The sequence below is a fragment of the Schistocerca cancellata genome, chromosome 2 (genome assembly GCF_023864275.1).
Source record: "Schistocerca cancellata isolate TAMUIC-IGC-003103 chromosome 2, iqSchCanc2.1, whole genome shotgun sequence".
In the NCBI taxonomy this organism is placed as follows: domain Eukaryota; kingdom Metazoa; phylum Arthropoda; class Insecta; order Orthoptera; family Acrididae; genus Schistocerca; species Schistocerca cancellata.
Window position 1 is genome coordinate 584,613,448 of NC_064627.1, and position 144,179 is coordinate 584,757,626.

Below are 144,179 nucleotides of genomic sequence, written 5' to 3' on the forward strand. Positions count from 1 at the left end.
TTTTTTTTCAAAATATACGGTAATTTTTACGAAAATATGACAGTAAAATTTTCACTCTGCAGCGGAGCGTGCAGAGATACGAAACTTCTGGGCAGATTAAAACTGCGTACCGCACCGACGCTCGAACTCGAGACCTGTACCTTCCGCAGGCAGACGCTCTACCGACCTTTTTTTGTTGTTGATCTAATTTTGTTCTATATTGTTCGTTGAATTTGTTCGGGGTGGACTTCCGTTAACACCCGTTTAGGTTCTTCGTTGATCCATCCACCTAGTTTTTTGTTAGAGAGGGTAGCAAACCCTCTGACCGAACACGTTGAGATACCGTGCTGGCTGAGCTACCCAAACACGACTCACACTCCTTCCTCGCAGCCTTACTTCTGGCAGTGCCTGGTCTCCTACCTTCCAAAGTTAACGTCCACAGCTCGTGCACTAGTGGCTAGTGTTGCTACCTCTGGATCACGGGGTCCCGGGTTCGATTCCCGACAGGGTTGGGGGATTTTCTCTGCCCGGGGACTGGGTGTTCGTGGTGTCCTCATCATTTCATCATCATCACCATCATCATTCGTGACAGTGGCTAAACTGGACTGGGCAAACAAGTGGACTGTGTAAAAATTGGGACCTTGTACGGACGCTGATGACCGCGCAGTTGAGCTCCCCACAAACCAAACATCATCATCTAAAGTTTATAGGAGTACTCCTGTGAAACTTGCAGAACTAGCACTTCTTGTGGAAAGGATATTTCAAAGACGTGGCTTATTCACAGCCTTCCAGCAGTGCTAGTTCTGCAAGATTCGCAGGAGAACTTCTGTGAAGGTTAGAAGGTAGGAGACGAGGTGCAACCGGTAGAAAAACTGTGAGGACGGGTTGTGGGTCTTGCTTCGGTAGCTCAGTGGGTAGAGCACTTGCCCGCTAAAGACATACCGAATTCGAGTCTCGGTCCAGTACACAGATTTAATGTGCCAGGATAAATACGAAAAATTTAGAAGTTGGTACGCGCATCGCGCGCTCTGGATATCAAAACCTTCTTTTTCCACTGAATAGAGTCGTCTCACAGAAGAAATCATTTATCGAGAGAAACCGTTATAAATGCATCATGGAAACCAGCGATAGAAATCTTCACTAACCGCTGACGTTTCAAAAGGGGGTGGCAGTCAATACTTCGACGCGTGCTTGTCTGTTCAGAAATAAGAGGAGGATTTTTTGAACGTTGCTGACCGTTCTGAGAGCTCTTATGTGTGACTACCTGTTACGGATACTGCATGCTCTGATACTTCTTAACGGGACTTAAGTGAACTGCAATTAAATTCCTGTTGCTTACGATATCTGTATTAGCTGTGATCCAGCTAAATCAACTGTTCTTCATCTACATGATTACTCAGCAATTTACAATTAAGTGCTTAGCAGAAGGGTCGTCCAACCAACTTCAAGTCATTTTTTCTACTGTTCCACTCCTTAAAAGCACGTGGCATAAACGAACACTTAAATATTTCCGTGCGGGATTTGATTTCTATTACTTTATTATGATGACCATTCCTCTCTACGTAGGCAGGCGCCAACAAAATACTTCCATACTTTAAGGAGAAAGTTTGTGATTGAAATTTCATGAGAAGATTCTGCCGCAGCGAAAAACGCCTTTGTTTTAATGATTGCCACTCCAATTCGCGTATCGTATCTGTGGCGCTCTCTTTCCTATTTCACGATAATACAAGATGGGCCGCCTTTCTTTGCATTTTTTTCGATGTCCTCCGTCAGTACTATCTGGTGTGGATCACCCACCGTACATCAAGACTCTAGAAGGTGGCGGACAAGCGTAGTGTAAGCAGTGTGTTTAGTGGGCATGTTTCAGTTTCTAAGTGTTCTTCCAATAAACCGCAGCCTTTGATTTCCTTTCCCCACAACATTATCTATGTGATTGTCCCAAGAAATACAGTTATTCGTAGTTGTAAACCGTAAGTATTTAGTTGAATTTACAGCACTTAGAATTGTGTGTTTTATCCTGTAACCGAAATTTAGCGGATTCCTCTTAGTATTCAAGTGAATGACTTCACACTTTTCACTATTTAAAGTCAATTGCTAATTTTAAGCACATTATGTAGTGCATCATTCACAGTTGAGTACTATAAGTAATGAGTAAATTGGTATTACTCATGCGCCTAATTGCAGTATTAGTTTACAGTCATTTGTTTGTCAAGTCATGTACGTTTTCAAGATCAATCAGTTTGTGGCATATTTTATTTTGAGATTCAGTATTGCATGTTACAGAGGTAATGTAAGGGTGTTCACTCTACCCCACTCCCAAACCTGATGATCCATAGCAGTTGGTGGGTCCCAAACACATTTATTTTATTATAACAGTCTCGCAATATATGGGAGTCAACAACCTTTTATTAGTGCTACGAAGGTAAGTCAATTATTATCCGCAATTTAGTTATATTTTTGTTTATTTTGGTAATACTGTCGTTTTACCTTGATGACGCACGCTTTGTTTATTTGTTGTTATATCTTTGCTATTTTCAAGCTGCTAGGTTCGTTTCGTTATCGCAACCGTGATGTTAATCATGGCTGCTCCGCTGTCTATTTGAACCAAAGAAGAGCAACGTTCAGTGATTCGTTTTTTGTGGTCGAAAGGCGTATCAGGGGCTGAAATTCATCGAAGACTTTTGGTACAGTACGGGAACAGTGTTTTGCCACAATAGAGTGTCTACGAATGAACTGAAAAATTCTGTAATGGTTCCACAAGTGTTACGCACGATTAAGGAGGCGGACGACCGTTTACCGCCACAAATGAACAAACCATTGAGCGTTCACGTGAAATGATTCTCTTAGACAGACGGTTAACTATTGACGAACTGGTACATCGTCTGCAAATTAGTCACGGCTCTGCCTACGAAATCATCCACAACATACTTGGGTTTCATATATTTTGTGCAAGATGTGTCCAAAAACAACTCACACAGTTGCATAAAAAGTGCGCTTGGACATCTGCAAAAACATGTGGATCGCTATGGTAATGAAGGGGAAAACTTCTGAAACAAAATCATTACTGGTGACGAAACGTGGATCCATCATCACGAGCCGGAGAGTAAACGGCAGAGTATGGAATGGAAACATCCAAATTCGCAGTGCAAGAAAAAGTTCAAGACCAAACCGTCCGCGGGAAAACTGATGCTTACGGGTTTTTGGGACACACAAGGTCCAGTACTGGAACAATGTGAGGAAAGGGGCACTACAATAAACAGTGCACGTTACAATGAGATGCTTACTGCCAGGCTAAAGCCTACAATTCGAAGCATACGCCGAGGATTACTGCCAAAAGGTGTTGTGTTGTTGCACGACACAACACCGCATAGCGCTGCCCACACTGCTGAAACACTCCAGAAACTCAAATTTGAAGTACTGGATCATCCTCCATATAGTCCCGATCTTGCCCCTTCTGACTATCACTTGTTTGGTCCACTCTAACAGGCATTAAGGGGCCGTCGATTTGTCCCGGACGAAGCAGTGAAAGAAGCGGCGCATTCCTGGCTCGCAGCTCAACAGAGAACTTTTATGAGGGCATCAGGAAGCTTGTACAACGATGGACCAAGTACGTTGAAACGCAAGGAGACTATGTCGAAAAATGATGTTCTTGTAAGTTTCCTATTTGATTATAATAAAGTTTTATAACTATTTTGCGGATAAAAATTGACTTACCCTCGTAATACCGATGGTAGACTTTTACTCCTACCTGAGATAGGGCTTTTATAGTCTACTTAAATTCACGGAGGGAGACCAGGTGTTATTATTACGTTAATGTGGACGTGTTCTGGGTGTGGTACTGCGTCACGATATAAATAAGTATCACTGATTAAATCAACGGCTACAGTGGTTTCCTTCTGGGTCTTCCGGTGTATTTAAGCCGCAAGAGAACAATAAAATACACGGTTTTAAAATTGTGACGTAATGGCATGATCAGTACAACAGTCATGACAAAATATAATGGACTCTATTCAATATTGTACACCAGTAACTGCACCGTAACTATCGCTGTATAAACCAAACGTTTCGACAACGGTTGCCATGGCTTTCATCTGGGTTTACTGATGTATTTCCGCCACAAGCGACCAATATTGTCAATTTTTTTTTTAAATTGTGACCTAATGTCATGCCTAGTAGAGCAGTCATGACGAAATATAATATAATTTTATAACAATTGTAGTCAATATAATAATTGTATTGTATAAAATATAATAAGTGTTATCAATAAAATACACCAGTAACTACACCGTGAATATAACTGATCAAACCGACGTTTCGATAACGGTTTCAATTCCTTGTTTCTGGGCCTACTGATGAATTTCTGCCACAAGGGAGTAATAATATCAACGTTTTTAAAATTGTGACGTAATGGCAGTAGTATACCAAGAACAAGCCGTTGTAACTGTGGCCGAAACGCTAGACTTATCAGTGATAGTTACATACAGCACGACGCGGTACCATAACCAGAAAACGTTCATGTTAACTCACTCTGGTAGTGCAAGGTCGACACAGAAATATGACGAAGAATATTCTATAATATGCAGTGACAAGTCTTCCTCACAATGCGCGTTTTAGTTGCTTGTACCCGTTGAGTCTGCTGATTGCACATACACTCCTAGTGATGCAAAATGCATGGCATAGAGATGTACTCGCTGCGTGCGTAAAACTCCGTTTATTATAAAAGCAAGCAAAGCGAAAGAACCCAAGAGCTCAGTCTGTTATATCTTCCTCCTGCTGGTAGCGATTCCTTCCCCTTTATCGCCGAAAGAAGTTAATAGGTTTCATCACAGAGAAATCAGGAATCGCGATTTTACTTGCAGCCTCTTTTAAGAACGCACGAAGCTCGCATCCAAAAGCATCACGGCAAATTTTCTCATTTAACAGGATGAAGGAAAATCCTCAAGATACAATTCAGGGTAATAAAAGCATTTAAACCTAAGGTTTTGGCTATAATTCTAAGTGAGTGGTAGATTTATATATTCTCGCCGCAAGTTATGCAGATGCTGTCCATAATAATTTTATTCAAAATGCACATTCAGATTACAGGGCGTCATCCTGTGAATAAGAGGAAGCTTTTGGTTTACTCATGATGGGCTTCCAACACAGTTTAGCGACATTGTTTGAGATGCATTGTTTCCCACTGTCGTTTGATGGGTACGTACCAGAAATAACCTTGGGAACACGTGGGCGAACAAGTTTGTTTCGATTATTCTGCAGAAACTCCAACCCTAAAAATGGCGGGAAACGGTAAGTCCATGTTGAGCTGCAGGAGACAAAGGGCCTAAGGTATTTGATTAATTAATTAATTTTAGCGGTAAATGTGTTATCATTGGTGTTACCCTGCTGGTGGATTGTCCTTCCTGTTCCACCGCCTCCACCCACACTTTCCGACATGCTCCACTCACACTTTATTCGATTGCACATGCGTATGTTTGCCTCGAAGTTTGAAGACTGACGGCAATAGTCCACAATACTGCCGCCAAAGGGTGCTCAAAACTATTATAAAGAGCCACTCCCACATTCAACGCCCCCCCCCCCTCTCACCCATCCCCCCCCCCCCCCCCAGCCCACCGCTTTCCGAGTTTCAGTTGCTTGTTTGGAGCCAACGTCAGAGAGAAAAAATTTCAGAGTCATGCAGCTACTGTGGTGTTCATCACTTTCCTGAACCACTGGAGTCACGGACGTTAAGGCACTTATCATTTACTTTCCTCACATTTTGGATCACAGTTCTACAATGGGAAACACAGACTGGTGTCTAAGCGCATTGCATTTCTAAAAAGTTCCTGACATCTTTCGAAACTCACAACAGATAGCGAAAAAAACGTAGACATATAGTAGATCGGATGTCTAAGACATTATCCTAGAATTCGGAGTATTTTCGTACAGATGAGAAAAGGAGTTGGAATTATCGTTGAATTTCCGAGGTCCTACAGCTGGTGATCTGGAGATGCTCTAAAGCCACCCAACTGTCCAAACCACAAGAGGCTGGTCTGCCTTGACTTGTCTCTGAACACTCGAACAAAGAAGACATCACGTGACTCTCTGAGGTTACGGAACTGTCTGTAGATGTCTTGTTCGGCCCCTGTGTTGTTCAAACCAATCCGTAGAGACTCCTATGCTACCCACAAAGGATGTCTTGTGACTGACGTCGTGGAACTTCATGTGAATGGAGCATCCTCATTGGTTCTTACCAAATTTTTCAGCGAAACTGCTGCTATTGGTGTGGGGAGCACTATCCGCCACTTTCTGCAGATGGAAAAATAACGAGAATATAGCAGTCACATTGCAATGACAGTTAAATCCTGTAAAAGTAGCCTAAAAACCATGAAATACAGAAACTATTACCAAAGACGCGTAATCAATCACACTGCTCTGCTACTGTCGAGGAAAGCTTGAATTTTTCGGAATGAAACCGATCTCCAACCAACCTATATCATCACAAACGACTGTACCGTCATACCATATCGCTACTTCACAGTAGTAAACACAATTGATATCCTGCATCACACAAAATAATCACTTCCATATTCTGCTTATAGCAATCGGCCACCATACACTCCTACACACACTGCAAAGACATACGGGTCCCAAAAACAGAACACCATGCACTGTATTTAGTCGCAGTACTAGATATGCCCCACGAGGTAGGTCGGCCATCCACCACGGCCAACGGTCACGAAGCAAATGCTCCTTCACACACTGGCATGATGCGCGACCAGGGCGCCCTTCGCAGACAGCAGTCACTCTCTCAAACACTGTACAAAGGCTGGGCTGGTTCATCCTACACAAAGGCGTATGTTAACAGTACTATTTCTGGACGGACATGTTTGCTACCGTGGCTGCTACAACGAGTTGCGACCATCTCCAGACTCTGAGATTACAAGAATATTTAGATTCTGAGCTCTGTCGGTGAGAAATGCTTCATCAACCACAAATTATTTACCGATCTCGAAACCGATATCAGCTGCAATATCCGGTTTCATACACCATAAAACGACGAAATTCATGACACTCTTATGCTGAAATCAATCTTCGTGTAGCATGTCAGAATTTTCAGAATTTCATCTATTTTCACGCGGTTTGTCGAAATACCATAACGTATATTAACCACATAGCAGTACGCTACCGATCTCCTGCACAGTATAATTCTGAACATAAAGAATGGAAATTATATCTCTACAGAGTCAAACGTTAGCGAGGTCATTACATGGGACGTGCTGAAAACCTCTGAATAACTAGAAACTTATCTTGTCTGCGAAGAATTTTACATGAAAACTCGAAAATAGAGGAAGCCGATAGCTCCACTCGTAATTTGTAACGCATATCGATGTCAATGATACTACACATCAAAAAAAGTTTTGCATCACCTCGGTTCCGAGAGTTCCGTAATCTTACAGAAAATTGGAATAGAGATCAACATAAACATCATTTCCGCCCTTTTTATTGCTCATGAAAACCATACATTGCATGTTGTATCACCATACAGCGAGACCTTCATAGGTGGTGATCCAGATTTCTGTACACACCGTTACCTCTAATACCTAGTAGCACATCCACTTGCATTGAAGCATGCCTGTATTCGTCGTGGCATACTATCCACAAGTTCGTCAAGACACTGTTGGTCCAGACTGTCCCACTCCTCAACTGCGATTCGACGTAGATCCCTGGGTCACGTCGTCCATAAACAATCTATCCCAGGTACATTCGATACGGTTCATATCACGGTAGTTGAATGATGTCGTTACCCCGAAGGAAGACATTCAAAGCATGTGCACGGTGGGTGCGCGAGTTGTTGTCCATGAAGACGGATGCCTCTCCAATATGCTGCCGACATAGTTGCACTATCGGTCGGAGTATGGCATTCACGTATCGTACAGCCGTTACGGTGTCTTCCTTGACTACCATTGGCGTACATCGGCCCCACACAATGCCACCCCAAAACAGCAGGGAACCTCCACCTTGCTGCACTCGCTGGACAGTGTCTAAGGCGTTCAGCATGATCGCATTGCTTCCAGACACGTCTCCGACGATTGTCCGGTCGAAGACATACGCTCCACTCAGCGATAAAGAGAACGTGATGGCAACCCTGAGCGATCCATTCGTCATGTTGTTGGGCCCATCTGTACCGCGCTGCATGGTGTCATGGTTGCAAAGATGGATCTCGCCATGGACGTCGGGAGTGAAATTGCTCTTAATTCAGCCTATTACACACAGTTTGAGTCGTAATACGACGTCCTGTGACTGTCTTAAGACCATTATTCAACATGGTGGCGTTGCTGTCAGGGTTCCTCCGATCCATAATCCATAGGTAGCGGTCATCCACTGCAGTAGTAGCCCTTGGGCGGCCTGAGCGAGGCATGTCATCAACAGTTCCTGTCTCTCTGTATCTGCTCCATGTCCGAACAAGATCGCTTTAGTTCACTCCGAGACGCCTGGACACTTTCCTTGTTGAGAGCCCTTCCTGGCACAAAGTAACAATGCGGATGCGATCGAACGGCAGTATTGACCGTCCAGGCAAGGTTGAATCGCAGACCAATACGAGTCGTTTACCTCCTTCCTGGTGGAATGACTGGAACTGATCGGCTGTCGGCCCCCGACCGTCTAATAGGCGAGGCTCATGCATGGTTTTCTACATCTTTGGGCGGGTTTAGTGACATCTCTGAACAGTCAAAGGAACTGTGTCTGTCATACAATATCCACAGTCAACGTCTATCTTCAGGAGTTCTGGGAACCGGGGTGATGCAAGACTTTCTTTCATGTGTGTATAACAAATTCCAGCTCATCCTAAGGTTTTAATGTTCATAATCGTACGTGTTTCTCATGTCTAGACAACCAGCAAATTTCTGTTGTTTCACCATCTCGTTGCGAACAACATATCACAATCGGTGATCTCTCAACCAAATTAAGGCGGGAAATGTGTAGAATGGCAGTATACCTCACAATCGAACAAGAAGCTTCTGTAATTTCAGAGCTGCTGGACCGATGGATCAGAATGGCACTTCTAATGAAGTATCTCACTACAGCCCTGACAAGTGTGAAGTCACTCATCACATCGCCTCACAGTCTAATAAGAGGCTTCTGTTTCCGATCTGCAGAAATCAGTCACAGATGGGCAAAACACTCAAGAACAGTACGCTTTCTCAAATTCTCAAATCATTTAACGTACTTATGGGAAAGGATGCCCCCCACTTGAGCAATAGCTCAGTATCTGACTATTCGTCATTAATGAAGAACTGAATGGTGAACAGCAGTGTTCTTTCAAACGTTCTGGATGTTCCGGTCGTGTCTGAAAGTGGTCGTCAGCTAAGTAAAATCAGGCTTATATAGAAAAAACATTAGGCTGGTCGACGCTACTCTTTGACGTTTCTCGCTGCTGATACTTTCGTACCTATGTCCACCGGATACATTATGGACTTCATAATGCATTTAGTGTCACGTGAGACATGCTGGCGCTCTCGAAAAGACTGATTGGAGCGTTGTATTGCTGTATAACCTAGTCCACATGAATCTGACGACGAGTTCACTTAAAAATTCCTTCCTCAACGTACAGATCGTATGCAAAGATTGATGTCGGGCTCTACTCCTCGGCGGTCGGCGAGCGTGACTTCAACTTCCAGGTGACACGACCACAGCTGCCTGGCTAACCACTCAGGCATGGATAGAGCGCGAGCTCGTACTTGGGTGTTCCCAATACCAGCTGTCAAAACCCTAGTCTTCGAGTCGCAATTATCGTGGCAAAAAAGTTCGAAAACACGGCCCCATATTCCACCAAACACTCTACAGCCCTGGTTCTCTAAACGATGCTCTCTCGCGACTTCGCCCTGTTCCACTGTCCCAGAGAGCTCGTGGAGAGTTAGTTCACAATACAGCCTTCGAAAACATCATCCAGTAGGAAAAACACCAAAACTACATATCTTATAACTGAACTGGCAAACAACCTTGGTGCTCGGATCACACAGATAAGGATGCCACAATTGGTGGAAAATGAAACAACATGATGATCTAACACAACCACTACTCTAAACTGTCGAGAGAAACCATTCAGATCATTACAGACACTGCTAATACACGAAACCGAGCGCTGGGAGAAGGAACCACCCATCCTTCTGCCTCCCCTCTCCTAACCTTCCCACTGGTTTCCCCGAGGAAGTGGTCCGTTTTCCAGGATTCGAACACAAATATGGATTTAACCTCACGTGTATAGATAATGTAAACAGAAGCTGGTGCTGGTCTGAAACAATAGCATGTATCTACCTGTGTGTCCCGTATGCGGCGCCGGCTTGAGTGGCCGAGCGGTTCTAGGTGCTACAGTCTGGAGCCGCGTGACTGCTACGGTCGCAGGTTCGAATCCTGCCTCGGGCATGGATGTGTGTATTGTCCTTAGGTTAGTTAGGTTTAAGTAGTTCTAAGTTCTAGGGGACTGATGACCTTAGAAGTTAAGTCCCATAGTGCTCAGAGCCATTTGAACCATTTGAACCGTATGCGGCCAGTGGTGCCAAACACTTCTTCGTATACAAAATTCCCACCAAGAATATCCCATGAACCGTTAAGTTTTATAGCTTCAAAAACATTCCTGAGAGCTGCTTTCTTCAAACAGAAACCATACCTGCATTGTGAACGATGGGAAAATACCTGTCTGCTCAATAACCCTTTCTAAATGTATATCCTCATCTCGCATTCGTAGCAACTGAGCAAACACATGTTTTCACATCGCTAAAGTATCGTGAAAATCGTGTACAACATTATGTCATAGACTACATATTTCTTCTAAGTATTTCCTCATCCGTTAAAAAAAGAATCTGTCCTTACCAGCTTAATATCTGTTAGGAATGGCATCACAGGACTGCAATATTAAACTAATCTTTCGCTAATAATAAGAAAAGCCTCCATCCAAAGTAGTGGAGGCAACTGAAAGTGTTTTTCGATCCTTTTCCAGTCACATACGTAATGATCGAGTAAAAATTAATGCCTGCCTCGGTATATACTCTAAATCTCCTTTATGATCGCTACTCCCCATACAGGTTTTTTAATGACCAATGAAGCTGCACCTTTACTATGAGAGGACTCCACAAAGAAAATATGATACATCTGCAATTCATCGCTATCGAATTATTGGCTGTAAATATGTCTCTGTACGTGTTCTAATCTTTACCGTCTTTCTATGATTACTTCGGTAGAAATGCGGCAATATAATGGTTTCAGAGTCATCATTGATAGCATAATGTTTCGTGAGAAATACATTACCTTCTTTCCTGATGGTGCATACCTCCAAACACGAATCTGATAGAATTACAGATTTTCCAGCACACTACCCACTGAATTATTTACACTGGTGCAGCAACCTCACACCTCTACTCGTAATTCGGAGCTCTAGTAAGAGTAGGTGGAGATTTGGGGCTCAGCATTGCTCATTTTTAACCCCACACGCTGTTCCATAGTGGACCAACCATGGTACTGTATTTCGTGTAGAGCGGAGTATATCCAAATGCGTAGTACGCTTAAGCGTAGGGGTAATTATTTATTTAGAATCAAATCTAGTACTTAGACACTTATCCAACTATCTACATCGACAACCTATTAACAAACAAGTGCAATCCGGGACGAATCAATGTCAATGTTTGCTCTAGCAACAGCAGTTGTCTTAATGCCTCTTATACACTCCTGGAAATGGAAATAAGAACACATTGACACCGGTGTGTCAGACCCACCATACTTGCTCCGGACACTGCGAGAGGGCTGTACAAGCAATGATCACACGCACGGCACAGCGGACACACCAGGAACGCCGGTGTTGGCCGTCGAATGGCGCTAGCTGCGCAGCATTTGTGCACCGCCGCCGTCAGTGTCAGCCAGTTTGCCGTGGCATACGGAGCTCCATCGCAGTCTTTAACACTGGTAGCATGCCGCGACAGCGTGGACGTGAACCGTATGTGCAGTTGACGGACTTTGAGCGAGGGCGTATAGTGGGCATGCGGGAGGCCGGGTGGACGTACCGCCGAATTGCTCAACACGTGGGGCGTGAGGTCTCCACAGTACATCGATGTTGTCGCCAGTGGTCGGCGGAAGGTGCACGTGCCCGTCAACCTGGGACCGGACCGCAGCGACGCACGGATGCACGCCAAGACCGTAAGATCCTACGCAGTGCCGTAGGGGACCGCACCGCCACTTCCCAGCAAATTAGGGACACTGTTGCTCCTGGGGTATCGGCGAGGACCATTCGCAACCGTCTCCATGAAGCTGGGCTACGGTCCCGCACACCGTTAGGCCGTCTTCCGCTCACGCCCCAACATCGTGCAGCCCGCCTCCAGTGGTGTCGCGACAGGCGTGAATGGAGGGACGAATGGAGACGTGTCGTCTTCAGCGATGAGAGTCGCTTCTGCCTTGGTGCCAATGATGGTCGTATGCGTGTTTGGCGCCGTGCAGGTGAGCGCCACAATCAGGACTGCATACGACCGAGGCACACAGGGCCAACACCTGGCATCATGGTGTGGGGAGCGATCTCCTACACTGGCCGTACACCACTGGTGATAGTCGAGGGGACACTGAATAGTGCACGGTTCATCCAAACCGTCATCGAACCCATCGTTCTACCATTCCTAGACCGGCAAGGGAACTTGCTGTTCCAACAGGACAATGCACGTCCGCATGTATCCCGTGCCACCCAACGTGCTCTAGAAGGTGTAAGTCAACTACCCTGGCCAGCAAGATCTCCGGATCTGTCCCCCATTGAGCATGTTTGGGACTGGATGAAGCGTCGTCTCACGCGGTCTGCACGTCCAACTGAGGCGCCAGGTGGAAATGGCATGGCAAGCCGTTCCACAGGACTACATCCAGCATCTCTACGATCGTCTCCATGCGAGAATAGCAGCCTGCATTGCTGCGAAAGGTGGATATACACTGTACTAGTGCCGACATTGTGCATGCTCTGTTGCCTGTGTCTATGTGCCTGTGGTTCTGTCAGTGTGATCATGTGATGTATCTGTATGTGATGTATCTGAATGTGAATAAAGTTTCCCCTTCCTGGGACAATAAATTCACAGTGTTCTTATTTCAATTTCCAGGAGTGTACTTCGAGCCGAATTGTAGCTCCACAGTCTCTAGGTGACATACTGACGAGATACGCTGTCATTAGCTTCCTAACACTCACTTCTTAGTGGGCGGATCATATATCCCTTAAATTCCATGCAAATGTATTTGAGCCTGACATATTCCTCTGCTTCAGCCCACCAACTTGTCAGTTCGTACCGCTTGGATCGTTTTCCTTAAGATTCCGTCAAATGAATCCGAACCTGACATGCATTTTACTTCAGCTCGCTCCATATGCTTACTGCTAGGCATTTTACGACAGTTAACGCTTCCGATGACAGTGTACTGCATTTTTAGCCCTACTGATGTACAATGGATTTAGTTACGTCCAAGTCAACAACCAACTCCAGTAGAAGTCTTCCCGCCTAATTTCAGACAAGTCTATCACCTATGAACACCCAATATCTAAAACAAACATATTGTCAACGGCTTTACGGCGCATCGTGGGCGGTGCATTACACCAGTACTATTGACTACCCTTCTATCCCAATCTTACACGCTGACCGAGAAAAAGGCTGCCTATATACTTCCATAAGTATCCTAGTCTATTCCTACGTTTCTGGGAGAAATACGTCGTCTTTTCCAGAGACATTTTTTTCCGTTACATATTGGAATGGAGTGTGCCGACCTACCAAATGTATTTCAGGGCTTTTTAAGTCAAGCGATGCTGTGTGTAGTACTCCCTCCCACTATTAACAAAGTAGCATTAATACTACGGTCTTCCATGCCATATATGTGCATATAGGTCCTCTTCTGATTTCGAAAAGTAATTTGCTTAGGAAGGAAAAAAATACTCCATTAAAACTAGAGTCTTCCGTGTCATATGCATGCATACAGACTCATTCTAATTTCGAAATGTAATTTCCCTACGAAGAAAAAAAATCCGCTGGCCGTTGTGGCCGAGCGGTTCTAGGCGCTTCAGTCCGGAACCGCGCTGCTGCTACGGTCGCAGGTTCGAATCCAGCCTCGTGCTTGGATGTGTGTGCTGTCCTTAGGTTAGTTAGGTTTAAGTAGTTCTAAGTGCAGAGGACTAATGACCTCATATGTTAAGTCCTATAGTGCTCAGAGCCATCTGAACAATTTGAAAAAGTAACCAGTAATCCCACTTAGAATTGCAATCACTTGACTGTAACTTAAGTCCCAACGACTGTCAGAGCTATTTAAGTGCAGTGAAGTTGTGTGAAGTACCCCTTTCCATAGTTAGTAAATGTTCCATCAAAGCCAATCTTCCACACCATATACACCACATATTGATTTCGTACAGTCCATTTCCATAGCTTCAGAGCTTAAAAACCAGATTCATTTTAGCGGAGGGATCTTCCTATCACATTCCTGCAGAAGCGGAAAGTGTCTGCGATACAGTCACTGCCAGGAAGGTAGATTTCTGATGAGTTGGTGACCAGATGTTTGAAATTCTAAGAAAATAAGCGCAAGCTGTAGGAAAAAGAAGTGTAAGGACTGGTCGCTACTGCGATATTCCAGACAGCTGTTCCATCAGAATAGCAATTTTAACGTCAGGCATTTCCAACTCATATGGTCTGATCGCGGATCTTTAGATGCTTTCCTGTACCACATTTTACATGAGGTGGAACTTAAGATTTCCGCTGTTATGGTTCAAATGGCTCTGAGCACTATGGGACTTAACATTTGAGGTCATCAGTCCCCTAGATCTTAGAACTACTTAAACCTAACTAACCTAAGGACATCACACACAGCCATGCCCGAGGCAGGACTTGAACCTGCGGCCGTAGCATTCGTGCTGTTCCGGACTGAAGCGCCTAGAACCGCTCGGCCACCGCGGCCGGCTTCCGCTGTTAGTACGGCAGACAGAGTTATCAGTTTTCCTAGCATGCTATTCACATGCAACATTCCAACCACCTACACCAGGCATAGTACTTCTGACCTACATCATCCCTCTACCGGTACACCTGTAAAGTCTAAGAGATTTATTTTCAGTTAGGCTTCTCACAGTTTCTTTCAACATAGGACCATTATTAAGACTGTTCCTATCGCATTCCTGCAGAACTGGGAAGCGCCTGTGACGTAGTCGCTGCGCCGGGAAGGTTAATTTCCATTGAATTGGTGAATATAAGTTTGAAATTCTAAGAAAATAAGCATAAGCTATAGGAAAAAGAATTGTAAGAACTCGCAGCTACTTCGATATTCCAGACAGCTCCTGCATCATAACAGAAATTTTTAACGTCAGCCATTTCTAACTTACATGGTTTGATCACCGATCCTTACGCACTTTCTTGCTATTTTTACCTAACATTCCTACCGCTATCACACTGTCATCCTCACGTAGTATACATGGTTTCCCATCCCTGACAGAGATGAACATGATAAATTAACCACGTAAATAGCTGCCAAGGCCACCACACGCATTTCAAAGTGTTCGTCAGCTGGACTCATCTTACCAAGAAGTTGAAGGCTGCTAGACACTATACAGTAGAACAAGCAGACACGAAGAATCAGAGACATGTATATATATAGTGAACAAGTGTAACACACACACACACACACAGAGAGAGAGAAAGAGAGAGAGAGAGAGAGAGAAAGACGGTGTTTATGGCAGGGAGCGAGGGTCTGCCCCTCGTGAGCCTCAACCTGTCCAGTAACGCTTAATCACACAGCGCGACCGGATACAACGCTACACTTGTCAAATGAGCTGTGCCACCCCACTCGGTGCGGGCACACCGTTACAATCTAGTTGCCGGTTAGTGTGCTGTAACACACCGTGCGAATCGTATTCAGGTACGGTGCTGTAGTTCACCGCCTGGCTAGTGAGCTGTATGAGTCCGTCCGAAACGACGTTCGGTTACCGCACTATTCTCCACCGTCCACTCACGAGGGCAATCCCTCCCTGCCATAAATACCGTTTGTGTGTGTGTGTGTGTGTGTGTGTGTGTGTGTGTGTGTGCGTGCGTACGTACGTGCGTGTGCACGCGGGTGAAGGCGAGCGCTTCATTTGTTCGGTTTATATACATGTCTGTTAGTCATCGTGTTTGCTTCGCTGTTCTATAGTGTCTAGCAGCCTTCAGCTTCTTCGCAGAAAGAGGATTCTAACTGACGAACATTCTCAAGTGTGTGTGAAGGCTTTAGCAACAACACTACTGGCCATTAAAACTGCTACACCACGAAGATGACGTGCTACAGACGCTAAATTTAACCGACACGAAGAAGATGCTGTGATATGCAAATGATTAGCTTTTCAGAGCAATCACACAAGGTTGGCGCCGGTGGCGACACCTACAACGTGCTGACATGAGGAAAGTTTCCAACCGATTGCTCATGCACAAACAGCAGCTGACCGGCGTTGCCTGGTGAAACGTTGTTGTGATGCCTCGTGTAACGAGGAGAAATGCGTACCATCACGTTTCCGACTTTGATAAAGGTCGGATTGTAGCCTATCGCGATTGCTGTTTATCGTATCGCAACATTGCTGCTCGCGTTGGTCGAGATCCAATGATTGTTAGCAGAATATGGAATCGGTGGGTTCAGGAGGGTAATACGAAACGCCGTGATGGATCCCAACTGCCTCGTATCACTAGCAGTCGAGATGACAGGCATCTTATCTGCATGGCTGCAACGGATCGTGCAGCCACGTTTCGATCCCTGAGTCAACAGAGATGGGGACGTTTGCAAGACAACAACCATCTGCATGAAGAGTTCGACGACATTTGCAGCAGCATGGACTATGAGCTCGGAGATCATGGCTGCGGTTACCCTTGACGCTGCATCAGAGACAGGAGCGCCTGCGATGGTGTACTCAACGCCGAACTTGGGAGCACGAATGGCAAAACGTCATTTTTTCGGATGAATCCAGGTTCTGTTTACAGCATCATGATGGTCGCATACGTGTTTGGCGACATCGCGGTGAACGCACATTGGAAGCGTGTATTCGTCATAGCCGTACTGGCGTACCACCCAGTGTGATGGTATGGGGTGCCATTGGTTGCACGTCTCGGTCACCTCTGGTTCGCATTAACGGCACTTTGAACAGTGGACGTTACATTTCAGATATGTTACGACCCGTGGACCTACCCTTTATTCGATCCCTTCAAAACCCTACATTTCAGCAGGATAATGCACGACCGCATGTTGCAGGCCCTGTACGGGCCTTTCTGGATACAGAAAATGTTCGACTGCTGCCCTGGCCAGCACATTCTCCAGATCGCTCACCAATTGAAAACGTGTGGTAAATGGTGGCCGAGCAACTGGCTCGTCACAATACGCCAGTCACTACTCTTGACGAACTGTGTTATCGTGTTGAAGCTGCATGGGCAGCTGTACCTGTACACACCATCCAAGCTCTGTTTGAGTCAATGCCCAGGCGTATCAAGGCCGTTATAACGGCCACAGGTGGTTGTTCTGGGTACTGATTTCTCAGGATCTATGCTCCCAAATTGCGTGAAAATGTAATCGCATGTCAGTTCTAGTATAATATATTTGTCCAATGAATACCCGTTTATCATCTGCATTTCTTCTTGGTGTAGCAATTTTAATGGCCAGTAGTGTATCTGAATTTCTCAAGTTCATCTCTGTCAGGGATGGGAAACTATATATACTACGTGAGGATGACAGTGTGATAGTGGTAGGAATATTAGGTAAAAATAGCAAGAAAGCGCCTCAGAACCCGTGATCAAATCATGTAAGTTAGAAATGGCTGACGTTAAAAATTTCTGTTATGATGCAGGAGCTGTCTGGAATATCGCAGTAGCTGCCAGTTCTTACAATTCTTTATCATATAGTCTAAGCTTATTTTCTTAGAATTTCAAACATCTGTTCGCCACCTCATCGGAAATCAACCTACCTGGCAGCGGCTTTCACAGACTATTTTCACTTCTGTAGGAATGCGATAGAAAGATCCTTGATAATGGCCATCAGGGATAGCGGTATAGAGAGGATGCAGGTCAGAAGTAGTAGGCTTAGTGTAAGTGATTGGAATGTCGTGTGTGAATAGCAAACTCGAATCTGGTTTTTAACCTCTGATTTAAAACTATGGAAATGGACTATTCAAGCCTGATCCAGTCTAAATGATAACGATACAGAAGTACACTTCAAAAATCAGTGTGGTGTGTATATGAGGCGGAGGAATGGATTTTAATGGAACATTTATTAATTATGGAAGGAAGTAGCTTAAAGAGCTTCACTGCACTTCAGTAGCTCTGACGGTCGTTTGGGACCTGTGTTACACGCAATGATTCCAGTGGACCATAGGATTGCTGGGTATTTCTTTTATTCGTAGGCAAATTTCGTTTCTAAATTAGAATGAGGTCCGTATGCATGTGTATGAGATGAAAGACTCTTGTTTTAATGGAACGTAAGTTAATAGCTAGAGGGAGTACCATCCAGAGCATCACTGTATTTAAATAGCTCTGACAGACGTTTAGTAACTATCATAACAGACATCTGAGTCCATTACTTCGCTCGATGTGCTGCACTTTCATCGTTAATGGTTGGAGGGAGTTCCACGCATGGCGTCACTGTACTTAAATAGCACTTACTGACGTTTGGAAACTGTTCGACAGTATTTCGCTAGTAAATTTTTTGCATGCTTTGAATGGACACTTTTTTTGCGTATTCTTCAACGCCCCGAGTTCCTGAAAAATTTCAACGAATATGCGGCTCAGTAGACCACGCGTTAATGGATACAATAACCGAAGCACAATATTGTGGGAAACTCCTAAGGCATCGGCATGAAGTTCAAATTTGTCAGCCACGAGATGGATTCTACTTGGCTCAAACTTTCGTCAGAACGTTCCTCATTCCCCGAGAAGAAAGCATTATCGTGTTAGGGAATTTACCAAAGGACTCCCCAGCTGGCTCCTACACTACGCCTATGACATTACTACTGCTTCCGACAGGCAGCTGTTCGGGAGAAGACTCCTGCTCCCCACGCATTGGCCCTGAGTCCTCTAATCCGAGGCGGCTTACGCTAAGTTGCAAGATTCGCACCTGCGCATTCAAATGCTGGGCCAATTTGACGTGCTCAACATTAAGCTCAAACTGCTGAATATCAACTAAACGCTTTTTCTAATGAACAATGCCGGCCGGGGTGGCCGATCGGTTCTGGCGCTTCAGTCTGGTAAATGGATTGTCAGACCATGATGTACAACTGATTAGCTTACAAAACCTATCAGGGTGTACAGTTCAGAAACAATTAACTAAAACCGTAAAGTTGCTCAATCCAGTATCTATAGAGCACTTCAGAGAAAGTTAAAGAAATGTTAATTGGGGAGATGTATATAATGAGCCAAATGCTAATGATAAATGCAAACATGTTTATTGATAAATTTATATCCCTTTTTGAACATTGTTTTCCAAAGAAAATTCTAATTGTAACACCATGTACTTTTCAAAGAAACCTTGGATTACTATAGGTATTAAAGCGTCTTCAGAAAGAAAAAGAAAACTGTATGAGACAGCAAGAACTAGTAAAGATCCAGAAATAGCTTTACACTGTAAAAATTATGGTAACTCACTGCGAAAAGATGTAAGGAAATCAAGAAATACACTCCTGGAAATTGAAATAAGAACACCGTGAATTCATTGTCTCAGGAAGGGGAAACTTTATTGACACATACCTGGGGTCCGATACATCACATGATCACACTGACAGAACCACAGGCACATAGACACAGGCAACAGAGTATGCACAATGTCGGCACTAGTACAGTGTATATCCACCTTTCGCAGCAATGCAGGCTGCTATTCTCCCATGGAGACGATCGTAGAGATGCTGGATGTAGTCCTGCGGAACGGCTTGGCATGCCATTTCCACCTGGCGCCTCAGTTGGACCAGCGTTCGTGCTGGACGTGCAGACCGCGTGAGACGACGCTTCATCCAGTCCCAAACATGCTCAATGGGGGACAGATCCGGAGATCTTGCTGGCCAGGGTAGTTGACTTACACCTTCTAGAGCACGTTGTGTGGCACGGGATACATGCGGACGTGCATTGTCCTGTTGGAACAGAAAGTTCCCTTGCCGGTCTAGGAATGGTAGAACGATGGGTTCGATGACGGTTTGGATGTACCGTGCACTATTCAGTGTCCCCTCGACGATCACCAGTGGTGTACGGCCAGTGTAGGAGATCGCTCCCCACACCATGATGCCGGGTGTTGGCTCTGTGTGCCTCGGTCGTATGCAGTCCTGATTGTGGCGCTCACCTGCACGGCGCCAAACACGCATACGACCATCATTGGCACCAAGGCAGAAGCGACTCTCATCGCTGAAGACTACACGTCTCCATTCGTCCCTCCATTCACGCCTGTCGCGACACCACTGGAGGCGGGCTGCACGATGTTGGGGCGTGAGCGGAAGACGGCCTAACGGTGTGCGGGACCGTAGCCCAGCTTCATGGAGACGGTTGCGAATGGTCCTCGCCGATACCCCAGGAGCAACAGTGTCCCTAATTTGCTGGGAAGTGGCGGTGCGGTCCCCTACGTCACTGCGTAGGATCCTACGGTCTTGGCGTGCATCCGTGCGTCGCTGCGGTCCGGTCCCAGGTCGACGGGCACGTGCACCTTCCGCCGACCACTGGCGACAACATCGATGTACTGTGGAGACCTCACCCCCCACGTGTTGAGCAATTCGGCGGTACGTCCACCCGGCCTCCCGCATGCCCACTATACGCCCTCGCTCAAAGTCCGTCAACTGCACATACGGTTCACGTCCACGCTGTCGCGGCATGCTACCAGTGTTAAAGACTGCGATGGAGCTCCGTATGCCACGGCAAACTGGCTGACACTGACGGCGGCGGTGCACAAATGCTGCGCAGCTAGCGCCATTCGACGGCCAACACCGCGGCTCCTGGTGTGTCCGCTGTGCCGTGCCTGTGATCATTGCTTGTACAGCCCTCTCGCAGTGTCCGGAGCAAGTATGGTGGGTCTGACACACCGGTGTCAATGTGTTCTTTTTTCCATTTCCAGGAGTGTATGTATGTTAGAGAAGAAATCAACAACTCCGGCAATAAAATCAAATCAATATTGAATGTTATTGGAAGGGAGACAGGAGAAGTAGCCACTAGGGTAAATAGTATTACTGCTAAAGAGAATGAGACCATCCTAGCCAACAGTACACAAGTAGATGATGTATTTAACAACCATTTCTTAACTGTAACAGAAAACATTGAAGAGAATAGCTCAAAAGAAAAAGCCAGGCAGTACACAGAAGAAGAGTCAGTTTCAAAAATTTTCGTCTGATTAAGTTTCTCCTAACAACTCCTTATGAAATAAGCAAAATTATTGAATCTTTTGTTCTGTTGGAGTAGATGACATCATAATAAGATATTAAAACAACGTGGAGCAATTACAGCTGATGTTCTGAGTCACATATGTAATGTATCACTGACTCAGGGTATTTTTCCAGACAGGTTAAAATACGCCATTGTCAGGCCTCTCTACAAAAAGGGGGACGCCACAGATGTCATTAATTACTGGCCAGTATCCTTGCTTACAGACTTCAAGAAAGTAATGTACTCAGGAGTGGTTAGCCATCTCAACGGTAATGGGATACTTCGTAAATCACAGTTCGGATTTCAAAAATGCTGTTTCACTGAGACAGCAATATACAGTTTCACTATCCACATAATTGAGTCTTTAAATAGTAAAATGCCACCAATAGGAATTTTCTGTGACTTGTCCAAAGTATTTGGTTGTGTGAACCATGACGTTATGTTACAGAAATTACAATTCTATGGTAAAAATGGAATAGCATATGAGTGGTTTATGTCATACCTACAGAACAGGAAACAAAAAGTTTCTTTATATGGTCAAGTGACTTAAATGAGTTTGCCACTTCATCTACCTGGGGTGAAATTATATTAGGTGTTCCACATGGTTCAATCATGGGTCCCCTTCTGTTCTTGATATATATGAACAACTTCCCTTCTTATCTAAAACAAGAAGCTGAACTGACACTGTTTGCTGATGATACAAGAATCATTATTACTCTAGTGAAAGAAGCTCCAATTGAAAATGATACAAATAAGGTCTTTGGAAAAGTCATTAATTGGTTTTCTGCAAATGGGCTTGCTTTAAACTTTGAAAAATTACAGCACATCCAATTTTCTGCTGCAAAAAGTACAGTTCCTACAATAAATATAACACATCAACAGAAGTCAGTAGATAGAGTAGAGCATATTAAGTTTTTGGGTGTACATATACATGAGAATCTTAATTGGAAAATTCATATTTTTGATCTTCTAATAGAACTAGATTCAGCAGCATTTGCAAACAGAATAATTGCCAATTTTGAGGATATAGAAATTAGTAAGCTAACATACTTTGCATACTTTCGCTTCCTGATGTCATACGGAATAGTATTAACTCAAAATGTAGACAAAAAGTATTCACTCCTCAAAAGAAATTGATAAGAATAATGTGTGGGGTTCATAGTCACACATCTCATAGGCATATTTTTAAAAGAGTGGGAATTCTTACAACAGCCTCACAGCACATTTACTTACTAATGAAATTTGTTCTCAGCAACATGGACCATTTCACAAACAACAGTGACATTCATGATTATATTACCAGAAAAAAGGAAAACTTGCACTGCCCTTTATTCAACCTGTCTTTGCCACAGAAAGGGGTAAAATATGCTGCTATAAAACTTTTTGACAAATTACCAGATAAAATAAAATGTTTGACAGACAGCAGTAATAGCTTCAAAAATAAATTGATATCATATCTCCTTGACAACTCCTTTTATACCATAGATGAATTCTTAAATAGGAATAAATAACTCTATCAATACAGTATATGCATGCTGTGCCATTTAAGGGAATGGGCTAAATAATAGAAATATTAATCCTTAACACTGTACTGTAATATACACGGTGGTCCATTGATAGTGACCGGGCCAAATATCTCACGAAATAAGCATCAAATGAAAAAACTACAAAGAACGAAACTCGTCCACCTTGAAGGGGGAAACCAGATGGCGCTATGGTTGGCCCGCTAGATGGCACTGCCATAGGTCAAACGGATATCAATTGAGTTTTATTAAAAATATGAACCCCCATTTTTATTACATATTCGCGTAGTACATAAAGAAATATGGATGTTTTAGTTGGACCACTGCTTTCGCTTTGTGATAGATGGCGCTGTAATAGTCAGAAACGTATAAGTACGTAGTATCACGTAACATTCCGCCAGTGCGGACGGTATTTGCTTCGTGATACATTACCCGTGTTAAAGTGGACCGTTTACCAATTGCGGAAAAGGTCGATATCGTGTTGATGTATGGCTATTGTGATCAAAATGCCCAACGGGCGTGTGCTATGTATGCTGCTCGGATCCTGGACGACACCATCCAAGTGTCCGGACCGTTCACCGGATAGTTATGTTATTTAAGGAAAACCACGACGTGCCACAAATGATGATGCCCAAGTAGGTGTTTTAGCTGCTATCGTGACTAATCCGCACATCAGTAGCAGATAAATTGCGCGAGAATCGGGAATCTCAAAAACGTCGGTGTTGAGAATGCTACATCAACATCGATTGCACCCGTACCATATTTCTATGCGCGAGGAATTGCATGGCGACGACTTTGAACGTCGTGTACAGTTCTGCCACTGGGTAAAAGAGAACTACGGGACGATGACAGATGTTTTGCACGCGTTCTATTTAGCAACGAAGCGTCATTCACCAACAGTGGTAACGTAAACCGGCACTATTTGGCAAAGGAAAATCCACGATGGCTACGGCAAGTGGAACATCAGCGACCTTGGCGGGTTAATGTATGGTGCGGCATTATGGGAGGAAGGATAATTGGCCCCCATTTTGTCGATGGCAATCTGAATGGTGCAATGTATGCTGATTTCCTACGTAAGTTCTACCGATGTTACTACAAGATGTTTCACTGCATGACAGAATGACGATGTACTTCCAACATGATGGATGTCCGGCACATAGTTCGCGTGCGGTTGAAGTGGTATTGAATAGTATTCATGGCAGGTGGCTTGGCCGTTGAAGCACGATACCATGGCCCGCACGTTCACCGGATCTGACGTCCCGGGATTTCTTTCTGTGTGGAAAGTTGAAGGATATTTGCTATCGTGATCCGCCGACAACGCCTGACAACATGCGTCAGCGCATTGTCAATGCATGTGCGAACATTACGGAAGGCGAACTACTCGCTTTTGAGAGGAATGTCGTTACACGTATTGCCAAATGCATTGAGGTTGATGGACATCATTTTGAGCATTTATTGCATTAATGTGGTATTTACAGGTAATCACTCTGTAACAGCATGAGTTCTCAGAAATTATAAGTTCCCAAAGGTACATGCATCACATTGGAACAACCGAAATAAAATGTTCAAGCTTGCTACCTTCTGTGTTTTAATTTAAAAATCCTACCTGTTACCAACTGTTCGTCTAAAATTGTGAGCCATATGTTTGTGACTATTACAGAGCCATCTATCACAAAGCGAAAACAGGTGGTCCAACTAAAACATTCATATTTCTTTACGTACTACACGAACATGTAATAAAAATGGGGGTTCCTATTTTTTAAAAAAACGCGGTTGATACCCGTTTGACCTATGGCAGCGCCATCTAGCGGGCCAGCCAACCATACCGCTATCTGGTTTCCCCATTCAAGCTAGACAAATTTCGTTGTTTGAAGTTTTTTGGTTTCGCGCTTATTTCGTGAGATATTTGGCCCGGTCACGATCAATGGACTACCCTGTATATGTATTAAAAAACCTTGTTTCATATGTGCATTTCTTGTGCACTTGACACGTTCCACATCATAACGGCTATCGTAATGTGCGACTGAACAATGGAACACGCAACCCACTAAACTTGGTGCAGATGTCGCACCGCTCACGTGTGGTCTGGCAGTGTCGTGCTGAAGGAGAGGCTGCTCCATTGTGTGGACGAACTCTTCGAATTCGAAACTCAATTACAGCATGTTGTTTCTTAAGCAGCGTCATAGTTACATTACACGCTACCATGCTATACACTATAGTTCGGAGCCCTCTAGCGGCAGCGGGTTGCAAATATGTATACATGAAGAATAAAAGTGTATGATGTTAATAAAGTTTATTTTATGGAATTTGGACGCATTACTTTTCATAACACCCTTTTACTTATTGATAACCAGGTTCACTGTTCAAAAGATAGCACGCCACGTCACACTAGGTGGCAACACACCGTCGCAAGTGCACAGCTACATTGCGTTTCACTCACATCAGATCAAAAATAAGTTGGACAGCATATAGCGGCTCCGTTGCGGACCCCACTGCCTAGGTAATTAATTAATTAGAATGAGATACGGTGTGTTCCTGCTGTGCAACATTACTGAATCAGACGCGGTAACACCGCAAGTTGTTTCTCAAGAATTGTTGCATGTGGAGGGCTGCGTTCACCAACCCGTACAAAGAAATTACTTGCATCGACACTAGAAGCAGTTAGCTGTTTATGACAAAACACGTGGCCCTTCGTTGTATTGCGTCAGTGTTAACGTTATTCTGCCCATATTCTGCACTTACCTACGCAATTACAACAAGGGATATTGGGGATCAGAACATCGTGGAGCACGTTACTGTACGCACAGAAAGGACAAACACACTTACACATTATGACTACCGCCCACCGCGACACCGGATGCCGCCCAGTGGCGTGGCGGTCGTGACTTGGTTGCAAATGTATGTTAGTGGAGCAGACGCGGGCGAGGGATCACCCTGGAGAAGATATGGGCTGCAAATAGGGAAATACATTGAGATAAGCGACTTGGACAAAGGGCTGATTATAATTATTACGCACAGCCTCTGAACGAGCGTCTCGAAAACGGCGAAGATGGATTGTCGTGAGCAGCTACGGAAAGAGGTAGAAGGACTGTGAAACTACACTCAGTACGTGGGATTCGGAAGCTCGTATGCTCTGTAAAGTAGGATAGATGATGTTATCTGTGGCATCTCTGCCGAAAGAGCACAATGCTGGTGCCCACACAAGGGTTTCGGAGCACATCGTTCATCGTACATTGCTGAACATGGAGCTCTGCAGCAGACGACCCCTACGTGTTCACTTGTTGACACAACGAAATCGTCAACTACGATTGCAGTGGGTGCGGGACCATCGAGATTTGACCGTCGATCAATGGCAGCGTGTTGCCTCTTTGGGTGAATCACGTTTTTGCTACATTAGGTCGATCGTCGTCATAGAGGGGGACGGCGACTCGAAACCTGCAGCGCTTCACGGACGCACGCTGGTGGAAGCAGTATTACGCTAACGGAGACATTCTCCTGCTCTTGCAAAGGACCTGTGGCAGTAACCGGAGACACGCTGGCAGCTGCGAACCACCTACATCCCTTCATACTTGATGTCTTCCCCGACGGTTCAAAAAATGGTTCAAATGGCTCTGAGCACTCTGAGGTCATCAGTCCCCTTTAACTTAGAACTACTTAAACCTAACTAACCTAAGGACATCACACACATCCATGCCCGAGGCAGGATTCGAACCTACGACCGTAGCGGTTGCGCGGTTCCAGACTGAAGCGCCTAGAACCGCTCGGCCACACCAGCCGGCCTTCCCCGACGGTGATGTCATCTTTCAGCAGTACAACTGTATATGGTTCGGTGCCAGAACCGTGCTACAGTGGTTTGAGGAGCCCGTTGACGTCTCGGGGACCGAATTAACCTGATGTAAGTCCAATGGAACCCTTCTGGGTCGGTATCAGGAGCCATAACCAAGCACGCATAAAGCGGCACGTTATTTAAGCAAATTGCGTGACCTGTGCGTAGACATCTAACGCCACATACCTCCACAAACCTACCAACAAACTGTCGGGTCCCTGATACACAGAATAAGGGATGTTTTTCGTTCCAAAGGTAGACAAACAAGCTATTAGACAGGTGGTTATAATGTTTTCGCTGCTGAGTGTATACTGTTTCTCTATAGTGTGAAACATGGCAAGAGGGTGGCAAGGGCGTAACCACTTTCGTTAGTAGCCTTCTGTCGAAAATAACTTGCGGATTCTCTGTCTTCATAAAGGAATATTCATTCGCACGACACAATCACGAAATAGTAATTACACAAAAGTATTCTGGAAATCTGCTGCCATGGTTGCACTCTTAATATATGGTGAACTGAGCACTTACTGTATTTTGAAATGTCGACTTCGCATCAGCTTAAAAAAGTTTTAGCAACAGCTAGCTGCATCGAATTCATTGAGTCTATCTGCATTATATTTCATCGACTTTTCTCACCTATGCTCGAGAGAATAGAGAACTGCCACATCTATGAAACTACACACAGAAGTTCCAGCCACAGTCTGGTTGATGTTCGGAATGGTTCCGGCAGCGGTGTAAGTACTTTTCAGATAGCTATTTCAGGTGGTTCCACGGAATGCTACATATCCAGGAAGTTAATATTAGAAAAATATTGCCATTACTGTACTCCTTTCATCTGAATTTAGTAATAATTATAAAGTTTATTTCAGTCAATCCTCATATGAATTCCTTCAGCTCCTAATAAAGGGCTCCTTGTCCTCTAGTTGCATATTTTCCGTAAGGGGATATCACCTTTCGTATGTAATCTGCAAAGATTTTACCGTTTGTCTATCTTCTTCTTAAATTAACAAATTCTTTTCCTCCTCTTTCCAGCAATAACTCATTATTATTACTCTTGTTTAATTGCTCAAAACAGATTTTGATGGAAGAAGGCCGGCCGCGGTGGTCTAGCGGTTCTGGCGCTGCAGTCCGGAACCGCGGGACTGCTACGGTCGCAGGTTCGAATCCTGCCTCGGGCATGGGTGTGTGTGATGTCCTTAGGTTGGTTAGGTTTAAGTAGTTCTAAGTTCTAGGGGACTTATGACCTAAGATGTTGAGTCCCATAGAGCCATTTGAACCATGGAAGAAGGAACAGTGTACTGTGACACATAAAATTGTAAAATGGAAGAGCTGCTTTTTAAAATAGCCAGCAGGTTTCATACGTGCACTAAATGAAATGAAATGCTGTTTCGATGTCCTGCTGCAGTTAATTTGTTATCGGTGTCAACATCTGATCCGACTGTGCAGGTCTACTGAAACTAAACGAAGAATCACGCTGCTATCACGATGTCGCCCTTTTCAAATTCTTCAACAATTCAAGTGGAAGGAGATGGATGAGTATCCCTACATTCCGAAATTGGTGCTTCAAAATGGTTCAAATGGCTCTGAGCGCTGTGGGACTTAACATATGAGGTCATCAGTCCCCTAGAACTTAGAACTACTTAAACCAAACTAACCTAAGAACATCACACAGATCCATGCCCGAGGCAGGATTCGAACCTGCTACCGTAGCGGTCGCGCAGTTCCAGACTGAAGCGCCTAGAACCGCTCGGCGGCAATTGGTACTTCAACCTTATTTCGACCATGAACAAGTGGTTGGTCGAGCGACATGTCACCTCAAATGAAGATCTTCAGGCCAGGGAGACGACATGGCCCCAGGAGAGAGATGCAGTTGATAAAACACCGTGTAACTGTTTGTTAAGCTCGTTATATACGATTTTAGAATTGGTTATTCACGAGAGTGCTCTCGAAATATGACGTATCGCTTATGGAAAACATTCTTTCATTTGTTTTTTGTTTCCAGAGCACCGAGCACAGATAGCTTGAAACATTTCACTGCTGCGTTGCTGCCTTGATGCAAAATTTTATATCTCTTTGTAACCGCACACCCTTAATCAGCGTTATGGATCGTTTGTGCGTTTTATTTGGAATTTTTGTAGGTAGTTGATGCATGGTTTATAAATGTATGCAACATCAGTTTTACAATCTTGGCCTCGCCAGAAATGCTTGGCATATAGTTTCTTATTATAACTAATTTCAATTTTAGATAATATTTTGTTTCATTTACGGTACTACGTCTTCTATTCACGAAAACAAGTCTAGAGCCCAAGGAAGCAGAAAGCTAACGTCCTACCACAGATAAATCGTTGCTGTAGAGCAGTGGTTCCCAACACTTCCGTGACCATTACCCTCCAGTGTAATCAGGCATTAGCTGGTACCTTACCTCTCCGTGCTTACTTCGGCTACGCCATTACAACCACGACACAATACTGACTGCACATCTGGATCTCGCCTGCATCTGACAACAATAACACTCGCTGTGTGCATTGGGTGTCATCTAATTGAGGCGAAAGCTGCAGTTGCTGTTCCTACGCTCCTGTGCATTTGTTCGACGTGGGTGTGACCACCCCCCACCCCCATGACTGAATGGCCCAATGCAGTCATGTTATAAATAAACAAGAAATTACAGGCTACTGAAGTGGATTTATTTATTCAGTTATTGTTAGCAGAATGTTGACCTTTTTCCAGACTCCAACGCCCAACATCAGTCCCTTCTTTGTTGTCGGTTCCTGAAGCATAATGAGCTGCCATTCCTTCACTTTCAGACACCTCTTTGAAAGTGTCCCCAGAAGTGTTCAACCGTCAGAAAGGTGAAGGGTGGACACATCCCACATTGATGTCCGATAATAGATGTCCGTATACATTTAATCAGATAGTGTATCACAGAATACCGCCAGGCTCGCTAGATGTTCAAAACTCCGTGAGGCAAGGACTATCAATCTCTAATAATGTTCAGGGTCCTCTGAGTACTTTGTTCAAGAAGATCCATAGTTCGTTCTTTGTAACGGAGAAACCTAGTAAGGTCATAATTTACACAAGCCAGGACAAAACAAAATGTATATAAAATTTACGTAAAAAGTGTTAATTAAGTACTGAGAAAGAAACAAACATATAGATGCAGAACTAAACACATTTTCAATGATAAAATCCTCTGCAGCTGTAAAAATTATTTATTTCTGAAAAGGAAAGCACTACCCAGTTTTAGGACATACGTCCCATCTTCAGGAGCATATTAAAATGTAAGTCCACAAATGATACATAACTAAGGTTATACTATGTTAAAATGTGTTAAAACAGTGCATCCCTGGTACATGGCATGCATGTTAATATCGTCATCAATCCGAGATCTGCCAGAAAGCCTCTCGCAGAGGACCACACAACCTTTGTTCTGCATCTTTTGTGAACGCACATTTTAATATGCAACTGAAGATGAGACATATGTCCTGAAATCGGAAAACGCTTTCCTTTTTAGAAATAAATATTTTTAAAACTATAGCTGATTTTGTCATTGACGCTGAATAACAGTTATGAATGTCCCGTCAAGGCAGGCCACTGTGGCAGAGCGGTTCTAGGCGCTTCAATCTGGAAGCGCGCTGCTGCTACGGTCGCAAGTTCGAATCCTGCCTCGGTCATGGATGTGTGTGATATTCTTAGGTTAGTTAGGTTTAAGCTGTTGTAAATCTAGGGGACTGATGACCTCAGATGTTACGTCCCACAGTGCTTAGAGCCATTTGAACCATTTGTCCCGCCAAGGGAAACGTGTGTAACCACATTTACTGAAACTTCAAGTGAACAGATTTCGTGTACAATATTTGGGCCATTAACCAAGTATTTGCTAAGCTTGCTGACGCTACACTGGTTCCCACAATACCGCTGCCATTTTCAGAATCACCACTTCTAGTGTGTCTCTCCCGCTTATTGTAACTCATCTGCTATTAATTCTCTATAGTGACGTAATATACTAAATTAGTCGATTTTGCAAAATACAACTACAGGAATATGACAGTAGCACTCCTCTTACTGAAGAGACGACAAATCATGTGTCTGAAAATTTCAACTCAGTGTTCTACACAAATGGATTTTTGCAACATTTTGACATTTCTGAATACATAGCGTTCAGTACCCACAAGCAACTAAATTAGAAACCAACCTAGGAGACTGTAGCTCTGACGGCAGTGATGACACGTCACGGAATTACCGAAAACCTTGGGCAGCCATCCTCGTCCATGACTGCTTACAGCGTAACAATCAACAACTTGGATACAATTTGCTCGATGGGGTATCAAATATGCGCAGGAGGCTTGTGGTGTGTCATATGAGTCCAAGGAAGAAACCGGAAGTCCACCGACACGATAGACGAGTTCTTATAAAAGTATAATCAACACCTCGAAACAACGTTAAATAATAACCTTTTTGTTTCTTTCAGATACAAGTCCGGAGTCAAGGTACATACTGAAATCTCGCCACAGGAACGTAGCACGCCTGCAGAGGAACGAAAAAATAAATAAATAAATAAGGCAGCCCACTCACGAAGTATATAAAATCGTGCAGTAATTCGTCTTCTGCAGCAGTGGAAACGTTGCAAGTCGGGCCAATCCAGAAAGCTACAAGTCTTCTGGATTAAGCTGATACAGCTGCAACATTTCCACTGCTGGAAATGAAGTCCTATGCCTCTTGACAGAGCGTAGGAAAACGATGCGGGAGACCCGTAGTAGGCAAATTCAAAATGGTTCAAATGGCTCTGAGCACTATGGGACTTAACATCTGTGGTCATCAGTCCCCTAGAATTTAGAACTACTTAAACCTAACTAACCTAAGAACATCACACACATCCATGCCCGAGGCAGGATTCGAACCTGCGACCGTAGCAGTCCCGCGGTTCCGGACTGAGCGCCTAGAACCGCTAGACCACCGCGGCCGGCGGCAAGTTCCTAATGCAGGTGGTTTGCCGTTGCCTTCCTCCGACTGTAATGAGGATTAATGATAACGTTTAAGACGATACAACATCACACAGTTATCTTGGGCAGGTAAAAATCCCTGACATCGCCGGGAATCGAATCCGGGACCCCCTGCTGGGCGACCACGAGCGGCGGACATTTCCACTCCTGCGGAAGACAAATTACCGCACGATACTCCACTCTGTCAGTGGGCTGCGCCATCTTGTTATTATTCTTCTAGTGTTACAGTACTGTGTCGCGAAGATTTCCATGTCTACCAGGGCTACATACATGTACCTAAAAACAAGCAAAAAATTAATTTCTAACATTTAATTTTCCGAGGTAATAGTAATAACATAATGACTAACTCTCGTAAACGGTAATCTCGCTTTCCTTCTCGTTTCCTGTTGTTCGTGCAGTATTCTGGTATACTGTTCACGAAAAGGTTTGTATCCCCTCCATCTACCACTCCTACCAACTTTGATCCTCCTCTACCGCACCCTGTGTTTTCTCCCGAGGGCACCCTCTCTCCCTTCTCTCCCTCCTCCCTTCCTCCCTCCCACCTTCCCTGGGCTTCCCCAAACCCCCCTACCTTCTTTCTTCCCCCTCCTATCTCCTCTGCCACTAGCATCTACACACTCCCCTCTCCCTCCTCCCCCCCTTTTTTCCCCTTTTGGCAGGCCCTGGACTCGCACACGTATCGTGAGCTGTCGCGCGCTGGAGATCATCGCCTAGTGCGTGTGTGTGTCGTCGTGTTCGTGTTCAAGTGTTCCAGTGATACTCGATTGTGCTCCAACGTTCGCATGTGCCATTTGTCATCCCTGCGCGTGTCCATGTGTCTGAATATTTTTATTTTTGTCTCTGCGTCCGTGAACGGCTCTGTGTATTTTAATTTTGTTTGTCTACGGTTGTATATCCACCCTGTCTGTTCTGCGATTGTCTTCTTTGTATCATTAGTTTTATCTGTGGCCGAAGAGCGGCGTAATGTGCCGCTGCTGGCCTACCTGTATTATGTGTGAAATTAACAATAAAGAAGAAAAAAAAGGTTTGTCAGCGAAGGGGTGCCGCATTGCTACAGTTAAAGGCAAGGGTAAGCTGCAGGGTGATGTAAGTGACTGCAAGGATGCGCACTGTCGGATACTTGGTGCAAGATGTTATGACCGTGAGTCGCACTCCTGCAAGCCAGACATCCCTCAAACAGGCAAATCAGGTGGATGAGTCAGCAAGTAGATTCCAGTAGCCCGCGACAGAGATCGGTAGTGGAGAAGAACTATGATTCACGTTGCGCATCACATGGAGCAGATAGTGCGGAATTTTGTATCACTGCGCACCAAGACATAAACCGCTATCTGCGTCATAAATGGCAGAATGCGTTCGAGAGTGTATTGCTGCGGCAGTTCCAGCGAGAGCCAGTCGCTACCGCTACGGCTCCAGTTCATCACAGCTCAGCTGTCCAAAGGACAACATGACGCTTTTTAACAGCCCAAGGCACCGACACGGTAGTGCCTATGCCAGGTTGACACTACAGTGTACACTAACTTCACTAAGCCTCAGAGATGGCGCAGTGGCTAGCACACTGGACTCTCATTCGGGAGGACGACGGTTCAATCCCGCTTCCGACCATCCTGATTTAGGTTTTCCGTGATTTCCCTAAATCGCTGCAGGCAAATGCCGGGATGGTTACTTTGAAAGGGCACGGCCGAGTTCCTTCCCTGTCCTTCCCTAATCCGATGAGACTGATGACCTCGCTGTCTGGTCTCCTCCCCCAAACAATCCAATCCAATCCAATCCAAGCCTCAGAGAAAGACAGTCACAGATTATGAATATTGGTCAACGATATCTTAAAGTTCGGAATTTGTGGGCCATTGAATCACCATGTGTCTTTTTAACTAGAATTGTGTCCTTTTCAGTAGTTCCTCTTATAGGTATGCGTACCTGATGATTTGTTGTGAATAGAATCCCTTTCTTTACTGATATCAGTGGCACCTGGATGTTTGTTGACAACATACCTGTTGACCACGAAGCATAGTTACAACATGAGACAATACATTCACGGCATTAGGCAATAGAACCAAGAAGGAAGATTAAGACTGGGAGACCAAGACAGAAGTGCTCAGCTTAAAAAGCTGTAAGATTTTGATGTAGTCTTTCTTCTCTACTGTTAACCTGTATCCCAAAAAAGCAGTGTAAGGCATAAAAGAGAGGTTCAAGAATGGGACTAAAGTTCAGGATGAAAGTACATCAGTAATAAGATTCGCCGAAGACGTTGCAAATTGCAGGACCTCCTAAAATGAAATCAGCATACAACTCTAGCCTGTCGTTATACGTCACTCTTTCCCAACAACCGAACCTGCTATTCTTGTCCTGGGAAAAGCTACGTATAACGCTAACTTGCCGTGAAACAATCTAATGTTACCCTCTGAGAGGATTTTGAAACATTGAACGTGCGTGTGTCTACTGGATAAAGGTATCGGACTATAATTTTGAATATGGTGAAATTAACAGAAAAATTAAACAGACTTTAAACTTGGGAGTTAATGAAAGTGGTAAAATTCGTATGTGAATGAATTAATGAACGGTCGCCAGCCCAATTGCGAACATTAATTTGGAAATATATGTTTAAGAAAATTGGACATTGGTTATTAAAGCTATTTTCATTACTATTTCACTTTGAATAGTGCACAGGATACAATTGACATAGGGTAGTCTGAGCAGTGTGTAGCAGCAGTTGTCAATAACGCATGCACCAGTAATTATAGAGAGCAAATTTGTACTAAGCTCATATTAATAACAGATACACACTCTATATATATATATATATATATATATATATATATATATATATATATATATATATTACAACATCTAAATTTCCCGTCACAAATCAATTAACTTAACTGACACAGAATACGCACTCCATAATTGCAGCTACACAGTTGCATAATATAAACCTACTTCTAATCGATATAATTTTTACAAGCAGTCTACTAAGCACAACATTGATTAGATTGAGAGTAAACCAAGATGAAAGCACTGCAGGGTAGTGGAAATGAGATTGACGACAAACTGAACGTCAAAACTGGGGACCACGAAGTAGAAGAAGTGAAAGAACTCTGTTATATTCGAAGTAAAACAACGTATGACGAAGGAAGCAAATATGAGATAAGAAGCAGTCAAGTACAGGCAAATAGCATCGAAGAGTCTCATATATTTTGCTGTTGAAAATTATGTGGAGGAGGTTCTCTGCAAAATCTCCAAGGAAAAGATTTTTTTGGAAGAAAGGACTGGATGGCAGTGTAATATCCACAACTATATTTTTTTCAATATTACATTGACGACAGCTTTGTATGTGGAATGTAACTCAACTTTCATCGTATTCTCATTTTACTGATAAAAGGGACTTCATCGTTAAAAAAATAATGGATAATTATTGTCAATGACATAATTTAATATTTTGTAAAAAAAATAATATCTCAGACAATACCCATGTAAAAAGATAAAGAAAATCTCAATCTATTGTTATCTATGATTTCTCTATAAAAATCCTTCTTCTTTGAACTGTTGTACTGATAGAATGTGATAGGTCTGTAAGAAACTGTACTAAAGTATTGTTATGTTGCTAACTGATATATGAAAATAGAGTTTATGCGTTATTGAAATGAATCTTCTTTGTTTGGAGTTTTATTTCATTGTAGTTCTCGTCCTATATAAATGTTAAGTTTTCTGCTCAGCTGCCAAAGAGCACACTCATTAGCGCTATTGATCTACAGCGCAGTTTATTGGTAAATAGTGAATATTAATATGTCATGAAACATTGAGAAATATTTTCGAATGTTACTGCATATAGTGAAGGTGAGAAAAGATTTAATATATATTATTTATTACGAGTAAAATATAGCCTGAAGTAGACTCGATAAGTGATTGTCTTATGTTAGCCGCCATCTTAGGAAAATATTGCATTGGCAGTTTTAAACTGATTTTCTATCCAGATTTAAATGTTTTTGGTTATAATTGCAATAATAATTATGTACTGGTGGCCGAGGACCCAGTCTGAGCTAATAAATTCCAGCTAGACGGTGAATACATCGAACTTCTATGGATGCAAACAGCATCTTAGGTGATATAAATTCTTATGTGTTGATGTATGAAGCATGGTAATTTCTTAATAACTTTTATGAAATATTTCGACAGGAAAATACATTAGTATTGTGTACGCGAGGTATTGTGTGACAAAACTGTTCATTTTGCTCAAAGAAAAGTGTTGCCACCTCGAGATTACAGTAGCGTTAATTTTGATAAACGATCTGCAACTAGCAAAGAGTCTCTTAAACAATAGCACTGAAATTACCTAAAATCATTACTCTGGAATAAATGATAAAACCTTCAGCTGCCAACAGGAGTTGTTGATATACCTCGATGGGGACAGCTGTCAATGTGCGCTGTCCCCACTGAGGTATATCAACAACACCTGTCGGCAGCTGAGGGTTTCAATTATCATTTATTCTAGAGAAGCTGCACGGTCATCAATGGTATCTGTTCTTTCGAGAACAGTTACTATCTTCATATACATAATTATTACACGCGTTTAGTTCAGATTACTTACCATACATTTAGCTTGTTTGTTGGTTACAAATGATTACTTTTGTAAATGAACTTAGTGACATTTACACTGTTTCACAGGCAACAGTGCTACCCGTTCCCAGGTGGAGAATTCATTAACAAAATAACGTTCATTAGCCGGGAAAAGTAGTGGTTAAATAAAACCTCATGTTACATTAATAATAAGTAACTAGTTTTATTGTAATCTTGCTGAAATTGTACAACAGAACACACGCAATTATATCACACGCCACAATAGGACATGTGATAAGACATTTGGAATAACATCCATGGTACTAATTCAGATGACTGCTGACAAAAATGTGGTACTAGACAGAGAGACGATCGGAGACAAATCAGGAGCCTTCTTTCATGGCAGAAGAACTAGCTCACCACCACCTTGCCCATACTGTGCTGGGCTGTCACCCCTATGGCGAGTGCAGCGTCTGAAGAAATCCCTGTCGTGTGACTCGGTGAACTTGACGACATAAGAGGTCTTAATCGAGACCAACACTTATCGAGTTCCTTATGAATGTAATTAGTCCATTAACATTACTCTTTCCGTCTTAGTGAGAGCAGTAAAAATAAGGGTTCTGGAAGTAGCTGTTTGAAATTGAGCACCCAGTCATTTATTATCTCATCGATCGTCAATTCGTTGAACAGCAAATTCACTGTGGCATTTAATTTCGTTGATAACTACAAACATCACAGTGACGGCTTAATCTATATAAAAGCTAGCAGACATTCACGTTCTAGCTCGTTAAACCGACACTCAAGTTGTCTTACATTCGAACAGAACAGAAATGTTAAGTTGTCGGCCAGATGTCACAACGCTACATAACCGACACAGCAGTCAAGTGTTGTCTCATCGATCCGATTCAAAAGTTACTGCCTTAACGTACATTTTTAGCGAACAGGACAACGAAGCATGGAGAATAATGGAAAAACACACCCTGGGTGGCTCAACACTATTTAGCTGCATAACCGTTTCGAGCTGGTACATAGGTTATCTACAGGTCCAAAACTGGGGAAAAAATAAGAATTGAAGATAACAGCGGTAAAACTATTCGAACTGTAGCTAGCGTACTTTTTTTTACAGAAGTAAGCAGTTTTAAGTAAATAGTCTTTGCCTAATGACATTAAGAATGCTGTTTCTTTAACAAAGGACTCCACTGAAAGATGATCCGAGCTGCCGAGCTGCAGTATTATTCACTTCTCTCTATGCATAAAATTTATTTCCCATTAACTGTGTTCTTGGTGATATATATATATATATATATATATATATATATATATATACTTTTTAAATGGAACAATCCCTACTGTCATTAACAAACTAAAAGTAGTGTAAATTAGAATGTCAGTGATGTTTGTTGAATGATTATAGTGCGAGTCGTTTACTGCATACTGTATTTTGACAAGTTCCCACACCGATACTTGTATAGTACCTATGGTAGCAGACACTAAAAAACGACACAAGTACATACACAAGTTATGTGGATTCTGACCAGTATAGAGACAATTGATCATCACAGGTTGTGTTCAAAATGACCACAGGCAGCGGCGACAAACTTTTCCAGTCTGGTATGGAACGACTACCGCACACATGTTAGCATTTAAGCGCAGATGTCCGAGCAGGCCGTAGTAATACGTCATTGCATATTACCGCGTGTAATGGTGTGCCCTTGTAGACAGCATCGTTCAGCTTTCCTCACTGAGAAAAGCCTACAGTTGTCAAATCCGGGGAACGGGCCAGTCACGGTACAGATCCACTGTGTCCAATCGAACGATACGAAAAGAATTCGTGAGGTCATGCTGTGTTACTTCGTGCTCTATGAGCTGCACATCCATCATGCTGGTACCACAGGTTCCTGCATATTTGCAGAGGAACGTCTTCCAGCACTCATGGAAGATGGTCTGTTGGGAGGCTGCGATACTTGTGCACGTTCAGTGTTCCATCAATGAAAAACGGGCCTATGAGCTGTTGTTCCACTATCTTACACCACACGTTTACACTCCATGGACGCTGACGTTCTACCGGATGAATTAAATAGTGAATGTCAACTGATCAAGAGTGCATGTTTCGTCGCTTTACCTCGTCATGATTGGTAAATGTGGCATCACCATTAAACAAGATACGCGATTCATCTTGAGTATCCTCTCTAATGCCTATGGTCAAAGGTGAACACGATTCTCATAAGCGTTTCCATGCAGCTCTTGATGGAGGGGGATGTGATATGTGTTTTGGCGTAACGACAAGCGCCAGAACGAAGACGAATAACACAAGAACAGAGAAGGTGGTGAAACGACGTCAGTCAGCATTGTGCTGATTAAAATCGCGCCACGACAGGAGCGACACCTGCAAGAAGTGAATATAAGAGCCACTCCTGCCGGCCTCGGCCGCTCAGATCGGCTCAATATACGGACATTAGTGGACAGTAGAGGCACAGTTGTAGACTCGTACTCGCAGATCAGTTATTAGTGACGTGCGTCAAACTTGCTGGAACATTGCATAGCCAAGAATATTACTGTTCGCATGTCGCCCATCGTTTGCGACTACTCCTTCTAAAACTCCAAGTTAAGTATTGTTAATCTGCTTTATGGAAATAAAACTACTAACGTTATTTGCTTGAATTGTTGTATAGTATTCCGAGAAAGCCGCATCCCTTAGGCACCCTATACGAGACGGGTGGGCAAGACCCAACAATAGGGCTGTAACCTCTGGTACCGCGCTGCGTAATTTGAATCCCCGCCAGACGTCATGGACGTCGAAGCCCCTAGAGGTCCCTGTACCATCGCGCCATAAGCTGTGGCGACGCGCGCCTCCAGGCCCGCATTTAGAGTGTGGGCGCCACAGTGGAACACGTGTTTGCAGTGCCCAACAGCGGCGTCCCCTATAGAGTACTTTAGCGTCTGCCTCTCGCTCAGCCTGCTCCCCCTCACCCCCTGGTTGCTCCTCTCCTCTCCCGTCCCCGCCCCTGCCATGCCTTCACTGTTGTGTCCCCCGTACCCTCCATCTCTACACCCTTCATCTCCTTTCCCAAGGTGGCTTCCATCAGCTCCCCCTCCCAGATGATGCCCCCTCTCCCTCCATTTATCCCTCCTATCAGTTCTGATCCTCAGCCCCCCCTCCTTTCCTCTGTCCTTTCCCTGGGCTCCCTCTTCCCCCCCTTCCAGCCTGTGTTTCTCGCTGCCTAACCTCTCCTTACCTCCCTTCTCCCTACCCTCCCCCCGAGTCCTTTTGTATTCCCCTCCTCTGCCATCCCCATTCCCTGTCGCGTCTGCCCAGCACCCCCCACCCATCTTATGGGTCCTCATCGTCCACTGGCTCCTTTCCCCCCTCCCCCCCTTCGCTTTTCCTCTCCTTCCACCCCTTTTTAATTTCCCCATCATCTGTCCAGTTTCCCCCCAACTGCTCTCGACTATGGTATGTCATATTTGCCAACCTTTTAGTGTAGTGTTCCAGTGAATGTTCAGTGTTGTTTCGTCTTTCCAAGTGTTGCAAACTGAAATCATGCTGTCGCTGGGTGTGAATTTTATGTCTTTTGCGAACAGAAACCAGACCGTCGCTGTGTTTTTTAATTGTCTGTCTATTATTTTACCTGTCTGCTTCGTATGTATTTTATTAGCATCATCATCCCTTTGTTCTATGTTTTAAGTTCCACAATTTTTTCGCCATGTTACCATTTAATTGTTACCGCCTGTTTTTATTATATATTATCTTCACCTTTTTAAAATAAAGTATGTACGCTGAAGAGCGGCGTACTAAGCTGCTGCCAGCCTGCCCCCTTCGGGGGGGAATCGAAATTAAATAAAGAAAAAAAAGAAAAAAAGACTCAGCCTGCCAGTTTAACCTTGCGTACGTCTCAGGACATATCGCCTCGCCTTAGACAGCATGTTTACTTTCGTGTTTTGTTTAAGAATGGACGTGGTTGTCTAGTTAGGTTGACTCTGTTGTTTCGTTCCTGTTGTTGTCGTAAGGTCCTTCGTTGGTTGTGTCCGTCCTCTCCCGTTGTGTTGTCGTTCGCGGGCCGCTCCGCGGGTCCCGCCGCGTTTTCCGTCACTTCAATCCCGCGACTGTTCCGGTCGCCGTTACGACATAACTTATGTCAATGAAGAATGCGTAGGACACTTGCCTGACTCGTGCCACTTCCTCGTGCGGTTGCACGGGAGCTAACGCGCAAATCAACTGTAACAGCAGTAAGAAAATTAACCCCCCCCCTCTTCTGTCGTCACTTATTTCCTTCCGTTACGTTGTCTAGGTGTTACACTGTCACTTTCACGTAACTGGTTGAAGAGGGTGATAAGTAACTGCCAAGATAGCTGACGTCTATCGGGACAACTTGCCTCACACAATGTACAAGAACGAACTGCATTCTAACCACACTCTCCAAACACCATGAGCATGTCTGCTATTTCTACGTTGGTTTAAAATGGCTCTGAGTACTATGCGACTTAACTTCTGAGGTCATCAGTCGCCTAGAACTTAGAACTACTTAAACCTAACTAACCTAAGGACATCACACACATCCATGCCCGAGGCAGGATTCGAACCTACGACCGGAGCGGTCGCTCTGCTCCAGACTGAAGCGACTAGAACCGCACAGCCACTCCGGCCGGCCGTTCTACGTTGGTAAATCCTATCGTGCATTCACGACCTACTGTTTGAACTGTCATACATTAACTGACTAGCAAGTAGCAATGTACTCAAGGAACACACAAGCACACTGTAAGTAAATGAAACAACATTGTATCTAGCAATTACGCAGGTTTAATGGCACCAAAAATGTCGATGTCGGAACTTTTCAAACAAGGTATCTCATAAACCACTTGCACTAGAATTCTGCAACAAACACCACTGACATTCTAATTCACACTCCTCTTAGTTTTTTAATGTCAGTAGGCATTGCCCCATTTAAAAAAGTTTATGTGAGCTCAAATATACACCTTCTATGTATTATTACAATCTATTTATTGGCTAACAACACAAGCCCCTGACTGTCAACCCATTCTGTGAAAACCACAGTTCAATGGCACTCTCAATTTCCACAATAATTGCACTGCAAGTTTTAGGTGATTATCCAGAACACAGCTGTTAATGGGAAATAAACAGTATTCCTCGAACAATCTAGAAATTTCAGTGTTTTGATGCATTTACCAATTTGCCTTAAGCAATACAGCGGAAAGTACACTCTGGAAGAGCCACAATAATGTTTTCTTTCCTTTATAATTATGAAGTTTTTCTACCGAAAAGTGACGGAAGAATCGGTTAACATGAAACTTAGTTGATTCCGTGGCCTCTCCATAGTATATTACGCGCTTGCGTGAGGCAGAAAACACAATGAAAAATTGGTTATTGGTGGAATGGTGTCGTTTAAGTTAGAAATATATTGATATTACAATACCTGGAGACCGAAATATTACCGGACACATGATCGTACTGAATGTGCGATTAACAGAATATGTGAGACATCACATCGGTTTCACCTCCATGGTGTCAACGCAGTTAACGTTCACACATGGCTGCTAATTACTCTCTTTGAAAGTTAGATTACTGAACTACGATAGCAGACTGGACTCAGAACACTACAGCGGACCTTTATTCATAAACAGGAAGCCAAAGACATGAGGGATGCCCCTATTCACTGAACAGCACAGGAAACTATGTCTTAAAATCCTGCATTGGAAATCAAACTCCTGTTCGGGAATACGTTTGACTGTATTTCGACTTCTAATGTCAGTCAAGGTTTTATCACTTCTGCGAAACGTTTATATTTGCGCCAAAAGGTGATCACAGTAACTTTCTTGTGAATAAGTTCGTATAAGAAGCTGAACTCCGCACCAGTCCAGGCCTCGAGCCCAGACCCTTGTCCTGAACTATTCATTAGTTCATCTTATTACGTAGATTCCATCAACAAGAAGAACCTTCACGGACGTAGAATGAGTCAGGTTATACATTGACAAGACGATAACATTTTGTACAAACTTAATCTATTCATTGTATTATCGTTGATAATAACACTGTACTGCTCACTGTATTTGTGATCACGTCAGTTCATTACAATCTAGTAAATTGGAGGGGAACATCTGTAACAACAGAGACAAGTTGGCGCCACAGTACTACTTGTTACGTACCTTCATAATGAACGCTGTTACTTGCCACCTAGCTAATAGTAGTCTTAAAACATTGAATTCAGGTAATCCGTAAATTGTAGAGAAGATACCATGATGGCAACAGTTTGCTGTCTCCCTTAGTCGTACGCTATATGTTTCGGCTGATCTGTCCTCGAACGTGTTAGTAGTGGAGAATCTTCATACGTGGACTTAGTTTCTGCTTACGACTGTCTCTTTAGAATCTGACGTAGAAATAAGTGACGACTATGGTTTTAGGTGAGTAACATTTGAGATGTGTCCTTACTTCTCTATGCTACGGAAAACATCATAACAAGGTAGCCACCATCAACCACACACTAACATGAAACTCGTATAGAAATTCGTGACAGATTAAAACTTTGTGCCTGAAGGAACTGTAACGTAGGCCTTTTGCCATTCGCTGGCAAGTGCTCTATCGACTGAGAAGCGAAACTCATACCTTAGAGTTCACTCCACGTACTGCTTATAGCCGGCAGACAGAAATACAGTACGACATAATTTGCTCTCACATCACGGGACATACGGTTCTTTGCTACTGTTCAGATTCCCAGCATTCCTAGTTGCACGCTATTCAACTAAGATGTTAGATTTACTAAAAACTAGACGTGAAGAGTAGCGGAGAGAGCAAGGGAGATTTCATAGAGCCCAACATGAACAATTTCACTGGGGTTCAGCAATGAGGTTGAGCAATGAGATGTGATTTGTCCACGACGGATATTATCATGAATACCCCTTCAAGGAGTAAAAATTTATCGTATCTGTACATTTAGGTAAAAAATGACGCTTTTATCTACATAGTTCCACTTGAAAGTGCAATCATCTATGACTTTTTACTGTGTGATAATGAAATGATTTCGGACCGTCTGGTGGACTTTTGTCGGCATGTATGCAATAAGAAATACAGGAGAAGGGAACGCTTAGCAGTGTTAAATACGTATGTCTTATAAGGCACTGAGTTCTTTGATATCCTACACGTCAATAAAATCCTGCCAAATGGCATCAGGGAAATGCATCTGACTGATGAACGTTTGTCTTCATGCAGACAGCTTAACAATGAACTCGTTCTGAATACATTGTAGAGGCTTTGCAAATCAAGCGACCGGACGTGTGTCAGACACGTTTTGCTGGTGCTCCATAAATCACAATACTTGTTAGCGGAGCCCTCAATTACGTCAGCAGCGCTCTCCCGTTCAAATTCATTTCTCGCAGAACAGCGAGAAAACGACACGTCAGTTGCGGTTCGTTTACTCTGCTACGCTCAAATCCCCCCTCCCCCCCCCCTCCCACAACTTCTCTCTCTTACCACCCCTCCCGAGTCTCACTGTTCCCTTTTCGCCCGTAAAGGAGCTAACAGCAGGAACATTTAGAGGTAGTGTGTGCAGTCTACTGGAAACTGTGGTATATCGCTGTTCTGCACGAAATCTGCACACTAGGCCTGCTGAACACTGTGATTTGACGGGCGACGGAGACAATTTTAGAGGTCGACATACGACTAGCGCATTGTCCCATTATGCATGTAATTCTTAGGAAATACCAATCCTCGATGTTCGTCGCGGCGCGCCTCATCGGTCTGCTGCCAGTCACCGTGGATTTCAGCCGGTTCCCACCCAGGGCGCGGCGATCCAGGTTGCTGGTGGTCTACTCCCTGCTGCTCGTCTGCTCCTGCAGCGCCATCTGTGTCGTCAAAACCATAGCCGCGCTGCACCGCCGCGATGCAGCCAAGGTGGACGCCTTCAGAGAGCTGCTGCTCAGTTTCGTCATCACTTTCCAAATAGCCGTTCCTCTTCTGAAAGCGGACGAGTACACGGCTGTCCTCAATCAGTACATGGAACAATACAAAAACTCTGAGGACAAGTGGGGCAGTGGACTGCCTCACTCGTACACCAGAACTGTCAAGGTACTCTGCTGCAGCACAGTTTTCCTGTACATCGTTCCGACGATGCTCATTCTTGTTTTGATGTACGTAGAGAGCAGGGACGACTGGGTTCAGATTGCAATGCACTTTTCGTCCAAGTTCAGCACGCACGTTCAAGACGCGCACCTAATGATCATGATAGCGAACATCCGAGCGAGGGTGCAGTGGTTGAACAGCGTTCTTAAGGACCTGGTGGACAAGGCGGATGCACATTTCTGGTTGAGCGGCTCGTGGAGGGCGCGCATGCTGACCTCCATACAGGTGAGTGTCACTCCGAAACCCTGCAAAAGCTTTTGGGTACATAATACACTATTGGCCATTAAAATTGCTACACCACGAAGATGACGTGCTACAGACGCGAAATTTGACCGAAAGGAAGAAGATGCTGGGACATGCAAATTATTAGCTTTCCAAAGCATTCAGACAAGGTTGGTGCCGGTGGCGACACCTACAACGTGCACACATGAGGAAAGTTTCCAACCGATATCTCATACATAAGCAGCAGTTGACCGGCGTTGCCTGGTGAAACGTTGCTGTGAAGCCTCGTGTAAAGAGGAGAAATGCGTACCATGACGTTTCCGACATTGATAATGGTCGGATTGTAGCCTATCACGATTGCGATTTATCGAATCGCGACATTGCTGCTCGCGTTCGTCGAGATCCAATGACTGTTACCAGAATATGGAATAGGTGGGTTCAGGAGGGTAATACGGAACGTGTGCTGCATCCCAACGGCCTCGTATCACTAGCAGTCGAGATGACAGGCATCTTATCCGCATGGCTGTAACGGATCGTGTAGCCACGTCTCGATCCCTGAGTCAACAGATGGGGACGTTTGCAAGTCGACAACCATCTGCACGAACAGTTCGACGACGTTTGCAGCAGCATGGACTATTAGCTCGGAGATCATGGCTGCGGTTACCCTTGACGCTGCATCACAGCCAGGAGCGCCTGCGATGGTGTACTCAACGACGAACCTGGGTGCACGAATGGCATAACGTTATTTTTTCGGATGAATCCAGGTTCTGTTTACAGCATCATGATGGTCGCATCCGTGTTTGGCGACATCGCGGTGAACGCACATTGGAAGCGTGTATTCGTCATCGCCATACTGGCGTATCACCCGGCGCGATGGGATGGGGTGCCATTGGTCACACGACTCGGTCACCTGTGGTATCGTGTTGAAGCTGCATGGGCAGCTGTACCTGTACCCGCCATCCAAGCTCTGTTTGAGTCAATACCCAGGCGTATCAAGGCCGGCATTACAGCCAGAGGTGATTGTTCTGGGTACTGATTTCTCAGGATCTATGTACCCAAATTGCGTGCAAATGTAATCACATGTCAATTCTAGTATAATATATTTGTCCAAGGAATACCCGTTTATCATCTGCATTTCTTCTTGGCGTAGCAATTTTAAATGCCAGTAGTGTATTTCAATACAGAATGGTCATTGAAGATGTGATATCTACATGAACTGTAATATAGACTGACCCCTGGTGCCATATAGTTTCACTTAGTTATAAGTACGTATGCTTGCTTTTCAGGCAGGCTGCCCCGTTTCGATCGATAGTGAAGTGTCAGTACAATATAGTTGGAGAACCTCCGCAAGGCTGTACGAGATTAGGAGGAAAACCAAGTGGGCTGAGCCACGAATAGAAATTTAGACTAAGGATGATGATTATTATGTTTCGTTTGTGGGGCGCTCAAGTGCGTGGTTATCAGTGCCCATACAAATTCCCAACCTTTGCTCTTTCCAATCTCGCACTTTCATGAAATATGATGAAATGACGAGGACAACACAAACACCCATTCATCTCGAGGCAGGTGAAAATCCCTGACCCCACAGGGAATCCAACCCGGGACCCCGTGCTCGTGAAGCGAGAACGCGACCGCGAAACCACGAGCTGCGAACTTAACCGTCAACATTTTGCATGTTGCTCAGTGATATGTTCTGGATATTCTGATATAAAGGACCTGTGGTCTACAAGATAATATTGGAGTTATGATTTATTCAGTTTGCTACCACAATTGCCTCTATTTCTGTGATGATACTTTTACGACACTAAAAAACCCGCTGACATGCCATCATACAAAATGTACAACACAAACACAGCCCTCTGACGAGATGTATACTTATGTCACCAGCGTAAACATTTCCTTCCTCACTGATAATTTTGAATTTAGAAACTGTTAGCAAGGGTAGACAAAATAAAAATAAATAAATAAAATAAAAAAATTTAAAAAAGTCGTTGTTTCTAAGTGTGGTAGCGTGTTGTTGTTGTTGTGGTCTTCAGTCCTGAGACTGGTTTTATGCAGCTCTCCATGCTACTCTATCCTGTTCAAGCTTCTTCATCTCCCAGTACTTACTGAATCTACATCCTTCTGAATCTGCTTAGTGTAGTCATCTCTTGGTCTCCCTCTACGATTTTTACGCTCCACGCTGCCCTCCAGTACTAAATTTGTGATCCCTTGAAGCCTCAGAACATGCCCTACCAACCGGTCACTTCTTCTTGTCAAATTGGGCCACATACTCCTCTTCTCCCCTATTCTATTCAATACCCTCTCATTAGTTACGTGGTCAACACATCTTCAGCATTCTTCTGTAGCACCACATTTCGAATGCTGCTATTCTCTTCTTGTCCAAATTGTCTGACAGAATTACAATGTCATCGGCGAACCTCAAAGTTTTTATTCCTTCTCCACGGATTTTAATACTTACTCCGAATTTTTCTTACGTTTCCTTTACTGCTTGCTCAATATACAGATTGAATAACATCGGGGAGAGGCTACAACCCTGTCTCACTCCCTTCCCAACCACTGCTTCCCTTTCATGCCCCTCGACTCTTATAACTGCCATCTGGTGTCTGTACAAATTGTAAATACCCTCTCGCTCCCTGTATTTTACCCCTGCCACCTTTAGAATTTGAAAGAGAGTATTCCAGTCAACATTGTCAAAAGCTTTCTCTAAGTCTACAAACGCTAGAGACGTAGGTTTGCCTTTCCTTAATCTTTCTTCTAAGATAAGGCGTAAGGTCAGTATTGCCTCACGTGTTCCAACATTTCTACGGAATCCAAACTGAACTTCCCCGAGGTCGACTTCTACCAGTTTTTCCATTCGTCTGTAAAGAATTCGCGTTAGTATTTTGCAGCTGTGACTTATTAAAATGATAGTTCGGTAATTTTCACATCATTCAACACCTGCTTTCTTTGGGATTGGAATTATTATATTCTTCTTGACGTCTGAGGGTATTTCGCCTGTCTCATACATCTTGCTCACCAGATGGTACAGTTTTGTCATGAATGGCTCTCCCATGGCCGGTAGTAGTTCCAATGGAATGTTGTCTACTCCCGGGGCCTTGTTTCGACTCAGGTCTTTCAGTGCTCTGTCAGACTCTTCACGCAGTATCGTATCTCCCACTTTATCTTGATCTACATCCTCTTCCATTTCCATAATATTGTCCTCAAGTACATCGCCCTTGTATAGACCCTCAATACTCCTTCCACCTTTCTGCTTTCCCTTCTTTGCTTAGAACTGGGTTTCCATCTAAGCTCTTGATATTCATACAAGTGGTTCTCTTTTCTCCAAAGGTCTCTTTATTTTTCCTGTAGGCAGTATCTATCTTACCCCTAGTGAGAAAAGCCTCTACATCCTTACATTTGTCCTCTAGCCATCGCTGCTTAGCAGTTTTGCACTTCCTATCGATCTCATTTTTGAGACGTTTTTATTCCTTTTTGCCTGCTTCATTTACTGCATTTTTATATTTTCTCCTTTCATTAATTAAATTTAATATTTCTTCTGTTACCCAAGGATTTCTACCAGCGCTCGTATTTTTACCTACTTGATCGTCTGCTGCCTTCACTACTTCATCCCTCAAAGCTACCCATTCTCCTTCTACTGTATTTCTTTCCTCCTGTCAATTGTTCCCTTATGCTCTCCCTGAAACTCTGTACAACCACTGGTTCTTTCAGTTTATCCAGGTCCCATCTCCTTAAATTCCCACCTTTTTGCAGTTTCTTCAGATTTAATCTACAGTTCGTAACCAACAGATTGTGGTCAGAGTCTACATATGCCCCTGGAAATGTCTTACAATTTAAAACCTGGTTCCTAAATCTGTCTTACCATTATATAATCTATCTGATACCTTTTAGACTCTCCTGGACTCTTCCATGTATACAACGTTCTTTCATGATTCTTAAACCAAGTGTTAGCTATGATTAATTTATGCTCTGTGCAAAATTCTACCAGATGGCTTCCTCTTTCATTTCTTACCCCCAATCCCAATTCACCTACTATGTTTCCTTCTCTCCCTTTTCCTGCTCTTGAATTCCAGTCACCTATGACTATTAAAGTTTCGTCTCCACTACCTGAATAATTTCTTTTATCTCATCATACGTTTCATTAATTTCTTCATCATCTGCAGAGCTAGTTGGCATATAAACTTGTACTACTGTAGTAGGCGTGGGATTCGTGTCTATCTTGGCCACAATAATACGTTCACTATGCTGTTTGTAGTAGCTTACCCGCACTCCTATTTTTTTATTCATTATTAAACCTACTCCTGCATTACCCCTATTTGATTTTGTATTTATAACCCTGTGTTCACCTGACCAAAAGTCTTGTTCCTCCTGCCACCGAACGTCGCTAATTCCCACTATATCTAACTTGAACTTATCCATTTCCCTTGTTAAATTTTCTAATCTAACTGTCCGAATAAGGGATCTGACATTCCACGCTTCGATCCGTGGAATGCCAGTTTTCTTTCTCCTGATAACGACGTCCTCCTGAGTAGTCCCCGCCTGGAGATCCGAATTACCTCCGGAATATTTTACCCAAGAGGACGCCATCATCATTTAATCACACAGTAAAGCTGCATGCCCTCTGGAAAAATTACGGCTGTAGTTTCCCCTTGCTTTCAGCCGTTCGCAGTACCAGCACAGTAAGGCCGTTTTAGTTAGTGTTACAGAGCCAGATCAGTCAATCATCCAGACTTTTGCCCCTGCAACTACTGAAAAGGCTGCTACCCCTCTTCAGGAACCACACGTTTGTCTGGCTTCTCAATAGATACCCCTCCGTTGTGGTTGCACCTACGGTACGGACATCTGTATCGCTGTGGCACGCAAGCGTCCCCACCAACGGCAAGGTCCATGGTTCATGTTGGGGGGGGGGGGGGGTGAGTAGGACAAAAAATAGTATATTCTTAAACTAACTCCTTCCACAGCATTTCGATAAAAGAATCGTTTAAATGATCTTTTGTCATGTTTTGACATGTGTTTATAAAATATACTCTAGAATGAAAAATTTCTTGTATGTAGGTAAGCATGTTTACTCATACTGTGCTTGAAAACCATGTATCCACTACTGGAACCAGGCAAGAATTAACCTAAGTCTGAAAAAAAAGGCGATGTATACTATCAAAGCAACTTAAGGTGAGCCCCCAGCTCTCGAAATGGAACGTGCATTGAAATAAAATCACGATTGGGACTGAAACCTGTTCTTTATTTTACATAAATAATGAAGCCACAGAAGAAACACTACAGCAGTGGATAAAATTAACTTTGAAATTTTGTTATTGGAGTTTGAGTACACCCTGTGTCAGAGGAAGATTAAAAGTAAACGTACTTTTCATACCGATCATAAGCATTCGTCTTTATACTATGAGTGACTCGCTTGTGGCGACACCTGCACAGCCCACTAGTATTAACATTATCCGGCAACTCCCGCCACATAAAATTGTTAAAACCTGCACCACTGACGGTTCTATGCTACTGCATGCTGACAGGCAACCCGCACAGGGTGACAACTGCAGACAACTTGCGCAACAGTCATGCCATCATACCATCTCGGAATACCAATTGTAAGTCTTTCCTGATGCACAACGTGTCTGTAGTAGCATCTGACGCGAACTCTTAGATGTGCAACTCGGTGTCGCACTGGAATTTATTAAATAAACCCAGGACGAAATGAATCACTCTTCTTTTGATTTTCTCTGACCCCACTAGTCTACGTGCTATCGTTTCCAGACTGACGATCAGTGAGAAAGAATGGATGAAACGAATGATTTGTATGTAATTTATTTCTGGATCAATTTCATGTCGTTAAAATACTTTCAATGTGTCTCTGTGTAATGTCTACTTTCCCAGCTACTACTTTTATGTGGTAGTTCCATTTCGAGTCGTTGGGGTTGAATATTGTTAGGTATTTTACGGATAGAACTGTTTCAGAAAATAGGTTATCCACACTTTGTATAGAAACTAGCTTCCAGGTAGAACAGTTGAAGGGCATGGCAGAGAAACAGTGGTTGATTCGGGAGTGAGATAGCTGTTTAACCTATCCTCAATGTCATTCAGCCTGTACACTGAGCAAGGAATAAAGGAAACCAAGGAGATATCTGGAAACGGAATTAAGTTCAGCGAAGGGAAACAGAATTCTGAGGTTCGTAGACGACATTGTATTTCTGTCAGAGGCGGCAAAAGACTTTCAGGAGCAGTTGAACGGGATAGGTAGTCTCTTGAAATGACTTCATAAAATGCGTATGAACGAAAGTAAAATAACGATAATGGAATGTAGTCGACTTAAATTAGGCGATGCCGATGCGATAGGAAACGAACATTAAAGATTGATGTGCTGAAAAGTTATGCCTCCGAATTTTTTATGTGAAAACTCGTAAAACTTTTGAAATAAAACAAACTTTATTAACTTTCTGTATCTTTATTCTTCATGTCTACGTATTTATTTCCCAACATTATCAACCTGGGGAACAAAACATTTCTTCCAGTGGGAGACTAGTTAGTTCATTCTGTCACTGCAGTAAGTTAACGTTTTGCAGTGAACACATGGTGTGTCGTGGGGCGATCACTCTGTTTTTAAATAATTGAAAAGCCACAATCGCTTCAATCTTTTATTAAATGACCGGTTTCTGCACTCTGAAGGTGCCATCATCAGATCTGAAACGTGGATTAACATTTATAGAACCATATGGACATCATGGCATATCATATGGTCTGTCTCATATGCCATGATGTCCATATGGTTTTATAAATGTTAATCAACGATTCAGATCTGATGATGGCACCTTCAGAGTGCTGAAACCGGCCATCTAATAAACGATTGAAGCGATTGTGGCTTTTCAATTATTTAAAAACGTTAAATTTTGTTGACAGAGATCCAACCGTTCCTCTGCTTGCAGATCGTTTCATTACTATGAAACTGGAATCATCGTCGGTGTCCTTTAAGTTTTGGATATAGGCGGAAATTGGATGGTGGCCAAGTTGGGACTGTTTGCAGGGTGATCGATGACAGTGAACCAGATATCGTAGCGCTCACGTTTAGTCTAACACTGTCACGCTGATGGAGAGGGTGCTCCACGTGTGGACGAATTTTTCGAATTCGAAACTCGGTTACAGAGCGCTGTTTCTCATGCACCGACATAGTTACGTTACACTCCGCCATGTTATACCCTACAATTCTGAGCCCTCTAGCGCCAGAGGGTAGCAAATATGTAGACTGGAAGAATAAAGGAGCAAACTGTTCGTTTTATTTAAAAAACTTTAAGGTTTTCACTCAAGAATTCAGAGACGTTACTTTTCAGCACGCCCACATATTTTGGCAGCAAAATAACTGACTATGACCAAAACAGAGAGGATAGAAAGTTATAAAATGTAGACGAGATAACAGACAAAAGATAAACTTGAAAAAAATCGAATACAAATTTAAGTGATGGAAATCTGTTGAGAAGGTGTTTGCACGAAGTGTAACTTAATATGGAACTCAAATTTGGATGATAAGCAGTTCAGAAAAGAAAAGAAGCTTTTGAAATGGAGAGGAATGTTGAGGATTAGATGTGTAAATCGAATAACTAATGAGGAGGTACTGAATAGAATTGAGAAGAAAATAACTTGCAAAAAGAAGAGATCGCTTGATAAGACACAACTTGAGCCATCAAGGCACTTTGGTAATGGAAGGAAGTGCAGAAGGTAACAACTGAAGAGAATGGCCAAGCATAGGATACAGTTAGGAGATTCAAACGAATGTGGTTACAGTAGTTACGTGGAGATAAAGAGGGTTTGACACTGTAGACAGGCGCGGCGTTTTGAATCGCATCAGCCTACGGATTGAACGTCATCACGACCAACACCACTATCACAACTACAACAAGAACAACAGCAACGGTTTAAACCTACTTTTCACCAGTAGTTTAATGGAAAATCAAGGGGGCATTCCTGCAACTTACATGCGGTACGTTACATTTACTTATGTCGACAATCAACAGTCGGCTCATGCACCAATCGCTGGTCATTCACAGTTGTTCCTACGTTGCACTACACTGTTCTGGCGCTGCAACTGCGTAGCCAGTATCATCTCCGAACAGGCTCAGGGGACTTCCGACGTTATCCATCATGTCACGTAGAGTCAGCTGAAGTACTCCCGAAGCTGACCATTTCGTCCTGTCACGCACGACCTGCAGAGTTATATCTAATCATACATCAACTTTAATCAAGTTTTCATGTCATAAGTTAATACACTGGCATCATTCTGACTACTCGACTGTTTTCAGGAGACGAGAACACAACATTTCTCGAACGCGCTGCTGGCCCGCTCCATCGAAACGGCGTACGGCCCACAGCTGCTTGTCTCACTGGCCATCTTCTTCGTGGACACTTTTTTCACCTTCTACTACGTTCTCCTCAGCTCTGCCTACAATCTTCACCCTGGCTTCTCCAACAGCTTCAGCGCAGTTGTCCGGGCCTACTGGACCATCGTCACCTTCATCGAGATCCTCACTGTCGTCAGTGTCTGCGACGGTGCTGTCACAGAGGTATGGAAAAAGAAACAAAAGCCACAGCACTGAGACAGAGCACATCCCTATGCACGCTTATGAAAGCAACAGTATCAAGTCCAACAATCAATATGGCTGAAACAGACCATGTTTCTCTTCAAAAGGGCGACACATTACGTTCACTCTATTTTTCAATGTATTCAGTGTACTAGAAAGTGTAGTTGCAAACAAATTCAGTCTCTATCGTGTATTTTATGTGCCTTAAAAATATTTAAAATGTGAATATCTATTCTTCGCTCCTTTTGTTCCAAAGCGATACTGAAAAATTGGAGTGTATAATACGATTTATGATCTGCACATGCTAGGGATTTTGAGGAGAAAAATATTCACTTGGAGGAGTCAGCTACGTATTTTTTAAAACTTTTATACATTCTCTCGAAAGGTGAGTCCACTCACCTAATGGAACTAGAAGAGGATTATGGGATAGGGTAAAGTTTCATTTTCCTACAGTGTACCGAAAATCGGTGAACGCTTAAGGAAACTCGTGCTTCCGTAAGCAGGACAGCTCGTGAAACAAATAATTTACGAACTCATATCCCGCGTACCACGATAGGGTTGAAACTTCTGGTCTTTGATAAAGTCATTTAAGAGTCAAACCTTTCCATTCAGTCTCTCACTAGGTTGATACTAATTTGAAAATAAAGACAGTAGGCAGAAAATAGAACACTAAATTGAACAGTTCAAAATGTATTCACGCTTGTGGATACTGCAGATCAGAGGCACTGGAATACTTACTCCCAGAACTGAAAATTAATACGACTCGAAGCGAAGAAGGCACCAGTCCTCTTAAAGAATCAGCATGGGTTCAGCAAGTATCGCTCTTAACGATACAGACAGCTTTACCCACACACCGTATTTTGCAAGCAGCGGTGGCTTTTGTTCCCAGGGAGTCGCTTCGAATTCTGATAGAGGAAGACATCTTCACTGTCAGCATTTCGAGAGGAGAAATGGGGGTATAAAGTTCTGGACTTAGTGCCAATATTCTGGATTAATTGCAAATGTGTCCTCTGTGTCACATGATGTGGGACCTGTGACACTGTTGAAGCAAAATACAATCACACAGGTTGATGACAATTATTGAACTATATAAAATAAAATCGTCATAACTTCTGAACGCCTTGCATTAGGACGTTCAAATTGCACGGTTGGCCGCTGAGCATGATGGTAATTAGTATGGTTTGGTTTAGCGGCGAAGCCCGCTTTCATCTGGATAGGTTCTTCATTAATCAAAAGTGGTGCATTTGGGGGACTGAGAATCCGCATTACGCGATCAAGAAGTCTCTTCACCTTGAACGGGTAACTGTGTGGTGTGCAGTGTCCAGTCACGGAATAATCGGTGTGACATTCCTTGATGGCACGTTGACTACAGAACGTTACAAGAAAGTTTTGGAAGATGATTTCATCCACATTATCCACAGTGACCCTGATTTCTACGAGATGTGGTTCATGCAAGACGGAGGTCGACCCCATCGAAGCGGGAGACTGTTTGATGTCCTGGAGGAGCACTTTGGGGATCACATTCTGATTCTGGACTGTCCAGACGCCACTGGCATGGGCCTCGATTGGCCGCCATATTCTCCTAATATGAACATATGTGACTCCTTTTTGTGGAGCTGTATTAAAGACAAGGAATACAGCAATAACACCGAAACCATTGCTGAGCTGAAAACAGCCTTTCAAGACATCATCGAAATCATCGGTGTTCCGACACTTCAGCGGGTCAAGCAGAATTTCGCTATTTTTTTGTTTTTATTTTAGGGCGCAAAACTGCGATGGTCATTAGCGCCCGGTCCGTGACTTATGAAACAGTAAAAAACCGAAAATGGAAATCAGCAGCAATGGGAACGAAAGTCATAAAATTGGAGAAACTAAAAGCAGAAGGAAGGCTTAAAAATCCTCTACAGAAAGGGGTTGATTTCGCTATTCGTCGCCAATGATGGCGAGCATATCGAACGTGTCATAACCCAAATCCGAATATCTGTAGTGACGTTTACATGTTGAATAAATTGTGTGCACGCCTTACTTTGTAACTAATTTACGTTGTTTTTCATATAGTTCAATAATTGTCGTCCTGTATGATCTTCACTTACATGCTTGCTACAAAAACAATTTACCAGATGAGATCAACAGCACTGTCAGAGTCTATGCTGGCGATGATGATGTCTACAGAAAAGTGTTTTTATTGAAAGATCGTAAAGAAATACTGAACGACTGGAACGTAATTCGCCCTTGGTGCAATGAAGAGCAGCTTCCTTTAAATACTAACAACACACGGTAAATTCACATTTATGTGACCACTGCCTATGTCTGACGTAGCAGCACTAGCAGTGGAGGGTGTATAAAACGTGTCGGGGGCCGCGTATAACAACGCAGTCGCGGCCGTAATGAGGAATCGGAGTGATTTATCTGACATTCAAAACGTCACGATCATTGACTTTCGGACCAAGGATAGAAGTACTTCCTAAACGACTATTCCCGTGCCAGCATATTTATAGCATACCGTGCATGGCAAAATGGCGATATCCAAAACCAGTGCCGAGGCAATTGTGGTGCGATAGGGGCAATAGATGACAGGAGTGAAGAACAGCTGTGGAGATGTGTACGAACAATTGCAGCTGTTGGGATCTGACCGTCCAGATGAGCTTAGACGCTACCAACAGAGACTCCTCAACAATTGTTCAGCGAACGTTGCCGCATATTGGCCTCCGCTGCAAGCACCTGATTCACGCACCCTTACTGACTGCTGTTCATCCGGCAACGTAGGTTGGAATTTGCACGCCTCTACCGGAACTGGAACCCTACCGAGTGCCGACTGCTGGAGTCAGTTTTGTGCTCAATCGGACTGATGGCCGAAACACCCTTCAACAGTCATCGAAGAGTCCAGGCCCGAGGAGGGAGCTTTATGGACTGGCGTTCTCTGGGTGACCTCGTCATTCCGGAAGTCACAATGGATCAACACAAGTATCCATCTATACTTGGAATTATGTCCTCCCCTACAAGCGTTTTGCTTTGGCACGATGGCATCTACCAGCACGACAGTGCAACGTGTTACACAGCTCCCAGTGTAAGCGCTTGCTTTGAAGGGCACCAGGATGAGTTTACGGTACTACGATAGTCACCAAACTCCCCGGATTTATATCCAATCGAGAATCTATGGGACCACATGAATAGGGCTGTTCGTGCCATGGACCCTCATCTGAGAAACCAAGCGCAGCACTGGAGTCGGCATGGCTCCACGTCCCTGTCGCTACCTTCCAAAACCTCATTCACCCCTTTCCCGCAATCTCGTAGAGGTCCATGCTGCAAAAGGTAGTTATTCAGGCTTTTGAGAGGTGTTCTCATTAATGTGACTGGACAGTTTGCACGACAATGACAAAACCCGATACTAGTTCATTACGATTCCGTGGTTACATTCTGGAGCTCATCAAATCCCATTGCTTAATGGAGAAATACAACCGTGGTTAAGGCAGACGACGATTCAGATTTGTCACAACTCTAAGATATGGAAAGGTCTTGAAAGAACTGTGCGATCAAGGCCTTCCCACGTTTCAAAGTTGTTCAAAGCATTTATATAATTACGGTTAATAATTGGAAATGATGCGACATGTGAAAAACTCATCAAACCAGTAGTAAAGAAGCTGAGTGGATAACTTATATTTGCTCCAAAATGTGCTGTCCAGTTCTCTGGCGTTTAAAATCATTATCGAGTCGGCTTAATAGCAGTTATCTAATGACTTCAGATACAGTAACAGATCCAAATAACAAAATGCGGAAGTGTAACAATCAGCTTTGTTCTTGCGAAAGCCTCTTGCTTAAGTTTATGGAACCATTATTAGAGAATGATTGTACCGCAGCTCGATGCCTGTATCTCATATAACATGAGAGACGTTAAAGTGTATACATTTTTCACTCGCTCCATACAGAATGGAGTATACCAAATATTGGTAAGAAATAACTTCACTGGACGAAATATTAGTTGTTCACTGAAGTAGCACATTGATTGATGTGGAGTGCTGTAGATGGTGCAGACCTTGTGGTCCTCTGCCATTATCACCGCAGTGAAATGATGTGTATGCGTCAGTCGTCTGTATGTTATAGGTACAGTAAGACGGCTCGCCCGGAGAAATGACGGAATGGATGTACCGTGAATGAAATTGCCCGATGTGTTGTGTATAAATGAGGCTGTCAACAAGGAATAGTGTACAAGCAGAGTCATCGAACAAGAAGAGGTTGTCAGGGGTGGTACCGAATTTTTGATACCATCGGTAACGTAATGTAAGTTAAGATCCCAAGTATCACTCTACATCTACATCTACATTTATACTCCGCAAGCCACCCAACGGTGTGTGGCGGAGGGCACTTTTCGTGCCATTGTCATAACCTCCCTTTCCTTTTCCAGTCACATATGGTTCGCTGGAAGAACGACTGCCGGAAAGCCTCTTTGCGCGCTCGAATCTCTCTGATTTTACATTCGTGATCTCCTCGGGAGGTATAAGTAGGGGGAAGCAATATATTCGATACCTCATCCAGAAACGCACCCTCTCGAAACCTGGACAGCAAAGCGCCTCTCTTGCAGAGTGTGCCACTTGAGTTTGTTAAACATCTCCGTAACGCAATCACGCTTACCAAATAAGCCTGTGACGAAACGCGCCGCTCTTCTTTGGATCTTCTCTATCTCCTCTGTCAACCCGAGCTGGTACAGATCCCACACTGATGAGCAATACTCAAGTATAGGTCGAACAAGGATTCTGTAGGCCACCTCCTTTGTTGATGGACTACATTTTCTAAGGACTCTCCCAATGAATCTCAACCTGGCACCCGCCTTACCAACAATTAATTTTATATGATCATTACACTTCAAAACGTTCCGTACGCATACTCCCAGGTATGTTACAGAAGTAACTGCTACCAGTGTTTGTTCCGGTATCGTATAATCATACAATAAAGGATCCTTCTTTCTATGTATTCGCAATACATTACATTTGTCTATGTTAAGGGTCAGTTGCCACTCCCTGAACCAAGTGCCTATCCGCTGCAGATCTTCCTGCATTTCGCTGAATTTTCTAATTCTGCAACTTCTCTGTATACCACAGCATCATCCGCGAAAACCAACATGGGACTTCCGACACTATCTACTAGGTCATTTATATATATTGTGAAAAGCAAACTCCCGGAGCCATTCACTCTGGTTGGATTCGTTTGCAAGTAACAGACGAAAAAAATATCGGAATTTAGCGTCCTATTCTAAAGCCTTAAAAATGGTGATAGTACACAGAGGTGCTGTAGCGTAGTGATTGTGGAACATTACAGACTTGCAGAATGTTGTGGGTTCGGATCTCATCTGGTGCTTTAAATTTATTATTGTAATTCTGTATTTACATGATTACGATAATTATTTTAATTAAATTAATTGGTTTAAAAGTAGGTTCTTTAATATTCAATCCTTTGTAACTTCAGTTTAATCATCATATGAGCTATTTCATTAGCTCCTGTATTGTCTTGAGAAAAGAATGGTAGGAATCTTTGGACATGAGATTTTAATTATTTTTCTTTATCTATCGTAATGTTTAAATTCCAGTCTATCGACAGAAAAAGAAAAAAATGGAATAAATAAAAAAGGATGAAACAATCCATTGAAATTGGCTGTGCAGTGGTGTCAAAAATGTGTTTTTCGCTACAAGATGTAAATTTTTTGGACACGTTAACACAAAGGAAGGTTTAAACGAAAGAAGGAATTATAAATGAAACGGAATTCAAGTAAGGAATAGAAGTAAAGGACATAGTAGCACTGACGACAACATAAAATGATAAAATGGAAGAAGTGAAATAAAAATTAACATATAAATATAATTGAAATACATAAAAATAATTGAATTAAAAAAAATGATTGGAAACAAAATAAAAGAAGGTGAAGTTATTAATACGACGATTAAAATAACGTGATAAAAGATTAGAAATCTAAGAAAATACATTTAAGCCAATTAACTGAATAAAAATAATGATCGAAGTCACTTTGATAAAGATTAGAAAGATTTGGAACACCTGATGAGATTTGAATGCACAAACTTTCCCACATCACGAACATATGGTTCAAATGGCTCTGAGCCATCCGAGGTCATCAGTCCCCTATAACTTAGAACTACTTAAACCTAACTAACCTAATAACATCACACACATCCATGCCCGAGGCAGGATTCAAACCTGCGACCGTAGCAGGCGCGCGGTTCCGAACTGAAGCGTCTAGAACCGCTCGGCCACCGCGGCCGGCATCGTCACGAACATACCTTAACCACTAAACTACAATGGATCTTCCTCTATCACCATCATTTTTAAGGCTCCAGAATACCACGCGAAATTCCGACTCTTTGTTTTCTGTCGATTACTCGCAAACGAGGGCCTATCAGAGTGAATGGCTGCCCGATGAAATACCACAGACCGCAACCAACAGCATCGTATAGACGATTTCAGATAGTCGATCCTATACCCGGGTAGTTCTCCTTGTAAGACGTTATAGGAACAGTAGTCGTAGAAAGATAATAACCGACGAGTTTCTCACATTGTCAATAACAATCGGTTATACACCCAACATGATTTTCTGCTTCCAGTGAATGCAGATCCATTGCAACCAGTTTCAGAGCGAACATTGCGAGAGGAACTCCTGCAACTGACATCTGGGTTAGGGTACCTCGTAAAAGGCTGTTGCTGACAGCGACACAGGAAGCTGCACGTCTTCAGTATACCAAACAACACAGAAACTGGATAGCACCTGACTGGAGCCGTATAGTGTGGTCCGATAGGTCGTCGATCTGCCTCTTTCAAAAGACATCAGGTGTCTATCGATGGCCAAATTCGCTGTGTTTGGAAGGTGTAGTTCTAGCTGGAGGTTGTTTGTCGACGTTTCCGGAGTATTTCCCATACCGTAACCCGAGGCCACTCAGTCAGGTTGCCATAAACACGTACAAGTTTCTCTAATTCAATATTTTAGGAAACCACACGATTTGTCGACCTGGAAAAATCGTTCCACAATGTAAACTGGTGTGTGATGTTCGAAATTCTGAGAAAAGTAGAGGGAAGATGCAGGAAAAGATGGATAGTATACAATATGTACAAGACTCATAGAAATAATAAGACTGCGAGACCAATAACGAATTGCTCGGATTAAGAAGGGTGTCAGACAGGTATGCAGACTTTCGCTCCTACTGTTCAGACAGTACATCAAAGAAGGCAATGATTGATGTACAAGATAGGTTCAACAGAGGCATTAATATTCAAGTTGAAAGAATATAAACTATAGGATTCGCTAATGACATTTCTATCGTCAGTGGAAGTGAGAAAAATTACATAATGTGTTGAATGGAATGGACTGTCAACGAGCACAGCACATGTATTGAGAGGAAATCGAACAAAGACGAAAGTTATGAGAAGTAGCATAAATGAGAACAGCGAGAAACTTAATATCAGAAATGGGAATATGAAGTAGACGAAATTAACGAATTCTGATACGTAGGTATCAAAATAACCTATGATACGCTGAGCAAGGACATGAGGAGCAGGCTCCTACTAGCCACAAGGGCATTCCTGGCCAAGAGAAGCCTAATAGTATCTAACATAGTGCTCAATTTGTGAGAAATTGCTAAGAATGTACGTTTAGAGCACAACATGGTATAGTAATGAAACATGTACTTTGGGGACGGCAGAACAGTACAGAATCGAAACACTTGAAACTTGGTACCACATAAAAATCGCGTAAAGACCACGACGAGAAAATTCTACAAATTAGAGCCAAGACAGGGGCATACAGACAATCATTTCACACGCACTATTTGGCAGTGGAAGAGCTTGATGTAGTATATTCCTAGAGTCATCTTTTAAAGCCGATTCTTGAAACGTTTCTGGTAAACTTTCTCAGGGTGGTTTCTGGCTGTCTTCAGGAGTCTGCCAGTTCCTTTCCTCCATTTCTATGACCAATCGTGCTGCACTTATCTGTATACGTTCTGTATCCCCTGCTAGTCCTACACAATTTTTCAGAATTTAAGGATGGGTCGCAGGAATAATTTGGAAGCAATCTCCTTTGTAGACTGATTGCATTTCCCTAGTATTGCACCAAAAACCCTAAATCTGCTATCGGCCTCACCCACCAATTAGCCTATGTCATCGTTCCATTTCATGCCCCTATTAAGTGCTACACTCAGGTATGTGTACGCGTTTACCAATTCCAGCTGCGACTCGCGGATATTATATGTTTTTTCGTTTCTTGAAGTTTGGAATTTTTTTTTATTTATTTATTTTGGTCATCAGTCTACTCACTGATTTGATGCGGCCCGCCACGAATTCCTTTCCTGTGCTAACCTCTTCATCTCAGAGTAGCACTTGCAACCTACGTCCTCAATTATTTGCTTGACGTATTCCAATCTCTGTCTTTCTCTACAGTTTTTGCCCTCTACAGCTCCCTCTAGTACCATGGAAGTCGTTCCCTCATGTCTTAGCAGATGTCCTATCATCCTGTCCCTTCTCCTTATCAGTGTTTTCCACTTATTCCTTTCCTCTCCGATTCTGCGTAGAACCTCCTCATTCCTTACCTTATCAGTCCACCTAACTTTCAACATTCACAACTCCAGACCTACATCCTTAGAAATTTCTTCCTCAAATTAATGCCGGTATTTGATATTAGTAGACTTCTCTTGGCCAGAAATGCCATTTTTGCCATAGCGAGTCTGCTTTTGATGTCCTCCTTGCTCCGTCCGTCATTGGTTATTTTACTGCCTAGGTAGAAGAATTCCTTAACTTCATTGACTTCGTGACCATCAATCCTGATGTTACGTTTCTCGCTGTTCTCATTTCTACTACTTCTCATTACCTTCTTCTTTCTCCGATTTACTCTCAAACCATACTGTGTACTCATTAGACCATTCCGTTAAGCAGATCATTTAATTCTTCTTCACATTCACTCAGGATAGCAATGTCATCAGCGAATCGTATCATTGATATCCTTTCACCTTGTATTTTAATTCCACTCCCGAACTTTTCTTTTATTTCCATCATTGCTTCCTCGATGTACAGATTGAAGAGTAGGGGCGAAAGGCTACAGCCTTGTCTTACACCCTTCTTAGTACGAGCACTTCGTTCTTGATCGTCCACTCTTATTATTCCCTCTTGGCTGTTGTACATATTGTATATGACCCGTCTCTCCCTATAGCTTACCCCTACATTTTTCAGAATCTCGAACAGCTTGCACCATTTTATATTGTCGAACGCTTTTTGCAGTTCGACAAATCCTATGAAAGTGTCTTGATTTCTTTTTAGCCTTGCTTCCATTATTAGCCGTAACGTTTTTTAAAGTAAGTTGCCAATTTTTGCACCATTTTGAAATCTTACCAAGGTTTGACTGAATATTTGTGAGACTTCGTTTAGACTGTACTTTACTGGAGACAACTGCATCACCTGCGACAAGTCTGTGGTTACTATTATTTTTATCCGTAAAGTCATAAACATAACACACTAACAGCAATGGGCCGAAGATATTCCCCTAGGGTACACCCATAATTACTTCTACTTGCGTCAATGACTCTTCATCCAAGATAATATGCTGCGGCCTCCCTAGCAAGAAATCCTCAGTCCAGTCACAAATTGCATCTGATACCCCAACACGATCGTACTTTTGACAATAAGGATAGGTGTGCAGCTGAGTCAAATATTTGTTTCAAATCGAGAAATATTGTATCTGCCTGACTGCCTTGATCAATGGCTTTTAGGATGTCATGTGAGAAAAGTTCGAGTTGGGTTTCACGTTATCTATGTTTTTGAAGTCCATGCTGGTCGGCGGGTAGGAAGTAGGTCTGTACGAGATATCTCATTATGTTTGAGCTCAGAGTATGTTCTACGACTCTACAACAAATGGACGTCAAGGAAATTGGACGGTAGTCGCGTGGATCAGTTCTGCCACCATTCTTGTAGACGGATGCGACCTTTGCTTTCTTCCAACTACTGGGTATTGTTTTCGTTCGAGGGTTCTACGATGGATTATCGTTAACAAAGGATCTAACTTAGCCGGAAATTGGGTATAGAAGCTGAAGGGGATTCCAATGGGCCCTGAGGCTCTCTTCATTTCTAACAATTACAACGGTTTCTCAACTCCTCTGACACTGTGATACCGAAGAACGCTGAAGGTTGAATCGATGGAGCTACGGAATAGAAATGGAGAAAAAAATACTTTATGGCACAATTTGACTAAAAGAAGGCACCAGTTGGTAGCATACATCCTAAGGCATCAAATAATCGTCAGTTTGGTGCTGAAGATAAATGTTGTAGAGGGAAACCATAGGATGAAACAACAAGCACTTCAAATGCCATAGTTATTCGGAACTGAAGATGCTTATGAAAGATAGACTACCGTGGAGAACTGCATCGAAACCAACCTTCGAACTGAAGACCATGATAGAATTGACATTCAACATTTATAATATTTTCTTTGCTATGAACCCATGTTATGTTTTAATTTTTGTTCAAGTGAATATTGTTAGTAGTAAAACTTTTCTTTACATTACTTAATATCATCACTCACTATTACTTGTACACACTATTTATTGTCAAACTGAGGTCATTATCGAACCTAGAGGTGACGTTATATGGTATTAGCGTAATGTCTCCAGAGGGTGACCTATTTTTTTGTCCATTGTACTTAAAATAACTTCGTGAGTATATTTGCTCGTGTCGATGTAGACACTAACTGTGCTAATTCATAGCTTTGTGGAAAGTTTCTGGTCAAGTAAGTTTTATGTATGGCCGAGAGAAATTCCTGTGAAAATATTTGTGAGGATATTTACCCTGTCAGGCAAAGGTCAGATTCAAGCGCTGATTCTGCATACAGTTTCCATTGGCAGACGTTAGAGCTGAAAATGCCTCAGCAATACTTTAGGTACCTTTGCGCAAAGAAAAACTCAACATCAAGAAAGAAAAGCGAGAAACTACCCGCCATTTGGCGTGTAGGCGTCATTTAATATATAGGCCGAGTTATTTTATTATTTGATGAAGTGAAATCACACAACGTGTTCTGTTCCAGAGTGCCGCAACATCTCATTTGGTTCGCCAGCTGTCCTGGAAGATAGACGATCCAGAACTTCTTTTCGAGGTGAGTTTATTAGCTGAAACGGTTACTTTATAACAGTATTACAGAATATTTGTGATTGGATATCTGGGAGCGTACAATTGTTGAATAATTTTCGGGACTTCCGTCTAGAAAAAGATTTTAAGCAAAATGTCTGTATTACCCAGACGAATTATACGTGCGTTCATACGTCTGGAATATAAATTCATAGGGCATCATGTACAACTGCGTAAGATCAAACTTCTTTAGAAAGTATTACACTTTATCTTCTCTTCTATAAGACTACTGAAGAAATCCGTAATTGAATACCGCAGTGATTGAGAAGTACAGCCTGATTTACATCTGTGGACGCAACACAGATAATTGCCTGTGGAATATTTCATTATATAATTGGAAACTCTCTAGTAATAAAGAAATACACTCTAAGAAAAAAAAAGGACGCACCAAGAAGGAGCTATGCCTCGCAGACAGGGGCATGAACAATATACGATGATGCCACCATTTGAGGTAGGTGTAGTTGGGCTCAAAGAAGCCGGTTGGAATAATCGGTGAATCGAACGATTTTTTTAATAGGAGCGACACCATTGTTCAGCGATGTTTGCATAAATGTGTAAACCATGGCCGGATTTAGCGTCAAGAAAGAAGCGGTCGACCTAGAGAGACAATAGAAGTGAGGACCGAGCAATCGTCAGAGAGGCACTTAGAGCCCCAATTTCATCGTTATCATCCATCTGACGTGCAACTGGTGCTTTCTGACCACAAGAACGATTAATAAGCGGCTCACAGAAAGGAGGCTGAGCTGACTACCTGTGACCTCTGACCATCAACAAGCCTGTTTGCAGTGGTAACCGGCGCATTTGGGCTGGAATCTCATTGACGAGAGTAGAGTTCTCTTCAGTGATGAGCCCTGCGTCGAACTGAGCCCCGATGACCCGCGAAGACGTATTTGGTGACGTTCCAGACTGCAATGCGGTACCAACCATATGGACTAACAACCAGGACTGGTGGTCTATCGTACCATTCCGTTTCATAGCAGGATCCCTTCCGTCGTCATCCGCGGCACCATCACAGAAAAGCGTTACATCGTCGATATTCTAAGCCCCGTTTTATTCCCCATCATGGCCAAGCCAAACTAGGCTTATATTTCAGCAAGATAAATCGCACCTGGCATGGCGAGAGTTTCTACTGCTTGTCTCCGTGCTTGCCAAACCCTACTTTGGCTAAGAAGGTCGCCGGATGTCTCCTCAGTTGAGAGCGCTGGGAGCATTATGGGCAGGGCCCCCCAACCAGCTCGGGATTTTTTACGATCTAACGTACCAATTGGGCAGAATTTGAGCGTGGTATACCTCAGGACGCCATCCAAAAACTATCTATGCCAAGCCGAATAACTGCATGCATAACGCCCAGGGGTGGACGAACTCGTTATTGGGTTGTTCAATTTGTGAAGCTTGACTGAATCATGCTATTTTTCTGAAGTTGTAATAAGTTGTACGTTGTCCGTACATGTGCATCACATCTAGCGATTTCCGTCCCTTTCTGATAATTCTTTCGCACTGCATCGTTTTTATTGTCTTAAAGTGTACAACGTCGTATGGCTCTGAGCAGTATGGGACTTAACAACGTCGTATGCTAGTGCCATTAGTTGTGGGCTGAAGATTCAACTAAAATAATAAAGAAATGTTGGGTACTGTAATCTAAATGAAAAGAAAGATAGATAGCAACGAAACAGGTCGCAAGTGTCAAAGCTCTTTTAGGTTAAGCTGTGAAACGTTAATAACACTAGCTAAATATAACATAAATGCTACTACATACAGATCTTTCGGATACTCGAATACGGATCGAGTGAGTGGCATCCATGACAGTTCTCCTCCATCTATTTCGCCTTGCAGTTGTTGCACTCACAAGGAACATTCCCTAGTATCAATGTACGAGCTTGATGCAACTTGGCCTGTATGTAGAGGGGATAAATAGGGCAATACTTATGTTACTATTTCGCCAGATTTCACTTTCAAGGGGTAAAACACAACATCATTCATGTAAACGTTGGTAGGTAATTAAGGTTTTGAAAATTGTCTAGTCAACTTTTTAATAATTTGTAATTTTCCGAAGTACCCCACCACCATTAATTAATTCTCAAAAAAGAAAATTTTTGGTACAACTTAAATTAAAGAAGCTTTAAAGCCACATAAATCTCAGTGTAGTAAAGCTGGCTTTTGAAATATCATTTTCGAAAAATAAGTTATACGCAATGTGATCTCGGAGAATTTTCAACACACCTAATTAAAATGTCTAAACATTCATTATCAGTCTCATAACTTATTTTACTTGTGTTTGTTTTGCTTTTTAAATTGTTATTTTAGGTTTTACATTCAGCTTTTTTTCTTGTTTACCGTTTCATATACGTGTATTTTGCTAACTGAAAATAATAATAACTCATTATTATGATCAAAATCATTACAATAATGATAATCTATAGAGAACCGCTTAAAACATAAGGTTTTTTAACCGTACATATAAAATGAACGAAATTTCTTCGCATAATATATATAATATAATAGATTAAAACTGAAGAAACTGCAAAAAGGTGGGAATTTAAGGAGATGGGACCTGGATAAACTGAAAGAACCAGAGGTTGTACAGAGTTTTAGGGAGAGCATAAGGGAACAATTGACAGGAATGGGAGAAAGAAATACAGTAGAAGAAGAATGGGTAGCTTTGAGGGATGAAGTAGTGAAGGCAGCAGAGGATCAAGTAGGTAAAAAGACCAGGGCTCTTAGAAATCCTTGGGTAACAGAAGAAATATTGAATTTAATTGATGAAAGGAGAAAATATAAAAATGCAGTTAATGAAGCAGGCAAAAAGGAATACAAACGTCTCAAAAATGAGATCGACAGGAAGTGCAAAATGGCTAAGCAGGGACGGCTAGAGGACAAATGTAAGGATGTAGAGGCTTATCTCACTAGGGGTAAGATAGATACTGCCTACAGGAAAATTAAAGAGACCTTTGGAGATAAGAGAACCACTTGTATGAACATCAAGAGCTCAGATGGAAACCCAGTTCTAAGCAAAGAAGGGAAAGCAGAAAGGTGGAAGGAGTATATAGAGGGTCTATACAAGGGCGATGTACTTGAGGACAATATTATGGAAATGGAAGAGGATGTAGATGAAGATGAAATGGGGGATATGATACTGCGTGAAGAGTTTGACAGAGCACTGAAAGACCTGAGTCGAAACAAGGCCCCCGGAGTAGACAACATCCCATTGGAACTACTCACAGCCTTGGGAGAGCCAGTCCTGACAAAACTCTACCATCTGGTGAGCAAGATGTATGAAACAGGCGAAATACCCTCAGACTTCAAGAAGAATATAATAATTCCAATCCCAAAGAAAGCAGGTGTGGACAGATGTGAAAATTACCGAACAATCAGTTTAATAAGCCACAGCTGCAAAATAATAACACGAATTCTTTACAGACGAATGGAAAAACTAGTAGAAGCCGACCTCGGGGAAGATCAGTTTGGATTCCGTAGAAATACTGGAACACGTGAGGCAATACTGACCTTAAGACTTATCTTAGAAGAAAGATTAAGGAAAGGAAAACTTACGTTTCTAGCATTTGTAGACTTAGAGAAAGCTTTTGACAATGTTGACTGGAATACTCTCTTTCAAATTCTGAAGGTGGCAGGGGTAAAATACAGGGAGCTAAAAGCTATTTACAATTTGTACAGAAACCAGATGACAGTTATAAGAGGAGACCTACATGAAAGGGGAGCAGTGGTTGGGAAGGGAGTGAGACAGGGTTGTAGCCTCTCCCCGATGTGTATCAATCTGTATATTGAGCAAGCAGTAAAGGAAACAAAAGAAAAATTCGGAGTAGGTATTAAAATCCATGGAGAAGAAATAAAAACCTTGAGGTTTGCCGATGACATTGTAATTCTGTCAGAGACAGCAAAGGACCTGGAAGAGCAGTTGAACGGAATGGACAGTGTCTTGAAAGGAGGATATAAGATGAACATCAACAAAAGCAAAACGAGGATAATGGAATGTAGTCGAATTAAGTCGGGTGATGCTGAGGGAATTAGATTAGGAAATGAGACACTTAAAGTAGTAAAGGAGTTTTGCTATTTGGGGAGCAAAATAACTGATGATGGTCGAAGTAGAGAGGATATAAAATGTAGACTGGCAATAGCAAGGAAAGCGTTTCTGAAGAAGAGAAATTTGTTAACATCGAGTATAGATTTAAGTGTCAGGAAGTCATTTCTGAAAGTATTTGTATGGAGTGTAGCCATGTATGGAAGTGAAACATGGACGGTAAATAGTTTGGACAAGAAGAGAATAGAAGCTTTGGAAATGTGGTGCTACAGAAGAATGCTGAAGATTAGATGGATAGATCACATAACTAATGAGGAAGTATTGAATAGGATTGGGGAGAAGAGAAGTTTGTGGCACAACTTGACCAGAAGAAGGGATCGGTTGGTAGGACATGTTCTGAGGCATCAAGGGATCACCAATTTAATATTGGAGGGCAGCGTGGAGGGTAAAAATCGTAGGGGGAGACCAAGAGATGAATACACTAAGCAGATTCAGAAGGATGTAGGTTGCAGTAGGTACTGGGAGATGAAGAAGTTTGCACAGGATAGAGTAGCATGGAGAGCTGCATCAAACCAGTCTCAGGACTGAAGACCACAACAACAATATACGCGACGGAAAACACAATGTACAATAAAATTCAGCAGGATTTCAAATTGTCACGGGAGATCTCTAAATATCCTGATTTGTATTAGGCATACTACAGTGCATTGGTAAAAATGGAAATGCCGTGTGGCTAGGGCCTCCCGTTGGGTAGACCGTTCGCCTGGTGCAAGTCTTTCTCATTGACGCCACTTTGGCGACTTGCGTGTCGATGAAGAGGAAATGATGTTGATAAGAACAACACAACACCCATTCACTGAGCGGAGAAAATCTCAGACCCAGCCGGGAATCGAACCCGGGCCGTTAGGTATAACAATTGACCACTCAGCTACCAGGGGCTGACAGTGCATTGATAAGTCTTTGCAAAGAGAATTGATTATGAACTACTGACTGCAGCTTGATTATATTCTTTCTTAAGTGGAGAATGATATCATAATCATTCAACAGAACTAGATCTGAAAATCTTCACACAATGTTCTTCCAACAACGAAAGCCATATATGGTCCATGGCTGTACCTGTGCCGTCGAGCACTTCGGGGTCACCGGATGACCACGTTTCTTGTCCTGGTATACGACGCTCACAACAGCTTTTTCACACTGAGCACACATCTCTTCATAATTTTGAAAGACACTAATAGTGAGTTTGGACCGATAATTCGAGAATCTATTTTTGAAGCCCCAAATGTCCTCGTGACAGCATCGAAATTTGGTAGACAAACCAATGAACAGGTCAAATGATATTTGAAAGAAATTTTCTTCCCTGGGTCGGCCGCCGTGGCCGAGTGGTTCTACGCGCTTCAGACTGGAACCGCGCGACCGCTACGGTCGCAGGTCCGAATCCTACCTCGGACATGGATGTGTGTGATGTCCTTATGTTAGTTAGCTTTAAGTAGTTCTAAGCTCTAGGGGACTTATGACCTCAGATGTTAAGTCGTATAGCGCTCAGAGCCATTTGAACCACTTTTTCTTCCCCGGTGAGCGAGAAAAATCTGTATTATTGTTAGATTCTTGATTTGGTCAGTGTGAAAGAACTGTTCAGACCACCATACCTGAAGGTAAGGTAATTGTTCATCTGGTGATCCCAAAGGGCTCGATGTCCCAGGTACAGTCGTGGAGCGTATACTGCTTTCGATATTGGAAGAACTTTGTGTGAAGATTTTCAGATCTAGTTGTGTTAAATGATTATGACGTCAATCTCCACTTGAGAAGTAATATAATCATGTTCTGTCACTAGTTCATAATCAGTTCTCTTCATCAAGTATTACCAATGTACTGAAATGTGCCTGATACAAAATGAGATATTTAGAGGATCACCCGTGACAGTTAGAAATTCTGCTGAATTTTGTTTTATGATATGTTCTCCATCGTCGATATTGTATGAAGAAATGTCGTTCATTTTATATGCAAGGTGTACAAAGAGTTATGTTTTAGGCGTTCCTCTACAGATTATCGTTACTGTAATGTTCTTGTGTCATAATGAGCTACTAATTATTTTCAGTTGACAAAATACACGTGAAACTTCCCGGCAGATTAAAACTGTGTGCCGGGCTGAAACTCGAAGTCTGGACCTTTGCCTTTTGCGCGCAAGTGCTCTACCAACTTAGCTACCCAAGCAAGACTCACGACCCCTCCATACCGTTTCGTTTCCTCAAGAACCTCGTCTCCCATCTTCCAGATTTTACAGAAGCTCTCCTGCAGACCTGGTAGACCTAGCACTCCTGGAAGAAAGCACATGGCGGAGGAATGGCCAACGATTTAATGACTGTGACTTGTGTTCTGATTTTTAAGGCCTATCGGTCTGGGTTCTGCTTACCTTACAAGGCAGAATAAAACCACCTTACAGAAATGTCAGTGGTAGATTCCGTTTAATACTGCGAAGGTTTTAACGTCTGTTGCGTTTCTGGTTGATCTGTTCCTAGCAGTTGTTTCCTAAATATAACGTAATTGAAGAGCGTAAAATTTGTCTAGACTACCTAGCTAGCCTAGAGCCGTTTCTGTCCTTAATGCTTTAATAACTTTTTAATTTTGGCACTCCCGCTTTTGTTTCTGCCTCGAATGTGGTATCCTTGTGGCGGACCAAAGACTTACTGTTGGTTCCTTGCACAGTCTACCTCTGGGTCTATTGGACAGCATGCAGGCTTGCCCCACGATGCAACGTCGATTTAACCAATTGTAATTTATTCATGTTTGATACATCCTTCTTGTGATAGGAATATCTTGAAACATGATTAAAAATTAACGTGAGGCTCGAGTAAAATTCTGTTCCTTAAAGTTTGTTGGTTCTAAAGAAAAGACACATTTGTGCTTGGTGTTCTTTGACTTTTCTTTTGTGCTAAAGAAAACATTTATGATTTGGTTTCTTTAAAAGCTTATATTGTTCTAAAGAAAAGAGACGTTTATGCTTGGACCTTGTAATATTTCTGTGAAGAGTTTTTATGTTCAGTAAACTGGTTGTAAGGACTGATAGTTTCCCATCCCGTCCTCTAGGGCTTGACTGTTTGTGTCTTTTATCTCGTTATACATCCTTATTGACAGTGTTAAAAGTATATCGGCTCAACCACTTGTTTATAGTGTAAAACACTAAGATTGACGCGTTTCGGAAGTCAAGTTTCCATCATCAGAATAATAAAAAGTAAAAGAACCTGTTAAAACTCGCTAAAATGGAACATGCACCAGGCACAATAAAATTGATAATAAAATTAAAACTTCGTGGCTACTTCCCTCGTTCCAGCCGTGTCTTCCAAGGTGCATCTCCACACAGTCGTCAAAATATAAAAAACTCTAAAATGGTGTCGCCTATGGTGTTCAACATCTAACCACATTGCTCTCTCCTCTATCGTCGTAAACCGCCTGTGCGTCTTCGTTGATACCACACACCACGTAGCTAAACACGACACTGAAACGCGAGTGAGCTCACGCGCAAGTAAGCAAGGAAGTCACAGAGATGTCTATACAAACAGATAACGTATACATGTTCCAAGGACCTCATGAAATGATGGCATCCTGCCAATTGCTAAAAATGTAGTTACCAAAAGAAACCAGTGAAATGTTTGAAAAAGTTATTTGTATCACCAGTTAGCTGTTCATTCAGGGTGTTCTGATTATCCACGCTATGCATCGTAATTTCCAGCTGTTGTAGAAGATCCAGCTTTTTACCTTTGTCCTGTCTATGTAAAATAACGAGATCCTGATCTATTCCCAACATGGGGTGTCCCATTTCCCAAATATGCGTGGCTACAGCTGACTTTTCGAAATTATGAAGCCGGAAAGCATCGCTATGTTCTTTGTAACGTACTTTAAAGGACCTACGAGTCTGGCCTACATAGCTTGCCTTGCACGTGTTACACTGAGTTTTATAAACCCCAGCTCTCTCATATTTATCGCTGTCCTGCTGTAAAGTATTTCTTAGTTTAAATTGCAGCGTATTATTGGTCTGAAAAGCGGTATCAACTTTAAAGGTTTGAAAATGTTAGCCACTTTTTGCGAAATATCACCGAAGTATGGTATTGCAACTCTCGTAATATTATTTCCGGTATTCTTCCTTACATTCGCGCGCTGTTACTGTCGTATTAATTTATTGACAACGTTTTGAACAGTTTCTGAACAGAAATATTATGTTCAGGAGTTAGCACATACTTGAAAGAGTTAACGGATCAGTCTGTCGTTGCATTCACAGCAGTTCAGCAGGTGTGAAATAAACATTTCCATCTCTTAATCGGTACTCACATTGTATTAAATATGTTTTTATTTCACTTATCATATAGTATCTACATTTTAATATGTTGTCTAGAAGGCAGCAGAATAGTGACCTGGCAATGTGACGGATGTGTAGCCGTCCCCTACACACCTACGGAACCATCAAACTTTCATGTCGGATGTACACTTTTTTAAGACCTCGTACGCGAAATTTGTATACATCGAGAGACACAGGCGCTCACGAGCACCATATGCGCAGTGAGCTGGTCCTTCATCTTGATAGAATCACTTACGTGCACCAGAATGACTTAAATATCTTCTAGCATCGTGGGGACTTTGTCACTCAGAAACAATGTACGCGCTGATGAGCTAACTGCAAAGTATCAGATGATTATGCACTGTCGGTATAAGTTCACCGTAAAGGATTTGTTACTCTTCGCAACGTGGGGATACTTGGCCACTGGGATTACTAAACATTCCATCTGTGGAGAAACAGTCTTCATCCAAGAAAAGTACATTATTAAGGGAAGCGTATGGCTACTATGCAGTACTACATCATCCACAGCTCAACACGTCGAGGGGTCTGTGGTCAGCTGCAGTTAACGCTTGTACTTTCTGTAAACGGGAGGAGAGGGTCTGCCTTTCCCGCAGTACTTCCGACAGGGCACCGTACGTGTCATCCATCACACGTGTAGTTGAGGAATCCTCATCCATCCCCGCCTACAAGCATTGTTTCATCCAGAAAGCGATTCCATACGATTCGTTGCACTCGTATATTGGCACAGTTTACCCCGCTTCCCTTACTCTCTGTAACAGACTATGAAATAAGGTGTGCGTCACATGCATCCTACGTGGATACATGGCTTCATACAGTCTGTCAGCTTCTCTGCAGTTTCCTTTTGCTTGTCCGTACACGAAGAAAAGATTTTACTCTTCTGTAGTTTTTGCTCTTGTGTATCCGAGTACAAAATAATTCCACTTCAGCACATATACACAGGTCCCAAGCTTATAGACCTTGATGTTACGTCTGATCTGTAGTCCATCAGTGGGGACTCCAGAACCATCCCATATGTGACATCCCCAAATGTTACTCGGGTTTTCAGCAACTACCTATGCAATAAATCAGCTTTTTATTTCGCATACGTAACTGGTCATAGCTTCGTCTACTGTACTCGCAGCTTTGTCCCACAACATCTTTAACTGCATAACTTACGGCTCTACCGTTTCCATACCATAATTCCTTACCACAAACTCTTATATTTGTTGTCCAGTGTTACTAATAGTTCTGCATCTTCATGATGAATACACGCTCCATACGAATAATAAGCATAAGAATTGTCTGTATATTTTCCATTCTAATAGCATTAACACAAAATGCGAATATCTTAAGTCAGAGAGGAGGGATATGTACAGAAATCGAGAAATATGTAGTCTTCGTCAAAAATTACTCGTCATTCAGGTGGACTTAACTAAATTTTGAAATAGCAAAAACAGCACAACAACGAGTTCCGGATAGGTACCACTGAAGAGAGGTCCGATAACGAGCAGCAGCACATCCACGATCTGTAAGATGTAAAGGAGCTGTTTCGAAGTGTGACAGAGGTGGTGAAGTTTTATGTCAGACAAATATTTTATCTAATAATGGAGTGAATATTTGACAGACCACTGCGTATTCTGTGGCCACATAAGTCAACAATAGTGTTTCTGAAATTAGTGTCAGTTATGAAAACTAGAAAGTTAACAGATATAATTTACAAAACTGACAACAGAGGACTTAGCATCGTACATCTGATAAACGTATTAATCATAATCATCAAAGTACTGAAACAAGTACAAGCGGAGGTACATACGGATTATGAGAAAGAGGAGTTGGAAGATGAGTGGTTGAAGAGCAGTATCAGTTCAGGAATACCAAAGGTGCCGGAACAGAAATTCTTTCCTGCACATGTCAATGGAAAGAAAAATAAAGAAAAACCGGTATATACGCATCCCATTTGACAGACGCTGAAGGTGGCACAGTTTGTCCAAAATCACGAGAAGGAACAATTCTTCAACAAATAGTTATACCGCTACCCCATACCGGGATGGAATTTAGAATGTTAGTAGGACACCCGCAAAGACATACAAGACTAAGTCACTATCACTCTTGTACGGCAAAAATTTAAAAAATGCGTCAGAATTCGATGGAAGAAATAAATAAGTATACTGTAATACGAAATATGGAAGTGTATGACATCAGTCGAGGATCAAACTATAAAAGTGAGTACAGAATACCATGACACATTCCAAAGACATTTCGTCGACTGTTCCGTCTTTATCGATTGCAATTCCTTTCCGTCTGAATACAGAGCATAAGAAGTCGTGCAGGGTAGCCGCGCGGTCTTACGAGTTTTGTCACGGTTCGCGCAGCTCACCCAGTCGGAGGTTCGAGTCCTCCCTCGGGCAAGGGCGTGTGTTTTGTCCTTAGCGTAAGTTAGATTAAGCAGTGTGTAGGCCTGGGAGACCGATGACCTCAGCAGCATGGTCCCATAGGAATTTACCACAAAAGATTTCCAGAGCATAAAAGTACACGCGACAAATTGGAGCGGTAACGCCGTCTACCAGAGTCTTATAGGAAGAGCGCCTGTCGTCACTGGTCACCAGTGAATGTTTCAAATTATTCCAAAATGCGAGTGCTTCCGTTTGCAAGTGACACACACAGGAAGCTGGGGAGGTTGGAATGGTCTTCCACTGCGCTTCTCTAAATTTTGTTCAAACGGTAGATGCTGCTTCACACACTAGATGAGGAATTCAAAGTCTGTTTCTTACACGAAATATGCTACTTCTTCTCTGCCCTTGCCGTTCACGTGACTCTGTCAGATGAACACGTAAGTTACACTACTGGCCATTAAAATTGCTACACCACGAAGATGACGTGCTACAGACGCGAAATTTAACCGACGGGAAGAAGATGCTGTGATACGCAAATGATTAGCTTTTCAGAGCATTCACACAAGGCTGGCGCCGGTGGCGACACCTACAACGTGCTGACATAAGTTTCCAACCGATTTCGCCGGCCGCAGTGGCCGTGCGGTTCTGGGCGCTACAGTCTGGAGCCAAGCGACCGCTACGGTCGCAGGTTCGAATCCTACCTCGGGCATGTATGTGTATGATGTCCTTAGGTTAGTTAGGTTTAATTAGTTCTAAGTTCTAGGCGACTGATGACCTCAGAAGTTAAGTCGCATAGTGCTCAGAACCATTTGAACCAGCCAACCGATTTCTCATACACAAACAGCAGTTGACCGGCGTTGCCTGGTGAAACGTTGTTGTGATGCCTCGTGTAAGAAGGAGAAATGCGTACCATCACATTTCCGACTTTGATAAAGGTCGGATTGTAGCCTATCGCGATGCGGTTTATCGTATCGCGACACTGCTGCTGTCGTTGCTCGAGATCCAATGACTATTAGCAGAATATGGAGTCGATGGGTTCAGGAGGGTAATACGGAAGGCCGTGCTGGATCCCAACGGCCTCGTATCACTAGTACTCGAGATGACAGGCATCTTATCCGCATGGCAGCCACGTCTCGATCCCTGAGTCAACAGATGGGGACGTTTGCAAGATAACAACCATCTGAACGAACAGTTCGTCGACGTTTGCAGCAGCATAGACTATCAGTTTGGAGACCATGGCTGCGGTTACCCTTGACGCTGCATCACAGACAGGAGCGCCTGCGGTGGTGTACTCAACGACGAACTTGGGTGCACGAATGTCAAAACATCGTTTTTTCACATGAATCCAGGTTCTGTTCAATGCAACATGATAGTCGCATCCGTGTTTGGCGACATCGCGGTGAACGCACATTGGAAGCGTGTATTCGTCATCGCCATACTGGCGTATCACCCGGCGTGATGGTATGGGATGCCATTGGTTACACATCTCGATCACCTCTTGTTCGCATTAACGGCACTTTGAACAGTGGACGTTACATTTCAGATGTGTTACGACCCGTGGCTCTACCCTTCATTCGCACCGTGCGAAACCTTACATTTCAGCGGGATAATACACGACCGCATGTAGCAGGTCCTGTACGGGCCTTTCTGGATACAGAAAATGTTTGACTGCTGCCCTTGCCAGCACATTCTCCAGATCTCTCACCAATTGAAAACGTCTGGTCAATGATGGCCGAGCAACTGGCTCGTCACAATACGCCAGTCACTACTCTTGATGAACTGTGGTATCGTGTCGAAGCTTCATGGGCAGCTGTACCTGTACACGCCAACCAAGCTATGTTTGACTCAATGCCCCGGCGTATCAAGACCGTTATTACGGCCAGAGGTGGTTGTTCCTGGGTACTGATTTCTCAGGATCTCTGCACCCAAGTTGCGTGAAAATGTAATCACATGTCAGTTCTAGTATAATATATTTGTCCAATGAATGCCCGTTTATCTTCCGCATTTCTTCACGGTGTAGCAATTTTAATGGCCAGTAGTGTACAATGTCGGTCAGTGGCTCACCCAGAGCCATTGTCTAACACCTCCAAAATCGCATCGCAAGTATCTGCAGTGAAATTTTTCAGATCATGAAGTTAGCGAAAATTTTGTAGCGTTAACTGAATGTCTCTTTGGTACTTGGTAGAATATGGCAGTTACAATGAAAAACGAAATTCTCCCTTATTTACATTTTCGTTACTAAATAGTGAGCCTTTATAGTGTAGCTTAAATGCCTGCAGTTCACCTCCGTAGTTCAGTGGTCAGAGTATTTGACTGCTAAGCAGATGGCCGTGATTCGATTCTCGGTACTGTTAGGTATGTTTCCTTGGTGAGGGGTCTGGAACGGGGTACAGTCAGCCTCGTGATGCCTGCTGAGGAGCTTCTTGAGTGAAAAATAGCGACTCCACGTTCTGGAAAGCCGATAACGGCCGGGAGAGTTTTGTGCCACCACATGCCCAGCCACTTGTGGAGGATGACACGACGGTCGGTCGGCTCTGATTGGTACGTCTGATCTAAAACGTATAACTCTGCTCTGCTCCGATAAATTGTCTGGTCATGGTTGTTGTAGATGAACCACATTTCATTCACATTTTCAGATTTCTTACCGGGTTGCAACTGTTATATATCAGAGTTTTAGTGTTTGTGGAGTATGAAGGATACAGAAAATACGGGAAACAACTATAGCTGAAACTGAAAGAGAAAATGTAAAGTTATAGGACTGGTAAAAATATTATTTGGTCTGGAGATAATTGTTGTTGTGAAGAACAACATCTCCTTCAGACGTCAACCCATATTAAGTTGGTTGTTCCACTTTTGTTTCCAGTTGGAGGCCTTCTGGTTACAGACCCGGCACCAGCCAGTGCGCTACCGTGCTGGTCAGTATTTCCACATGAACAACAAACTCATCTACAAGGTACGTAGCTAGGTAAAGTATCATAGCGAAATCCTACAGCCAGTAATGGAGTCAGGAACTAAACCAGTCCACCTAGAAGTAAAAAAAAATACCCTGAGAGCACAAATCTTACATGATTGAAGCCATTCTTTCACACTACACTGGTAGCACGCAGTGAATGATCGTAACCGCAGTATGGATTTCCGTACCTCGTATAGCTTTTTTTCTACCAACAAACAAAACTTTGCAATTGTGGCATGGATACAATCAGGGAGGTGCTGCATCATATCTCCTTGGTACTCTACACTACTTCACCTTGCTCTGCATAGCCGCACAATGCGGACGTGACGGGTCGGGGGGGGGGGGAGGGGTGTTGGAGCGCGGACGGGGGAGCAATTTTGCAGATAGTCCAAATCGCCTTCCCATTCTGACTGACAAGCTCATCAGCGACCGGTATGCGCGAATTTGGAACAGAGTGATATGTAATATACTGTACACGGCCAATTAGTGTGTCATTATATCCTTTCGTTGTAGGGATTACATCAGACCTGAGCTGAATGTTATTCTGGCATGCGTACTACTTCCTTCAAGCATCTTCTCAACAAATTGTCTGACATAGTGATCTACCGAAATCTGCACGAGTCTCACTTAAGCATCTGTTGCCCCGATAGATATGCATCATTGTGTGATGGTCTATTTCACAATGAACAAATATTTATCCCTCAGAACTATCTACGGTTGCGTGATGGGTTGTTTTGCATTTTCACCATTTGTTTCAGGTTGGGATTATCTTCTGGGCAGCAGGTCTAAGGTACTGATTCAGCTGAAGTAAGCATAAGATTACTGTGTTACGTAGATAACTGCACCTCTTGCAGAGACCTTGGAATTCTTGCATTCACACATTAATGGTTTTTATCGCTGACAATACAAATAAGTTTTAATTAAATGTGTAAAAACGTAGATTAATGCAGAAGAGTAAAATAAAATCTTGTAATATTCGAATACAGTAGAAACTAGGTGGAGCTGACACAGAATCGTTGATTGAATTCTAGGAGTAACGTTAGAAAGTGGGATAAATCAGAAAGAGCATGTAATGTCAGTCGTAGGGAACATGAATGGTCGCGTTCCACTTGTTTGGAGAATTACAGGAATGTGTAACTCATCCGTAAAGAAGACCGCGTACAGTACACTCGTGCTAGCAATACTCAAACACTGCTTGAGTATTTGGGACGATTCAGCTGCCAACAACGTACTCTGACGCGAGGGCCACGAAGACAAGCTTGATTTATACGGTGATCCAGGACCAAGCTGTGTGCAGCTTTCGTCCGGAATGAAGACGACAAGTACATACACATTTGTTAGACCAACAACACCCATACTGCTACACGGCCGACACCTCGCAATTAACGAATCAGTTAATTCTGTGACCCAACTACAGAACATGTCTCAAATCACGATCATTTGTATGTACAATTGGTGACAGAATTTGCCAGACCCTTCGCCATAGCATTATGCCGAGCTGCGCAGCTTTACAGTCTCTTATGCTAGGAGACAAAGTGGTACCACATATTGTCCACAGGCGTGAAGTCGAAAAACTTTCCGAACATTATCTGTTTTAGATAGGTGATGACTGGGTGTTGTGTGATGCCCTTAGGTTAGTTAGGTTTAAGTAGTTCTGAGTTCTAGGGGACTGACGACCATAGATGTTAAGTCCCATAGTGCTCAGAGCCATTTGAACCATTTTGTTTTAGATAGTGTGGGAGACTGTATTGGTGCTGATTAATTTTATCTCGTGCGTTTATCAGTTGCTTTCACAAAATAATGAACAAATTTTAATACATATGAATTGCAACTTATCATAATAACGTTACAAAAAAAAGATTTTGAAATAAACAAAGTACTGCAGATTGTAACGAATTACCAGAATAATATTCATTATCACCTTGAAAATGGTGTCTGTCTACATTCAGTCCACAGTCACAATGAAGTAGTGTTACATGAATGACAACCACGAAAGTACGTAAATGTAACAGTAGGGGTAGATACATAATGAAACCCAGTGAACAAATCATTCAGTGCCACACTTCAGTAAATGCAGTTGACGTAAACAGAAAAAGTGGGAATTAAGAAGTGTGTTATTCTGCACGTGCTTCACCTCTGTATCTTCAGGATATGCATCAGTCTAGCGACATAAATTATGGAGCAGAAGTTGTATTAATATTTCTTCACTAAATATCGATCTGACAGCTAGTGGCCGTTTCATAGAAGAGTTAAAAATCCTGTCTCCAGCGAGTTTAAGTCAGAGAAGAGATGCAGACTTCACCTGGAATATTTCAATATGACTCTGGACTGGACGTAGACACAGAACGTTTCGAAGGCGGAAGTGTGTGTCATCCTACTAAATAGTGACAAATGTTTCATTCACAAAGATTTTTTCGTAACGTTATTATAATAAGTTGTAACTATTTTGTATTAGTACATGCACAATAAATAGCGTTTCTTCGTTGCTTTACGAACATAACAGATAAATTAATCAGCAGCTATATAGTTACCACATTATCTAATGCACTCTGACAATGCCCGCTGACAATATGTTTATTCCGTATAAAAGAGAGTGAAACTGAGCAGTTCAGCGTAACAGTAAGGCGAGCGATCTTGCGAATTCTGCCACTGTTCTGTACTTACGTACACTACATCTACATCAAATTACAGAATGCATTAAATCCTGAATTTATACATAAGGCAGGATGTTAGCAGTGTGAAACACAAGTCCATCTACCTTGTGGAGCATACACGTTGGAAAACGGTGCAGTTAAAATTTCTTGAAATTTTGTATGGTAGTTTAATTATTTGTATTTTTACGAATTAACCCATCGGTACTGCCTAACGTATTGTCGTTTATTTCTCAACGTCATCAGATCAAAAGCAATATCTTGTAAATAAAGTACCGCATCAGTTGCAATATAACCTAGGTAAAGATCGATAATGACCGCAGAATCATTCAAGTATGTTAGGCTGAGCTACGTTCCCAAGAGCATATACAGTAGCTATGTAATCAATCTGAGTACCGCACTCAGTCTTACTTCCTGATAACTTGTATTTCGTTAAATATGTGTGAGCCATAAGTATTTCGGGTGTAACTAAAAGAGCTCAGGCATCTAATCTTCATACAAAAGATAAATTCCTAATAATTATTAGGTCAGTGATAACTAAGCATACTCGATAAATTAGTCGCTGGCGGGACGCATCACGCTAATGTCATACAGCATAGCATCTAGTCCTGATAACGGCCTTAATTCGACGACGAAAATAGACAGAATTTTCACTTGAGCACGTTCCTTGAGGTCACGTAAGCCACTAAACTACTGGTTTGCTGATTGTTAAGTATCAATCGCTGTTCCAGGTGCTCTGACGTTTCGTATGTGATTGAGATCGGATAACTTGGCGACGCAGTCGAGGCGCGTTAACTTTCCTAAGTATTCGTCAAGCAGCTAACGTATGCGTGCAGCCCTGTGAACACATCGGTTGTTCTTAGCATGCCCGTCCTGAAGGCATAAAAGAAACAAACATACTTAATCACTTAGAATGTTGAAACCAATATGCTGGCTCATATTTATGGCAACCTGAACCAGTCCGCTTTCATCGTGAAATGAAAAACATCCCCAAGATATCACAGAAATTTCTGCGGCTTTAACCACACTCTCCTCGCACCTTAGGTTAAACGTTTCATTGGAACATATGTGTACTCGATGCCCTGCGTCATTTGACAAGAGAAGGATGTGCGCATTGTCCGACCACAATATTCTCTCCTGTCAGCCACTGTCGTGTTCCTATATTTTTCGGCCCATCTGAGATATGCTGCTTTCAGGAGCTTTGTGAGGAACGGCATTTCGTTAGGCATCCGATTCTAAATGTATATCCACGCACTTCCCTTCGTACTGAACGCCTAAAAACTTGTTGTGGTGGCGCTGCATTCAATGAAATCAGCAATTTCTGTCGCATTTTATACCGACTGTCGTTGACCAGGCGTCACACTCGTTTGCGATACCTGCCCGTTAGGAACTTTTTAAGCTCACTGTTATTAGGCTGTGTTATATTACTGCGGGTGATAAACCATTCATAGTTGACTAGTGCACGATGATACGCCAACAAACCGGGCAACAATACTGTTGCCAGAACGAGATTTTCACTCTGCAACGGAGTGTGCGCTGAAATGACACTTCCTACAAGATTAAAACTATGTGCCAGACCGAGACTCGAACTCAGGGCCCTTGCCTTTATGTGTTGAATGCACACTTGCCAGCGAAAGGAGTTCTAGTCTCGGTCCGGCACTCAGCTTTAATCAGCCAAGAAGTTTAACATTATTATTGTGCAGTCTTGGACGCGTCCAAACACCATGGCTCATTTAACTGTGTGGTGTGTCCATGTTCACCTGTCTTACTGCACTGGTCCATACAAGCGACTGACACATTACTTACTACCATTTCTTACGACATCGGTGGAAAGTCTAAAGCGACGCCTAGTACCAGTTCTACACTATCTATACCGCTCCAGTGTGCTCTTTTAAGTTATTGTGAGTTTACATTAATTTCCAGCAACAACTTTCATTAGCTGTGCCTGTGGATAACAGCAGTGACGTGTGCTGTGCAGATGGTCAGATTGATGGCGTCCTACCTGCTGTGGGCGACGCAGATGCGCGTCCAGCAGGTGGCTCCCAGCAGTGCCCACTGAAGCTGCCGCGTTGCTGCCACAATCTGTTTCATCAATACTAATATTCACGGTACTGTTTATTTTCGTTTCTACTCATGTGTTTCACACAATGTAAACTAAAATAATTTGTCTTATTGATCTGATGATTACATAAAGGAGAACTGTGCAGGTATCATCTCTTTACGATAGATTGCTTTGAAATAAATAAATTAAATAAATATGTGTTATATTGTTTTCATTAAATCTCTACTACTTGTGCTATCATTTCCCCCAACCCCTCCCATTGCTGAAATCTACACTGGAAATTGAAATGTCACATCACAGACTCTATATCAACATTCTCTTATCTCGCTGACAAGGTGGATCAGGCTCTTTGTCACAAACAGTCAGGTACGGAATGGAAGAAATTTAGCAATAATCAAAAAAGAATTGGAGAGAAGACAGAAAGGTAGTAGAAATGAGACTAAAACAGAAATAATGTAAATAACAATAATAAAAGAAATTTGTAACCATGGTCGGAAGAAGGAAATGACTAATGGTAGTACAAGCTACCCCTTAGCCAGGTACGGTACGGTCGCTTCCAGAATATGTATGTATATGCAGCAGCAGTTAGATAGGACATCGAATATAGGTGCAAGCGACAGCTGGTCGGGAAACTAACTTTCCTCCAACATACATGTTACAGGGTGTCGACTATGGTAAGATCAGAAAATATTCTGGTTCATACTTAAGGATTACAACAGAATTTCGTCCCAGTGTATCACTCGTCAGTGTATTAGGAAGTGGTGAGAACGAGTAAAATACAATGTGTACCTTCTGCCAGAAACGGTATGGTCGTTTACGAATTGAATACGCAGAATTAAATAAATAGATATAAAATATATGTCTGAACTATTATGCATCAGTTACCTTCTCACAACTCACAGTTAATTCAGCCGGAATATTTGCCTCCTGGTCCTCTGGTAATTGTCAGGAAACACTGTTCCCTAAAGATGACGATCTTAATCATAATATAATTATAATAATAATCATATTTTGTCAGTATCCCAGTTAGTTCCAAGGGATAATGTAAGTCCATATAACTATCTGAACACGTTCCGTGTTGAGGTTAGGTTGTTTATGTTACTTCATTACGATGTTGCCTTTAAAATAGTGAGAAATGTCCTTAGAAAAACTTGATATTTTTGTTACATCTCCTCGTATACCATCACTTGTAATTCTGAGAATGGTTTATAAATGTATTTTATACAGCTTCTTAATTTCTTGTAAGGAAACACGTCCATGAATGGAACGATAAAGCAAAAGCCGTGAACTCCAATGGAAAATTTTCACTATACTTCCTAGGCATGTTGTTTCCGGGCACCTTCGACAAAGACATTTTTATTTTATTTCGTACGGCTTCAAGGATACATTACTTAGATCCAACAGCAGTTGTGTTAATAGTAATTGGAAATTTGTGGAAAGGTCTTATGGGACCAAACTGCTGAGGGCATCGATCCCTCAGCCTACACACTACCTAATCTAACTTAAACTAGCTTACGCTTACGACTTATCTTATAAAATAGATTAAGGAAAGGCAAACCTAGCCGGCCCGAGTGGCCATGCGGTTCTAGGCGCTACAGTCTGGAACCGAGCGACCGCTACGGTCGCAGGTTCGAAGCCTGCCTCGGGCATGAATGTGTGTGATGTCCTTAGGTTAGCTAGGTTTAATTAGTTCTAAGTTCTAGGCGACTGATGACCTCAGAAGCAAGTGCTCAGAGCCATTTGAACCATTTGAACCAAAGGCAAACCTACGTTTCTAGCATTTGTAGACTAAGAGAAAGCTTTTGACAATGTTGACTGGAATGCTCTCTTTCAAATTCCAAAGGTGGCAGGGGTAAAATACAGGGAGCGAAAGGCTATTTACGATTTGTACAGAAACCAGATTGCAGTTATAAGAGTTTAGGGGCACGAAAGGGAAGCAGTGGTTGGGAAGGGAGTGAGACAGGGTTGTAGCCGCTCCCCGATGTTATTCAATCAGTATATTGAGCAAGCAGTAAAGGAAACAAAAGAAAAATTCGAAGTATGTTAAAATCCATGGAGAAGAAATAAAAACTTTGAGGTTCGCCGATGACATTGTAATTCTGTCAGAGACCGCAAAGGACTTGGAAGAGCAGTTGATCGGAATGGACAGTGTCTTGAAAGGAGGGTATAAGATGAACATCAACAAAAGCAAAACGAGGATAATGGAATGTAGTCGAATTAAGTCGGGCGATGCTGAGGGAATTAGATTAGGAAATGAGACACTTATAGTAGTAAAGGAGTTTTTCTATTTGGGGTGCAAAATAACTGATGATGGTCGAAGTAGAGGGGATATAAAATGTAGACTGGCAATGGCAAGGAAAGCGTTTCTGAAGAAGAGAAATTTGTGAACATCGAGTATAGATTTAAGTGTCAGGAAGTCGTTCCTGAAAGTATTTGTATGGAGTGTAGCCATGTATGGAAGTGAAACATAGATGATAAATAGTTTGGGCAAGAAGAGAATAGAAGCTTTCGAAATGTGGTGCTACAGAAGAATGCTGAAGATTAGGTGGGTAGATCACGTAACTAATGAGGAGGTAGATCATATAACTAATGAGGAGGTATTGAATAGAACTGGTGAGAAGAGTTTGTGGCACAACTTGACAAGAAGAAGGGACAGGTTGGTAGGACATGTTCTGAGGCATCAAGGGATCACAAATTTAGCATTTTAGGGCAGCGTGGAGGGTAAAAATAGTAGAGGGAGACCAAGAGATGAATACACTAAGCAGATCCGGAAGGATGTAGTTTGCAGTAAGTATTGGGAGATGAAGAAGCTTGCACAGGATAGGGTAGCATGGAGAGCTGCATCAAACCAGTCTCAGGGCTGAAGATCACAACCATAACAACGCTGATGATGACGATGATGATGATGATGTTTGGTCTGTGGGGCGCTCAACTGCGCGGTTATTAGCGCCCGTACAAATTCCCAAACTTTACTGAGTTCAATCTCGCCACTTTAATGAATGATGATGAAATGATGAGGACAACACAAACACCCAGTCATAGGCAGGTGAAAATACCTGACCCCGACGTGAATGGAACCCGGGACCCCATGATCTGGAAGCGAGACAGCGACCACGGCACCACGAGCTGCGGACTCGACGGGGGCAGCCGCACGGACCGTTACAAGGTGCCAGAGACAGCGCGGCTGCGTTAATGGTAATTCAGTGTACATAAAGTACAGATAAAATATTACATTCGTTTGCTGCTTAGGGAAGTATTAGATGAAGTTGATAAGATAATATTATATATGTGAGTAGAATAAACTAAAAAAGCACTTGAATGAATACACATATTAGAATACAGATAATTTTTAGAAACAGAATAGGTAATTTAGGTAGATATCTAAAGTTTCGATCTAGGAGGCTGCATCCTCATAGATTTCCTGTATGCTGGAGAGAGCTGCAGCATATTTTCGTAAACGACATTCTGTGATTATGTGGTGTATATATATGCACAATACGTGAACTAACTTAAACTAACTTATGCTAAGAACAACACGCACACACACACCCATGGCCAAGAGAGGTCTCGAACCTCCGGCGGGAGGGGTCGCGCAATCTGTGACTTGGCGCATCTAACCGCGCGGCCACTCCGCGCGGCTGTGGCGTATTGTTTGTCGCTGGTGTCCGCAGATACACTTGGCACTTTCAGTGGTTCCCCACTTGTGCCTCAAGTCGTGACATCTTCCGTGCTTGGTGCATATGTGATTTAGGATGGTTCCACAATCTCCTAGGTAGATGGAATCAAGGAGGGGCTCTGTCCGCAAGGAATAACCGAGCTACAAACTAATAACTCTATTATTACAGTAAAAAGGTTAAAATTATATTAGTAACAAGCAACGCTGTAACCCAAATACTTCCTCATTACTGCTATTGCGCAGGTACGTACATTCTTGAACTATCATATATCTAACACGACAGCACGAAATACAGAAACAAGCTTGAGGTAGTGAGTCAGGAAGAAATTGCGCAATTCCAAAATCTCGAATGAGCTTTTTTATATATGGGAAAATGGTTCAAGTCACATTTTGACGAAAATGAGTAAAGTACTATGTTATATAGTAAAAACTGGACTCTTTTGAATAGCACAGTGATGCACGTCTTTGTATGCACAATGGCATCACAGATTGTACTACAAGCTCTCCTGTGAAAGAGTTTGGAGTATCCATGTTTCGACAAAATGAAGTAAATCTCATTCTCATCGCAGTGCCATGAAACAAAGTTAAACTTTCTGTGCCACCGCCAGGAGGTTTTCCTGCCTTTATTATTATTATTATTATTATTACTAATATTTTGTAGAAAATTTTGTTTCGTTTTAAGGTTATCGAAACTGTTTTAGGTTACTTATATACAACAATATTATCAAGTCGGTTTTCAGAGAAGTTTTATATTATTATATTATGGTCTACAGCATTTGTTGATTCTTTGTCAGTTGTTAATGGTGTTTGTACAAGCATATGTTCGTGGTAACACGAATAATTCAGAAACGCCTTGAGAAACAGTGAACGAAGAGAAAGATTTAGTATTCTGCTTGAGAATATCACCCATTCGAAAGAGAGTCTAATGGAGAAGAAGTGTAACAGCAATCACGTGGAAGAAGACGATAGAGATAAGGTAGGAAATGAACCTTGAAAGCAATCTACGGGAGGCGTACAGTACCAGAAAAGATAAAACAATTCGTTTCAAAATATATTTTAGTACTGACTGCTGCTGTAGACTACAGTGAGCTTCAGAAATAACTGAAGGAGAAAGGAAATCATGATAGTTCTTGGACTTCGGGATCTTTTAACTCTCAATATGTGGACTAACTAACTCAAAATCATGCCCAAAATAATTCAGATAAAGTCTGTAAAAATAATTTTCTGAGAACTTCTCAAATTTTTGATAGCAAGATGAAGTAAAGAAAGGAGAGAAGCCCGACAGAGATTTAAGAAGTCATAATAAACGTCCAACAAAGCTCCAGAAGATACTGTTAGTTCTATTCATTCCAACATTAAAAGTTTTCCATGTCATCAGTCACATTATTCTGGATCAGAAAACGATAACACACATTACTTGAGTTCTGAATTCAACATCAGAGTTATTCACAATTTATACAAAGAAATAAAATGTTTTGCAAAAGATACATGCAAAAAATGTAATATTTACCAGATGCAGATATCTGTTGCTGAGGACGAAAACAACATGAAATACATTTAAGGATAGCCAATTCTGCACAAATTTCGATGAAAATGCTTAAGTAATTACCAAAATATAATTGCGAAGGCGCTTATTCTTTTACATTGGATTTGGAAAAATCCCTGGCATTTCCAAAGTTAACATGTTCAGTAGCACATTGTAAACGCATTTTGTATTGTTATAATCCTAGCTGTTAGGACCACAAAATGGTTCAAATGGCTCTAAGCACTAGGGTGCTTAACATCTGAGGTCATCAGTTTCCTAGACTTAGAACTACATAAACCTAAGTAACCTAAGGACATCACACATATCCATGCTCGAGGCAGGATTCGAACCTGCGACCGTAGCAGCATCGCGGTTCCGGAATGAAGCGCCTAGAACCGTTCGGTTACAACGGCCCGCTTAGGACCACAGAACAGACTCTGTTTTGATATATGGATGGATCTAAACTACAGCTTTGAGACGATTGCAGAGAATTTCATCAATTGAAACGCGTCAAGGAAGTGGCTAAGTGGATGTTCATGACCATGTTTTTATGACAAGTGGGCACTCTTACCTATCAAACGTCGCTGATTTAGGCTTCGTAGAACTCCAGGAAAAAGCAAAAACTACCTACACACCGTCAGATTGGTACAAAACCATTGCTCAGTCACAAAGAAAGCAGCCATTTACAGTAGTACACATGAAGCAAGAAGAATATGTATCGATGGCAGCTTCAGAAAAGGTAGTAGTTAACCATAAAATTAACATATTAAAGTATCCATTATGTTGGCTACAAATTCGGTGGTTGCAGTAAAGGTGATCTGAACCTACGAAGATATATTATCAGAGAACTTTGAATACGAATAAGGATATTTTCACCAGGGACATACAAAAAGAAAAGAGGTGGGACTTCCAGTCCAGTACAAGAGTATAAAACAGGAACCACTATACAGTGAAATACGACCAGACGGTAATTTGAAGGAGAAGGAAATGCTAGTTCGTTACCATACATTCCTCCTGTTCACCGTGTGTTTTTTCCTTCTCTGGAAGAAACCTTTAAGGGCAAAGATGACAAGGAAGTACCTTTGAGTTAATTCAAACAGAAATTCACGCGATTTATACACACTTATGATACTGATATTAATATTAATGCACTTAATTTTGCTCAACTGCCGGCAGTGGTGGCCGAGCGGTTCTAGGCGCTACAGCCTGGAACCGAGCCACCGCTACGGTCCCAGGTTCGAATCCTACCTCGGGCATGGATGTGTGTGATGTCCTTAGGTTAGTTAGGTTTAAGTAGTTCTAAGTTCAAGGAGACTGATGACCTCAGAAGTTAAGTCCTATAGTGCTCAGAGCCATTTGAACCATTTTTTTGTGCTCAACTATTGTTAATTTAAAGTGAAATAATTACGATCTTGCACCAAGCTGCAGGTGAAAAATAGACGTGCAAGTCGTTTTATAACTCAAATAAATACAGGCGATAGCCTATATACAGAAACTGTCCCTGTAGTGATGATCAATGCGACGCTACGGCTGACTCAACAACATTGAACAGACCATATGGGATGGATATTAGGGGAGGGAAATAATTAATTCAAAGTGAAACTCACGGAATTTATAATAATTATGTTGAAAGTATTAATATTACTACACTTAATTTATTCTCCAATATCAATACCATCCCTTATTAGACTCAATATCCGGATATGTCCTTCTACAAGGCTTTCCTGATATTCCTGTACAATATTTCACTAAACATGCAACTTATCAAAATGAGCAAAAGTGACTTGCACCATTGTGCCATAAACCCCTTCATACAGGCAATTACTGGAGCAGACTGCAAAAAATTCTTCTACATTCATTAGCCGAACGAATCCTCAACAGAATTTAAAAATATTTCCCATGCCGTAATTAAAAGAAACACTAATTAGTCGTATAAAATAAAAAAGAAACATAGGATTAAATCTTCGTTCAACAATATAATGGTAATAATGTCATTTGCAATTAAAGAAGTCTTCTGTCCTGCGACTAACGATTCCAAACAAATGGCCCTCGGGACAGCTTTCATGCATCGTAAATCACAAAATCTATTAGCAAGAAATTCGTCCGACGAAACTGTCCGTCACTCATTTCTCTTGGGGAAGCAGTCGATGTGGACAGAAGTCGCGGTTCGCTAATTGCTCCGTCTCTTGACCCCGTTACCGTCCGACAAGCAGTTGACAACAGCTAGCTACAAATGCCCGAGGCCACAAAGCAGTCGCCGTTGACAACTTAACTCGCTTAGAACCCCTTGTGGGTCGATCCGTTGCCACGTAGCGCAAAACATTTTACAAACTGATTTTCAACAACGAAATTTCGCAGTTGTTAATACCAACAGTGTCGAAGCATTTTTAATAATCCGTCACTACATTTTTCTCCAATGTCAACTGTATTACGGGTCACTCAGACGTTCATGATACTATTAATATTTACTTTGCGCCTCTTAGGCCAGTTCCCTGTAACGATGGACAGGAAGAGTACACCCCTAAAAGGGCGAGTTTCTGTGCTCCTCATGCTGTACTCCTCTTGCTTAGTATTTCTCATGGCAGCGGTCTCCGTTTTTACGTATTTTCGTGCCTTCCACTGGCATGTAATGGGTACGGACGATGCACTGAGGGATCTGTTGATGAATTTCGTTGCCGGTTTCCAGGCGGTGGTTCCGCTTCTGAAAGCGAAATATTACGCAGAGATCGTTACAAAGTACCACGGACTGGACAGTAGATTTGGCGGAATTTCCGAAGGGAACTCTCGTACCTTTGTCAGAACCGTGATACTACTAATTTCATACGCGGTTTTTCTGTATATTGTTCCGACCGTTGCTACTTTTGTGTACATATACATACAACACAGGTCAGAAGGCTATATTCCAGTTTCAGTTTACTTCGTTGCCAAGTTCGGTACATATGTACAAGATACACAGCTCATGATGATGATAGCTAACATGAGAGCACGGACAAAGCAACTGAACGACAGCCTGAAGGAACTGTTGAACAAAGACGGACAGACCAAATGGACGAGCAACCACTGGAGAAGTTGGCTAAGCACCGTACAGGTACTGGATATCTGACTCCTGACTTACTCTCCAATAGCTTTACTTCGTTCTTCTACATAATTTTCCGTCCTTTTTATGTATATAATACATCCATTTTCTTGTACTGCAGTCGTCTTTTTCTCTAGTGTACTAGCTTCCTTTGCTTAAGGATTGCAGAGGTATATTTTTTTGGAAAAAAAAGGAGTGGAAACACAGAGAATTTTTGGGATTAACGTTGGTGGTGACGCTGTTGGTGCTGGTGGTGGTGGTGATGATGATGATGAGGATGGTGACGATAATGATGATTGTGGAGGATGATGATTGTGGAGGACTTACGTTCTCGCAGCATGTTACCTTACTGCATACTTACACGCCATCTCGCGATTTGAATGTTGCTTATTTTCACAGTCGAAACTGCTGCAACGTTTCTTTAGGAACTCATACCAACAAATGAATACAGAATATCTGATTATGTAAACACATAATCTTGTTGATATCTGTTACAACCTACCAATCGGTTTTCAAGATTTTGTGGGAAGCTCCAGGTATTATTATACTGGTTGAAAAAAAATACCATACATTCAGATTTCACTGATTTCCCACAACACTTTAGGTACGAGGCCTGACACAATAAAACTCTTGCTATTGTCAGATGAGAAGGTGGACAAGCATTCAGTTATGTCTTTATAACATCACATAAAATGCGTGCAGTTAAAATATGTTGTCCCGAGAAAGTGGTATTATATTAACTTAACATAGTGGAGAATCATTTCGGCGTAGGAAGAAACTGTGTGTCAGTGGACAGCGGCCTTTTCTTAAACCAGATGTCACTTCCGACATCAGTTTGTATAGACAGTGTACAAGCTAGAATTGTACAAGGACGAAGAAGATAATAGAAGGTATCAATTTATTTTCAAAGAAAAATCCAGAAAATCCACTTTAGATGATGTAGCAAACCAATGGATAACCTGAACCTCATTTCCAGGACGAGCTGTTAAATATCGATCAACTTTAAAACAAATTAACCAGCTTAATCATACGGTCTCCGCGCTTGGGTTACCATTCGTAGTGGAGAGCACCACTGTATGAGTGTTTCTGGCTAGCTATAGTAGATTTATCACCTAGTAGCGGAAATTTTGATCGGCTGTCATGAAACGAACCAGATTTGAGGATAAGAAGTGCACATGTTATACGAGTTCAAATGGCTCTGAGCACTATGGGACTTAACTTCTGAGGTCATCAGTCCCCTATAACTTAGAACTACTTAAACCTAACTAACCTAAGACCATCACACATATCCATGCCCGAGGCAGGATTCGAACCTGCGACCGTAGCGGTCACGCGGTTCCGGACTGTAGCGCCTAGAACCACTCGGCTGTGCAACAACTGAAACATTGGTTTTAAGTACACAAAAAAGCAATTATTGGATCAGATTTTGGACACAGAACTCTTCACAGGTAATGCAGGACATTTCTAAATGCTCACGGGACAGGCTGAGTTTATTGGTAGGAACCAGTGTTAGGTACAATTTCCAAAAGGACCTAAGGTGTAGCGTTTTTGTGTTACAGCTAAGAGGTATGGTATGGAAGGCCTGGTTAAGCGTGACATTACCGAAGCACCTGGCATTATCGCCCATAATCACCTTAAGGCACAACGTTGTGAGTCGAAAGTGTGTTCTCTCTAAGTATAGTACTGTAATGTATGTTGTACATAGTAAGAGCTAGCATGCTTCACACTGTCTGTGCCTACTCTAGATGCTTGACCCTGTTCTAAGAAAAGAGCGTATATACGGTAAATGTAAGTAAGTCGTAGAACTACATAGGTTTTGTTCATAGGTTTAGCAGTTAGAGAACACGTATAATTTAAATTTCAGCATGAGAGAGCGAAGCACTTCGCAATTTCGGCGCTGGCGCGAGACTTGGAATCGGCCTACAGCCCGCAGCTGCTGGTATCTCTCGCCATCTTCTTCGTGGACGCATCCTTCACGCTGTACCACCTGCTGCTGGCGGGTGCCTACCAAGTGTACTCGGAGCTCCAGGACACCTTTACGACCGTATTTCGCGCCTACTGGCTGGTCGTCTCACTCGTCGAGATCGTCACTGTCATCAGCGTGTGCGACGACGCTGTCAGTGAGGTACTGACCACGCCATCTCTATTCACATTTATATTCATTTTCTGTATTTGGATAGGGCAAACGCTGATGATTTAAATGTTTTCCCCACCACTTGGACGAGAACTAGCGGTTAAAACAGTCGTTATATTTATGCGGCGCAAGACATATTGCATAATGGTAAGAAAGAGATTTGGAAAGAGCTAAACTATTCCAGGAGCAGATGTGGATTCCGGCCATAATTTATGGGTTATGAATTGCAGTTCAGGTATGCACGCCGACGTCGCTGGGTGAAAATGAAAAGATAGACAAATGAGGACCGGAAAGTGTAATTGAGTACGTAAAGGGAGATGAAAATCTAACAGTCGTGGACGACTGGAATGCGATTGTAGGGGAAGGAGTAGAAGAAAGAGTTACGGAAGAACAAGGTCTTGGTACTAGGAAGGAGAGAGGAGAAAGATCAATTTTGTCCTGCAACAAATTTCTGTCAGTAATAGCGAATATTCTGTTCAAGAATCACAAGAGGGGGAGGTATACTTGGAAAAGGCCGGGAGGAACTGCAAGCTATCAGTTAGATTGCATCATCATCAGACAGAGATTCCGAAATCAGACCCTGTACTGTAAAGAGTGACCAAGAGCAGACATAGACTCAGATCACAATTTAGTAACGATGTGGAATAGGATCAAGTTCAAAAGATTAGTCAGAAATAATCAGGATGCAGAAGTACTAAAGAATGAAGAGGTGCGCTCCAAGTTCTCTAAGGCTGTAGATCCTGCGACAGGAAATAGCTCAGTTCAGTTGAAGAGGAATGGACATCCCAAAAAACGAAAATAACAGAAACTGGAGAGAAAAACATAGATACAAAGAAGGCAACTCCGAAGATACAACAGGTAACCGACAAAGTACTTCACTTGACCTATGAAAGAAGGAAGCACAAAAATGCTCAGGGATATTCGAAAATACCGAGATACAAGTCACTTAGGAATGAAATAAATAGGAAGTGCAGGGAAGCTAACACGAAATAGTTGCATGAAAATTGTGAGAAAATCTGGAGAGAAATGGTCGGAAGGAATGAGTCAGCATACAGAAAAGTCAAACCAACCTTCGGCGAAGGTAAAAGCAAGGGTGGTAACGTCAAGAGTGCAATGGGAATTCCACTGTTAAAGGCAGAGGAAAGATCGGATAGGGAGAAAGAGTACACTGAAGGCCTTTACGAGGGGAAAGATTTGTCTAATGTGGTAGAAGACGAAACAGGAGTCGATATAGAAGAGACAGGAGATCCTGTATTAGAATCAGAATTTAAAAGAGCTTTGGAAGGCTTAAGATCAAATAGGGCAGAAGGTGTGGTAAACATTCAATCAAAATTTCTAAAATAATTGGGGGGAATGGCAAAAAACCGACTATTCACTGTAGAATATATGAGTCTTGCGACGTAGCATCCAACTATCTGAAAAACAACATCCACACAATTCTGAAGATTGGAAGGGCTACCAATTGCGAGAATTAGCGTACAGTCAGCTGAACAGCTCATGCGTCCTTGTTGCTGGCAAGAATAATATACAGAAGAACGGAAAATAAAATTGAGCATGTGTTAGATGACGATCAGTTTGACTTTGGGACAGATAAAGGCACCAGGGAGGAGCTTCATACGTTGCGGTTGATAATGGGAGCAAGACTGAAGAAAAATCAAGAACGTTCATAGAATTAGTCCACCTAGAAAAAGCGTTCGACAATGTCAGGTGGTTCAAGGATTTAGAAATTCTTACGAAAATAGGGGTAAGCTATAGGAAGAGACAGGTAGTATACGAGATCTACAAGAGCCAAGAGAGAAGAGTAAGAATGAAAGACCAGAACGAAGTGCATGTATTAAACGTGTTTAAGACAGATATGTAGTCTTTTTCCCCTACTGTTCAATCTATTCACGGCAAAAGCAACGACAGACATAAAACATAGGTTCAAGATTGGAATTCAAATTCAACATGAAAGGATATCAATCATAAGATTTGCTGATAACATTGCTATCCTCTGTGAAAGTAAAGAATAACTATAGAATCTGCTGTAAGGAATGTACAGTCCAACGCGTACAGAACATGGACTGAGAGTAGCAGAATGAGAGCAACGTGAAATTTAATATCATGACTGATGGTCGCAAAGTTGACGAAGTTAAGGAATTCTGTTACCTACAAAGCAAAATAACTAATGATGGACAGAGCAATGAGGACATAAAAATCAGACTAGTAACGACAAAAAGGGCATTCTGGCCAAGAGAAGTCTACCAGTGTCAAACATAGGCCTTAAGTTGAGGAAGGAAATTCTGAGAATGTATTTTGGAGCACAGCATTGTATGGTAATGAAAAAGGAATCGTGGGAAAATCGGAACAGAAGAGAAGCGAAGCATTTGAGATGTGGTGCTACAGAAGAATGTTGGAAATTAGATGGACCGGTAAGGTAATGAACGAGGATGCTCTACGCTGAATCGGACAGGAAATGAATATACGGAAAACATTGACAATGAGAAGGGACAGGATGACAGTATATTTGTTAAGGCCTCACAGAATAACTTCCACGGTACTAGAGAGAGTTGTAGAGGATAAAAACTGTGGAGGAAGACAGAGATTGGAATACACTCAGCAAATAATTGAGGACTAGGTGGCAAGGGGTACGCTGGGATGAACAGGTTGGCACACAAGAGGAATTCGTGGCGGGTGGCATCAAACCAGTTGGAAGACCGGAAAGAAATGTGTGTTAGGTTAAAACCGAATAAATCGAAGAAAATTTGGTAACTATGATGAGAATTAACTACAGTGAAAGAACCAGGGGTTGTGGAGAGGTTAGCCAACGACTGACAGGAAAACGTGAAAGACAAACAATAGAAAATATATGGGTAGCTTCGAGAGATGACAGCAGTGCATCAAATAGGCAAAAAGACAAAGCCCAGTATAAATCCTTCGATGACCCATGAAATATTATATTTATTTGACCAAAGGAGAAAATACAAAAGTTTATCAAGTGTAGTAGGCAAAAATGAATTCAAACGTCTAAAAATTAGGTTGATAGAAAGCGCAAAATGACTATGCAGTTGCGGCTAGATGACAGATGCAATCGCGTCGAAGCATTCATGACGAGGGGTATGGGGGCTCCTCACAATAGAAAAATGCTAAGGTCTTAGGAAAAAAAGTGACTCAGCTGTATTAATTTCAAGATTTGGAATGGCAAGCCAGTACTAAAAAAGAATGGGAAGTTGAGAAACGGAAGAAATGTTAGAAGGACTGTAAAAGAAAAATGATCTTGAAGATAATATAACGTAAGGGGAATAAAATGTAGATGAGAGATGGGAGATATAATGTTTCAGGAAAAATTTGACAAAGGACTGAATACTTGAGGTGAAAATGGGATGGGCAGTTTACGCCCAAAGGAGTTTCTAGGAAAACACAAAAATGGAAAGGCATGACTTCATAATTTTTCAACAGCGTTCACCGTTTAATTTCAAACACGAATTTCCTCTGAAATGGTAACACATAACAATGTGTTGAGTCGCAAATATTCGGCCTGGTAATACAGTATATTAAATTTTCTGTACAAAAACTTCCACCAGGACACTAAGCTTAGAACTTAAACAAATTTAAGCAATCGCCTGAAATATCTGGGTCTTACGACCTTTAAACGTCAATAAGATGAACAAGCTTTCGAACACAATAAAATGCAGTTAATCTACTAGCTAGACAGCATAAGAAATTTACAGAAATCATAAATATATAATTTTCAATAAATTATTATCTAGGTCGCAAATGTAACATCACCAAGACCTGCAATGCTACACGTAAAATTCCATAACTTAAAACAGGGCAAATTATGCTTCAACAGCTTACAGTTGACCATAGTTCCAACAGTGAGCCCACGAGTAAATAACAGGTCATATACACCCAGCGGAACAATAGTCCAGTGACGTAACCATAGTTTACACTCCGAAGCGCACGTGCGCAGTACTAGAATACATCAAGATTCCCATCAATTTTCAGTACAAATAAATACATTAATTTAAAACAAATCGCTCACATGCAGACTTAAACAATATCACATTACACGTAGCCGGAGCCAAAGCAGGTGGTAGCAGTCAAAATACAATATCGAGCCAGCTCTCAGCCACGCTGGCGATACCAACGCAGAAGGCAGCAATTACAACGCTTGGATCCAAAATTCGGAACAGTAATACCCTCGCTCCCAGAAGATCGGCTTCATTATCCGAAAATTGGCTTTAATGAACGAACGGAAGACACCAAAAATCGCCAGCCGCGGTGGTCTAGCGGTTCTGGCGCTGCAGTCCGGAACCGCGGGACTGCTACGGTCGCAGGTTCGATCCTGCCTCGGGCATGGGTGTGTGTGATGTCCTTAGGTTAGTTAGGTTTAAGTAGTTCTAAGTTCTAGGGGACTGATGACCTCAGTAGTTAAGTCCCATAGTGCTCAGAGCCATTTGAACCACTTTTGAATTCTAAGATACCATCCAGCGTTTTGGTGGCCACCTTTAAACCTTACGGCATCGTCGTCAGTCACGTTGCCGAAACGTCAAAGACGGTCGAAACTTACCGTTTCCTCAGTGGTGTCTGTCAGACAGAAACTGAACTCAGGAAGCACTTGCAATCCTACTTGGTTACTGCCGTCATGTACAGTGGCCAGCTGTGCACTTGTTCAGGTTGCAGCCAGGAAGGCCATGTCGGTTCTGAATGTCTCCAGCGTAAACTGGTCCAGATGCCAATTGGAGATGTCGCTCTTCCTGCAGCGCCCACTGTGTTAACTCTATCTTAGGCATTCGCGTTGGGCTGCCTGCTGTGTCCCCTCTGAATCATTCGGCACCGGCGTCGACTCCTCTCGAAGAGGCGATGGACGTTTGCCTGTCTCTCCTACACTGCTGCCAGAGTCAGTACCAACGAACGGTGATCTTCAGCAGACGAAAACTTTCTGTCCTGGCCCCATGGTTTTTCATTACGGGGCAGAATTGTTCCCTGCTTTTGTGCCTTTTGGCCTGATGTCGAATGACAGCCACCCCCCTCCCTCCCCCCCCCCCCCCGCCCATCAGACACGGAACAAAATGTTAAGAAGCAACGGTCGCCGAGAAAATGTAAGAGACAATGCCACACAGTCTGCCTCCACGTATCTCCCACATGGCACAGACACTTCCTGTGTCCGTGGCCCGTCGCATGTTGGCGGCACTGAGTTCGTAAGTTTGACACGGTTTGCTGTTCAAGATACAGTTCGAGACCATACCCTCCCGCGGTGCAGTGGCGATGTAACCCTGCATCATGTCCCATCAGAGCGACAGCCCTTTTAATCAGCTTTCACACAGTGGCGCCGTTGTCCTAGGAGCCTTACCAGCCTGTTTCTGGATGCCTTTGCACCATGCTCTCTCTCAGCACCTACCCAGTTTTCGGACGTCTCGCCGCCTTTCTTTACTTCTAACAATTTTTCTTCGAATTGAGCCTCGTCCATACTGCGGTAGTGCCAACGCGCTTGACATGCTCAAAACGGATCTACTGCTTTCTTCAGCAGCAAAGGTCACCGAATGTGGCTGAGGGGAATCATCTCCACGTCGACTGGCGTGCTGTCTGGCGATCGGTGTGCGCTCCTTGTCTTGCCACTGACGCCCAGTCTGCATGGTACCTCACGGTCAGTGGGAAGCAAGTATGCCGGTAACGCCTTCGTGTCCTTTCAGACAGCTCGTTGTGTGTGGCCTGTGATGTTTTGGACAGGGACGAGCATCGCCTGGTGTGCGGATCGAGGATAGATGTGTGGATCCTTGTGCGACAGATACTGGCCCTAATTACCCATACGACTTCTCATCAGTTAAATGCTCGCCTCCTCCTTTTCCGGATTTGGGATGCTTCCCGCAAGCGAAGACGAACTCTGGGAAGTAGATTTGTGGACACTTAGCTTACTGTTTGTTTGCTGACGGCGAGAAAAATATCCTTGGTTTTTAGCACTTCCTTAATGAACGCCATTCTGCAGTTGCCCGCAATCCCTAATACAGACAATGTTTCTCGAATTTCCTTCGTAGTGTTTTTCTTAACCCACCCCACAGTTGGGATGTTATTGTAACGAGGAGTTGGTCCATGTCATTCCCATTCTTAGAACTGGTTTTTCTCTGGTCATCAGAACGTTAAAAAAATCAATTAAACAGCAAAGGAAATTATTATTTAAATAAATAAATCATTGATGTTCTATGGAGCTCTACCCCACGTTTCCTAAACTTTCCTTGCTTCCTGGGGTAGAGAACGGGGCATAATGGCCAGGCCTTGGGCTGCAATCCCAGCCCACTTTGCCCCCACGCCTCCCTTTGGCCACTAGGAAGGATCCAGGTTCAAGTCCCGGTCCGGCACAAATTTTCACTTGTTGCCATTGGATTTATTTCAATTCCGGATTGTGGCTGAGGTCTGACTTTCTCCTACATCATGTATAATACAGCCGCTGAAAACAAAGGGTGTATGTTGTTTCGGCCATGTCCTCTTCCCGACACATCCGAAAAAACAGACATCACAGATATATAGTTTTAGAGCGTCATTTCCGAGTTTGACTCACTCAACGTAGCTCAGTCTAATTCAACTACATCTACATTCCAGTGCCCTTGTTTTGTTTTTGTTGACGTCCTTCTTATATCGTTCTTTCACGACAACGTCCATTCCGTTCAATTGCTCTTAAAAGTCCTTTGCCGTCTCTGACAGAAATACAATATTATCGGCGGACGGCAATTTTTGTATTTTTCTCCTGGAAATTTAACGCCTTCTTCGAATTTTTCTTTGGTTTCATTTACTGCTAGCTCAATGTACAGACTGAATAACGTGGGTGATACAGAAAAAAAGGAAAAAATAATCACGTGAGAGATATAGATTCAAAAAGAAAATAAAAATAAATACAGAAAAAAAGATGAAAAATAGTGCACACTTTCTTCTAAACAGTGTGGCCAAGCTCGGTGCGCTCGCCTCGTTGCTGCCATGCCAACTCTCCCTAGCTTCGCTGCCTCCAGATCCCAAGGCGCCACTTAGCCACCCGGCACTGCAGCGAACCAAAGATACATTAGCGGCGATGGAGAGACTCGAAACGAGCCACCACGGCTGAGAAACAAGGCACCTGGAGAAGATATTCCTTCAGAATTACTTATAACCTTTGCAAAGCCAGTCATGACAAGACTATTGTATGCAAGATGTATGAGACAGGTGAAAGGCCCTTGTGCTTCAAGAAGAACGCAAAAGGCAGGTGCTGACAAATGTGAATATTACCGAAGTTGCAGCGTAGTGAGTCACGATTGCAAAACACTGACACCGAAATATTCACAGATGAATGGAAAACTGGTCAAGGCCGATCTCGTGAAACATAAGTCCACATTTAGGAGATATTTTGGAATCAACAGACAATACTGACCCTAAAACTCATTTTAGAAGAGCTTTAGGGCAATCATATGGCGATCTTTAGTCTAGAACATTTGCAGATTTAGAGCATTATCAACCTTCAAACTGTTTGCAATTCAGAACTTAGCTATAATAAAATACAAGGAATGAAAAGGATTCACTACTCGTACAGAAACGGTAAATAAGTAGCCGAGAATAGAGTGTAATAAGCTATCATCTCATATCCGATATTATTCAGTCTGTACGTTGAGCAACCTATGAAGGAAACCAAGGAGAAATTTTTATAGGCAGTTAAAGTTCAGGGAGAAGAAATTAAAATTTCGAGATTTGCAGACAGAGGTGCCAAATGACTTTGAAGATTAGTTGAACGGAATGTATTGTATCATGAAAGAAGGTTATGAGAAGAACACCGACAAAAGTAAATCGGTGTTAATCGAATGTAGTCGAATCAAATCAGGCGAAGTTGACGGAAGTAGATTGGGAGTCACTAAAAGTAGTAGATGAGCTTTTCTATTTCCGCATTAAAATAATTGTTTATGGCAGAAGTAGAAAACAAAAAATGCAGACTGGTGACAGGAAGAAAGTGTTATTGAAAAACAGGAATTCGTTAACATCAAACACAAATTTAAATGCAAGGGAATCTTTAATGACGATATTAGAGAGAGAAACGTTACCATTTTGGTCAATAAGAGAATAGCTTTCGAAACCAAAGCCTGACAACAGTAATCAGGTGCAAATGAATGATGTAGTTTCGCAGAAATGAAGAGGCTTGCGTAGAGCAGATTAATGTGGAGAGCTGCATCAGAAGTGACTGAAGACAAAAATAACGAAAGAACGCATATTAAAGTCATATTAATGCATAGCTGTGGGATTTGTTTTGGTTGTCTGCTTTTAAATCGTGAAAACGACGTACTTGAATGTGGTAACTAATAAGCACTTTATAAAGTAAACTCGACAAAAAACATCGCCATATTTTAAAACCGTCAAGCTGCATGCATTCATCTACTACCAACCGTTGACCATAGTAGTTGTCCTTAAGTAGAGTCTCTGGCTGGACACCTTGTTGTCACATTAGTTCACTTCTAATACAATAGGAGGGAACAGTTGGTCGATGTTGATTTTAGATTTAAACGCGAGAAAGGAAACTGTCGAAACACATAGCTGTGGGTTAATTTCGCTTTGTTGCAATTTGTAACCTGGATCAATTTTACAATGCTCTGGTGAATTGCAAAGACAGAGTTAGGTTCTGGTTTCCTACGCTATCATTAACTCAGAAATTAAGCCAAACCACACCGTACGTAAGCGTACAGATAATGCCTAAAAACCAGTTTTCCGTTTCAGAGTTTATAGATATCACTGTATCATTTTCAGTGAAAAGATGTTGTATTCTGCGCACTAGCGGGTAGAAGACAAATTACCGTACAGTTTTACAAGCAGAGGGCAATCCTGCATTGAGACAGTCATGGTGAAAGGTGGAAAGGCCGTCTACCCGGCGTGTTTATACCAACTTCAATGCGTCGTGTCCATGACAGGTGTTTTCATTTGCGTATTCTGACACATACGGCACTATCTATTGCCCAATTTTCGCACTATTTTTTTCCTTCTTCCACACGTGTCCCTCCCACCTCTCCGATAATATTCCATTGCAATTTGACGTCATTCTGACCAGTGGTGTTATTTCTACAGCGTTTTGAAAGTTTAACCGTATCACTCACCATCGCTCCCACTCTCCCTGTGTTTGTCTCTCTGATCATCTCTTCCAACACAATTTACAAACTTTTCTTACTGTACACAACTGCTTGTGCAAATGAGATCAGTTTCAGTTAACTTGTATGATGAGAGCACCATATGCAAAGCTAATAATTAGTTAAAGAACTGCAAATGTACTCTAACATCGAGAATTAAAAGTGGTGGTGAACATGGTGATGTTGGCGTGGAATCAACGGGTTGTAGACGGTGAAGAATGAAAAGTTGGCTCCAACGTCTTCCGACAATGATTGCTGTTCCGAAACCAATAATTCGGAGGTTTCGAGATCGCTTATCACATCAAATGGAGCCCCAAACCACTGCAGCTAGCGTTTTTCTGTTGAGCCGATCAACGAAGAGAGCCGCCCACCATCAAATGGTTCAAATGGCTCTGAGCACTATGGGACTCAACATCTTAGGTCATAAGTCCCCTAGAACTTAGAACTACTTAAACCTAACTAACCTAAGGACATCACACACACCCATGTCCGAGGCAGGATTCGAACCTGCGACCGTAGCAGTCGCGCGGTTCCTGACTGCAGCGCCAGAACCGCGAGACCACCGCGGCCGGCCTGTGATCATCGCCAGAGCCTGCAGCCATCACTGTACTGCAGACCCTCCGTGTCATGTGTATGTGCTACGCGTTTAAACATCGATGCAAGCAGATTTACACCCTTTCAATTCTCCAACGGCCAGTTACCATCAAACAGACAAGGTAGCAGTCATTCCATAATGAGAGGTAAAATTGCTGGTGCCAAATCGCAAACTGGGGATTCGTATCGGTAATCTTCCACATCATTTGAGGATTCTCCATCACTGTTATCCTTTTTCCACGAGAGCGGACTCGACTCTGTCCACGCACGCCCCAACTCTTCACAGTCATAAATTTTTTTTTTTTTTTGTTAATGATGCTACCGACCTGTTTACTCGATTAATTTTTTGTGGTACTGAAATTTTTGCAGACTTTAGTTTAGGTAATTCGTTAATTTAGAGAAATGTATTTATGCGACTGAAACCGAACACTTGAAATCAGTAGTGTTGTACACATCTACCGTTATTTACGTGTTTGGTGATATGTGTTTCAGAGTGCCGAAACATCCCACATTATTCGCCAGTTGTCATGGGACGTACAGGATGCACGACTTCAGTCAGAGGTAAGTAAGATGTGGATTGATGTAATAAAGGGCCTATGCTATTGCAACAGCACCCTTCACTGGATAATACACCACCAGAACGTAACCAGCTGGTATGTTTAGAGAAATGGCACATAAAACGCCATAACGAAATTTTCTGTATTACATTTGCGGATTTATTCGTGCAATTGATCCTTGTAAGCATGTATATTACCGCCACGGCCTCACTCTTAATCTTTCAAACTCTACAAATGCTCTCTTGCTAATACTAAATGATCAGCTTGGCTGTGTGGCGTATTTGCTTCGTATTCTGGGCAGCGAATTTCAAAACCTATAAACACGGCCAAATTACGTTCCAGTACTTCCCTGGGCAATTTTGACCGCCATATTACATCTACTAAACACCCATAAAGCACCTTTAAGCATCTATTCTACGTATTTTGTGCACTTAAACCAGATACCTGCATCATAACTTTAGCGAACGACTCCCAGCATGTTTTATTTCTTATTCTCACGCTGGTTCCTCTGGATATTAACTGATTTCCAAAATGGTGTAAGTTAACTGTGTTGATTTACCCAACTACTGTGGAAAAGTAGATTAGTATTCATGCCGGCAGCGTCTATATCAAGAGCATTACGAGATACTCTCATCTAACGAAGAGGGTGATCACACTACATGTTTTGTACTTCTGTTATATTGATCACATTAGTTCGAATGTAAGACAATGTCTGTCAACCTAAGACTTGTCCGATATCCTATCTCTCCATGTCCATTCATCAGCAATAACTACTCTCCGTCGTTCAGGCACTTCGTTTACCGCCGGCCGGAGTGCCCGAGCGGTTCTAGGCGCTACAGTCTGGAACCACACGACCGCTACGGTCGCAGGTTCGAATCCTGCCTCGGGCATGCATGTGTGTGATGTCCTTAGGTTAGTTAGGTTTAAGTAGTTCTAAGTTCTAGGGGCAATTGCTCTACCATCTGAGCTACCGAAGCACGACTTACGCCCGGTACTCACAATTTTACTTCTGCCAGTATCTCGTCTCCTACCTTAAAAACTTTACAGAAGCTCTCCTGCGAACCTTGCAGAACTAGCACTCCTGAAAGAAAGGATACTGCGGATAGAGATGGGCAAAACTGTTCTTTTCAGAGATTGGATCAGAACTGTTCACTCCCTGAAATGAATTAGCTCTTTTACATGACTCACCAGTCATTTACAATAGAAAATAAATGGAAGGCACATTGCCCTTTAAACTTGGTTTATTCCAGTACTATACCTGTATTTTGATCTTATTTGATCCTATTTTGAAGTAACACAGATAATGAGTAAGAATTTTGTATTGTTTATTGAAATTTCAACGATATGACAAAGTTTTTGATTATTGATTTATTTTGCACTATCGTGGTTTTTTGGGTGATCGGAAAATGTTGTAACTTGAGATTTACATTAACAATATACACTCCTGGAAATTGAAATAAGAAAACCGTGAATTCATTGTCCCAGGAAGGGGAAACTTTAGTGACACATTCCTGGGGTCAGATACATCACATGATCACACTGACAGAACCACAGGTACATAGACACAGGCAACAGAGCATGCACAATGTCGGCACTAGTACAGTGTATATCCACCTTTCGCAGCAATGCAGGCTGCTATTCTCCCATGGAGACGATCGTAGAGATGCTGGATGTAGTCCTGTGGAACGGCTTGCCATGCCATTTCCACCTGGCGCCTCAGTTGGACCAGCGTTCGTGCTGGACGTGCAGACCGCGTGAGACGACGCTTCATCCAGTCCCAAACATGCTCAATGGGGGACAGATCCGGAGATCTTGCTGGCCAGGGTAGTTGACTTACACCTTCTAGAGCACGTTGGGTGGCACGGGATACATGCGGACGTGCATTGTCCTGTTGGAACAGCAAGTTCCCTTGCCGGTCTAGGAATGGTAGAACGATGGGTTCGATGACGGTTTGGATGTACCGTGCACTATTCAGTGTCCCCTCGACGATCACCAGTGGTGTACGGCCAGTGTAGGAGATCGCTCCCCACACCATGATGCCGGGTGTTGCCCCTGTGTGCCTCGGTCGTATGCAGTCCTGATTGTGGCGCTCACCTGCACGGCGCCAAACACGCATACGACCATCATTGGCACCAAGGCAGAAGCGACTCTCATCGCTGAAGACGACACGTCTCCATTCGTCCCTTCATTCACGCCTGTCGCGACACCACTGGAGGCGGGCTGCACGATGTTGGGGCGTGAGCGGATGACGGCCTAACGGTGTGCGGGACCGTAGCCCAGCTTCATGGAGACGGTTGTGAATGGTCCTCGCCGATACCCCAGGAGCAACAGTGTCCCTAATTTTCTGGGAAGTGGCGGTGCGGTCCCCTACGGCACTGCGTAGGATCCTACGGTCTTGGCGTGCATCCGTGCGTCGCTGCGGTCCGGTCCCAGGTCGACGGGCACGTGCACCTTCCGCCGACCACTGGCGACAACATCGATGTACTGTGGAGACGTCACGCCCCACGTGTTGAGCAATTCGGCGGTACGTCCACCCGGCCTCCCGCATGCCCACTATACGCCCTCGCTCAAAGTCCGTCAACTGCACATACGGTTCACGTCCACGCTGTCGGGGCATGCTACCAGTGTTAAAGACTGCGATGGAGCTCCGTATGCCACGGCAAACTGGCTGACACTGACGGCGGCGGTGCACAAATGCTGCGCAGCTAGTGCCATTCGACGGCCAACACCGCGGTTCCTGGTGTGTCCGCTGTGCCGTGCGTGTGATCATTGCTTGTACAGCCCTCTCGCAGTGTCCGGAGCAAGTATGGTGGGTCTGACACACCGGTGTCAATGTGTTCTTTTTTCCATTTCCAGGAGTGTATTTGGCTATAATGTATTCAAATTTCATTAACCTTATACAAATACATCGCAAGCCATATATTTTTAAAGTGAACGTTTCCTTTCGAAGACGCCTAAAATCGCAAAATCCGTACCAGAATAAGAAAAAAATATATAAATTTGACTGTAAAACGAAAGTGCTGCATATAGCCTTACGCAGAATAAAACAAGGAAAATATTGGTGTATCACATTTTGCGATACGTTTATCGGTTCGCTCGTAATTAAAGCGTAAATTCGAGTGTCCATAATAAAAATCCTATAGTAAGAGGAGTCATCAGGAACCTAATCTAATCAGTTTAAACAAATAAAAATAAAATAAAAACAATTGATATATACATAACATAATAATGTAATATACACAGCGGTATTACTACGAAGAACAATATCCAGTGGGGACGAACTCCGATGCAGAGGCGCTGAGGCGAGCAGGTCGAGCCGCGAGCTGTATTACTGCGTGAGCTGAGAACGCAGAGACCAGAGTGACACCTGAGTCGCTTTGCTCGACGCCTTGGCTAGAGTCGAGACGGTGGGGTGAGCGTTGAGCGGGCGAGTTCCGAGGGTGGGGGGAGCGGTGAACTCACCCGCTCCGAGACAAATCGTCCATTCCCTTGCGAGCAGGTTTTTGCAAGTAGTTCCTATGTTATCCGCTAGGTGGCTCTCTGTCCTGTTGCTCGCATCAACTGCCCAGAGGGCAGGACGTGCGACTGAAACGATCGCCGACAGAGTGTGATGCGAAGTTAAGCTGCGTGTGATGCACACGGCAGACGACGCACAGAGACGGCACGGCATATGTGAAACACAAAATCCAATGGGGCACTGCACAATGCAGGCAGCCAAGGTAGAAGCAGGGCAGAGGCCGGCGCTGGCTGTGTTGTGTGGCGTGCACTGTGCTCTGACCAGCAGAGGCGCTGCTGATATGCTCCGTCTCTCCCTCTCTCTCTCTCTCTCTCTCTCTCTCTGCCGTGGGAAACGTTTGGAGCTACCGTTCTTTTTTTCTGAATCACTGATTGTTCACTCCTTTGAAAGATTGAACTCTATGAATTAGTTCAAGAGCGGATCCCCCATCTCTAACTGCGGAGACATGGCTTAGCCACAGCCTGGGGGATGTTTCCAGAAAGAGAGTTCGAGTCTCGGTCGGGCACACAGTTTTAATCTGCCAGGAAGTTTCATATCAGCGCACACTCCGCTGCAGAGTGAAAATCTCATTCTGGACCCTCTATCCTTAATTGGCCGTTAACTGCTGTGGTAGTCCCGCGTTATGGGCTCTTATGAAATAGATATAGCTTTTTGCAACATGCCTTACGAGCTAGCGATTATGCTTGTCTCCCTTCGTTTGGTTTTCCGTCCTCTTCTCTGCTGACTGCTTATTCCTTACTCGGCAGGGAGTGCCATCGACATGAACCACTTGCGACGTAATGACTCACTTCCCCCTTGTACCTCTGTCTCTGGAATGACTGTAATTTTCGTGAGACAATTTGAGTGAGTTTTAATAATTTTTTCTAATTTCTACCCCTCTTTGTACTTATTTTAAGAAACTGATGGAAAAAAAATTGTGTAAAACAGATAGTATAGAAAAATAATTATGAAACATACTAAGAGAGAACTGTCTATTACTGTAATTCATTTTTGACTACTTTTGCGAACATGGAACATTACTCAGTGAATAAGCACACTGATGATTCCTATACATAAAGAGTAAAACACAGGTAACATTAACGCAGGGATGTCAAGTATAAGAACAGTAGTGCACGTAACAATCTTGAAAGTAAACTTACTGTAAACAGAGTAAGTCAACTTGTAGAAGATCTGTGTGGACATAGGAATAGGCATCCCTGCATGGATTCGATCTTTACAGTTAAACGAATAATGTCGAAACTAATGGAATACTATCTTATAACTACTTGTAACCGAAATAAGAAATATACATAATGGTAAACGTTATACATTTATCAAGTACAACTAAGTTATTTCTAGCTAAAAAGGTTGAGCAAAATATGCATTTACAATTAAGGTTGGCAATAGATATCTCACAGAAGCTGGAGGAATTAATGAGGTCTTCAAAAATTTGAAAACTGCATAGACTTACAATAAAATTTGACGACAATAAAATATGAGAATTTTTGAAATTAAAACCATACTAACCCCAATGGCTAGTAAAATATTTTTAAGAGCCTCGGATGAAAAACAGTCCACATTTGCATTAAATTCTGTTTATTTTAAACCTTCACCGCGGTTTCTGCTATAATAATATAGCGTTCTTCACAAGCTGTTTTTTATTCAAGGCAATTTCGTAACGGTTGCTGTTGTCGCTACAATGATGAAAATAACTTGCAAGAGCTATTATCAAAAATGACTGATTAAATGGAAAATAATACTAAATATATTTTCGTAGCCAGATTTATCAGTCTACAAAACGGGAATAAAGAACAATTTCCAAGAGGGATATCTATAAGGAAATGATAGAAGAAAGACGAATTGCAATTTCAGTATCATATCAAAACAGCGTATTCTATGGCAAAAAATGTTGAGCTCTGTCTTGGTATGTGCGAATAGCAGTCAAACGTAGCCGCGTCACTCAGAGATAGTATGAATAAATTTGGTAGAAAGGCAATTCAGAGTTAAAACCATGTAGAAGACAAGTGTTGGAGTAATTCAGTTATTCTGCAGAAAGGCGCGCATGATTTATGAAGAAACTTTCGTTGAAACAGTATCGTGTCTGAGAATCAGGAATATTCGTAGACAAAAATACTGATAATGGAATGAAAATGAAAAGATTTCCGTGATCAATGATTACCTATTTAGTTAGTATGGAAACGTGATATATCAATGGTTACTTCAGTGTGCATGTGAAACAAGGTTAACTACACCACTGGCCATTAGAATTGCTACACCACGAAGATGACGCGCTACAGACGTGAAATTTAACCGACAGGAAAAAAATGCTGTGATATGCAAATGATTAGCTTCTCAGAGCATTCACAGAAGGTTGGCGTCGATGGCGGCACCTTCAACGTGCTGACATGAAGAAAGTTACCAACCGATTTCTCATACACAAACAGCAGTTGACCGGCGTTGCCTGGTGAAAAGTTGTTGCGATGCCTCTTGTAAGCAGGAGAAATGCGTACCATCACGTTTCCGACTTTGATAAAGGTCGGATTGTAGCCTATCGTGATTGCGGTTTATCGTATCGCGACAGTGCTGCTCGCGTTGGTCGAGATCCAATGACTGTTAGCAGAATATGGAATTGGTGGGTTCAGGAGGGTAATGCGGAACGCCGTGCTGGATAACAACGGCCTCGTGTCACTAGCAGTCGAGATGACAGGCATCTTATCCACATGGCTGTAACGGATCGTGTAGCCACGTCTCGATCCCTGAGTCAACAGATGGGGACGTTTACAAGACAACAACCATCTGCACGAACAGCTTGACGACGTTTGCAGCAGCATGGACTATCAGCTCGGAGACCATGGCTACGATTACTCTTGACGCTACATCACAGACAGGAGCGCCTGCGATGGTGTACTCAACGACGAACCTGGGTGCACGAATGGCAAAACGTCATTGTTTCGGATGAATCCACGTTCTGTTTAAAGCATCATGGTGGTCGCATCCGTGTTTGACAACATCGCGGTGAACGCACATTGGAAGGGTGTATTCGTCATCGGCATACTGGCGTATCACCCGGCGTGATGGTATGCGGTGCCTCTGGTTACACGTCTCGGTCACCTCTTGTTCGCATTGACGGCATTTTGAACAGAGGACGTTACATTTCAGATTTGTTACGACCCGTCGCTCTACCCTTCATTCGATCCCTGCGAAACCCTACATTTTAGCAGGATAATGCACGACCGCATGTTGCAGGTCCTGTACGGGCCTTTCTGGATACAGAAAATGTTTGACTGCTGCCCTGGCCAACACATGCTGCAAAAATGGTTCAAATGGCTCTGAGCACTATGGGACTCAACTGCTGAGGTCATTAGTCCCCTAGAACTTAGAACTAGTTAAACCTAACTAACCTAAGGACATCACAAACATCCATGCCCGAGGCAGGATTCGAACCTGCGACCGTAGCGGTCTTGCGTTCCAGACTGCAGCGCCTTTAACCGCACGGCCACTTCGGCCGGCCTCACATGCTGCAGATCTCACACTACTCACTACTCTTGATGAACTGTGGTATCGTGTTGGAGCTGCAAGGGCAGCTGTACCTGTACACGCCATCCAAGCTGTGTTTAAATCAATGCCCAGCCGCAACAAGGCCGTTATTACGGATAGAGGTGCTTATTCTGGGTATTGGTTTCTCAGGATCTATGCACCTAAATTGCGTGAAAATGTAATCACATGTCAGTTGTAGTAAAATATATTTGTCCAATGAATACCCGTATATCATCTGCATTACTTCTTGGTGTAGCTATTTTGATGGCCGGTAGTGTATTAACACGAGACTAAATGACTGTAGGTAATGTTAGGGATGTGTGTTACGTGCTGTTGTTGTTGTTGTTGTGGTCTTCAGTCCTGAGACTGGTTTGATGCAGCTCTCCATGCTACTCTATCCTGTGCAAGCTCCTTCATCTCCCAGTACTTACTGTAACCTACATCCTTCTGAACCTGTTTAGTGTATTCATCTCTTGGTCTCCCTCTACGATTTTTACCCTCCACGCTTCCCTCCAATATTAAACTGGTGATCCCTTGATGCCTCCGAACATGTCCTACCAACCGATACCTTCTGCTCGTCAAGCTGTGCCACAAACTTCTGTTATCCCCAATTCTATTCAGTACCACCTCATTAGTTATGTGATCTACCCATCTAATCTACAGCATTCTTCTGTAGCACCACATTTCAAAAGCATCTATTCTCATCTTGTCTAGACTATTTATCGTCCATGTTTCACTTCCATACATGGCTACACTCCATACAAATAATTTCAGAAACGACTTCCTTACACGTAAATTTATGCTCGATGTTAACAGATTTCTCTTCTTCCGAAACGATTTCCTTGCCATTGCCAGTCTACATTTTATATCCTCTCTACTTCGACCATCATCAGTTATTTTGCTCCCCAAGTAGCAAAACTCCTTTACTACTTTAAGTGTCTCATTTCCTAATCTAATTCCCTCCGAATTTTTCTTTTGTTTCCTTTCCTGCTTGCTCAATATACAGATTGAAACACATCGGGGAGAGGCTACAACCTTGTCTCACTCCCTTCCCAACCACTGCTTCCTTTTCATGTCCGTCGTCTCTTATAACTGCCATCTGGTTTCTGTACTAATTGTAAATAGCTTTTAGCTCCCTGTATTATACCCCTGCCACCTTCAGAATTTGAAAGAGAGTATTCCAGTCAACATTGTCAAAAGCTTCCTCTAAGTCTACAAATGCTAGAAAGGTAGGTTTGCCTTTCCTTAATCTAAGAGAAGTCGTCGGGACAGTAGTGCCTCACGTGTTCCAATATTTCTACGGAATCGAAACTGATCTTCCCCGAGGCCCGATTCTACCAGTTTTTCCATTCGTCTGTAAATAATTCGCGTTAGTATTTTGCAGCTTGAGGTATTAAACTGATAGTTCGGTAATTTTCACATCTGTCAACACCTGCTTTCTTTGGGATTGGAATTATTATATTCTTCTTGAAGTCTGAGGGTATTTCGCCTGTCTCATACATCTTTCCCACCAGATGGTAGAGTTTTGTCAGGACTGGCTCTCCCAAGGCTGTCAGTAGTTCTAATGGAATGTTGTCTACTCCTTTGGCCTTGTTGCGACTCAGGTCTTTCAGTGCTCTGTCAAACTCTTCACGCAATATCATATCTCCCATTTCATCTTCATTATATTCTCTTCCATTTCCATAATATTGTCCTCAGGTCGATCGCCGTTGTATAGACCCTTTATATACTCTTTCTACCTCTTTGTTTTTTCTTTGCTTAAAACTGGGTTTCCATCTGAGCTCTTGATATTCATACAAGTAGTTCTCTTTTCTCCAATGACTTCTTTAATTTTCCTGTAGGCACTATCTATTTTACCCCTAGTGAGATAAGCCTCTACATCCTTACATTTGTCCTCTAGCCATCCTTGCTTAGCCATTTTGCACTTCCTGTCAATCTCATTTTTGAGACGTGTGTATTCCTTTTTGCCTGCTTCATTTACTGCATTTTTATATTTTCTCCTTTCATCAATTAAATTCAATATTTCTTCTGTTACCCGAGTATTTCCACTAGCCCTCGTCTTTTTAGCTACTTGATCCTCTACTGCCTTCACTACTTCATCCCTCAAAGCTACCCATTCTTCTTCTACTGTATTTCTTTCCCCCATTCTTGTCAATTGTTTCCTAATGCTCTTCCTGAAACTCTGTACAACCTCTGGTTTAGTCAGTTTATCCAGGTCCCATCTCCTTAAGTTCCCACCTTTTTTGCAATTTCTTTAGTTTTAATCTACAGTTCATAACCAATAGATTGTGGTCAGAGTCCACATCTACCCCTGGAAATGTTTTAAAATTTAAAACCTGGTTTCTAAATTTCTTTCTTACTATTATATAATCTGATACCTTCTAGTATCTCCAGGCTTCTTCCATGTAGACAGTCTTCTTTCATGATTCTTAACCAAGTGTTAGCTATGATTAAGTTATGCTCGGTGCAAAATTCTACGGGGCGGCTTCCTCTTTCATTCCTTACTCCAATTCCAGATTCACCTACTACCTTTCCTTCTCTTCCTTTTCCTACTATCGAATTCCAGTCATCCATGAGTATTAAATTTTCGTCTCCCTTCACTATCTGAATAATTTCTTTTATTTCATCATACATTTCATCAATCTCTTCGTCATCTGCGGAGCTAGTTGGCATATAATCTTGTACTACTGTGGTAGGTGTGGGCTTTGTATCTGTCTTGGCCACAACAATGCGTTCACTATGCTGTTTGTAGTAGCCTACCCGCATTTCTATTTTCCTATTCATTATTAAACCTACTCCTGTATTACCCCCATTTGATTTTGTATTTACAACCCTGTATTCACCTGACCAGATGTCTTGTTCGTCCTGCCACCGAACTTCACTAATTTCCATTGTATCTAACTTTAACCTATCCATTTCCCTTTTTAAATTTTCAAACCTACCTGCCCCATTAAGGGATCTGACATTCCACCCTCCGATCCGTAGTACGCCAGTTTTCTTTCTCCTGATAACGACGTCCTCTCGAGTAGTCCCCGTCCGGAGATCCGAATGGGGGACTATTTTACTCCGGAATATTGTACCCAAGATGAAGCCATCATCATTTAACCATACAGCACTGGGGAAAAATTACGGCTGTAGTTTCCCCTTGCTTTCAGCCGTTCGCAGTACCAGCACAGCAAGGTCGTTTTGGTTAGTGTTACAGAGCCAGATCAGTCAATCATCCAGACTGTTGCCCCTGCAACTACTGAAAAAGCTCCTGCCCCTCTTCAGGAACCAAACGTTTCTCTGGCCTCTCAACATTGTATCGCGGTGGCACGCAAGCCTCCCCATCAATGGCATGGTCCGTGGTTTACGGTGTCTGTATAGTACTGTGCAGCCTCTTTCAGATGTGCATGTACTTCTCAAGATGCAGACATTGCTGACGATCCACTTCCATATGAAATAGAAGAGATGTATTTGCAAATTGCGAATATGATTCTACATCAGCTCTACGATTTATTAGTGCCACATGAAAATTCGTGTATGCATACACGCCTGTGTGAAGAACATTGTGTAGTACTGTAAAGACGTAAAATATAGACATTGCAGATCTGTATGACATGCCAAATCAGGCGCAAAGACGATGATTATAATATATCTTCCTCTGAGCCAATCACAGAAAGTGTGCGTACGCAAAGGATAGTAGACACGGTGACATGTGGGGGTTTTCGGATTGGTCTGGGAGGCGTGTACGAATAGTCGAAGTGGTTAACATGACCGTTCTCGTTAAGCGGAAAATGCGGGTTCGAGTCCTGGTGCACCACAAGTATTCAGGCGTCGCTACGTAACTGTAAAGCTGATATTTCATCGTACTCGCAATTTGTGAAAATTTCTGTTTCATACAGCTGTAGGTCATCAGCAGTGTCTGCTGCACGTACGGCGCAGTACTAGGACAGACACTGTAAAATACTTACATTGCAAAACTGAATTATAATACGAGAAGTAGTCCACACATTTCGAAACATTAATATTTATGTTCACGAGAAGGTATATAAATACATATCAACCAACTTTCAGAAATTGATACATAGAGCGTACTTACTGCGTTCTTTAAGGCTTGATTTTTTTTTTCTAATTGCAAATATCGTCGAAGTAATTTACATTTCTGCGTCAGTACAGACGACTTTTTACAACTGAAATAATTTTCATTTCATTTTGTTATCAAGTTATGTACTTCTTTGTGCACAGTGTAAGCTTTTTCGTGATGCAAGTTTTGTAAAATGTAATTTCTCGTTTTCATATATTTAGTATTCCTCATAATAAAATACTCGTAGGAAGCAACGCGTAGAACAAAGAATCCTAAGACCCAAAGGCCGAAAATTCACAACTACAATGCGAGTGAACGCTGTTAGAACGGTTTAACTGCCGACAACAGACGACGTCAGCGTAAAAAAATTTCTTCTCCAGAAATCATGGCGGTGACGTTCCGTTGATGGTCTGTACGAATGCCACCGTTTGATATATTTTGTGGAATGTTTGTAAGTTCTGTTTCGTTACTTGTCCTCCGCTGTGGGCCGACCTTAAGGTGGAGGCAGTGACGTCATACTTCGGAGCAGAGCTACGCTGGCAGAGGCGTGTAACTACCGTGGTTTCCTCACCGTTGTAAATGACCGCTGCTAAGTCTGGCGACTCCGGTCGGTCGTGTGAATAGAGCTATGAGATTTCTGGGCACACCGAGCTGAATGTCTTGCAAAGACCATTGAAATAAATTAATGGCACTGTTTCCGGTACAAAAACTTAACGACCTACATATGTTTTAATGCTGCATATTTATTATTACTCTTGAATGCATCTTGACAGAACGTGATGTACATCCATACGAAGGTATTCTTATGCAAAACAATCTCTCTGCTGTATTTTTTAATATCCGATACGTTTTGGCTGTGCTTCCACAACGAATCACGATGTGGACAAAAATACGGAAACACCAAAAAAACGCAACACATTACCATGCATACTGTTTATTTATTTATTGCTTATTTAGCCAGACGAGATTAGGAAATTAAAGCTCTGTCTCACATGTGACCAGGAATAACACATACAAAAAACAATATTACATAACAATCACAATAATAACAATTTGCTTTATTAATAAAGTAATAATTGTTATTAATAATAGTAACAATAACAGTAACATTAATAATACTGATAAAATAATGGGGAATTAAGAACGATATTAATTAGCTATTACATAACAATACATAATAGTAGTAATTGCATTAATAATAAAAAGTAATAATTTGCGATAATAATAATAACACCAATAATAATTATAGCAAAATATTGGAGGCATTAAGAGCGATAATTATTAGTTTAGCACTTTTGAAACCTTGTTTAGTATTAAAAGAAGTGGAAGGCATAATGTAAGAAGAGAGGCTTGAAATAAAAGCGATAGTAGCCGCTAGGAAATAAGAAAATTTGAACAGAGAACTCTGTAGGCAAGTCGAGGGAAATTGGTGGAGCAGGAAGATTGGTGCGATTGAGCTGTAAAAAGAGATAGCTGTTGTGGTAGAAGGTGGGCCATTAGCTGTCTTTTGAAGTTTGGAAGGATTTTAATTTTTTAACATTGTGAGGAAGATCGTTCCAACAAAGTCGGGTCCTTGATAAAGAAAGTTATTTATACAACATGACAGTGTTGCGTAGGGTACAAAGAGGATCTTAGTTTTGTTGAGAACGATTATTTCTGTTGTGTTGTACAGATAATAGTGTAAGGGTTGGGCCATGATAATTGTTCATAGGCAGGGAGTGATATGGTCGAAACAGCGTACAATGTGTCGGACGTACGCATTCGTGGCCACTACCAGTCGACGAGAGCTCTCATACGAAAATTCTTGAAAAATAGGATCATCATAATCGAGGATGGGGAGTATTAATGACTCTATGAGTTTCTTTTTAAGCTCGAAATACGTTTTTATATTTCTGTAGTGAATGAAGTGATGATGACACCGCCTTACAGACTGCTGTTGTGTGTTTAATCCTCTCTAGGTGATGGCTCAGAATTATCCCCCAAACTTTTTGCAGGAGAAGAAACCGGGATTTCTGTGTCGTTTAGGATTAAGGGCGGAAGAGATACTCTGAACTAAGGGTAATAAGCCTGTTGTGAGCTTGTGTCTTAAATGAATTAAGTCTCAAATCTATGTTCCGCGCCCATTCTCATAAAGCAATGGCGGTACGCAAATTTCTTGGGCTTGCACTTAGATATAAATGAAAGTCAATAGCATTTAAATGATATTTGCTATGGGAGATAAGAGTCGACACATCAAATGCAATGAGAAAAGTAATGGGCCCAGTGCTGATTCTTGTAAGATCCCTGACACTACATTCTTACATTATGATCTCTTCGTTCAGATCATTGCACACTGCTGGCGCAATGTAAGGTATGTGTGGAACCATTGTACAGCACTTGAAGAATAGTTTTGACTTCTGAGTTTAGCAAGTGGAACATCAAAGTCGTCTGTCAATAGCTTTGCTGGCATCCTAAAAGCATATAGCAGTAGCCTGTTGTTTGTCCATAGCTTGCTTCAGTTTCCCAGATGGTTATTTGATGTTAAGTAACTGTAAGGTGATAATGAACTATGTATCCCAAAGTCCCAGATAATGCTGGTAGAATGGTAATGTGCTCATAGTCATAAGGTTCTTCGGCAGCTTCATTTTTTGGGCAGGGGTTTTATGAGCCCCCTTTTTCCACACCATTCAGAAAAAGCTGGACCTCTAAGAATGGTTAAAAATATGCGTTATTATCGGTAGCAATGTAGCGACTGGGAACTGATCATTTCTATTCTAATAATGTCGTGTCCTGCCGCTGCAGAACGAATTCGCGCAGTTGACTTCGCGACTGTGTTAATCCGTACAGGCTGCAGAAAATATTTTTTCGTTTGTACCGACCGCAGATACTTCATAGTATTCAGTAGTTTGCGTCCTTGTGTATTGGTCAAGTAGAGATATAAGCATGGCAAAATACTCATTTAGATCCTCAATACGAACGAAGGGCTCAGCTGCAGATTGAGGTTTCCTTGTTTCTAGTCCTCATAGTTTTTTCACAGGACGGCTGGCCTGTGAATGTCCTTGGTTAACGAGTGGGTGTGTCTGAGTGTACGAAAGCCGTTGGGATTCTAAATATTGCCCACTGGTCTCGGAATGCACAAAGATGGTTTCCAAGGGCATCCTTCCAGCAAAATAGTTCAAATGGTTCAAATGGCTCTGAGCACTATGGGACTCAACATCTTAGGTCATAAGTCTCCTAGAACTTAGAACTACTTAAACCTAACGACATCACACACACCCATGCCCGAGGCAGGATTCGAACCTGCGACCGTAGCAGTCCCGCGGTTCCGGACTGCAGCGCCAGAACCGCTAGACCACCGCGGCCGGCAGCAAAATAGTGACAAGTTGTGGTGAAGCTAACATCTCAAAGATGTTGGGGCTCACATGCGGTTCCTCTTCGTTGAAACGTCTTGGCTCAAACTCGTCTAGGGGTTGAACCGCACGTGTCGCATTCATACCCTAAATTAGACACTTGTGACCCTTTGGTTAAATTGTCTGCGTGATGGCAAGTTTACGAAATACAAAGTTAACATTACATATAATAACCGCAATAATAATAATATCGGAAACTAAATTAACGACCCAAAAATTATGTACGCCACACAGCTGCGATTTGGTTAGAATAATGTTTATTCGAAAAGCAAGCTAATAGCGAAAGTGGTCGTATTTAGAGTTACCGTTACACTCGAGCGCATATCTATTTGACACAGATCGATCATTCACAGATTCATAGCGAAATGCAATTTAACTACGCGAAAAGTTAGAGTTCACTCCAGGCGCGCGGCTGCTCACCGCTCAGAGACTAAGTCCCGCAATACGACACAACGCGTAATTTTCTAAGTCGTTTCACTTCCTAGCTGCCTAAAGAACGACCGTCTGCTTTCGCGTCTGCATCCGAACTGTACCCTTTGGTGTCTCCAGCCGAACTGTCCGCTTTCGCGTCTGCGCTAGCACTGTCCCTCTGCCCGTCCCCGGCCGCGTTTCCAGCGTGCCGAGCATCGTCGCTCAGCTGACTAGTGCAGTTCCTTTCCCTGAAGCCGTCCATCTGATTGTCTACAGCTTATTCTACATTATTTTACATTTTAACACATTTAAATAATCAAAGCTTGACCACTTTCACGTTCTAAATAAAGTAACAATAATATTCATTACATAATAAACTTTAAATTCTTTTACATAAAACCAATACAATTTCCTTCTTAGCTTCGATTGCCACGGCCTTGCACCCATATGCTTTCTGATAACTAAATAAAGAACAAAAGTAACTATTATGCACTAAGCCTTACAACAAATATTCTATCACATAATGATTCAATAAGGTATCATGCTGTCATCGTTCAATGTGTTTTGTGTGGAGGAAATGATGATCTGATACTTAACTGTAAATACTGATTATTCAAATTTACTATATCTATTAAATGAATGAAGTTACGGAGTTGATATTTACAACGTTTGTCATTTTATGGCTCAAATGGCTCTGAGCACTATGGGACTCAACTGCTGTGGTCATAAGTCCCCTAGAACTTAGAACTACTTAAACCTAACTAACCTAAGGACATCACACACATCCATGCCCGAGGCAGGAATCGAACCTGCGACCGTAGCGGTCGTGCGGCTCCAGACTGTAGCGCCTTTAACCGCTCGGCCACTCCGGCCGGCATTTGTCATTTTAATGATGGGCTTCTATATGAAATGTCAATCGTTAAGATCGACCAAAGCATTCAGATTTTAGCATTGAGGTCTTTGTTACAAAACGTTTTAATTTCACTTTCACAGTAAATCCTAAACTATAATAGGTACGATCAACATTCAAGTTTTATTTGAATCACCATGAAAATTTATGAAGGATGGCAGATTAAAATTACTGTGGCTTGATTCCCTGCATCACTACAGATTTAAATAGTCATCATAAATGTTTCCATTTATAGTCGATCTTTGGTCCGCCACATTTAGCACTGCTACGTCTCCTCAGCCACAAAAGCCTTCTATGGGTATCCCTATGACGTAGATTCTCGTCTGTTTTACTACTCGCACACTACAGTGCGTAGGCCTCAATAGACAATAGACGCCTGTGAGTTTCCCTATCTCGTGATGAATTTGCGCCCTTTGTAGCATCGGGTCCTCGACGACAGGGATCGTTTCACAATTCCTGAAGGCTGACTCTTTCGGCCATATACTTAAATGAGAGCGAAATTCTCGTTAACTCACATGGTGTATAGCAGCCACACACCCTTCTCTGCAGACAAGACCATAAAAGCTTAACAACAACGGGATCAAGGGGAAGTATGCGACCATGTACTGCTGCCACAGTGGGAATGGGGACGGCTGGGTACCACGCTCTAGGAATCTGTAACCCTAATGAGAGATGGACGGTATCCTGCAACTAGGAAAGGACCTGGAATATCACTACAGGACTGTGTAGTACGTCACTTGACAAGCTGTCAGAGACGTCAGGTGGCGGCGAGGGAAGATCACCATTGACAGGAGTGGGGCAGACACGATGTATGAGTGTGCGATGGATACAAGAAGAAAAGCAAAGGAAATTGATATTTGGGTGATAGAATTTGTTCGAAAAATGACTGAATGCGAGAGCGGTGCCACAGGAGAGTTACATAATTTTAAGGAATTATGTCGAGAACACCTTTTAGGGAAGGCTCCAGAAGTTGCTTCACCCTTAGGGTGTCTGGTAGTGAGAACCCACATTGGTAATAAACAAGCGCTTGGAGCGTTTATGGTGATCCCATGGCAGCGGAACGCTGTTGGCTTCAGTGCGATTTCAAAAACACTATAGATAAGGACCATGGACCATGGACGATGTCCAAGAAAGCGGAAAGTGTGGTGGAGCACTAAGAGAATGGGAGGACGGAAACATGGGCAGTGAGTCCAACTTCTCCGTGGGAGAGTCTCGGAACTGGTGTTGTGCGGAGGAGTGCTGAGGATTGGCAAAGAGTCTCATTGCATCGTGGAAGACGACTGGAAAGCGTCATTGAGAGCTGGAGCACGTAGGTGCGCCCTGAAAGCCGACTTGAGAGGGGAATGTGCGCTTGGGAACTGAATTTCATTTGTGAATCCATAAAGACGATAAGATGAGTTTTGAGATGAGTACGAGGATCTACATTAGGTTTCAGATGGAGAAGAACTTCATAGCCATGAGCACCGTAGTAAGCTAACAGAAAAGTTCTTTGGCGTGCGTTCACTTAAAGAGCGGAAGCTACGAAGCGTTATTCTAACCTTGTGATGATCTTCCTTGCCCGTATCCACGTCTGTAACAAAAGCTCTTGTTGGCGCTGAAGTTGCGGGAAGTCTGGGGTATGGCAGCGTCCGGACGAGCCACAGCTTTCAGCAGCGTCTTCTGTTCTTGCTGACGTCACTGTAAGGCATGCAGCAGCTGCGTCTCGTCTTGCCTCTGCGTTGTCGTGCTGGAACGAGAAAAGTTGCTCACAATACTTGAACGTCTGGGGCGAAATGACTCTATAGGTCGCTAAATACGTGTGGATCCGCTGATGGCACAGGTAATGTAAAGAATGTGATGATTGATTTTGTCCACGCTGAAAAAAGAGACGAAATTGGAAGTCAAATATACTGCTCGTAGTCGACCGGTAGATCGAAACTGGAAAGCCCGTTGCCAGCAGCTGTGCGACAGAACACTATAAACCGTAGCCAGTTGTACCGCGGAGCCGGAGGCACAAGAAAAACACATAGCCGATGATTAATGCAAAACAAGTCTAGTAGAAAACACATGAAAGAAAATTACCACGGTAATCACATAGCACGGACAACTGTAACGCACAATAAAATTCAATTCAATCAAAACGTCTACTGTTGGCATATCTTACGCGTTAAAAGTGACTTCAACATACGAACACCTCGCCGCCAACTGCTTTGTCTTACGTGGAGCACAAATAAGTAACAGATTGTCCAAGTCGTGTGCAGTTAACATTTTTTTCCAGTCCAATACAAATACCCAAAACACAACTAAACAGTTCTAAACTACGGGTGTAAATTCAGTCCAAATAAATATTGATAAACCTACAGACTATTTAGTCTGGGTCTGTGTACAAATCTGATAAGTTACTAACTAGTTACTACTCCTAAGTCCAATTAGTATTGGCTCGCTCTTATGGTGGAAGTCAAAGTCCGTTTGGTCCTATAGTTACGGTAATCACAGAGCACAGTTAGCAGTCCAAGTTTCACACACGTATCCCACTCTCACAGAATCCGTGCGTCGGGTGGACAAGTCGGAAGAAGTGAAGTTCCTTGGCCGATGTCTGGTTGCTCCTGGTGGATGCGGTGCGCTATCCTTGAGCCCAGCTGTTTCCTGGAATTGTACGGTCGCTCTGCATAGCAACTACTTATGCGGCACTTAACCACTTTATCGTGTGATAGTGCATTTTTGTGATACACCTCCATCAACTGAATACGAATTGTTTTATGTATGTACCATTAAAAACAAAACATGTATGATCTCAAAATAAGCAGTGTGACAATAGTATCTGTGTATGTAGTTAGTTACAGTTACCATTCTAATATTTGAATAACCGGTTACATAGAAATCAAATGAAAATGGAAATTGACCTGAAGCACGATAGTCTCTTGAGTTCTGTACATATTTCCAGGTCTAATATATTTCAGTCGGGTTCAGTTTTTGGGTGATGAAGTAGCATCGCATTCTCTAGGCTAACTAAAATTCGTAAGCAGTGCTGAGAAAACGTTAGAACGTCAGCTGCCTGCTAAGCTTTAAAGTGGTCTAGGACCGAAATAAATAAAAAAACACGAAACTCTTCTGTTCCTAACGTTTCGCTCACAACTGCGCTGGACGTTGTCATAGCGTTACTCCTCTACTGAATCTTGCCGATTCTACATCTACATCTACATTATTACTCTGCAATTCACATTTAAGTGCTTGGCAGAGGGTTCATCGAACCACAATCATACTATCTCCCTACCATTCAACCCCCGAACAGCGCGCGGGAAAAACGAACACCTAAACCTTTCTGTTCGAGCTCTGATTTCTCTTATTTTATTTTGATGATCATTCCTACCTATGTAGGTTGGGCTCAACAAAATATTTTCGCATTCGGAAGAGAAAGTTGGTGACTGAAATTTCGTAAATAGATCTCGCCGCGACGGAAAACGTCTTTGCTTTAATCGCTTCCATCCCAACTCGCGTATCATATCTCCCCTATTACGTGATAATACAAAACGAGCTGCCCTTTTTTGCACCCTTTCGATGTCCTCCGTCAATCCCACCTGGTAAGGATCCCACACCGCGCAGCAATATTCTAACAGAGGACGAACTAGTGTAGTGTAAGCTGTCTCTTTAGTGAACTTGTTGCATCTTCTAAGTGTCCTGCCAATGAAACGCAACCTTTGGCTCGCCTTACCCACAATATTATCTATATGGTCTTTCCAACTGAAGTTGTTCGTAATTTTTACACCCAGGTACTTAGTTGAATTGACAGCCTTGAGAATTGTACTATTTATGGAGTAATCGAATTCCAACGGATTTCTTTTGGAACTCTTGTTGATCCCCTCACACGTTTCGTTATTTGGCGTCAACTGCCACCTGCCACACCATACAGCTATCTTTTCTAAATCGCTTTGCAACTGATACTGGTCTTCGGATGACCTTACTAGAAGGTAAATTACAGCATCATCTGCGAACAACCTAAGAGAACTGCTCAGATTGTCACCCAGGTCATTTATAAAGATCAGGAGCAGCAGAGGTCCCAGGACGCTTCCCTGGGTAACACCTGATATCACTTCAGTTTTACTCGATGATTTGCCGTCTATTACTACGAACTGCGACCTTCCTGACAGGAAATCACGAATCCAGTCGCACAACTGAGACGATACCCCATAGGCCCGCAGCTTGATTAGAAGCCGCTTGTGAGGAACGGTGTCAAAAGCCTTCTGGAAATCCAGAAACACGGAATCAACCTGAGATCTCCTGTCGATAGCGGCCATTAGTTCGTGCGAATAAAGAGCTAGCTGCGTTGCACAAGAACGATGTTTTCTGAAACCATGCTGATTACGGATCAATAGATCGTTCCCTTCGAGGTGATTCATAATGTTTGAATACAGTATATGCTCCAAAACCCTACTGCAAACCGACGTCAATGATATAGGTCTGTACTTCGATGGATTACTCCTGCTAGCCTTCTTAAACAATGGTGCGACTTGCGCAATTTTCCAATCTGTAGGTACAGATCTATCAGTAAGCGAGCGGTTGTATATGATTGCTAAGTAGGGAACTATTGTATCAGCGTAATCTGAAAGGAACCTAATCGGTATACAATCTGGACCTAAAGACTTGCCCGTATCAAGCGATTTGAGTTGCTTCGCAACCCCTAAGATATCTACTTCTAAGAAACTCATGCTAGCAGCTGTTCGTGTTTCAAATTCTGGAATATTCCATTCGTCTTCCCTGGTGAAGGAATTTCGGAAAACTGCGTTCAATAACTCAGCTTTAGCGGCACAGTCGTCGGTAACTACCATCGGCACTGCGCAGTGAAGGTATTGACTGCGTCTTGCCGCTTGTGTACTTTACATACAACCAGAATTTCTTCGGATTTTCTACCAAATTTCGAGACAATGTTTCGTTGTGGAACCTATTAAAGGCATCTCGCATTGAAGTCCGTGCCAAATTTCGCGCGTCTGTAAATTTTAGCCAGTCTTCGGGATTTCGCGTTCTTCTGAACTTCGCATGCTTTTTCCGTTGCCTCTGCAACAGCGTTCGGACCTGTTTTGTGTACCATGGGGGATCAGTTCCATCTCTTACCAATTTATGAGGAATGAATCTCTCAATTGCTGTTGCTACTATATCTTTGAATTTGAGTCACATCTCGTCTACATTTGCATAGTCAGTTCGGAAGGAATGGAGATTGTCTCTTAGGAAGGCTTCTAGTGACACTTTATCCGCTTTTTTAAATAAAATTATTTTGCGTTTGTTTCTGGTGGATTTGGAAGAAACGGTATTGAGCCTAGCTACAACGACCTTGTAATCACTAATCCCTGTATCAGTCATGATGCTCTCTATTAGCTCTGGATTGTTTGTGGTTAAGAGGTCAAGTGTGTTTTCGCAACCATTTACAATTCGCGTGGGTTCATGGACTAACTGCTCGAAATAATTTTCGGAGAAAGCATTTAGGACAATCTCGGAAGATGTTTTCTGCCTACCACCGGTTTTGAACAAGTATTTTTGCCAACATATCGAGGGAAGGTTGAAGTCTCCACCAACTATAACAGTATGAATTGGGTATTTATTTGTTACGAGACTCAAATTTTCTCTGAACTGTTCAGCAACCATATCATCGGAGTCTGGGGGTTGGTAGAAGGAGCCAATTATTAACTTAGTTCGGCTGTTAAGTATAACCTCCACCCATACCAATTCGCACGGAGTATCTACTTCGACTTCACTACAAGATAAACCACTACTGACAGACACAAACACTCCACCTCCAATTCTGCCTGATCTGTCTTTCCTGAACACCGTCTGAGACTTCGTAAAAATTTCTGCAGAACTTATTTCAGGCTTTAGCCAGCTTTCTGTACCTATAACGATTTCAGCTTCTGTGCTTTCTATTAACGCTTGAAGCTCAGGGACTTTCCCAGCACAACTACAACAATTTACAACTACAATTCCGACTGTTCCTTGATCCAAGCACCCTTTGAGATTGCAGCCCACCCCGTACTTTCCCGAGGCCTTCTAACCTAAAAAACCGCCCAGTCCACGCCACACAGCCTCCGCTACCCGTGTAGCCGCCAGCTGAGTGTAGTGAACTCCTGACCTATTCAGCGGAACCCGAAACCCCACCACCCTATGGCGCAAATCAAGGAATCTGCAGTCAACACGGTCGCAAAACCGTCTGAGCCTCTGATTCAGACCCTCCACCCGGCTCTGCACCAAAGGTCGGCAGTCGGTTCTGTCAACGATGCTGCAGATGGTGAGCTCTGCCTTCATCTCGTAAGCAAGACCGGCAGCCTTCACCAAATCAGATAGCCGCTGGAATCCAGAGAGAATTTCCTCAGATCCAAAGCGACACACGTCATTAGTGCCGACATATGCCACCACCTACAGCTGGCTGCACCCTGTGCTCTTCATGGCATCCGGAAGGACCCTTTCCACATCAGGAATGACTCCACCCGGAATGCACACGGAGTGCACACTGGATTTCTTCCCCTCATTAGCCGCCATATCCCTAAGGAGCCCCATTACGCGCCTAACATTGGAGCTCCCAACTACCAATAAGCCCACCCTCTGCGATTGCCCGGACCTTGAAGGCTGAGAATCATCCTCTGAAACAGGGCAGGCAGCTGCATCTGGCTCAGCCAGAGACAGTACCAGATTGAAGGTGTCCAGTGCAGTTCTGGACGAAACAGAAGAGAGTCGTGAAACACGACCTTACACCCTGAGATGTTCACTAGCAGCAACGTCATCCGTCCGTGAAAGCCTTCATTCTGTCAAATAAAAAACAGTTGAAGGTTTCCACCATGAATTTTATCGGCATTGTGCTGAAGTAGTTGAAATTTTCGTGTTTATTTGTGGTACTCAAGCTGAAGCAGTCGAGTCTGTTAGCTTATGTTCCGTTCAATTCAAGTGAACAGAGCATTTATTAATTTCAGTAAAATGTCTCCTTGTTGTTTTCAAAAACAGCATCACAAATGGATGTAAGATATTTAACAGATTCTGTGCAAAATATTACTCATCTGCAGCATCTCCTACTACCTTATTTGGTACATAGATTGTTTTGTTACGAATTGCACATTACCAAAAAATTCTGCAAAGTTGCCTAACCTTTTCCGTCAATTTTAAGGTGGAGGCCTTCTGGTTGCAGACGCAACACCAGCCAGTATGCTACCGTGCCGGTGGATATCTGCATATGAATTACAAACTGATCTACAAGGTAGGTAACTTTCTGAGACGATCACAGTCGTACATTGTAATTGATACTCAAGACCTTGCTTTTCACAACGATGATACAGATGTCTTGAGCATTCAATAGACATACTGCTGTCCTAGTCATTACATCAAAAGGTGTCTCCGGAATTATGTGGAAGACATCATCATAGTAAAGGAACAAGAAGCAAAGATACTCAAGAAGGACACTTTTGGGATGTATCGACAATAATTTTTAAAACATTTGTCATCAAGAAACAATTGTAGGAAAGGATTGCAAGAGCGTATATATTATGAAATATACTGCTTATACAACGTGATCAGTCGTTAATGCAACCACTCTCGCGGCGTACGGTCGGCCAGTGAGGTCGGCTGCTGTGCCTGCGGCGGTGGTAACAAGAGGCCGCAGTAAATACAGTGCGGTATGTCTCATAAGTTGGCTCTAACATACATAAGGCAAACAATTAAAAAGAAAAGTAAATTACTGAAGAATACTAAGCAAGGAGATGTTGGAACTGCCTCCCTTCGTTCTTCAAGCATTTCTAACACCTTCTTAGGACTTTACTCATTACACTCCGCAGAGGAGAAGCAGCAATTTCTTGAGGAATGTTAATTTTATAGATCATCTAAAATTTGTGAACTTGATTTGAACTCTTTCTCTTTTATTGCTCTCTCCCCTCCCCCAACCCTCCACCTCTCCCACAAGGGAGAAAAATCGCGGTGGATTAAATCGGGGGATGAGGAAGCCATTTGTTGTCAATGATAACTATCTTGAAACACATCATGAATTTCCTGTAATGAGACGTTAGCTGTATATGTCGCCGCAGATTCTTAACAAAAGGTCGTGAAAGCACGTTCTGTCTCACTAAATCAGCCAATAAAAGGTGTCAAAATGTTTTTCACGTATCTCACTGTAAATTATTTTCCAGAAAACAGGATCTATGGTTCTCTCACCGCTAACAGTTCACCATCTTCCTAATTTTTGATCATGCAGGGGTGCCTCGTGTATTACGTAAGGCTTTTCAGAAGTCCAATAATGACTATTTTTGCTATAACAGACGTTTTCGTCTCTTCTCTACTGAAAGCCACGTATGAGAGTACTCTGATATGTGGTCCAGAGTAGACAAGACGGGTTGCTGACGCAACTACTTAGAAGTGATGATGATCCAGAGTTATCTAACATGTAATATAATTGAAATGTCTGACTGAGACAGAAAAATAAATGAGAACTATCTTAAATGTTTTGTGACTTAACGTACCCATTGGATGAAACTACGATTCGTCCAAAAAAAAAATTACGAGTAGGTCAATTTCTCTATTCAGAACCCATTCACAACATGGCCACCATTTTTCAGGGCCACTAGGTTTAAGTTATTGCACTCTGAAGTCATTTGAACGGAGCCATAGAAAATCCTCATTTTCTGAGAAAAAGGTTGAGCTGATTTTTTAGGAAACCATAGCAGAGCATACCCAATATTATCCAGAGTAGCTTCTGTTTGTATTGTACTTGGTTGTCTATGTTTCTTGTCAAGAACACATCCCTTTTGATGAAATTTATTTATAAATAAATGAATCGTACTCCGATGTGGAACTTCAACATCACGAAATTCATCTACTTACTGCGTGCCTTGACTGTGTACGAATGTATGAATCATACATGAACGGAGTTTTACGAATAGAATACTTGTATTTCGCCATTTCACCTCTAACACTTCCACTCAATACACTGTATTGCATCGCCTAACAAATACGTGGTGGCTGCTAGAGATCTCTACACAAGCAAAGCCCTCGCAGCGAAGGGGACATACACTCCTCACCAGCGATGCAGCCGGACGGCTGGCGGCGGCGGACAATATGCCCGCCAGGTGGTTGCATTAAGGATTGATCACCCTGTAGTATGGCCATAGGGTAGATGTAATGTCAGACAACGTAGAGACATGAGACACGTGCATAGGTCACTAGTAACAAAAGAAACTTGGTCGTTTATGAAAATTTTGTTCATTTGATACTGATCTAAGCAACAAATGCACATTCTTAGGGTCACATTCAGTGAAGTTTCTCTACCGAATTGCTGGTTTATAAAGATTACTTTCCATTTTCAAATCTGCACCTGTGTTACATTAAAAACGCCACAATTAGTACAAAATTTTACGCAGCTTGTAGTGATAACTTCATATCATAGTACTAAAATATATTAAAGAACTTGCTTTGGTGTCAGTGTTGACAATCACATAATACACAGCAGGCGGCATGGAGCCATTACATTACACTACTGGATTTTCGTCACTTTTATCCTTAGAGGACATAATATTTATAATTAACTTAAGAGATCGCTTATAACCGATTAAATCTTGAATTCGGATGGTTATTATTACAACATAAAAGACAAATAGTTAAGCAATCTTACATGTTTACCCTTTTGTGGTCCTCTTCCTTTACACTGTGTTTTAAGTTTTAGCTAAGGGGGGTAGGACGTCAAACGGGCCGACTTGGAGCAGGAGTGGCACCACAAGACGTTTTATTTTCTGCTGTCTATACTTTTACAAATAGATTCATAAAACTTTGTCAGCATGACCAGGGAGGATTCAGGATTCACACTCATAGCAGTGGAAGTGCAAAAACATAACAAAATAATTTTTTTAGATGTGAAATTTCATCATTTTTTCACTTACTGTTGGCTGCATTTGTTGCTATAGGTACATTTTTCTGCACAAGTAAGAGAGATTCTTTGATGAATTTAGCACAGCATACAAACCATACTTACAGCTGTATCAAACTCTAGAATTTCCCAAACCTGCTAAAAACTGTGGTAAAAATTGAAATTATTAACTACAAAATTTGATTTTTTTCTAAACATAAAGTTTAAAACGTAACAGCTCATTCATTTTTTTATAAATTAAGTAGAGTCTAGAGTTTCAGACACCAGTAAGTATGGCTTGTATGCTGTGCGAAATTCATCGAACAGTATCTCTTAGTTATGAAGAACAACAAAAGCGGTCAATAGTAAGTGAAAAAATGATGAAATTTCACACGTAAAAAAAATTATTTTGTTATGTTCCTGAACCTCTGCTGCTACGAGTGTGAATCCTGAATCCTTCCTCGTCATGCTGACAAAGTTTTATGAATTTACTTGCAAAAGTATAGACAGTGGAAATTAAAATGTCCTGTGGTGCCTCTCCTGCTCCAAGTCGGCCCGTTTGTCGTCCTACCCCCCTTAAACTCCTAACTAAACTCTGAGACCTGTTCAGATGCCAGAACACTGTTAGGTAATTGTACGAAGTGTCTGAAGCTGTTGTGCTGACTGCCTGCTCTGCCGCACAGATGCTGCGCCTCATGGCCTCCTACCTGTTGGTGGCGACACAGCTGAGAGGTCAGCACTTGTCTCCCAGCACCGCGGCGTAATGGCGACAAGCTGGAGCCGACCTCAGTATCTGTCATCTACTGTACACGGCTCTAAATTGAAATTTTTCATGATGTATAATGATCAGTAATTTTATTTTCTTGTGAGTCAACATACACTGTGAGATCAAAGTATCCGGAGGCCTGGCCGATAATGACTCACAAGTTCGTGGCGCCCTCCGTCGGTAATGCTGGAATTCAATACGGTGTTCGCCCACCCTTAGCCTTGAAGACAGTTTCCACTCTCGCAGTCATACGTTCAATCAGGTGCTGGAAGGTGTTTACGGGAATGGCAGCCCATTCTTCACGGAGTGCTACACTGAGGAGAGATATCGATGTCGGTCGATGAGGCCTGGCACGAAGACAGCGTTCCAAAACATCCCAAAGGTGTTCTATAGGATTCTGGTCAGGACTCTGTGCAGGACAGTCCATTACAGGGATGTTATTGTCGTGCAACCACTCCGCCACAGGGCGTGAATTATGAACACGTGCTCGATCGTGTTGAAAGATGCAGTCGCCTTCCCGAATTGCTCTTCAACAGTGGGAAGCAAGAAGGTGCTTAAAATGTTAATGTAGTCCTGTGCTGTGATAATACTACGCGAAACAACAAGGGGTGCAAGCCCCATCCATGAAAAACACGACCACACCATAACACCACCGCCTCCGAATTTTACTGTTGGCACTACACGCGCGGGTAGATGACGTTCACCGGGCATTAGCCATACTCACATACTGCCATCTAATCGCAACATTATGTACCGTGATTCGTCTTTCCACACAACGTTTTTCCACTTTTCAGTCGCCCAATGTTTACGCTCCTGACACCAAGCGAAGCGTCGTTTGGCATTTACCGGCTCGATATGTGACTTATGAGCAGCCGTCCGACCATGAAATCCAAGTTTTTCTCACCTCCCGCCTACCTGTCGTAGTACTTGGAGAGGATCCTGATGCAGTTTGCAATTCCTGTGTAATGATCTGTATAGATGTATGCCTATTACACATTACGACCCTCTTGAAATTTCGGTGGTCTGTGTCAGTCAACAGACGAGGACGGCCTGTACGCTTTTGTGCTATACGTGTCCCTTCACGTTTACACTTCACTATCACATCGGAAACAGTAGACCTAGGGATGTTTAGAAATGTGGAAGTCTCGCGTACAGACGTACGACACAATTGACACTCGATCACCTGACCACTTTCGAAGTCCGTGAGTTCCTCGGAGCGCCCCATTCTGCTCTCTCACGATGTCTAATGACTACTGAAGTGGTTGATATGGAGTACCTGGCAGTAGGTGGCAGCACAATGCACCTAATATGAAAAATGACTGTTTTTGGGGATGTCCGGATACTTTTGATTACACAGTGTATATGTTGTAATAACAGATGAAATAAAATTGGTATGAAAAATAACGTTATATGTAAAACTAAATGTGCACTTCCAGTACATATCAACGATAAGTGTAATAATATACGTACATGTTAATGCTATCAAATAACTATGCGTTATGGTTAAAATGTCATTTATCTTCAATTTCCTTTTTTTTTAAGATACAAAAATTCATATTATACATCTGGATATCCCTAATACCGCAACAAAATGGTTCAAATGGGTCTGAGCACTATGGGACTCAACATCTTAGGTCGTAAGTCCCCTAGAACGTAGAACTACTTAAACCTAACTAACCTAAGGACATCACACACACCCATGCCCGAAGCAGGATTCGAACCTGCGAGCGTAGCAGTCCCGCGGTTCCGGACTGCAGCGCCAGAACCGCTAGACCACCGCGGCCGGCAATACCGCAACACAGAAGCTTCAAAACGTGACAATGAAACTACTTTATATTTTAGCTACAAGGTTTATTTCAGTCAATGCTCACACGAATTCTTTTATAGCTACACTAGTTTCAATGGACTGGACATTAATAATAGCCAGTAAAGACGTATTTTATATTTCTCTTACAAACAGAAACACATTAGCGAAAATATTACTTAGAAAAACCTATTTGTCTATTTCCTATACTGCAAATACCTTAAAAATAAAAAAAATGTAACTCTTAAAACAATTATTCCACATTCATGATGATAAAGTTCTGTACTAGTTATACTATGAGTACAGTACATAGTAAATACATTCTGCAGTATGTAGAGTTGTATCTATTGTAATATTTTTAAAATTTCCCCATTCATAATTATATATAAAATTATTGGTAGGCAGATCTAGATTACACATCAGCTATCAGCTGTTAGTAATCCCAGCGTCAGGGTATCCTTGCATAGACTAAATAGTTACATGGAAGTATACTTTAGTAAATGGTCTTCAAACTATAAGGAATATACTAAAATCCGAAGTGATGTACATTGAGTCTACCCACCATCAACAACCCTTACATAATTATATAAAAATTAAACACTTATCACTGTGAAAACCTGTATTAGCGATTTCCTCCACCCGAATGCCACCTCTTCTCCCCTAGCGTCCTCGCACCAAACACACACACACACACACACACACACACACAATCCCCACCACCACCACCACAAACAACAACAACAACAATAACAACAAGAATGAGAACAAAGAAAGGAAGAGAAAAAATAAAATGAAACGGTAGCTACACAAACACAGCAACACAAATAAAAGTCGACAAAGAAACACTGCATATCTACTGGTAGCGCTGCCTGTGAACGAGGCGAAACAGTCGAACCGTTTATGTCACAGTTCGGAAAACCTCAGATTCTACTCGATCTTTCGATTGACCCGCGGCCGTTGTTGGTACTATGTCCACAACTTGTCTTTGCGTTTCTAATGTATTATGGATTTTAATAATGAAAATAACTGTAAAACACGGACTGAAATATCTTTTAGTGAGTATGGCACACGAAACAACGGTAAATTATAAATAAACAGGAGACTGAAATCATGATTCCGTCCATCTCTCGAGATTTCGCTCATCTAGTGGCGCCTGATGGAACTATCTCGAGTAGTGGCGTTGTTGTGATGTAAGCAGGCCAGCTATTACAGTCTCTTTACCACTACATATTTCATTTGTTTGGCATTTATTTCTTGTTTAATTTTCTTCTTTTTTTCATCTGAATGTTCGCATCTTGTTTTCAAACTGTAATACATCCGGTAATATTTTTGCTTGTTGTTATAATATGTAAACAGGGGCTGAAATGCTATTACAAAGCCCACTTGGTAAATAATTATTCTCTGATAACCAAATAAAATACAGTACTGGGTTCAGTAAAGGAATTTTTTGGAGGGACTAAATTTTCGCTTTTGTTCTCAACTTCACTTAAAAACCACCATAAATATTTATACTATATTCATACTTAACGGTACTGATTGTGAACTCTTACTGGATATTTGTTCAGACACAGCTGTTTGTGCACCTCTAAGATTCAATGAGATTTCCTTGTGAGTTTCAAGAGATGTTGTCACTAGACCGTAGTGTCTAGTACATACCTTTCACTGGCTGTGCGCGAGACAAATGTCACGAAATTCTGCCAATAGACACGATACTGTACCCTGCGCTGGGAAATCTTGAGCCCATCGCTCGCGAGTACCGTTTATTCACTTCCTGGTGTATCCATCGGTAAAGAGATTTGACTCTAAAAAGACGCTGATGAAAACGTGACGTTTGTGCAGTTCAATGTGGACGCAGTTGTCAAGAACAGGACATACTTCATAATTTGAGAAAACCGAACACAGTTCCATGGCCGCATATACATGAAGAAAGGACTACGCTAACCGTAAAGGGAAAGACAAACCTGGAGTAGCTGGTACACCAAAAGTTGTTTTTATCCTTAAATAGCCAAATAATTTAACGTAGAAACATATTCATAACTTGTAAGTAGGCTGTTTATGTTTTCTTATTGGCAACGTTACGTAGCGCTCTGTATGAAAATCACTGGCTGTGCTGTGTGCAGCCTGTGGCTAGTTTGCATTGTTGTCTGCCATTGTAGTGTTAGGCAGCGGCAGCTGGATGTGAACAGCGCGGAGCGTTGCGCAGTTGGAGGTGAGCCGCCAGCAGTGGTGGATGTGGGGAGAGAGATGGCGGAAGTTTTGAAATTGAACTGCTATATATATTATGATTAATAAGGTAAATACAGTGTTTGTTCTCTATTAAAACCTTTCATTTGCTAACTATCCCTATCAGTAGTTAGTGACTTCCGTAGTTTGAATCTTTTATTTAGCTGGCAGTAGTTAGTGACTTCCGTAGTTTGAATCTTTTATTTAGCTGGCAGTAGTGGCGCTCGCTGTATTGCAGTAGTTCGAGTAATGAAGATTTTTGTGAGGTAAGTGATTTCTGAAAGGTATAGTTTAATGTTACTCAGGGCCATTCTTTTGCAGGGATCTTTGATAGTCAGATTGCGTTGCGCTAAAAACATTGTGTGTCAGTTTAAGCACAGTCTTGTATAAATTGTTCTAAGGGGACGTTTCATATGTCGACCCTTAGCCGAGGATACTTCACTGGAAACTTCTGATTTTTTCTTGTAGTTTGTATAATTAGTGTAGATTTTGTTTATTGCTAGCGCGTAATTGTAGGGAGAATCTCCTTTGTAGTTGCAGCCTTTCATTGTTGTACAGTAAAACAGTTGTGGCATGCATGTAGATTTGCACCAAGTATTTCGCAGCTGCAATTAACTAGATATTATTTTCAGTACTATGTTAATGTGCTCTCTTATTTCTGCTCTCCAAATTGTGTTTCTCTGTGTTATCGTGTGAAATATTGTCACAATAATGGCGTGTGAAAAACGTAACACTAGGCTCCAAAGTAAACTGAGAAATAATATTGACGACGAGCGTAGCTTATCAGCACCACTGTGTAGTGAATTAACAGACATTCCAAGTAGTAATTTGGCAATTGTGCATAGGGAGATGGAGCGGGCAGCAAATAATGGTGTAGACAGTCAAACAGGTAGTGAACAGGGAAGCATTATCGATCGATCGGTCGGCAACAGCTCGCCTCAGGAATCCGAAATGATAGGACACAATTTTGCAAATACTGTAGATTCAGGTTTTGGGTCCTCACCGTTTTCTCAAATGAGTCAAGACACATTTTCTGCTTGTCAAAATGTGAATGTTGCCGGTGAAAATGCACTGCCAAAAAGCATAGAGAAACAGATTCCAGACACTAATACATTATTATTGCAATTAATGCAACAAATGGAACAAAATCAGAGACAAATGGTACAGAATCTTCTAAAGTTAGACACAATGGAACGACACCAGAGACAAACACAGCAACAGTTACACACAATGGAACAAAATCAGAGACAAACACAGCAAAAGCTTCAAAAGTTAGACTCATTGGGACAAACTCTCGAACAAACAGGTGAAGATTTAACTGCTGAGTTACATAACATTGAATCGAAATGTCAGAAAGTGTGTAATGACGTAAAAACACAAATTTGTGAGCATTTTACACCTATTTTTTCGCGTCATGAAAATGCATTACAGAATCACGAAGCAGCCATAAAAGAACTGCAAACCATTGTTCATGAAAATCGTGAGACCTTGTGGGCTAAAATTGACTCAGTTGCATCTACCGATTCGGTTACGCAACTTGCAAAAACTCAGGAAAACTTAAAGGACACAGTAGAATCGATTTCAACACAAATGGACACTCTGAAGCTTGGTCCAGAAAAACACACTGAGGAAATGTGTTCAATATCAGAGAAAGTAGTTGAACTTTCGGATCAGCTAAATAATTTATCTACGAAGGTAGATGATAATCTGAATGACGCAAAACCGGTAGTCTTTAATGACACAGAAGAGAGCGAACAAATTAGGAAACTGAAACAAAATCTGAATCAAATTGATACGCAACACCAAAGAGAAATACGGGAAGTACAAGATCAGCTGACACAGGTAATACAAGAATTACGTATTTCAGAGGACACTCGCGCTCCAATACGGGAAGAGGGACATAGAAATACGGAACAGCCACAAATTAATAACACAAGGCACTTCGGAAATTATGAAAGAAATTGGCAAGGTACACCGAATTTTGAGATGGAACCGCCGAAATGACGTAACAATGACCGACATGTGACTCGCCGACATGATGATTTTGATTATAAGCTGCTCATTACTACACGTAAATTCAAAACGTTTAAGAACTCTGCCAACGACATTCATCCACAAGCGTGGCTCCATCAATTCTCTCATTGTTTCCCTCCCAACTGGTCATTGGAGCACAGGTTAGAATTTATGTGTGGCTACTTGGAGAATGAACCAGCTGTAAGAATGTGATCGGTCATTCACGATTGTCACAGTGAAGGAGAATTTTATCATGCCTTCCTCTCAGCATATTGTTCTCAAGCTACACAAGATCGAGTAAAACATGGCATCATAATGATGAAACGTTTCGAACAATCTGAATTTTCCAGTCTTATGAAATATTTTGAAGACATGTTGCATAAGAATCAGTATCTTTCAAACCCATACAGCCCCTCAGAACTCATTCGCATTTGCTTAATCAAATTACCTGAACATTTACGGCATATTATTTTAGCAGGACGTTGCAAAGACGACATTGAAGCTTTTCAGGGACTGTTACAAGAATTAGAAATTGACACAGACAGTCGCGGGATGCGAAAACAGGAAAACAATCACTACAGGTCACATCTGTCACAATTCCATGACGACAGAAACAATAACTGGACACGACAAGCCTATTCTTAGAACGTAAATCGTGACCAAAAGAGACACCACCCGTATGGCAACCACTGGCAGAGTAATAGTTACAGAGAGAGATCGCATTTCCGTAGTAATGAATATGACAGAGACACTCATAGAAACAGACAATTTGGCAACCAGAACAATTATTATCACGGGAGACAGAATAACTTCAGACGCAACGGTCCACCGGGCAGTGGTAATTCAGGGAGAAATTCTCCACCACATGACCGACAAACAAGAAACTATGTAAACTACCGACAAAACGACAGACGTGAATTTCATCAGAACTGGCGGGTTTCTAACAGAGCTGGGCCCTCTCATCAAGGCGAATTTGTAGAAGTTAGGCCTCCTAATCCCAATAACGACGCGCGCCAACAAAGAAATAGACAATGACTTGCACCGCAGGCTGCCGCGTGCGCCGGCTGGCTCAGAGAAAAATAACATAGACGCTAACCTTGAGAAAAATTTTAGCGCTCCTCACCGACGTATACCACATGATAATTGCGTTGAAGTTGAAACTCTGCGTACTAGGAAGAGTAAAGGTTTCCACCACATTTCACATGTAAAAACGTTTACTGAAAGATAATCTGCTTTTTAACTTTGTCTTTGCCATAAAATTTTTCACTTCACGTTACTAGTACTCTTTGTCACACTTACAAACTGTCAACATGCAACTATGTTTTAAAGCTAACTAACTATCCAGTCAAGAACATAGGTAACTTAGACAAGTAATTGCGAATGCATTGTTATTGCGAACAGACGACACAGTGTTATTGTGTGTGTACATTCTTGCTTGTTAGTTGCACGATTACGTAACGACTATAAGGCTCACATACTTAGAACATTTACCAGTACTGCTAATGAGATTTTAATGCAACATTTTGGTGTACTTGAAAATACATTCTGAATTAAAGTACTTTCTGAGAGATACCAGATGACACAGTGGTTAGTTTATGTGACAGCTACACGATTATATCACGACGTTACTAATGAGTGACAGTTTACAATGTTGCTTTTGCGGTATATCTGTTTTATATCTGCACAATTTATCTGAATTCTTCTGTAAGGTACAACATGTTTTAGTAGTAACTTTTGTGGTACAGCTACAATGAGACAGCCTTTTCTGTAGCACAACAATACGTTACAGCACAGTACTTTCTTCATCACAACAATAAGCGTAATAACTAAGTTATCTATACGCAAAGCATTTCACTTTTGTGTATCATGAGGTAAGTACATTGACTTCTGCAGAACTTAGCTTTCGGAGGACGATAACTATGACACTTCCATAGAATTATCTTACAACAAGACGCACACTTTAGCGCTACAGTACACGTATTTGAGTGATTAATTTTGTACTTAAAACATTTATTTTTAAAGATTTTTGAATTATAAAGAAAGTTTTCCGTGATACATTTCATTCCATTGCTGTAATCTGTAACACCTGAGGGTATAATTACAACAAAACCTCAGGGGGTACACGCCTACCTTGTGTACCATGTGTCTGGCAAGCACAAGGAGCCCTAGCTAATATGGTATTTGCTTGTACAACTTTACACATCGGTACCATATTTCTCTAACACATAAATTACACAGCTATCTGATCATTTAACTGAGAGAGACAAACTTTTTTATTACGTTAGTGACACATGTTTACGCAATTACACCGTTGGATAACTTCACACTTACGAAATTGTATTTCGTCTGTACTGTTTGAACTGTTCATATTTTTTCGGAACCATTGTGATACTATAAGAGCTTTGAATGATGTATTTGGTAAGGGAGCATGATTTTTAAAGTACGTTTGAGGCAGATGACACTATTGAAATGAGCAGAGAATATTTTTTATGGTTTGAAATTATTGCAGAAAGCTACGACTTTTTTGAGATTTGACTGAGTGTTAAGATGTGACATAGGTATTAGACATGGCCATTTTAGTGCAATATTTTTCTGCTTGAGCTATGTCATGTTTAGGTATAAGTTATAGCATTTGCTGCTGCTGTTTGCCAGGCATAGTGTTACTGAATTTGACTTTGTATTACGCTGTTAAGCCAGTTTACTACTCATTTATTTTTCTTGTTGCTGCACATTGGCTCATATTAGTTGTAATGTTGCATTGCTTGGTAATTTAGATTTACTGTAGCTTGCTTTGCAATTTTCCATTTTTTTTGCATTGCTGTTTGTGTTAATTTGTTATGTGCTGCTGCATTGCCTCGTCCCTTAGTTTAGCATCTGAGCTCAGTAGATTTAAGTTAGCTTAAGAGGGGTAGACTATATAAGAAACTGACTATGGAGAATAGGTAAAGAATGCATTGCGAAGTTATATGAAAAAGATTTGGGCCAAAATGAGTATTGTACAATGAGAAATAATTATTTTGAAAGAAATATGAATAGAATACAGGAAGGAGGTATAGATAGGACTTTTTGGGAATAGTGATGAATGAAGGGAGATCTCCAAGATGCAAAGAAAGTTTTGTTTGCAAAATACTGCAATGAAACAAAACCTGTCCTTTCCTTTTGTGTTATCCCACGATGTGTTTGGGTACCCGTGTTTAATTATGTTGTTCCAGTCTTTATATGTTTATCTGATAAGACTTATGTTGTAGAATTTTTCTAATACTAAGCTACACTCACTATGATGAGGAATACTGTTATCCTCAAATATAATTGGCATTAATAATATGTTATTTACCCTGTAAAGATACTTAGACATTATTTATTCTGTTTTGTTTTAATGATCATGTGTAAAGTTGATGTTTCGAAAGTTATTCTGATCTTTTATGTATTTACTTATGTCATAATTCCTGTAACACTGATGTATATGTTAGTTAAATTCATTTGTAAAGCCCATATTACCACAAATGTTATCTGTATTGTTATGTTCTTTAATGATTTATTTTGTACCTTTGTTATTGTATTTTTATGTTATAAAATTGTAATTGACAGCAGTTCACCAAATTAAGTAACTTGTAAGTTCCATTTCACTGCACACGTTTCTGTTGGTCATAGTATATGGACAATATGTGAGGAGTAGGGACTGATAGTGTTTGCACGTGTGTTAATAATTCAGCAAGGGACTGGATAACAGCATTGCTGGTTCTAAGGACAATTCCAAAAACTTTGTGAGTGCACAAGTGGTGGTTATGAACTTGCTATATTATCCGCAAGACTCTTCAATGGTGATTGTGCACCTGCACAGTCACAATAGATGTCTGCTGGCCATCTCTACAAGGACTACAGTGGATCTGCATCTTTGATGACCCACCAATACCATTATTTCTACAAGGACTACAGTGGGTCTACACCTTTGCTGACTCACCAGTACCATTATTTCTACAAGGACTGCAGTGGGTCTGCACCTCTGGTGGCCCACCAATACCGTAATCTCTACCAGGGCTACAGTGGGTCTACTCTGTGATGACCTACCTACCAATCTTCTTCAAACCGTCGAATGACTCTGCTGTGGGTTTGCTCTGTTGTGGCCCATTACCTGTCAGCATGTCAAGAGTCAGCACTGTCTTTTCATTGGAAGGACAACACTACTTCTTCAAGACTGCATGGAAATCCACTACTTCTGTGTGCAATTTCTTTTACTAATGAGACTTTGTGAAAAAAACTGTAATTACTATTATGATGAATGATCAGGACTGTCTTTATGGACTGTGAGAAAATTTTAGCTTTTGACCAACATTGTATAAATAAGCGTGTGCATTTCATATCTTTGTTATTGTAATTATGAAAAAATTTTTCAAATCATTATTGGTCACTGCCCAAAAATATTTTGTAAAATTTTTTGTGGGGAGCATGGGGGCTATGTAAGTAGGCTGTTTATGTTTTCTTATTGGCAACGTTACGTAGCGCTCTGTATGAAAATCACTGGCTGTGCTGTGTGCAGCCTGTGGCTAGTTTGCATTGTTGTCTGCCATTGTAGTGTTAGGCAGCGGCAGCTGGATGTGAACAGCGCGTAGCGTTGCGCAGTTGGAGGTGAGCCGCCAGCAGTGGTGGATGTGGGGAGAGAGATGGCGGAAGTTTTGAAATTGAACTGCTATATATATTATGATTATTAAGGTAAATACAGTGTTTGTTCTCTATTAAAATCTTTCATTTGCTAACTATCCCTATCAGTAGTTAGTGCCTTCCGTAGTTTGAACCTTTTATTTAGCTGGCAGTAGTGGCGCTCGCTGTATTGCAGTAGTTCGAGTAATGAAGATTTTTGTGAGGTAAGTGATTTCTGAAAGGTATAGTTTAATGTTACTCAGGGCCATTCTTTTGCAGGGATCTTTGATAGTCAGATTGCGTTGCGCTAAAAACATTGTGTGTCAGTTTAAGCACAGTCTTGTATAAATTGTTCTAAGGGGACGTTTCAAACTATTTAAAGGCATATCTAATGTTTCGGAAATGAAAGAAACAAAACACCTCCTGCAACCATGGAACCAGCCATCTACTTAGTCAAGAGACGGAATTCACGTTCTAAGAATGTGGCGATCATCAATTTCGCGATTAAGGACGACGAAGTATACACAAAATAATGGATTACTCCGTTTCCTGGTGGATAGAGAATTCACATCGGAACAGGAAAACGAGAGACTTTCGGAAAATAACTCATGTCATGGACGTTAGCAACTGGTTCAGAAATTTTAACGAAAAGGAGAGACCAGATGAATTACAATGGACAATAGACTGATGTGTCTTCATTAGTTTCTTTCAGAATCCGGGAATGAAGAATGTGGGAACTAACTAACATTATTGATATGGGTTTTCCACTCCACATAGTAATGAAAACACGAGGATTACATCAGCAGCAATAACATATACTACCAAGTATGTCATAGACATGAAGCAAATTGTAAACAAAACTGTATGAATTAACTAAATGTTGTAATAGAATAAGTATTGCAGAAGGGAAGACAGGGACACAATGGAGTTATTTTTACAGTGTTACTTCGATGCTGGTACGGGCATCTAGACGCGAGAACTCGGCATTACGGAGGCAATGTTCTTCTGCATGGTACAATTATTCATCGGAGCCGGGCTCTCGCAGCTCATTCCTCACCACTGTTTGTTATTAATACCGAGGGAATAATTACACAGCGGTGGTGCTCGTGTTTTGCGGTGGCCCTCGCAACAATAAATTTGTTTTCATTTACTGCAGTAGTAGCATTAAACATGCTTCAGCCATTTGCACCTCATGTTCAGTGAAGGTAAATTTTTCGTCCTATTTTCGCCCTGTGTTAACGTTACATGGACACTCACGTATTAGTGCCTAAATGAGCTTCATGAAGCAAAAAGGAAGAGACTAGTCTTTCCATGAATGTGAAGTTTCTAGGAAGAGAATGATTGAGCCTCATACTGCTAGATCAGAAACTAAAACACGTACCCTGGTATATGATTGCAGCCTATTGACATAAGCTACAGAACTGCAACTTCAGAACTTAGAACCACAGTCAGTAGTGCGCGTATTCCGAAGAGCTGTGTCGCAATTCCTGCTCTTTCGGTTCTGCGTTGTTTCTCTAAATCGCTTAAGTCGGATTGTGGGACGGTACCTTGTAAAAGGACACGGGCCGTTTAGTTCCATATCCTACCCTAATGACCTTGGCGTGAATGAGACATCAAACTATAATCTTCCTTCTACCGCCAGTGTCGCGCCTGCTACATTCACGTGCTACAGAAGCTCCTAAAATTCAGAACAAAAAGAGATGTCATTAGCCGTAAATCTACATTTACACCTGTAGTCTGCAAACATCGATGAAGCATGTGACAGAGAATATTTTTATTGCACTACTGATCAATGATTTCTTCCATTTCATCCACGGCAGTAGAGTGTTTTTCTTTGCCTCTGTGTAAGATGTTATTCTCCTAATGTTATCTTCCATACTTATACGGGAGCGACGTGTAGTGACCTGATTAAGTCTGACAATTTACACCTTGAAAACTGGTTCTCGGAATGTAGTGAGTTGCTTTTCTCATTTTACTAGGCATGTTCGAAATGAGATTTTTCGGAATTTATTTTTAATTTGCAAACAAAGTGCACAATACCGTTGACGATATGGGGTACCTTTGCAGTACACTCTCCACATATCCTAGCATTAATTCGGAACTTGTCTTTTGTTTTTCCTGTAATTGAGCTAACGTGATGTTTCTACTTCGTATATCACTGTTATTCCCTTGAATGACCTGACATGGATGTCATTACATGTGCAGTGAGAAGCTACTGTATTTTTATGTTTCTCGAAATTCTCAATTTCACATTTTTGACATTAAGAGTAAATCAACAAAAATTACCAGACTAATATTTTGTAAGTATCTAACGCCGTAATTCTTCTTCATAAAGCTGCAAAAAGTCTAAGAACCATACTAATATTATTCGTCGAGTCAGCAACACAGCAGTATAACAGTAATAGCGAAACTGAAAAAGAAAAAGCATATGAACTGCGTTTATCAGAACCAGGTGACATTTAGTCCTTGCAAAAATCAAAAACAAAGTAAACTGAAATTCTTCGTGCTACAACGAAATCCAGGATTTGCCGTTATGATGATGACTATCTCCAGATGACTATGAGCCGTGTGGCTCGATCAGCGATATTCCCGCCGCCGGTGTGGGTCATCTTTCCGGTGGTGTGCGCAGAGCGCGCGGTGGCGCCACCTTCCGGGCCGATCGGGGAGCAAGCGGTAAGCTCTAGCGAATAGTGGGGAAGTTTGCTTTGGGACGCCTAGCAGTTGCGTCGTTTGCTAAGTCTGGCAGACAGCACAGGTGCCGTGCGAGGCAGCAGGAAAAGCACATCTGAAAAGGGCTGTTTACCCGGCTGATGGCGCCGTAGCAGATATCGCAGGCATGGAAGCAATCACGTTACTGGGAAACCGTTGGTGTATTTCGCTTCCTGCATATCTCATGGCACCAGGATCTGCGGCGGCTGGCTTTGTCGACAAGCAAGAGAGCAACGGCCTTGCTTGTGCTGTAAATTGTGGCGGGAATCGACTACTGGGTTCAATGCTGTTGACTTCATTTTCTTGGCCGGCCGTTGCTACTCCTACTGAGTCTGTTCTCGAATATGTTAATTTTAACTTGCTTAGTACGCAAGTGACATGTGATGATTAACATTTACTAGGAACTGTAGTGCTGATACATTCTGTTTGTAGATTGCTACTGTCAGTGTTAACCACCATTGAAAACAGTTTGGCTGGTCCATATCTAATTGCCGCCTCGTTATTGTATTTATATCATACGACGGAGTTAAGCTACCCAGTTGCTATATACATGGATAAAATTTTCCCTGGATATATTTTGCCGCTAATTGCAATAACATTACTGTTACGTTTCTATCTGAAGTGATAGTGTGTCTGAGAGACGAGTGTCTAACACTAAATGAGTAGTTTCATAAATTCTTACTAGTTACTGGGAGGCCAGTTGTTATTGTGTATTTAAATAGTCTGAAAGTGATTCTATTAATGAAAGTACAAGAATTCCCTCAATGACAGTATGTGGATATGGTAATTAATTCTGATTTAATCACAAATTTAAATGTGGTTATTTGCTGTAAGTCACATTGTGTTTTGCGTCGGGTAGGGGGGGGGGGGGAAGTCCCGATATAACGTTAGCCTGCACGGTAGTTACTTGCATTTTATATATTTTTATCGGTGCTTCTGCTGTTTA